The sequence below is a fragment of the Eptesicus fuscus genome, chromosome 6 (genome assembly GCF_027574615.1).
Source record: "Eptesicus fuscus isolate TK198812 chromosome 6, DD_ASM_mEF_20220401, whole genome shotgun sequence".
NCBI classification, from domain to species: Eukaryota; Metazoa; Chordata; class Mammalia; order Chiroptera; family Vespertilionidae; genus Eptesicus; species Eptesicus fuscus.
Window position 1 is genome coordinate 75,056,240 of NC_072478.1, and position 111,020 is coordinate 75,167,259.

The following is a 111,020-nucleotide window of genomic DNA, read 5'->3' on the forward strand; positions in this document are numbered from 1 at the left end:
TTATGAAAGATCCTTGAATTTTTTACAGATCTACAACTACTAAACTGACAAAGGGCAATCTTGGTATTTAAATTTGAGCATGGCAATTCTACCATAAAAAAGTACTCTATTTTTCTAATTTCTAGGATTTTTAAAATAACATTTCTGTAAGTCTGACATTAATATTCACTCGAATTGTACCATTTATTTTAGTTTGCATATATTTTATTGTTTTAATTTAATGTATTGTCTAATAGACTGTTTTATAATAATTAGAATAAAAGATTTATTCTAATCAAAGATGCAAAACAGCTATTATCTAGGGGACCACCAAATGTGATTTCAAGATTTTGTTAACTATTACAAATATAATCCTTATATAGAAATTTTAATTTTGTAAAGTAGTGTATAATATTGTAACATTAAATTTTTGTTCTAAAATTCAAATATGTGTTGATCTTCAATGTGCTGTATTAAATCTTGCTTCTCTAAAATTTTAGAGACAAGATTTGTCTTCCTTTTTACAGTTTGTAATTTTCACTGTTTTATTCCTGTAAAAAAAAAAAGTCATTTGTAACCCATGCAATCGTTTGAACTGTGCTAATTTAATCAATTTGGCTATTCAATAAAGTTAATTGAAAGAGCTTACATATAGTGACTAGTTATTTAAAGTAATTTGAATAATTTGCCAATCACTGAGTAGTGCTACGTTGTGCATCAAAGTAGTGGAAAACTATTCACTACTCTGAGTTTCCTCAGCTACTTTATATTTTTTAAATTGAGTGTAATTGACAGATAAAACTACTTAAAATTAACCTCACTTTTTTGTTAGAATTTGGGTTTGTACACTCATTTGAATGGAGGGTTTTATTTTTGCTTTAGCTCATCTCACTCTGCCCATGCTTTCCCTCTTCCTGCTTTTTATTTTACTTGCATTTCTTGGCCCCTTTCCCCAAACCAGGGCTCATGTTGGTGTTTTAGAACTCCTGTTCCACAGTAATTTGGGAATATCGCCATTCCAGTCAACAACAGTGTGAAGTCTAATTGTTTACCCTTTTTTAAAAAATACATTTTTTTATTGATTTCAGAGAGGAAGGAAGAGAGATAGAAACATCAATGATAAGAGAGAATCATTGATTGGCTGACTCCTGCACGCCCCTTACTGGTCAGGGGATCGAGCCGCAACCCGGGCGTGTGCCTCTGGCCAGAATCGAACCTGGGACCCTTTAGTTCACAGGCTGACACTCTATCCACTGAGCTAAACTGGCCAGGGCTGTTTGCCCTTTCTTTTACCTCCCTACTTACAAAGTTAAATCCAAGGCTATGCGAGTCAATAGCAGATGATTTTTTAAAATATATTTTTATTGATTTCAGAGAGGAAGGGAGAAGAGATAGAAACATCAGTAATGAGAGTCATCGATCCGTTGCCTCCTGCACACCCGACATTGGGGATCAATCCCGCAACCTGGGCATGTTCCCTTGACTGGAATCGAACCTGGGACCCTTATGTCCGCAGGCCCACACTTTATCCACTGAACCAAACCAGCTAGGGCAGCAGATGATTTTTGAGCATTTTCAGAGGAGGGCAGACTTTAAGCAGAGAGTTTGGCTTCTTCGTCCCTGTGTCTTATGTGGAGCACTTTCAGTGCCTCCTACCCATAGAACGTGCTGCCAGTGCCTGCTTCTGGACCTGCAGCCCAACAGGCACCTTACTTCAGCTCTGCAGTGCTGTTTCCAGTGCTTTGACCTGCTGAGATGTTGCTCTTGTTTTTGAGTATTGCTATTTATTTTTCTTCTTTATATTTTTAACTTTTATTGTTATTGCTGTGGGGAGTAGAGAGGAGTCCAAATACAAATTTACTGCCTAAATTTAATCCCAGAAAATGAATTCTGGTTTTACCATTTGTGACTCAATCTGTTCAGCTTTGTATCTACAGTTTATATTATAATGCCTACCTAAACAATACTAGGATCAAATGAAAACTCATTGAAAATGTCAAGTTTTGACACTTTCTCTAAAAGAAAAATTTCTGTAACTATTCAGGGAAGTTTAGTGCTCTCAGGTTCCAGATTTGGGGCAAAGTGGTAAATTAAAAAAAAAAAAAAAAAAAAAGGATGGGCTTGCCCTTGTAAAGGCTATAATGAGAGAGATACAAATTAGTACAAGAATTTTAAGTATGCACATCTTTTATGAAAAAATCATATATACCACTGAGAAGAACTAGTAATACTAGTAAATTTAATAATCTATGGAAACCTCACAGGGAAATGGTTTCCCAGAAATAAGTTATCACGTAATATGAAATGTTGACACTTTTAACTTTTACTTGACTAAATGAGCCATCATACACCAACCCAGCTATTTAAAGAACCAAATTTTTCATTTGGCTTCTATAGGCTCTCTCAAAAGAAAAAAAAAATTTTTTTTTCAAATGAAAAAATCTTGGTTATCCTGGAACTGTTATTTGGTCTTGACTCATCAGGATTGTACTTCAAGTTTTACACACTTGTTACTACTTAATTATTTCAATTGTAGAATTTTTTGAAAGACACAATATATGCCTCAGAGATGTAGGTCTGTACAGATATTTATGGGAACCTCTGTCAGTGCTTTAAAATTATTTTTTAAATTCATTTATATTGATTTTAGAGAGTGGAAGGGAGAGGAAGAGAGAAAAACCAATCCCACACACATCCCAACCAGGGATCGAGCCCACAACACAGGCATGTGACCTAATGACTGGAATCAAACTGGTGACCTTTTGGTGCATGGGAGGATGCTCAACCAACTGAGCCACACATGCCAGTGATAATACTTTAAAATTATTAACTAGGACATGTTAATAGCTTTCATGCAATCAAGGCCTAACCCCTCTGCGTGCCTGCCTGATCACCCCTAACCACCTCTGCCTGCCTGATCACCGCTAACCACCTCTGCCTCGCCCTGCACCCGGGACCCAGGATTCCCTCCTCTGGCTGGTCCCAGGCACCCAGGACCCAGCCGGCTTTGCCCCGGCCTGCTGCAGCTACAGGGAACCGTGGGCAGGTGACTTGTCCCTCTCCCGGACCTCAGCCTGGCTGGTCCCCATTCCTCTCTCATGAGCTCATTTGTGCCTGGCTGGTACCCATTTCTCTCTCCCAGTGTTGAGTGTCTGAGCTGTTAGGGCATGATGGTGTGAAGGCATGATGACCATTTGCATATTAGCTCTTTATTATATAGGATGACTTGGAATAAAAACTATAATCCAGACTGGATCCGTTATTACATATTAATTACTATTACATATTTTCCCTGATTTTTAAAGAAATTAAAAAATTTCTTGCCCTGGCCAGTTTGGCTCAGTGGATGGAGCATAGTCTGTGGCCTGAAAGGCCCAGGGTTGGATTGGGTTGCAGGCTCAATACCCAGTGGGGGGCGTGCAGGAGGCAGCCAATTAGTGATGCTCTCTCATCATGGATGTTTGTCTCTCCCTCTCCCTTCCTTTCTAAAATCAATAAAAATATTAAGAAAAAAACCCCACAACATTTTCTTGGGCCCCTAAAACTATTGTGGCCCCTCAAAACTGCATAAATTGGCCCTGCTGAGCACTCCCACTGTTCTAGGATTTATAGCCTTGAACAAAACACAGGACTTGTCTTCACGGAGAAAAAGGACAATAAAGTAAGTACATAAATTTAGTTTGCAAGTCGGTCATTAAGTGTTAAGGAGAAAAAGGCAGATAAAGAGAATAGTACTAGATTTATGGGATGATCGTTTCATAAATTATATAAATGCCTAATAACTATGTACACCTGAAGCATATATAATATTGTTTTTCAACTGTAATTGAAAAGATTTTTTTTTTTTTAAGAACAGAAAGTGTTGAGAGGCGGTGGCAAGGTTGGGGCTGGGAAGGTTCTCCTGGGAAAGTCTTGAACAAAGACGTGAGGGAAGACTGGAACCAACCAGGCGTATTTGGGACAAAAGTGTTTGAGATGAGGAATGGGTGCTAAAGAGAAATCCCAAACGCCAAGCTCCCTAAAGCGTCGCTCCCCGAGTGACGTATCCCCGCGGCCTATAAGCGAGCGACAGAAGGTCAGTGGAAACAAGTGTCTCCATTTTGCTTCCTGGCACCAAATCTGCGATCGATGAGTGCAGTTCTCACTTCCATTCCTTTCCAGCTGGTCAGGCTGGGTGGCGATTTTCCTCACCTCCGCGTGGCCAGCAGAGAGGCCCCGATAGCCGGGGAGAGAAACCGCGAAGGCCAGCGGAGGAGGTTGGCTGCCCTCACTCAAGATGGCGGCGCAAGCCTCCGCCGGGAAAGGGCCGTGCGCATGCTCAGTCCGCCGTCCCCAGCCCGGCGCCGGGGGGCGGGTCTGCGGTGAGAGGGGCACGAGCGCCCGCGGCCGGGCCTGAAGTCATCGGCTCCGCCGCTGCCGCCTCCAGCGCTACCATCGCCTCTCCCGGATTGTGGCAGGGAAGATGGAGCCCCTGACCGTCGCTACGGACAGCGGGGAGCGGCCCGGGGCCCCGGTTGGCTCTGGCCTGTCGGCTTCCCAGCGTCGGGCCGAGCTGCGGCGGCGAAAGCTGCTCATGAACTCGGAACAGCGCATCAACCGGATCATGGGCTTTCACAGGCCCGGGGGCGGCTCGGGTGAGAAGCTCCGTTTCCCCCTCGGTGTCCCGCCCACCCTTTTCAAATTGCATATGATAACTGTGGGAGACTGGGGTCCGTCTTTAGGGCTGTTCTTTTCCTGCCCCACCCCGCTGACCTTTCCGATCACGCCCTGCCCTCTGTCCCAGTGCTTCAGGTAACGCCCCAAGTTCTCACTTCTTCACCCCCTTCTTGTTGCTCTTCTCCGTTGTCCCACCTCTGCCGCGGGCCGCGCAGCTTCGCCCCGGAGTCCGTCTGCCCGGGTGCTCTCTGCCCAGTTTCCCGAGGCCACCCCTCTGCCTCCCCCGCCCGTCGCCTCTGGAAGGCGCACCTTGTGTCCCCAGGCTTCTGCTCTGCCCGTGTGAGCCCTTACTGCGCCTCCCCTGGCGTCGGCCTTCCTTTGCCTTTTGCTGAACTGTCGGCCCCCGTGAGCTTGTCTTCACAGAGCTGCCCTCCAGTCCTCTCGACGTGGATCAGGGACTTTTACAGTTTGTGGTCGGGCCCCTCAGCATTGTCATCCGCAGGCCTTCTAAAAAACTGGGGCGACCATATTTTATTGATTTTTTTACATAGAGGAAGGGAGAGGGAGAGAGAGTTAGAAACATCCATGAGAGAGAAACATCAATCAGCTGCTTCCTGCACACCCCCCACTGGGGATGTGCCTGCACCAGGGTACATGCCCCTGACCGGAATCGAACCTGGGACCCTTGAGTCCCGAGGCCCACGCTCTATCCACTGAGCCAAACCGGTCAGGGTGCGACCATTCTTTATAGACCCAACGAGTGGGCCCTGCTCACCGCCAGAGGTCTCTCCCAGAGTGCCCAGATTGATGCGATGCCATGAACTGCCTTTCACCCTAAGGAGAGTTCCTCATTTCTCCCCCAATGGCATGTACAATGAGTTTCTTTAAAACATGTTTATGTGACTACTTATTTATTTTATGTGAATATTTATTGAACACCTAGTATGTGCTAGTGTTCTCTAACTTTCCTTTAGTAACTGGCTTTGGCTGCAAGCTCTTTAGATCTTTGTGACTTTTGTTTGGTAGGGCTTTAGGTACATGTATAGTTCTGAACTTAAGGTCTGCAGCTGAAAACTACCAAGAGGAGGTAAGAGAACTATTTCAAATTCTCCTACAACAGTAACTAGGCAAATAGTTACAAAACTGTTTCTTCCTTTAATGATTAATAGAATGTTTATTCTTTCCCAAAGCATTTACTATCTTTCTTGAAGCATACATTCCGCATTTTGTTCTTTTGCTTTGAAAATGTTATCTGTCATTAAGGTTTTGCTTTGTTTAAAACCAGAACAGCATCTTAAAATGGCTTAAGTACCTACTAATGGCTCCCTGACTACAGTAGAAGGATTACGTAAGCAGTAGCTGTAGGATATGCCACACCCTATGCTGACAGGGCTCTGGATTCAGAAATATAATATTAAAATACAGATTTTTGAAAGCTTTAATAATTTTCTATTTTTAACCAAAGAAGCTAGAGCAGGCAATGCAACTATACTTTAGGGATGTATTATCCACGAAAACTTGGTCTTTACAGCTTCTTCTCTCCCTGCCTATCTTTTCCAATTTTTTTACTACCCTTTTACCCCCAAAGTTTGGATTATATTCTCTGCAGGAATATTCTTTTTGAGTGATACATTTTGAGGGTGTAGAGGGAAACTAGTTATGCAAAATCAGTATTAATTTAGATTCAGAGTTCTAGCTCAGTGCATTTTTAAATATTACTACGAATGGTGTTTGCCTATATGTAATACATAAGGTTTCTAAATTTCTTTTCTCAGAAGAAGAAAGTCAAACAAAATCAAAGCAACAGGACAGTGATAAACTGAACTCCCTCACCATTCCTTCAGTTTCAAAGCGAGTGGTGCTGGGTGATTCCGTCAGTACAGGAACAACTGACCAGCAGAGTGGTGTGGCAGAGGTAAAGGGGACTGAGCTGGGAGACAAATTGGACTCTTTCATTAAACCACCTGAGTGCAATAATGATGTAAGCCTTGAGCTTCGGCAGCGGAACAGAGGGGACTTGACAGCAGACACTGTCCAGAGGGGTTCTCGCCATGGCCTAGAACAGTACCTCTCCAGATTTGAAGAAGCAATGAAGCTAAGGAAACAACTAATTAGTGAAAAACCCAGTCAAGAGGAAGGAAATACAACAGAAGAATTTGACTCTTTCCGAATATTTAGATTGGTGGGATGTGCTCTTCTTGCCTTTGGAGTCAGAGCTTTTGTTTGCAAATATTTGGTAAGAAATATAATGGAAAAATGAAAATAAGTTATAGTAATGAGTGTTTTTAATCCACAGAATTCATTGCCAATGTTAATATTTGCCTGATTCACAGGGCTATTTGGAGAGGTATTATAAACGCTATTCACCTTAGTTATAGAAAGGTATTCTGGTTAAATACAGAGCCTAATAATAATTATTAAATTCCCCCTATATGTAAGTACCATTCTAAGTGATTTACATATATTGATTCATTTAACCTCATCCTTATGAATCTTTTTTTTATAGATGAGGGAATGGAGACTCATAATCATTTCCCTAGTACCACACAGCTCTTAAGTCACAGCTGGGATTAACCCCAGGCAGTTTTATTCTAAATAGGGTAAAGTACCCTTGACCAGGAATTGAACCCAAGACCCTTTGGTGCATGGGCTGATGCTCTACCTATTGAGCAACACCAGCCAGGGTGAATACTTTCAAGTTTTTTATTTTTTACTTTTTAAAAAAATATTTTTATTGATTTCAGAGAGGAAGGAAGAGGGAGAGAGAGATAGAAACATCAATGATGAGAGAATCGTTGATCAGCTGCCTTCTGCACAACCCCTACTGGGAATCGAGCCCACAACCCAGGCATGTGCCCTTGATCAGAATCAAACCTGGAACCCTACAGTCTGCAGGCTGACGCTCTATCCACAGAGCCAAACCGGCTAGGGCATCAAGTTTTTTATTTTTAAAAATATTTTTATTGATTTCGGAGAGGGAGAGAGAGAGAGAGAAAACATCAATGATGAGAATCATCAATCGGCTGCCTCCTACACGCCCCCACTGAGGATCAAGCCTATAACCCCGGCATGTGCCCTGACTGGAAATCGAACCCTGACCAGAAAGCGAACCCTGACCTCCTGGTTCATAGGTCAAGACTCAACCACTGAGCCACACTGGCCAGGTGCCTTAAGTTTTTTAAAAGATAAGTTTTTATGAGGGAAGACATTTTGGGGGATATTAAAGAGAGTGACTTGAGCCTGGCTAGTGTGACTCAGTGGTTGAATGTCGAGCCAAGAACCAAGAGGCCACCGGTTTGATTCCCCGTCAGGGCACGTGCCCAGGTTCCGGGCTCAATCCCCTAAGTGTGGGGGGCGGGGGAAGCGTGCAGTAGGCGGCAGCTGATCAATGATGTTTCTCTCAGTGATGTTTCTATTTATCCATCTTTCTCTAAAAAATCAATAAAATACATTAAAAAACAAAACAGAACTAGAGAGTGACTTGACTTGAGAAACATATTTATGATAAATCAATTCCTTTTATTTTCTTCACTGTTCTGCAGAAACAAGACGGCTTTCAACTGCTAAAATTAAATATTTTAATAGTTTTGTTACTTAAAATTTATAGCTGCTATTAGTTTGATTTGTGATTTGAATGATTATGTTGGAAATATATAATTGTATCTTCTATCTTCACAGTCCATATTTGCTCCATTTCTTACTTTACAACTTGCATACATGGGACTATACAAATATTTTCCCAAGGTAAATTACATTTTTTTCTAAATTATGGTGTTGTGTTTAGATTGATTAATGATTAGATAATCTGAAAAACTTTCAAAAAATTTGTTATACTTATGGTCTGAATCAGTGCTGCTTAAAGTGTGATTGGCTGTCACTCAAACTCTTTGTTCTGTTTGTAATGAGTGAAGTTCAGAAAGTGAGTAACTCGACACTCTATAGCATTTAGACATTGCCATAACATTTTTATCATATTTTATAAAAATGTTGGTCCACCATGGATTGTGAGAAAAAAAACCTCAAGACAGACTTCGAATAGTCCACATATACAAGTGTTCAATTTCATTACTTAGTGAAGATTTAGTAATACATTTTGTTTATGATAAAGGACATTAATTTTAAAATGGGTTCAGTTATGGTACTGTGCGCCTTAGTGGACACTTAATAACAATGCACTTGGACTTTAATGCCAAGGGCCTGATATTTGCAAGAAATATTTGGCCAAATTTGCAGAACAGAATCATAGGGAGTTTCAGTGTTTACCTGGTCTGCTTGACTATAGATGTATATACACAGTTTTATGGGACTTGACTTGGCTGGCATAGAAGATAATCCTACTTGTGTGATTGAGTTTTCTGTAAGTTTTTTCTGAGAAATGGCTACTTAGCTATTTGATTAATGGCTGGTAATGCACTGATAACCTCATATTTTCTTATGGATTTGAAATGTTTATATATTTAATGGGCCAAATAGGTCAAATACACAAAGGAGTAAAAGAAATGTTATTTTTAATTAAAATTATTTTTGATGATACAGATGTATATTTACCCAGTATTGACCTCTTTCCCCAAAGGTGTAATTTTTTTTTGAATTTTTATAAGAGTTTGTGTCAAATTGACAACATATGCCAGGGAGCGAGATCTCAAATATTCTAAAAGTGTAATTTTATTAAAAGGACTTGTTTAGAAACTTACCCTTGAAATATTGATTGTAGTTTTGCAATAGCAGAAGTCTGGAAACAATCTAAATGTTTACTAATAAGTGACTAGTTAAAAAAGTATGGCCTACTCTTTCAGTTCTTCATGTACTGATAATGGTAAGCTTGCCAAGAAATATTAAGAGGAAAAAATCAAGCCTGGCCAGTGTGGCTCAGTGGTTGAGCATTGGCCCATGCACCAGGAGGTTACTGGTTTAATTCACGGTCAGGGCACATGTCCAGGTTGCGAGCTTGATCCCCAGCAGGTTGTGTGCAGGAGGCAGCCAATACAGAATAGGATCTACAGTATACTTTTTTGTAAAAGGGAAGAAAACATAGATATTTGATTTTGCTTATATATGTTTAAAGAAGCTCTGGAAGAGCCCTGGCCAGGTAGCTCAGTTGGTTAGAGCATTGTCCCAGTACGCCAAGGTTGCAGGATTGATCCCCAGTCAGGCACATACAAGAATCAACTAATGGCCCTAGCTGGTTTTCCTCAGTGGATAGAGTGTCGGCCTGTGGACTGAAAGTCCCGGGTTCAATTCTGGTCAAGGGCACATGCTTGGATTGTGGGCTCGACCCCCAGTGTGGGGTGTGCAGGAGGCAGCCGATCAATGATTCTTTCTCATCCTTGATGCTTCTATTTCTCTCCCTCTCCCTTCCTCTCTGAAATCTATAAAAATATATTAAAAAAAAAAAAAGAACCAACCAACAAGTGCATGAATGGGCGGAACAACAAATTGATGTTTCTCTCTCTCTCTCCCCCCTCTCCCATCCTTTCTCTCTAAAATTAATAAATAAAAAAACAACCCTGGCTGCTGTGGCTCAGTAGGTTTGAGTGTCATTCTGTACTTCAGAAGGTGGCAGATTTGATTCCTGGTCAGGGCACTTAGATTGTGGATTCGATTCCCTGTTGGGGCGCGTGCTAGAGGCAATCAATCAATGTTTCTCTGTCTCTTCTCTCTTTCAAAAAAAATTAAGATTTTCTCCATCATTAAATAAATAAATAAATAAATAAATAAACATTTTGTTATATCAGTTTTTAAACAGAAAGGTGGAAAGAATTGTGCAGGTAACACCCATTTATACTTACAACCTGGATTCTATAATTAACATTTCATTATATTTATCTTGTATCTTTTCAATTTTTTATCCATTTTTATTAATTTATTTGTTATTTTTATTATTGACATTATTACAGATGTTCCTCACTCCTCCCCCCTTTCGCTCACCTCCATCCAGCCCTGACCTCCCCTTCCCTCTGGCCATCACCACACTGTTGTCTGCGTCCATGGGTTATGCATATATGTTTGGCTAATCTCTTCACCTTCTTTCATCCTGTCCACCCCACCTACCTCCCCTCTCACATCTGTCAGTCTGTACCATGTATCCATGACTCTGGTTCTATTTTGTTTGTCAGTTTATTTTGTTCATTAGATTTCACATATAAGTGAGGTCATATGGTATTTGTCTTTCTCTGACGGGCTTATTTCACTTATTATAATCTCCAGATCCATCCATGCTGTCGCAACATCAACATACTTTACCCCTGCACATTTCAGCTTACATATCATTACAATTCAATGTTTGTTTATTGTTCTTGTCTTTTCTTTTTCAACCCTCATCATCAGAGGACTGCTTAAAGAGGAAGGGAGGGAGGGAGGGGGAGGGAGAAGAGAGAGAGAGAGAGAGAGAGAGAGAGAGAGAGAGAGAGAGAGAGAGAGAAACATTGATTGGTTGCCTTCCATATGTGCCCCACCCGGGATTGAACCAGCAACCTTTCAGGGCACGGGATGATGCTCAACCAACTGAGCTACTGCAGCCGGGCTCTTTTTTTTTTTTAATTTATGGTAAAATTTTCATACAGTGAATTGCTCAAGTCTTTGTATACCATTTAATAAGTTTTGACAGCCTATGAAACTCAAATTCTTTCAAGGTTTGGAACATCACTCTCAGGAAATTTTATCATGCCCCTTTCCAGGCAGCTGTAGTCCCAGCCCCTAGACTGATTTTTTTCTTTTTTCCCACTATTGATTACTTTTTTCTGTTTTAGTGCTTCATATAAATGGAATTATTCCTGTACATGCATTTTTGTCCAAGGCTTCTGCAAAGTATTTTTTAATAATCATCCATGTTGTTAAATATATTAATAATTTATTCCTCCCCTTTTTTGGCTGAATAATATTCCATTGTATGAATATATTCATTTATTTATTTAATCTGTTGATAGACTTCTTTGGTTGTTTCTAATTTTTGGTTATCAGAACTAAAGCAGCTAAGGATTTCCTTGTATTCATCTTTTTGTGGACATAGACTTCTTTTGGGTAATTATAGGTTTTTATATTATTAAAATTTTTTAATCGTAATTGGATTTGGTGACACCAAATCAGTAAATTAAATGAAAATTCAGCCCTGAATCTCTTGAAAATGAAGCTAGAAAATTATATTAGGAAGTAAATGTTCAGTGATATCTTACTGCATGTGTAATTAAGTGTGAATTGCTTTGCATGTTAATTAGGGCTCTACAAAATATTCCTATGATTCTGTTACAGAATTACTCACTGTCCTCCAGTACACTAGTCACTCTGACTTTTGTTGTCATAAGACTTACCTTTCCTTTTTTTAATGTACATTTACTTATTTATTTTTATTAATTCTTTATTGTTGAAAATATTACATATGTACCCCTTTCCCCCCATGAGACTTACCTTTCAACAAGATTTCTCTTCTCACTTTTATATAAATCTTGCTTATTCTTTCTCTTTTTTTTTTCTTCTTTTTTTCTTTTTTTTTTCTTTTTTTTTTTTTGGTGGCGCTTCGGGATTGTTTGGGGTGTTCGCTCTTCGGCGACTTGGAGGCGAATCAAATCTTGCTTATTCTTGAAGGCCTATTTTTAATTCCACTTTCTCCTGAAATCCTTCCCTGTGCTTTATTTATATATAAAACCCTGGAGTAATTTCTATCTTCTTTGAACCACTATGCTACACATTATCCATGGCATTCATTTAAGCACTTATTTATGTCCTATCTTTATTTATTGATTCTTTGTTAATCTTCACCTGAGGATTTTTTCCATTGCTTTTCAGAGAAAGTGGAAGGTAGGGAGGGAGGTGGGGAAGAGAGAGAGAGAAAGAGAAACACCGAAGTTAGGGACACACATAGACCGGTGTCTCCCTCACTCGCAGCCCAGGTACAATAATAGGTGCCTTTGACCAGTAATGGGACCCGAGACTTTTGGGTGTGCAGGCCAACACTCTAACCACTGAGCAAAACCAACTAGGGCTGTCCTATCTTTTTTTTTTTTAATGTTCATCCTTTTTAAAAATATATATATTTTATTGATTTTTTTACAGAGAGGAAGGGGAGAGGGATAGAGAGTTAGAAACATCGATGAGAGAGAAACATCAATCAGCTGCCTCCTGCACACCTCCTACTGGGGATGTGCCTGCAACCAAGGTACATGCCCTTGACTGGAATCGAACCTGGGACCTTTCATCTTGCAGGCCGACGCTCTATCCACTGAGCCAAACCGGTTAGGGCTGTCCTATCTTTTTTTAACTGTTGATAGCAAGAATGGTATCTTTCTCCCTACTGCTTAGAATTTTACTGCTGTACATATTATATGCTCAGTTAATGTTTGTAATGCTTGTTGATATATTATTGATTGATATTTTGAAACTTCATTAACAGTTTTGAAATCAGGCAAAAATAGCACTGATAATATTTTTATAGAGTTTAAGTTGTCTTCTGAAAGCTGTAGGATTTATTTGTCTTTCTGTGTACAGGGTGAAAAGAAGATAAAGACAACAGTACTAACAGCAGCACTTCTATTATCTGGAATTCCTGCTGAAGTGATAAATCGATCAATGGATACCTACAGCAAAATGGGCGAAGTTTTCACAGATCTCTGTGTCTACTTTTTCACCTTTATCTTTTGTCATGAACTGCTTGAGTATTGGGCCTCTGAAGTACCATGAAGCCTGCAGAACTCAGGAGAAGCTTACAGAAAACCAATTTCTCTCACATTGCAGTGTCTTTAAAGGAGGCAAATCGGGTTACATCTTTATGTAATTCTTTTACTTTGTAGGGGTTGTGAAACTACTTGATATGGAACGAAATGGCAGATTATCTGACTTAAAAGCGTTGAGTTTGTATTAATACTGATGTGAAGAATAGAGTACCAATGTCATTAACTGATTTTTCTTGTTTAATTAGAATCCCTAGTCTACATCTTTCCCTAACTTCTAAGATTTGTATTTCGCCAGAGAAACAAGGTCTCAGCTAGCCCTTTGTAATTGGGGACTGTGTATGTATTTGGTTGTTCTTTCCTGAGAAATGATGCCATCTTAAAAATAAAATGAAAGAAACTGAATTTTCTAATGTTAAGTGTGCACATTTTAATTTATAAGAGTCGAATAAGGTAGCCAATTGTATCTTTTGTTGAGTCAGTATCTATTTTTTAAAATAATTTTATCTTTGTTGTTGAAGGTGTTGAGAGTCAGTATCTTAATCCTTACTCCAGTGCAAGCATTGTAATAGGAGAAAGGATTAAGATCCATACATGTGAAGTTAGAAGGTATTTATGAAATCTTTATTTTTATTTATGAAAATTTTTTATTGTCCTGGACGGTGTGGTTCAGCTGGGGAGGAGGTGGCTGAAGGATGTTTTACTGTCACACTCACATCAATGTTTTTCTCTCTCTCTAAAAATCTTAGAATTGGAAATTTTCACTTTTGAGTTTTCAATTTTCAGGAGTATGTTTTTTAAGCAAAGTAGACTAGAATGGTTAGATATAAAAGTGGAATTTGAAGAACTGACTGAGATATGAAACTCAATAGCATAAATGTTCTTTAAACTAACTTGGTAACACTCATATTTGTAAGGTTTGTCTTAAATGAGTATAAAACGTGTTATATTGCTCGGTATACATTTCCTTACAGATTTTTGTATGGTGTATTTAGTTAATCCTTGTGATATTAAAAACATCTGTCCTTTTTCATTATTACTCACAGTCTTGATTTGTGTCACTTTATTTTGAATCAGAATAATGTAGAATAAGTATAATTTAAGTCTAGTCCTCTGACTTAGGATAAGATTACAAGCACACATTTTTTTCCTGATTCCATAATGAATCTAGTATCCAGAGGTTTGGAAAGCATCTCTGATTTGCCAGGTCCCCCTCAATCTCTGAGAAGACACCAGGGTTCTTCAATTGCATATGTTTACTTCTGTTTCTTTATAAAAAGGCCCCATTTAGCAACTTGACACATGATAAGTTTTAGTAATTAGAGATCATTATCAAATTTATTTTAAAGAGCTGTAAGATACCTGTGTCTGTTGATGCCACGTTAAGCATGTTGAGTAGTATCAATGAAAATAAAAATGTATTAGTTTTGGAATAATTTAAACAAATTTTCTTTGGAAATTTCAGGGACTTGATATGTATATGGCTTAAAACTGGAGTGATTAAGTTGGTTGTTCAGAGGTGACATCTTCGATCAGTAGCTCTTTAGACTAGTGTAAATGGAGGTGTGCATCATTCGGTACTAAAAACAGCAAGAGGCTTATGAGATATTCAGAATTGGGTTAATTAGAATCAACATCAGCTTTGGAAGCCAGGGCAGTTTGCTAAGAGGGTTGTTTTGGAGACATAGTGGACTATAATTACAAGCCTGCCTTGGAGATACTGCATGTTTGGTTCCAGACTACCACAAAAAAGTGAATATCAAGTGTGTCAAAAGAATTTTTTGGTTTCCCAGTGTACAGAAAACTTATGATTACACTGTAATCTATTAAGTGTGTAGTAGCATTATGTCTAAAAAACACTGTCCATACCTTAATTTAAAAATACTTTAGCCCTGACCAGTTTTTCTCAGTGGTTAGAGCATCTGCCCACAGACTGAAGGGTTCCAGGTGCAATTCTGGTTGCAGGTTCCGCAGCCCCAGTCGGGTGCGTGTGGGAGGCAACCACTCAATGTTTCTTTCACATCGACGTTTCTCTCTCGGTCTCTATCCCCCCCACTCTCTAAAAATCAATGGAAAAAAAGTTCCTGGGTGAGGATTAACAACAACAACAAAAACTTTATAGGAGCGCACTTTCCACCAAAGACTGAAGACTGTTTCCTCAGCTGGAGCTGAAACACGGAAGATATTTTGCCAGAGCAGACTGGCGCAGACTGGTGCAGCGCAAGGCAGAATGGAATGGACCATGGAGGAGTGAAGCTGCCTAGCTGAAGAGGGCCCTGGCCCCAGGGCAGCCCTGCTGTATTACCTTTGAGCTGTTGGCACTAAATAAAGCTTCCTTCTTCACCCCAAATTGGGGATTCCTGTTGGTGTTGAATTGGCGCCAATAACTATTGGTTGATACTATTGACACATTAAAAACAAACATTTGTTTTAGATAGATGACAGATAGAGATTTATTAAGGAATTAGCTCCTGAAATTTTGGAACTGAGACATTTCAAGATTCGCAGTTAGGCATAAGTTCTAGTCTGAAAGCCAGCAGGTGGGAGATCCCAAATGAGCTGATGTTTCAGTTGGAATCTAAAGGCAGGAGAAGACCAAAAAAGGAAATAAAATATGCAAACCATCATCTGAGCCTGTTGGAAAATGGCACCGATAGAGTATGAAGTGCTGCCACACTTCAATTTGTAAAAAACAGTGTGAAGTGCAGTAAAGCAAAGCTCAATGAAAAGGTCTGCCTATACTTCTTTCACTTGTGCTAACAGATAAAAGCTGCTGCTGCTGGGACACGGAAGTGCTGTGAGCTTAGCATAAATACATTGTGGGCACAAAAAGCCAGTCAGTATCTTCACGTCAATGTGTTCTCTTAAACGGGAGTTAGGGTTTTAGTCTGGGTATCAGATGCCTGGGTTCTGGTTCCAGCTTAGATTCCAAAACGGTTAGTGATCTAGAATTAAATTTGTTTCCCAAGTCTCAGTTGTTTTCCCCACAAGTCTCAGTTTTTTTCACATAAAATCAAGATATGTAATTTAAAAAATCTGTTTAAGTTGTAACTTCTGCATGGCTGCATCCAGTTCTATTGCTTCAAATACCATGTATTATTATACATTCTATAACATGCTTATGACCCTTATCTCTCCAATGTCTATTTCTCCCTTGAATACCAGGTTCATATATCCTTTCATGAAGCCATTATCTCCTCTGGATATCCAGTAGGCACCTCAAACATTACATCACTGAAACAAAAGCACTGATTTTCTCTTTTTCCCCATCAAATTTGCTGCTCTCCTACATTTCTCTCCACAAATTCACCACAATCCACAGTTCTGTTAAAAACCAGGGCACATCGTTATTTCTCCCTTTCCCTCACAGTTTACACCTAATATAACAATCAGTGTCTGGAGAGGTGCCTCTGGAATATGTCTAGAACTTGACCATCTCTCAGTATCTCCACTATTTATCACTAGTGTTTTCCTATTTCTTTCAGACTGAAACCCACAAGCCTTACCTTCAGCCCAGAAATAATTTACAGTGTCTCTGATACCTGACCCATACTTGTGTTCATTCTGTCACATATTAACACAGGCCTTCCTTACCCTTGGCATTGACTGCACTGCGGCTATAGGTAGCAAGCCACCGAGGAAGAGCAAAACTCGCCTAGGAGCCTTAACTCGGTTGCATTTTTCTAAAAATCAAATGTGTGGAGGTAAACTTTACATACAGTAAAATGCATCAATGTTTGAATAGTTCAATGAATTTTGACAAATGTATATATTCACTCAATGACCGCCACAATCAAAACACACCTTTTCTATCATGTAAGAAAATAAAAACAGCGGAGAGGTATGTAAATATGAGAGCCTCTCCCCAACTCCACTACAGCTTTCTGCTAGAACCACTCACCGTATCTGTGTGCCTCCCACTGGGCAAGTCTTCTCTCAACCTTGACTGCAATTCAGGATCATCTGGGAAACTTGAAAATTCCCAATGCACAGGAAGCACTCTAGACCAATGAAATCAGAACACACACATTTGTATTTTTATTTAAGCTTTCAAGCACAGGCAATGTTGAGAACCATTATAATCTCGCGAATGGTGTGTGTGTGTGTGTGTGTGTGTGTGTGTGTTGTGTGTGTTTAGTGTGTTTGGTTCTCCTTCCTCTTCTCTATCAAGTTAACTTCTTACTCTTCAATCTCCCCTCAAAGATCATTTCCTCAGGGCACTCTTTTTCTGAACCCCTCTCCTATGGTGGAATTTCTTTCTTGTTGTATTACATCTGCTTGTGTTTCTAATAATGTCTATGTCCCCCACGAGATTGTAAACTCCCTAGGATTTAGCACATGCCCGATATCTAACAACACATACTATAAGCGAATGAACGTGTAAATGAATGAGAGTGACTGGAGATGTTTGTGGCATCACTCAGCACAGGTTAGGCGGGCGTCAGTACAAGTCCTAGGGCAGCTCCAGGATGCTTTTGGCACCTCGGTGGTCCTTTCAGGAAAGACCTTCTCTGAGTCCGCAGGGGGTTCCACACTGGCAGTGCCAGCAAAGCCCCGCCACGGCCTCTTCTCTGGGCGCGGCCGGCGCTGTGCGGCCTCCAGCCGACAGGAGGCGCTATGAAGAGGAAGCAGCTTCCGACGCACCTTTCCCTTCCTTCTGCCGCCGGCGCCAGGACGTCCTGTTTTCGTTGGCGGCGCTCGGATGGCTTCCACCGCTGTAGCTGCTGCCACCGCTTAGTGCTGCTTCTCGCCCGGGGAGCGGGGTGTAGCGCGGCCTCTTCCTTTGTCCGCTTCTCCTGCGCGTCGTCCGGAGGGCGCCGCTTGCCCGCGCCGGCAGCATGGGCCGGGAGTCACGGTGAGGCAGCGCTGCGAGCGGGCGGGCGGCTTCCTTGGAGGGGGAAGAGGCGGGAGTGGATGTGGCCGCGGGGTCGGGCCTGGCCCTGCGCAGACCCACGTGTGACCAGCTCCGCCGAGGCCCCTGGAGGGGCTGGGGACCTCGGCTGAGCAAGTGGCCGGCCCTGCCCTCTCGGCCGAACCCCCTGGACTGGCTCATGATTGTATGATTGCATTATCTTTTTCATGTATTGTTGAATTCGGTATGCTGATCTTTATGTTTAGATTGAGTATAGACTATGATTTTCTTTTCTCGTACCGCCCTCGTATAAAATAGCAAAATCTATTTCCCATTCTCTCCCTTTTTCCTTTACTTTGATCTATTTTTCTCCATAGCGCTACATAACATTTTGTATATTTATATTTGTCTGTCATGCCTTCCTTTACAGAATGCAATCTGCTTGGGGTTTGGTCTGTTTTGTTTACTTTTTCTTACCTTTCAAGATAGTGTGCCCACCCCCCACCCCCCGTGTGCTATAGCCGAAGGGCTCACCGTCTCCCCCCCCCCCAAAATTAAAAACAACCACCACCGTGTATAAAAAGTCTTTTTAGTGTTTAATTTGTCTGCTGAGATTTTTTTTGGAAAAAAATATAATAAATAAGATATAGTAGAAGCTACCTGTATCTGCTAAACTAAATCTTTAACTTAATCTAGCCACTATCGGAAGCGATCAGCATCACGGGGAAGATCCGGAAGTCGATCTAGAAGTCGCTCACCCTCAGACAAAAGAAGTAAACGGGGAGATGACCGACGGTCTAGAAGCAGAGACAGAGATAGAAGGAGAGAGAGGTCTCGTAGCAGGGATAAAAGAAGATCTCGGTCAAGGGACCGGAAGCGTCTGAGGTAAGGATGTTAATCTCCAAGGACCAACGATGAGAGAGAATCATCGATCAGCTGCCTCATGTGGCGGCCTCCTGCACAATCCAGCCCACAACCCGGTATTGTGCCCTTGACTGGAATTGAACTTGGGAGCCTTCAGTCTACAGGCGGATGCTCTCTACACTGAGCCAAACAGCGAGGGCAGTTATTGTATTTTTAAAAAATTCTTGCCCTGGCTGGGTAGCTCAGTTGGTTAGAATTTTGTCTCTACACTCCAAGGTTATGGGTTTGATCCCCAGTCAGGGCACATACATGAATGCATAAATAAGTGAAACAACAAATCAGTTTTTTCTCTTTCTCTCAAAAATTCAATTAAGCCCTAGCCAGTTTGGCTCAATAGATAGTGTCGGCCTGCGGACCGAAGAGTTCTGGGTTTGATTCCAGTCAAGGGCACATACCTTGGTGATAGGCTCCTCCCCAGCCCAGGCCCTGGTCAGGGCGCATACAGGAGGCAATGTGTGTTTCTCTCACATGGATATTTTTCTCTATCTTTCCCTCTTTCTAAAAAATCAATGGAAAAATGTCCCCAGGTGAGGATTAAAAAAATACATTCAATTAAAAATATTAAAAAAAAATTCTTGCGGCACTCCAGTTGAAAATTGTTGGCCTAGAATAAAGACTCTCCAGTAGTATTTTAAGTTTGGAAACTTTGGTTGTATTTTCTGAAATCCAAAGTGATTCCTTGAAGCCCCTCTGAGATAGGTTAAAAAAGAAGCTAAAGGTAAGGTTATATGCCATCAGAGGTGTTCTGTTCTAATTCTGTCCCGAGAGCTTGCCACCATGTTCAGAGAATCCATAAAGTGGAATGAAGGAAGCAGGATGGAGCCATCTCCCGTCCTGCTTACCGTGTGAGACTTTTAAAGAACTGATTCAGATTTGAATGAAAGAACATCTGAATTTTTAATTTTGTTTTTACTTGATTACATATTATAGTCAAGCAGCCATTCCTTGCACTTTTCACTCTTTCTGGGGGTGAAAAACAGTTTTTAAATAAAAATAATCTCCCCATACCAAAAAAACTTTTTCTAATACAGTTTTCAGTACAATAGGAAAGAATACAGGTTGTACAGTTGCTGTGAACTGATCACAGAAAGAACTTTGGCTTTATCTTTTTCAAACATTGGAAGGAGCGATTGTAAAGGTAGCACATAATACCTTTGACATTGTGGAGAGTGCTATCTTACTCAATTTTATATCCTGTGGGCCCAGGAAGAGTTTCATGCAGTTCAGTCAAGAGCTTGTTAAGTGCAAGTGTTCATTATTGATCTGGTCTTTGACTTTTTGGTGTGAAAGGTAGAATCACATGATTTTAGAGCAAAAAGGGTTTTGAGATTATATTGTGACGTCTCCATATTTTATAGATGAGGAAACTAAGACCAGAGAGTTGATCTGCTGTATGCCAGGTCACTGGTTAGTAGCAGCTCCAGGATAGGTACTCTGGTCTTCTCATCTTTATATCTGCAATCTTCCCACAGTCCTATTTTGTCCATCCTTAGGTTAAGGCTATCTTTGAAATTTAGGTTTTGTATATTATGGGCTATAGATTTCAACTTGCTATTATTACAGATTTGCTGTGTTTTTCAGTAAACTTCATTTTGAAATTAGGATCCTCATTTTTTTCAGTGACCACTTTTAAGAATTGGCATTACCTCTTCCCTATTTTGCTGGTTTGATAGGTAATTGAAATCTCAATCTCTGCCTTTAATAATGGTGAAAATTAAGAAGCTTTTTGCCATGTGGGACAGAACCATAATCTGAAATAGTTCCACTTGATAATAGAATATATGAAAAGTATTTCCTTTTCAGGCGTTCCAGAAGTAGAGAGAGAGACAGAAGTCGAGAGCGAAGAAGATCTCGAAGTCGAGACAGGAGACGCTCGAGGAGTAGAAGCCGGGGCCGACGATCCCGATCCTCCAGTCCGGGCAATAAAAGCAAGAAAGCTGAGAATAGGTAATGCTACCATTGGGCTGTATCTGTCATGCTAGTTGGGAACTGACTGTCTTCCCTCTTCCTTGTATTTAAAAAAGAAATCTTTAGATCCTGGCCAGGTAGCTCAGTTGGTTAGGTTGTCATCCTGATAGACCAAGGTTGCGGGTTCTATCCCCAGTAGGTAACATCCAAGAGCAATGAACGCATAAATCAGGGGAACAACAAGTCCATGTCTCTCCCTCTCCCTCCCTCCTCCTCCCCCTCCCCCTCCCCCTGCTTCTCTCTAAAATAAATAAATAAATTTTTAAAAACTTTAAAAATAATTACTGAATTTGACTCCTACCATGAACTGTTGGCAGAATTTTGTTTTAAAGCTTATAATTCAATTGGAAAATACTAGACTAACACACATAATGCATTGTTTTATTATTTAATAACAATGGTCAAATACATTTTATAAACATCTCTGGAACTATGTTTTTTCTTTGAAATTATTTTCTTAGCATTTTTGACATTGACAAATGTGAAATAGTATGCATTGCTGAATTGCTGTTCAGATGGGTGAACTTTGTATAATTTAAATGTACATATTTCAGTTTGAGATAGTATGTCTGTTAAACATAGTATGTTTAACTCTTTATATTATCTTGTTAGTGATTTATTCTTTGCCTATTATTGTTTCTAATGTGGTTCATAGGATAGTTGATATATAGTCTTGTATCTGTTTTATGTATAGTCTTTATATTAATCATGACATTTCCTATGTCATTTATTTTAGTTAGAAAATTTTATTTTTATTTTACCAAAGTCCGTGTAATAAAACTGGAAAAAAGTGTATATGGGTTGCATTCTCCCTGGGAGTACGTCCATGCCTGCCTTCCCTCTCAGGCATGCATCTCCTAAACTTTAAGGGCCCAATGAGAGTTGTAACCAGGGAGCAGTGGGCAATGACTGGGCTAACTTCCTGAATCTGTCTCCAAGGCCCCCTTTTCTCTGACTTTGCAGTGAGCCACAGCAGCCCTGCCTAGGTTATTCTTTCCTATAACATTTCTAGAGAGCTGAAGCAGCCCTGCCTAGGCTCTCTCCTGTTGCTGCTTCTATCCTAAGCCCTTGTCTCACATCCTTAGCTTTAATAAACTTACTCTGACTAACCATACAACAAAAACTAAAACAAAAGTGTGTGTGTGAGTGTGTGTGTAAATTCATAAAAGTGAATAAAATATGAACATGCAGTTTATTAAATAATGATAAAGCAACATCCATGTAATCATCGCCAAGGTCAGGAAATAGAACATTGTCAGAAGCCCTCCACATCCCTTCTGTAACTGAGGTCTCTATTTTCTTGGATAAAACCAATTCTGACATTTGTGCTAGTAATTTCTTTGTATTTCTTTATAGTTTTACCACCTGTATTTTTATCTGAAAAAAGAGTAGTTTTGATGTATGTGTTTTACATGAATGAGTCATGTATTCTTTTGTGTCTTTGCTCAATGTTATTTGAGACTCATCTTTGTTGCTTATAACAGTAGTACATTTTCATTGCTGAATGCAATCTGTGATATAAATATACCACAATTTATCCTTTCTACTTAGATCGATGTTTGGGTTGCTTTAACTTTTTGGTTATTATGAACATTTTTGTATATTAATACTGGTATACATTTGCATGAGTTTCCTAGGGTGTATATCTAGGAGTGAAATTACATGATCGTAGAATAAGCATAGCATTATTTTTACTAGGTAATCCCAAATGCTTTCCAAAGAGTATTGTTAATTACTAGAGGCCCACTGCACGAAGAAATTCGTGCAATAGGCCTTCCTTCCCTTGGCTTGCAGCACCGGTTTTCCTTTGGCACCCAGGACCCAGGCCTTTGCTCCAACCGGAGTCTGCTGCCTTTGCTGCAGACTGACTCCAGCCAGAGTCTGCCTTCTTCTTCTTTGCTGCAGTCTCTGGAGTCTGCAGTCTTTGTCTTTGCTGAGGGGCTGGAGTGCCGCTCCTGTAGATCCCCTCGTCCCCCACCCTCCCTCTCATAGCAAGCGTCCTGCCCCGCCCAGCCAATCTGTGCCTGGAGCAGTTGGGCGGCTGCCATATTTGTCTTTCTAATTTGCATATTACCTCCTGATTGGCTGGTGGGCGTAGTGGAGGTATGGTCAATTTACATGTTTGTCTATTATTAGATAAGATACTTACACCAGCAGTGTATGAGAATTGTGTTGCTCTATACCAGTGGTTCTCAACCTTTCTAATGCCTCGACCCTTTAATACAGTTCCTCATGTTGTGGTGACCCCCAACCATAAAATTATCTTCGTTGCTACTTCATAACTGGAATTTTGCTACTGTTAATGAATCGTAATGTAATTATCTGTGTTTTCCGATAGTCTTAGGCGACCCTGCTAGCGGTTCTCGACCTGTGGGTAGCAACCCACAGATTGAGAACCACTGCTGTAGAGCCTAAGACCATCGGAAAACACAGATATTTTTTTACATTACGATTCATTAACAGTAGCAAAATTCCAGTTATGAAGTAGCAACGAAGATAATTTTATGGTTGGGGTCACCACAACATGAGGAACTGTATTAAAGGGTTGCGGCATTAGAAAGGTTGAGAACCACTGCTCTATACCCTGACAATGTTTGGTATTGTCAGTCCTTTAAATTAAAAAAATATTTTAAAATAGTTTATTGATTTAAAAGAGAGAGGGAGAGAGAGAGAAAAACATCCATGTGATAACTCAACATCTATCAGCTGCCTTCTGCATGTCCCCTACCGGGGATTGGGCCTGAAACCTGGGCATGTGCCCTGACGCCAAATCCAACTGGCCACCTCCTGGTGCAAGGGCGAAGCCCAACTAACTGAGCCACACTGGCCAGGGCTGTCCTTTAAATTTTTTGTTAATTGAGTAGGCATGTAATAACAGTATCATTGTGGTTTTAATTTGCATTTCTGGCATTACTAATGAGATTGAACTTTCATATGTTTATTGGTTATTCAGATCTCTTTTCTGAAGTACTTGTTTACATCTTTACTTATTTTCCTATTGGGTAGTTTCTCTCTTTAAACAGATTTATAGGAGGTTTTTTTTTGTGTGTTTTTAAAAATATATATTTTATTGATTTTTTACAGAGAGGAAGGGAGAGGGATAGAAAGCTAGAAACATCGATGAGAGAGAAACATCGACCAGCTGCCTCCTGCACACCCCCTACTGGGGATGTGCCCGCAACCAACGTACATGCCCTTGACCGGAATCGAACCTGGGACCTTTCAGTCCGCAGACCGACACTCTATCCACTGAGCAAAACCGGTTTTGGCTATAGGAGGTTTTTGGTTTCGTTTTTAGACATCCTGTATAGTTGTTTTTTGTCAATTATATGAGTGGCAAATATATTTTCTTACTCTGGTTTGTTGTTTCACTCTGTAATGATTTTTTAAAAAATGTGTTTTCACCGATTTTTTAGAGAGAGAGGAAGGGAGAGGGGAAAGGAAACATTGATGTGAGAGCAGAACATTGATGGGTTGCCATCTGCATGTCCCTCACTGGGGTTCGAGCCTGCAACCCTTTTAGAAGTTTATGCCCTGGCCGGTGGTCTCAGTGGTTAGAGCATCGACCCTTGCATTGAAGGGTTGCCGGTTCGATTCCCAGGCAGTACCTGGGTTGCAGGTTTGATCCCCGGCTCTCATTGGGACTCCTGCGGGAGGCAACCATTGTTTTTCTCACATCGATTTCTTTCTTTTCCTTTCTCTCTCCCCCTCCTTATCTTCTATTCTATCTGAAAATCAATGGGAAAATGATCCTGAGGTAAGGATTAACAAAAAAATAAAATAGAAGTTTATACTAGAGAATATCTTGTTTATCTCTGAATATTTTCATCAAACCTGAAGCATTTCTAGGTACTTTAAAAAGCACTGATCATAAAGGGGCAAAAAAGACCAACCAATTTGATTACATTAAAATTATTATTATTATTATTGCTATTTTTAATCTTATAGGATGTTAATGTCTTGATATGTTTCTCTATTTGTTAACTTTTATCCCTCCAATTTAAATTTTGTAGTTTTTATATATGTCCTGTTTTTATTTGTAATTAGTGTCTTAGCATTAATTTTTTATTATATTTCCAAGGTATTTATTAATGGAATATAAAAATGCATGTGAGTCTTGGAAGTTTATTTCTTACCTAAAAAAGTAAAATACAAATCTATAAAAGTATTTTAAAATGAATGTTCCCAAGCACATATAGATGATGGGGTTTTTCTCTCTTTCTTTTTAGAAGGTCTAGGTCCAAAGAGAAAACAGATAGTGGAGAAAGTTCTAAAGAGAAGAAAAAAGACAAAGATGACAAGGAAGATGAAAAAGAAAAAGATGCTGGCGTATGTTTACTAGCATAAATAATTATATAATGTAAACTTGTTTTTACGATGACAAATTCTTATTTAGTTTTTAATGCTCTCTTTTATTTTGAAATAACTAACATATATAAGATAAACAGATAAAATAGTACTTGTTTCCATGAGAAAAATTTTTCTGAAAAAGTTGCATATCTATACATATCTGTGTTTGCTTACAAACTATGATCATACCATATGCAGCATTTTGTATCTTTTGTATACTTTAAAATTATAAATTAATTTATCAATATATAAGATCTCAAGAATAATAAGCAGCCCTACCAGTTTGTATTTTTGAAATACAAGCATTATATAACCATATTATAAGATATTTGGAAAGTTCAGAAATAATTCTCTGTAATCTCAGGTGCCCAAAACACCGTCACATTATAATTATGTAATATCTTCTTTGACTGTTCTTTATACATGCTGCGTTTCCATACCTATCTATGGTAGCAACTTATGTAACATTTTGATATACATATAATGTTTAATCTTTAAGTCGCTGATTATGTGGTGATTTGCTGTCTCTTAAGAGTATTATTAATAATCTTGATAATGGCTTTAGAATGGCTGTTTCTAGGAAACTTAGATCTAAAGGCTAAAAGACTAAAACTTCTTAATCATGTTGATAAATAGCTTTTATGTACTCAATAATTTATAATAGAAAATTTTGCTTTTCATGGAGGCAATCTTGTAGGAGTTTAGATGATTTAAAGTTGAGAATAACTAGTAACTAGGGAACTTTGGTAAGTCATGTAGTTTTTACTTTGAGGAAGAAGTTGAATTCATGTGTGCATATTACTTATATCTAAAATGAGATCAATTTATGGTGTTTGAAATCTGTCTACTTTATTAGTTGAAAATGCTTAAAAAAATGGATAAACCCAGGTATTTCTTGATTTTTTTTAGAAAGAGAGGAAGGGAAGGGGATAGAGAGATAGAAACGTTGATGAGAGAGAAATAATGACCTTCTGCCTCCTGCACACCCCTGCTGGGTATTGAGCCCGAAACCCTAGCATGTGCCCTGACCAGGAATACAACTGTGGCCTCCCGATTCATGGGTTGATGTTCAGTCACTAAGCCACACCAGCAGGGTGAAGATGCTTTTTTTACTATTTCATTTTGTGGGTATATTCTTGGAGATATTTAAAAGATGTGTGATCTTAATCTGGTCTAAATATAGGAGTTTGTATGTACATCTGTTTTTTTCTTTTTTTATATACTTTGGGAAAATACTTGGAATATCACCTAGAGTAAAATCGTTTATCCTTGCTTTCCTTTATCTCCTGTTTTCCTCCCAAGAACTTTGACCAAAATAAGCTGGAAGAAGAAATGAGAAAGCGGAAAGAAAGAGTAGAAAAATGGCGAGAAGAACAACGCAAAAAGGCCATGGAAAACATAGGGGAACTGAAAAAGGAAATTGAAGAGATGAAACAAGGGAAAAAATGGAGTTTAGAGGATGACGATGGTATATTCATTTGTTACAATAATAAACTATATAATAATTCATGTATAGTATTCTAGAAGTATGTGAATATAATATTGGTATTTTTAAGACCATTTTTTTATTGTGGAAAAATATATAATCTATATATATAAAAGCCTAAGCGACTGTTATGAGCGGTCACTATGATGCGCACTGACCACCAGGGGGCAGACGCTTAATGCAGGAGCTGCCACCTGATGGTCAGTGCGCACCCACAGCCAGCCTCCCATGACTGGCCAACCTCCTGCAGTCCCTCTCCCCAGCCAGCCAGCCCTGGTCGCATTTTTTAAGTGTACAGTTCATGGGATTAAGTACATTCACAGTCTTGTGCTACCATCACCACTGTCCATTCCCAGAACTTTTTCTTCATCCCAAACAGAAACTCTGTTCCCATTAAACAGTAATTATCCCCATCCCTGGTAACTTCTATTCTGCTGCTATGAATTTGCCTATTCTAGGTACCTCATAAAAGTGGAATCATATATTTGTCCTTTTGTAACTGGCTTATTTTACTTAGCATAGTATCTTCAAGGTTCATCTATATTGTAGCATGTATCAGAATTCCATTCCTTTTTATGGCTTAATAGTACTCTATGTTATATAAATATATGTGTTTATGCCATATTTTGTTTACCTACTTATCTGTTAGGTATATGGGTTGTTTACACCTTTTGGCTATTGTGAATAAAATTCCTGTTATTATTGGTATGCAAGTAACTGAGTCCCTGCTTTTCAGTTCTATATACCTAAAACTGGAATTGCTGAATTCATGAGGAGGTTTTAAATGTCCCTTTTAATATTATGTTAAATTTAGAATTGTAAAGTAGTGTTTATTAAGGATCACTGATTTTACTTTAGAGTGGAGAGTTGGGTGCTTAAGGGCAAGTAAATAGCTTTTTATTACAAATAAGAATGTTAGTAATAAGGGTAAATTAAGGACATGGTTTCAGATTTCTCCTTTGACTTTTTAATGACTTAAAACAGAAACATTTCCCCTCCATATGTGATTTTGACTTTTTAATAAAGGAAGAATGTGGAATTTTATAGGAAATGGAATTTTGCTCCTTTTTTTTTTTTTTTTTTTTAAGAAAAATTCCTTTAAAATTCTCATTTTCTCTGGAAGTTCCATAGAATGGTTTAAAAATATAAATGGGCCCGGCCAGTTTTGCTCAGTGTTTGAGCATTGACCTATGAACTAGGAGGTCACAGTTCGATTCCCGGTCAGGGCACATGCTTAGTTGTGGGCTTGATCCCCAATAGGGGTTGTGTAGGAGGCAGCTGATTGATGTTTTAGTCTCTCTCTTTCTCTTCCCCCCTGAAATCCATAAAAATGTATTTTAAAGAAAGGATAAATGGATTGTATCTTTGATGATGTCTTAGTTATGTAAAAAAGATTAGGTTTGTCTTGAATTAAGAATGTTATTTTTTCTTTCTGTGCTTTAAAGAAAGGTAATTGAAAGGAAAATAAGTAAACTTATTTAACAGATAAAGTTTTTAGTTTGGCTTCTAGTAGTGTAATTGTAAGAATTAATACTGGAAATTCATTTTTAGGCATAATTTTTTGCCTCTTCAACTTAATAATTTGTAATTTATTATAATTTTTTTCTTTTATTATTCAGAACTAATACATGCTCGGTTTAAAAACTTTGAAGTATATTTGAACTGCAGTGTGCCTGGTCAACTGGAAAGGAGGGTGTTTGGGTAGTGAGAGAACAGGTCAGAATGGTGGGGTGTGGTCTGCTGTGAAGAATTTCCTTTTGAAGCACATGTACAAAGAAAGTGTATTCTGATAATTTAGATGATGAAGATGACCCTGCAGAAGCCGAGAAGGAAGGAAATGAAATGGAGGGTGAGGAGTTAGATCCATTAGACGCTTACATGGAAGAAGTGAAAGAGGAAGTAAAAAAGTTTAATATGAGAAGTGTAAAAGGTGGTGGGGGAAATGAAAAGGTATGGAATTCTATTTTTAAAGATTTCTATTCCTAGTTGGATAACTTGGTTTCATTGTTGCACTGACATATTGCTGACTTGAATGACTTTATAATGCTTTTGTTTCCTCTCCCATCTGGTACTTTTTCTAAGTACCAGAGATGATAGTGAATTTTTAACTGTAAATTTTCTTGTTTCAAAAGCATTGCTACCATCATCTTTGTTCAGTTTCTATGCTTACTTGTTGCCTTCTTAATAGGTCCTCTCCAGACTTCTCCAGCATTTTCATCTTTCATACTCCCATCCCCTAGTCTATTTTTCTTTTTTAAGTAGCATTTATTACCTTTTCTCAAGTTAATATAATTTGGTTTTTTATCACGTCTATTATTTGTCCCCTATCTCTTCTAAAATAAAGCTCCTCAGGAGCAGTGCCCTTTACCTGTTTTATTAATTTCTCCCTAAGCTCCCCGAACAGTGTCTTGCTTGTTGAATGAGTGAAAAGTACCTTTTAATAGTATTTTAAAAATAAATTATATTGCATAATAACTGTATATAAAATTATATATTATACAATAAACTACTTATATACAGGGTGGACAAATATAGGTTTACAGTTGTGAGTATGTGAAACAGAGTTAATAAAGCTATTGTAATAATCATAACCTACATGTCTTTCCATACGAACAACTGTAATCCTACCTTTGCCCACCCCGTGTTAATGTATTATAAAATACATTGTGATAGATTGCATTGTAAGATTTAAATGAGAAAGCAGACCACTTTTTTGTCTTTAAGTTGCTGCTAATAACTAACTACATTTGATTTATAAATTATGGCAGTTATTGTGTTTCAGTTGGCAATAGTGTGTTGAAGGCATGGGGAGGTGAGGACTGGGTGGGAATGGGGGGGGGTCAATGGGGGAAAAGGGAGATATCTGTAATACTTTCAACAATAAAGATAAATTTAAAAAATTTTCAGTTTTTCAAAATATTTTATATTCCTTTTTTATTTTAGAAGTCTGGGCCAACGGTCACAAAAGTTGTCACTGTTGTGACAACCAAAAAAGCAGTAGTGGATTCTGATAAGAAGAAAGGGGAGCTGATGGAGAATGACCAGGATGCCATGGAGGTAATTCTTCATTAATTTTCACTTTTTCATGATGCTACCTTAGGCCCTGGTTGGGGAGCTTAGTTGATTAGAGTGTTGTCCTGATATGCCAGTCAGGGCACAATCAGGAATCAACTAACAAATTCATAAGTAAGTGGAATAACAAATTGGTATTTCTCTCTTTCCCTCTCTTTCAAATCAGTTGAAAAAAATAAAGTGCCCAAAGTGATGCTACCCTAGAAGTATTTACTAGGAATCAATGATGATGTACTTTTCAATTATGCAAACTATTATTAGGAAGTCTTGCCATTCTTCACAATATTATAGCCGAATATTCAGTTGGTAGAACAATCTAACATCTATGCCCTTTTGCTGTATGCCCATTTGTTGTTAATCCTCACTCGAGGATATTTTCCCATTGATTTTTTTAAATTAAGAGTGGAAGGGAGAGGGAGAGACAGAGAAACATCGATGTGAGAGAGACACGTTGATTGGTTGCCTCCTGCACGTGCCAGGACCAGGGCCTGCCCTTGACAGGAATCGAACCTGGGACCCTTCAGTTCGCAGGCTGACATTCTATCCACTTAGCCAAACCGGCCAGGGCTGTATGCACATTTTTGATTGTCTTACATTTCATTAGCTCCCCTCGGACATATAGTAGGGAGAGAAGAAATGAAGTGACAGAATGAAATTTCTTCCTATTAACATCCATTGTTAAGATTTAGTATTTAGGGAACTGTAGCAAAACATCATTAAAGCCGTATTAGAATTATTTTATTTATTTTTATTGGTTATGATTGTAGAGGAAGAGGACGTGGGGGGGAGAGAAACATTGATTTGTTGTTCTCTGTATTGATGCCCTCATTGGTTGATTCTTGTGTGTCCTGACTGAGGATCAAACCCACAACCTTGGCAAATTGGGATGATGCTCAAACTGACCTACCCGGCCAGGGCGAGAATTATTTTGTTATTTTAGCTTTATGTTGTTAATGCAAATTTGTATAAGAAAAAGAAAAACTAAATTGAAAAATTCAGAAATTTAAAAAGTAAAAGCCAAAGATTATTTTTTAGGAGAGGATGATTTTCTTTTTAATTTAATTTTTCCCCATCACCATTTATTCCCCCCTCCCCGCCCCCCCCATAACTCTTCCACCACGGACCTCCTCTAACCCTCCCACCTTACCCCTGTGCTAGGAGAAGAGGATTTTAAAAGCTAGGAATATTGATTGCCATAAATAGAAAATAGAAATGGATTTAGCTTTTAACTTATTTTTTTTTTAATTATAGTATTCTTCAGAGGAGGAAGAAGTTGATCTTCAGACAGCCCTCACAGGCTATCAGACAAAACAGAGAAAGCTTCTAGAGCCAGTAGATCATGGGAAGATTGAATATGAACCATTCAGAAAAAACTTTTATGTTGAAGTTCCAGAACTAGCAAAAATGACTCAAGAAGGTAAAATTCTTTTATATGTTGCTTATTGTGGGAACAGAAGAGGATACGCTTCTCTTTGTCTGGGAGGAATGTGGATAGGCCTGTGAGTTGATGTATGAATAGGGGGAGTTGTCCGATTTACCTGGGGAAGTGAAAGAGGGAACTAGAAGGTGAGAAGTCATTCTAGAGCAGCGTCGGTGGTCCGGGAGGTCCGAAAGGTTGGCGACTGCTGTTCTGGAGAGAGGGTAAATCATCTGCAGAAATTCAGAGTTGTGAAGAGTCAGTGTGTGTTTGGAAGTATTTAAAGAATGAGAATCCAAGTTGTGGCTCAGTTAGTTGGATGTCCTCTCATGCACTGAAAAATTGCTGGTTCGATTCCCAGTCAGGGCACATGGCTGGATTGCAGGCTCCATCCCCGGTACTGGATGTGCAGGAGGCAGCTGATTGATGTTTTTCTCTCTCTGCCTCTTCCTCTCTCTCTCAAAATCAATGAAAAATCTTTTTTTTTTTAATGAGCAAAAATTAGTTTGACTCGTGTAGTTGAGAATTTTAGGGTTGAAAATACTCTTCAGGTGAAATTAGCAAATAATATATTGTTAGCTCTTGAGATTGGGGAGTTAGGAACCAATGTGCATCTGTAATATTGGTAGAATAAGGATAATCTGGGCAACTCCTGCTTGGAGAAGACAATTGTATTACTTGTCAATCATTGTTTTTTTATTACTTTGCAATTTAAGATAAAATAAAAGCCAAATTGTAGAAATTGGGATATTTCCTTTCATCCTTTGTTGGTTGCAACCAGTAATTGCTTTAACTGTCTCTGTCTCTCTGAGCTATTCAGTGCTTTGTCCAATAGCTTTTCTATGGAGTAATCTGTGTTAACACTAGGAAAGGAATTGGAGATTCTTAATCTTACCATGGCTAATTGAAAAATATAAGGCACTAATAGTAGAACAATAATTAAGAGTTTTTAATCTGGATTTTGTTTTGTAGAGGTGAATGTCTTTCGGTTGGAAATGGAGGGCATTATTGTCAAGGGAAAAGGTTGCCCCAAACCAATTAAATCTTGGGTTCAGTGTGGAATTTCCATGAAGATCTTAAATTCTCTAAAAAAGTAAGTGGTTAGTGGTTATCCACATTTTCAAAGTTTTCTACTCAAAAGTAGCCTTTTCACACAAATATCTCCCTTGGTTGCATTTTTACTCAATAGAAAAACAATTTTTTCTTAAACAACTTTATTGAGATAATTTGCATAATAACAAAATGACTCTTTAGTATATTATTGGGGTTATGCAATCATCACCATAAGCTAATTTTAAACATTTTCATCATCCCCAAAAGAGATCTGTATCCATTAGTCTTCTTGTTCCTTCACCCTAGGCAACCACTAATCTTTTGTCTCCATAGATTTGCCTATTCTGGACATTTTATATAAATGGGAGCATACCAGTATAGTCTTTTGTGACTGGCTACTTCCACTTAACCTATTTTCAAAGTTCAACCATGATATACAGTGTCTCAGGACTGTATTCCTTTTTGCCAAATAATATTTTATTGTAGGAATATACCACATTTTAGAAAACCTTTTTCTCCTGGAATTTTTAGAGCCCAAGAGATCTCAACTTTTACCTTGTCTTCATTTGGTTTTCTTTTTAAGGCATGGCTATGAAAAACCCACACCAATCCAAACTCAGGCAATTCCTGCTATAATGTCTGGACGAGACTTGATTGGCATTGCCAAGACCGGAAGCGGAAAGACTATTGCTTTTCTGTTGCCCATGTTTAGACACATCATGGATCAGAGGTCATTAGAAGAAGGAGAGGGGCCAATAGGTACAATTCTTTCCTATTAAACTATTTATTCAGATAACTATTTTGTTGTCAGTTAATCAGAAAGACCTGATACTTGATATTCTTAATTATAACAATAAAGATATCTTTATGTACATTTTCTTTATAAATTTGGCACTTTGGGGCTGATTTCCCCTTACCAGCAGGTGGAGTGAGAATCTTCAGAGCTCTGGAGTGACATCTCAGAAGTACAAAAACAGCCTCTCCTGGCACAGCTCAATTTTTAAACTCTGACTCGGCAGGTAGACTCCTCATGCATCTATCTGTTTATTTATGTTGAGGTTTGTTCTTAGCCCCGTATCAGTGGATTTATAAACTCAACATAGAGGATTATAAAGAAACATGTTTCCCCTTTTTTGGCCTTAAAAGGCTATAGTGCCAGCATTTCATTTAGGATTTGGTCTTCATATTCAGATTTCTTGATTCATTTGGCAGACATCTTTTCTGCAAATTTGAATAGGGTTTTGGAAGGTTGTTACGAGCTCCTCTTGGAAATTTAGGGCGCAGTATATTTTTCTTCTATCTGTGTCCCTCAGACCAAGGTTGTTTCTGGAAACCGGGGAATGGCTCTGCAGCACAGTGAGTCACTTGATTATCTTTGCTCTGTGATTTGCAGTTGTGAATGATTTGCATTCTTTTCCACCCAGTATTTTCTTGGTGGTTGAGTAGGCATTTAACTGATTTATCTTCCTATAGCATGTTCTTAAGTCTACTTAAAGTAATTCTTCGTCACAATCTTTACTATTATAAAGCTTCTAAAATAGGGTTTTTGGAAGCGAATAAAAAAATTAAAACAAAAATTAGACTGAGATCTAAACTTTATTACAGAGGTTAAATATAGCACTTTAACGCATAGCCTCTTAAAGAGAGTGATTTGGTGGTTAGGCTTTTGACTTATTTATCTTTTCAGCTGTCATCATGACTCCAACTCGAGAACTGGCTTTACAAATTACTAAAGAATGTAAGAAGTTTTCGAAGACCTTGGGACTTAGAGTGGTCTGTGTTTATGGAGGAACAGGAATCAGTGAGCAGGTAGTTATAAAAGGAACATTCAGTTTTTTTCATTCCTAAATTGAATGATTTAATAACATAAAAGTGATTTTTTTGTGTGTTTTGTATAGTGATTGCTTCTAAAATCTTAAAGAATGAAGTGTGAAAACAATACAATGAATTGTTATATTTTGGAATTTTTAAGTCCTTCTTATACTTTAGCCTTCCCATTTCTCCTCTTCTTTCTTTGCTCAAGAAAGGCAGATATTTTTTCTGTTTTAGAGATAAGGAAATGTTCAGAAAGGTTAAGTAAGGTGACCAAAGTCTTTAGGTTAACAAGATGTGGTTTGACCAAGAACCTAAGTCTTCTGATTCCTGGACAGTATTTATTTTCTCTAATTTATGTGACATCTTTGAAAGGTGGGATGCATTAATATCAGAGTTTTAGCTGAATTCTTAAGTGATTTCAGAAAGAATTATTTAAAAATACATTTACTCACTCTCTTTAGTTTGGCATTTCTCCAGGTCTCTTCTAAAGAGTAATAGTCATTGGATATTTTAAATAGAAGAAGGAAAAAACTGGGTTTGTTCTATGGTCAAATAAGTTTTGTAAATGTTGTATTGTACAAAGTTAAAACATGTTTCTTTCCTGCAAGACTCTTTGTCTTTAATACGTAAATATACTATATTGTAATGCTAGAAGAATGGGGTTAAATGGCATTTTTTAAAATTTATTTAACCACAAAACCCTGTTCTTAGGTTCTAGAACATACTTTGGGAATATTTGCTTCTGTTATCCCAATGCTATTTTAAACACTTGATCTTAGTTTTCAAAGTTTATCTTTGTGTGTGTGTGTGTTTTTTTTTTTGTGTGTGTTTTTTTACCACAGTATAGTAAGAAATACATTTAAAGATAACCTTGTACATGCACGCATAGTATATTTATAAAGAAGTCAAACAAAAGTTTTGTAATGTCTAACACATTCTGATATTTTTCACTCTATTTCATTTTCAAAATGCTGTTTGTGTGTATTGATTTCATGATTCACTAATGGAAACAATTCATTTTAAAAACATTGATCTTATATGTAATCGCTTTATTTACTGCTATCTCATGTTCTTTTTGGTTTTGAGGGACTGTGTCAAATTATAATTGGTAAAAAAATCTCTGATTTTCATTGATTTTGAAGTTATATAATCCAAAAAGGAGAAAACATGAATTCTCCTTTTTGGATTATATACATATTAGCAGTACTCCAGCATTTCAGTATATTAAGTAGGAAGCTTCGGATTCTTCTAATCAGACCTCAGCTTCTTACACTATGGAGTTGTGCCAAGGAACCTGGAAGTATTCTCAAATCTCTTTAAATAAGCACTAGTTATAAATAGACTATAAGAGTTCATATTTTTTTATTAGATTGCTGAACTGAAAAGAGGTGCTGAAATTATTGTTTGTACACCTGGTCGAATGATTGACATGTTAGCAGCTAACAGTGGTAAGTTGGGTATTTTTTTCTCTTTTCTCCTTTTTGGATTATATACATTTTTGTTAAATCACAGCAGAAACAAGAAACCATCAAAGGGTTTCTACATAACTTCTTAAAGCTGTAATATCTTAAAATTTGTATTGTAACAAGCTTATTGTTGTAAGTGTTCATAATATTTTTGCAATTTAAGTGAAAATTTCTTTTTAGAACTAACTGATGTTTTTAGCACTTAACATGGATTCTTAATCCAAGTTTAGCCTAATTTTCCTTTTAAAAGGAAGAGGAACTATCTCTTTTTTCATTACAAAATTTAGATATTTTTTTCTCCACAGGTGCTAGTATTTTCTTACAATACTGGATCAATTAAGATATTGCAGCTTCAAGAAACTTTATCTTTTGTAAATATTGCATGTTTTTAGCTCAAATGTTGTGCTTTGTTCAATTATTCCCTGTCAAAACTGTTACTAAACTGTTGACATTATTTAACTTCTGTGGAGAAAGGCCCTTCAAGATTTATAGAACTGGGCTTCCGAGACTTAAACCATCAAAGGTAGGTAATTTAATGCTGTTCCCAACCTTACAAAATTACTTGGGGCTGCAGATTTTGGTATGGAATACTTAAATATTAGAAAACATTTATTTGGACTCAATTCTATTTTTTGAAGAAAATACTTTCAAAGGTTTTTGTTGCAGTAGTTAGTATATATATAATAGAGTATAAAAACCCAAATAGTGCATGTTTCTAATAGCATTCTGCTTGAATTTCTGTATCTATTTAATTCTAATACTATATGAAGTTGACAAAGTGACATTGAAATTGTACAGCATATGAAAGTTTTTGGTTGGATGTTGAAATAATCCCTTGTTTTTTCTCAATGCTGCATTAAGTCTCCTCCTGAAATTCATCTTGATTAATTTTACCTTTTTCCCTTATCTATCCTTTCAGTTTATATTTAATAACTGCTTGCCAGGTGATTGATTCAACAATTGATAGAAGTGCTTGTGTTAATTGCTTAGAAAGGGTTTCCTGTGTATGTATGTAATTTTTACTAGCTAAGAAGCCTGTCACATTTCTTTAAACCCGTGGGAGAATGTAATAAAATTGGATTTTTTAATCTATATATTAAAAAACATATCCATGTAATACATTTGGTATTTAGTTTTCATGTAATGTGATAGTTACCTAATTGTGTTGCATAGCTTCTCATTAATGTTTTGACATGCCCATTAGAAGTTTCTGACTAATGGAAGTAGGTTATAAGGTAATATAAAGAGAGGTTTTCTGCATTTGGAATAGTTAGCACTGGCATTTGCTTTCCACACATACGCTGTAATCTCTAATATGTTTTTTCCTAGGTGATGCTGTCAGATAATGGCTGATGTGGCTCGATGCTTCATCTCAGTCTTAGTTTTATGATGTGTTTTGGAGAGGGCTGTTTTCTGAATTTTACAGGTTCTTCAGGCCCTATGATGGTATGCAAGAGAAGAGTTTGACAAATAAAGGGCCTCATATACCCATTGTCAGAAAGTATTTGCCATTAGTTAAGACATTGTAGACCAAAATTTCTTTTCACTGTTTAAAGATACCTAACTTACCCCTCTGGTTAAGTCAGGCATTTTAGTTCCCTTTACAGTTTTGTAATGTTCTTGGTAGCCATAAAATGAATTGTGACTGATTTTTAGTTTTCTTTTTGTCTTTTTTTCACCTCCCCTTATTTTAGGTCGGGTCACAAATCTTCGAAGAGTGACATATGTTGTTTTAGATGAAGCAGACAGAATGTTCGATATGGGTTTTGAACCACAGGTAATCATTCAATTCCGTAGAGTTTTGAACTATAAAATAAACCATGTAACAACTATGAGACTGTAATTTTTGTAAGGTTTTAAAAATTCTCGCATTTCTGCTATGTGGGTTGGGGACATAAGAAATTGAAATAGGTATTTATGTTTTTAATTCTTTATATAACTCATTCAAGAGGTGTTCATGCAGGCTTTACTTAGCCATCTAAACCATAATTGGTAAAATTAGAATTGGAATGCTAATAAAAGAAATTTAAGCTTTCATATTTCATATTTAGTAGTTTTTAATGTCCAAATACATTGCTTTAATTCTTGCTTTTAATTACCTAAGTGATCTAGATAGCACATATTTAAATTCTCCAGTTGTAAAAACTGATGCCCAAAGCATTTGCCTAGCTTAGACTACCTGACACATGCTATTTGCTCAAACATAAATTTCAGTGCTATAAACTTAGAACAATACATGTTAAAAGATGGTAGAAAATTTTCTTAACAAGAGTAATGTTTGCCCTAGCCAGTTTGGTTCAGCGGATAGAGTGTCGGCCTGCGAACTGAAAGGTCACAGATTTGATTACAGTCATGGGCACATATCTGGTTGGGATGTGTGTAGGAGGCAACCAATTGATGTGTCTCTCTCACATGGATGTTTCTCTCTCTCTCTCTCTCCCTCTCCCTTCCCCTCTCTTTAAAAATCAATGGAAAGCCGAAACCGGTTTGGCTCAGTGGATAGAGTGTCGGCCTGTGGACTCAAGGGTCCCAGGTTCAATTCCGGTCAAGGGCATGTACCTTGGTTGCAGGCACATCCCCAGTAGGGGGTGTGCAAGAGGCAGCTGATCAATGTTTCTCTCTCATCGATGTTTCTAACTCTCCCTCTCTGTAAAAAATCAATAAAATATATTAAAAAAAAATCAATGGAAAAATATCCTTGGGGAAGAATTAACAAAACAAAAAAAAGGAGGGGGTGGAGAAGAGCAACGTGAGTTGCTAAAGTTTATTTATGAGAGAGAGAAACATCAATTTATTGCTCCACTTATTTATTAATTCATTGATTGATTCTTGTATGTGCGCCTAGGGTGGATCAAGCCCATAACTTTGGTGTATATGGAATGGTCTAACCAATGGCTGCCTGCCCAGCCTGGGCCAAAAAAATTTTTTTTTTAAATCACACACTGCAGTAATAGAAATGGGGCTTAGGAAGGGATAAGATTAAAATTATATTCTGTCTTTTCAATTATTCATGTATTCTCCAAAAATGTATTGCCTGTTATATGATAGTGTATGTAGTGTGTTTAGAATTAAGGACCACATTCTAAATGAGATATAGAGGAGTGCAAAAGTGAGTAAAGAGGATACGGTAACACTTGAGCCATGTGAAATATAGTTAAAGGGGTGAAGAAATTTAGCTTGGAGTAGAGGACTTAGTAGCATTCTTTACAGGTTTGTTTTTTGTTTTTTTTCCCAAGGGAAGGAGGACAGTAAATGCCTCTGGACAACCAGTAGTCTTTAACTGAAAGCACTGGCATGTGGGTGGAGGATATTTCAGATTGGGCAGGAGTGAAGCCAGGGAGACCTGTTAGGAGACAGTTGAAGTAATCCAGATGAGAGGTGGTTGAGGTTTGGGCCAGGAACTCAGGATTTATGTTGTAAATGCAAGTGCCTTGTCTAGGACTGTCCCTTTCTCAGATTTTCTTCGGAGTGAAAATGTGATCCTAAAATTCTTTATATTCTTGTCATGACCTTCATTCACCCTTCCTATTTCTAACCACTCACCACTACCTACCTTGAAACTATCATGTGTTTTTTTTTTTAAATTAAAAAAATTTTTTTTGTTTGTTTTTTGTTTATCTTCACCCAGAGATATTTTTTCCATTAATTTTTAGAGAGACTGGAAGGGAAGGGAGAGAGAGAGAGAGAAACATTGATGTGAGAGAGACACATTGATTGGTTGCCTCCTGCATGCACTCTGACTGAGGTCCAGGAATGAACCTGCAACCGAGGTACATGCCCTTGACTGGGAATCGAACCTGAGACCCTTCTGTGTCTGGGCCAATGCTCTAACCACTGAGAACACCGACCAGAGCAAAAAAAGTTTTTTTAATGCTCACCCAAGGATATGTTTATTGATTTTAGAGAGGAAGGTAGAGGAGGAGAGGGAGAGAAACACTGATAAGAGAGAGAAAGAAACATCTGTTGGTTGCTTCCTGTACATACCCTGACCAGGGATCAAACCTGCAGCCTGGGTATGTGTCCTAACTGAGAATTGAACCCGAGACCCTTTGGTGCACAAGATGACGCTCCAACCTACTGAACCACACTGGCCAGGGCTTTTTTTTTTTCCCTTAAAAAACTTTTTTTTAATTAAAAAATATACCTTTTTTATTGATTTCAGAGAGAAAGGGGGAGGGAGAGATAGAAACATCAATGGTTCAAGAGAATCATTGATTGGCTGCCTCCTGCACACCCTCTACTGGGGATTGAGCCCGCAACCCAGATATGTGCCCTTGACCGGAATCAAACCCGGGACCCTTCAGTCTGAAGGCCATTGCTCTATCTGCTGAGCCAAACTGGCTAGGGCCGTTTTTGTTTTTTTCTTTCTTGTTTATACTAGTCATTACTAGAATCCTAGGACTTTTTTTTTTTTTATTGAGGTATTATATGTGTACATATCTTACCATTACCCCCCCCCCCCCATCCTAGGACTTCTTGATTCCTCCAGTGCTCTATAGACACTGAGGCAATTGTTGCCTGTAGCCCATCCACTCAACAATATGTTCATTTTTTTAAATATGTTTTATTGATTTTTTACAGAGAAGAAAGGAGAGGGATAGAGAGTTAGAAACATCGATGAGAGAGAAACATCAATCGCTGCCTCTTGCAAACCCCCTACTGGGGATGTGCCCGCAGCCAAGGTACATGCCCTTGACCGGAATCGAACCTGGGACCCTTGAGTCCGCAGGCCGACGCTCTATCCACTGAGCCAAACCCGTTAGGGCAATATGTTCATTTTCATTGTTCTATTTCATTCTGTAGTTTTTATCACCATTTGACACATAATATACTTACCTGTCTACCTTATTAGAATATAAGCTCCATGAAGACAAGTTTTTGTGTATTTTCATTGCCTATTCAAACATTTAGAAAATGCCTGGCACATAATGGTTGCTCAGTAAAAACGTGTTGAATAAATGAAGGTAAATAGTAATATTAATCATAGCAGCACAATTTATAATAGCTAAGATTTGGAAATAGCCTAAATGTCCATCAGCAGATGAGTGGATTAAAAAACTGTGGTACATCTACACAATGGAATACTATGCCCCTAAAAAAAGAAGGAACTTTTACCATTTGCAACAGCATGGATGAAACTGGAAAGCATTATGCTAAGCGAAATAAGCCAGTTGGAGAAAGATAAATATCACATGATCTCACTCATATGTGGGATATAATGATCAACATAATTGGCTGAACAAGAATAGATCAAGAGACAAATGGTAGGGGAGCGGGGAGGTTAGAGAGCAACCAAAGGACTTGTATGCATGCATATTAGCATAACCAATGGACACAGGCACTGAGGCGGTGGGGGCTTGCCCGTGGTGGGAATGGCTTGGGGGTAAGGGTCTGTGGTTGGCAAACTTCGGCTCACGAGCCACATGCGGCTCTTTGGCCCCTTAAGTGTGGCTCTTCCACAAAATACCATGGCCTGGGAGAGTCTATTTTGAAGTGGTGTTAGAAGAAATTTAGCTGAAACCGGTTTGGCGCAGTGGATAGAGCGTCAGCCTGCGGACTGAAAGGTCCTGGGTTCGATTCTGGTCAAGGGCATGTACCTTGGTTGCAGGCACATCCCCAGTAGGAGGTGTGCAGGAGGCAGCTGATGGATGTTTCTCATCGATGTTTCTAACTCTATCTCTCTCCCTTCTTCTCTGTAAAAAATCAATAAAATATATTAAAAAAAAAAAGTTTAAGTTTAAAAAATTTGGCTCTCAAAAGAAATTTCTATCGTTGTACTGTTGATATTTTGCTCTGTTGACTAATGAGTTTGCTGACCACTGAGTTGGGGAAAAAGACATATATAAAACATTAGACAATAAATAATAATAAAAAAGTAATGTTAAATGGAGAATGATTAGATCCTAGATACAGTTTGAAAATTGAGACTCTTGAATTTGTTAATGGATTGGTTGTGTGATGAGAAAGAAAGAGGGTAGTCAAAGATGGCTCCTAGATTTTTGGCTTAAACATGTGGATGACTAGAATTGCTATTTCTTGAAAGAGGGAAATTATGAGAGGAACAAATAATGGGGTAAAATAAATTGTTGAATTCTAAGGTAAGAAGTTTAAAAGTCATTGACTAGATGTTCTCAAAAGTTCCTTCTACTTGGTTTTAATATCATGATTTTTAGCGACTACCATATTGACTTATGTTTTCTCAGGTCATGCGTATTGTGGATAATGTCCGCCCTGACCGACAGACAGTTATGTTTTCAGCTACTTTCCCCAGAGCTATGGAGGCTTTGGCTCGCAGAATCCTGAGTAAACCCATTGAAGTGCAGGTTGGAGGCAGGAGTGTGGTTTGCTCGGATGTGGAGCAACAAGTGGTGGGTATAATCCTTACGAAATCCCCAATGTGGGAACCTTTTGGGATCACTGTTTGTGAGGTAGTTAGATTATTTCTAAAAATAAACAGCATACATCAACTGCAGGCTTTTAATATTTTACCAGATACACTTGAATATGTGCTTTTCCATGGAACTGACTGTTTTACGATGCTCTTGTAGTTTCTTCCACCAGAAGTGGACTGGTAGGTGGAAATGTCATGTAGCTATCTTATTCTTTGGTTAATAGGATGTGAGGTTAAGAGGCAGAGAGAACAGATGATCATTTGTCCACATTTGCAAGCCTCTTATTCTTTGTAAGTTAACAATTTTTTTGGTCTTACTGGTTTACTAATTCAAATCAAAATTTTTCTAATCCTTCCTAATGATTTAGGTGTTGTCATTTATTATTTGCCACAAAGCAAGTATTTTGGTTTATGAGATGTATTTGTGTTTTTATTCCATTACCTTGGTACATTTGGTGTTTTCAGATTGTGATTGAAGAAGAAAAGAAATTCTTGAAGTTACTTGAGCTTCTGGGCCATTATCAGGAATCTGGATCTGTTATTATATTTGTGGATAAGCAGGAACATGCTGATGGTCTTCTGAAAGATTTGATGAGAGCATCTTATCCTTGCATGTCTCTTCATGGAGGTAATGTTTAAGGAAATTGTTAAATACTTGGCCAAGTATTGTGCTGTGTTCTGAATGGTAATATTTACTTTGTATTTTTAATTTAAAACTAAATTTTATATCATCTAGCTCAGTTTAATCACAACAGCACTATCCTATATACTAAAGAGGTAATATACAAATTGATCCTCACACCCTCACAAGTTGGCTGCCCATGACCAGGCTGGCAGGGGGTTTAGTGAGGGATGACCAAACGACTGAATAGCAGGCTGCGTGAGGTGACCAGGCTGGCGAGGGGGGGCATTTGGGGTGACCAGGCCAGTGGCGGGGGCAGTTGGGGGCGACTAGGGCAGCAGTGGGAGGGCAGTTGGAGGCGACCAGGCCGGCAGGGGGAGGGTGTGCAGTTGGGGGTGACCAGGCTGGCGGGGGGGGGGGGGCAGTGAGGGGTGACTAGGCTGGCATGGGGGCAGTTGGGGGCGACCAGGCCAGCAGTGGGGGGCAGTTAGGGGCGACCAGGCCAGCAAGGGGGGGGGCAGTAAGGGGTGACCAGGCAGGCAGACAGGTGAGCAATTAGGAGCCAGCAGTCCAGGATTGTGAGAGGGATCCAGAATTGTGAGAGGGATCCCGGATTGGAGAGGGTGCAGGCTGGGCTGAGGGCTCCCCCCTCCATGCATGAGTTTCATGCACCGGGCCTCTAGTCATTAATATTAATCCATTATTGAGTTAAAATAATACATTGGTTTGACCAAATTCTCTAGCCATTAATCAGATAAGGAGGAATTGAAATTAAGAATTTCTGATTCATGTTTTATTTTTTTCATTGTATCATATTACTTAGCGGTTTTCATGATTCAAATTAGAGCTTTAATTGACATTATAAAGTAACATTTTATTTGTACTGTCACCATTGTTAAGTATATTGGGACTTACATATGTGGGAATCTTGTTTTTTAAACAGGGTATCAACTTGATTTGATCCATATTTCAAACTCAGTCTTTTTTGTAATGGGCGGCATTTTTTAAAAAAATATATATATTTTATTGATTTTTTACAGAGAGGAAGGGAGAGAGATAGAGAGTTAGAAACATCGATGAGAGAGATACATTGATCAGCTGCCTCCTACACAGCCCCCACTGGGGATGTGCCCGCAACCAAGGTACATGCCCTTGACCGGAATCGAACCCGGGACCTTTCAGTCCGCAGGCCGACGCTCTATCCACTGAGCCAAACCGGTTTCGGACGGGCGGCATTTTTATGCATAATTCAGTATAGCGCTCTTTTCTGGTCCTGAGTTTGTCCTGAATTTTTTATTCTCTTTCTTGTTACTAAAACTGTATTTCTTTGCTTTTTTCTATTCCTCGCCGGAGGATATATTTTCCATTGATTCCTAGAGAGAGTGGAAGGGAGACACATTGGTTGGCCTCCCGCATGAGCCCCTACCAGGGCTGGGGAACATGCAGCCAAGGGAATCGAACATGCTAGCAACCTGCCAAGGCAGTAACACTCTTCTACTCAGGTTTTGACTTCCTACCTGGCTGCCCAGGCTCCTCCTCCTCCCAAGTTTAAAATAAATAAATAAATAAAAGAGAATCCTGAATAATCTTCAACCCAATATCATTATATTCTTCCACATACCAACTTTTTTCCAGTTTCTGTCTGCTTTTAGTCACTCTGGTGCCTTCAGGTAGTTGTTCTTTATATTTTGTCCAGAATTTATAGTTGTTATCTGCAGTAGAGTTGGTCCTAAAAGAGCTTCTACATGAATGAAAATGTGTGTGTTTTATATAAATGAGGAAATGTTTCCCATAAATCCCTATCTGTACTTTTGCCTCTTGGATCAAAATTGTATCACATGCTTATGCTGAAATCATTCACAGGCAAGGGGAGTGAATGATTATGGTTCTTAAACTATTGTCCTGGACACTTTCAGGGGGTTCATGAAGTCAAGAGTATTTCCATAATAACCCCATCATATTATTTGCCTTTTTCATTCTCTCATGGGTGTGTAGTGTAGTTTTCTAGTGGCTGCATGGCATGTTATATTGAACAAATTGAATATAGAAGATATAATAACTTCACCTATCTTCTATTAAGCCAGACATTGAAGAAATTTGCGCCCTGGCCAGTGTGGATCACTTGGTTGGTCAATGTAACGTGCATCGAAAGGTTGCTGGTTCAATTCCCAGTCAGGGCTCAATCCCCAGTATAGGGTGTGCAGGAGGCAGCTGATCAATGTTTCACTCTTTTTTTTTTAATATATTTTATTGATATTTTACAGAGAGAGGAAGGGAGAGGGAGAGAGAGTTAGAAACATCAATGAGAGAGAAACATTGATCAGCTGCTTCCTGCACACTCCCTACTGGGGATGTGCCCGCAACCAAGGTACATGCCCTTGACTGGAATCAAACCTGGGACCCTTGAGTCCACAGGCCAACGCTCTATCCACTGAGCCAAACCGGTCTCGGCAATGTTTCACTCTTATATCGATGTTTGTCTCTCTCTCCCGCTCCCTTTCTTTTTCTCTAAAAAAAAAAAAAAATTTGTAAGTAAATATTAATAAAGATGACCTACAATAAACTAAAGCTCTCTGGGTCTGGTCCTTATTAATTAATTAATTACTTTAAAAATCCTCATGTGAGGGCGTTTTCATTATTCTTTTAAAAAAATATTTTCTATTGATGTTTCTATTTCTCTTTCCTTCTCCCTCTCTGAAATCAATAAAAATATTTTATTTTATTATTTTTTAATATATCTTTATTGATTTGAGAGAGGAAGTGAGAGGGAGAGAGAGATAGAATCATCAGTGATGAGAGAGAATCACCGATTGGCTGCCTTCTGCATGCCCCACACTGGGGATCGAAACTGCAACTCAGGCCTGTGCCCTGATCAGGAATCAAACCATGACCTCCTCCTGGTCCATAGGTCGATGCTCAACCACTAAGCAATGCTGGCCAGGCTTCATTGATTTTTTTTAAGTGTTTTTTAATTTTTATTTCAGAGAGGAAAGGAGGAGAGAGAGATTGAAATATCAATGATGAGGAGAATCATCCATTGGCTGCCCCCCCCCCTCCCCACCCACCCCCGCACGTCTCCTATTGGAGATCAATCCCGCAATCCAGGCATGTGCCCTGACCTGGAATCGAACTTCGACCTCCTGGTTCATAGGTCGATGCTCAACCGCTGAGCCACACCGGCTGGGCTGATTGATTTTTTAGAAAGAGAGAGAGAGAGAGGGAAACATTGATGTGAGGGAAACATTGATTGGTTGTCTCCTGCACGTGCCCGGACTAGATTTGCCCTGACATTGCTCCAACCAATTGAACCACACCAGCCAGGACTGGTTCTTATTAGCACAAAAGTTTAAGAAGGGCTGGTTTTACACTAATCATAATTCACCTCCTAAGACAGAATTGGGTTCATCCCTGGTTTGATAAAAATGACTAAGTATTGGATGGATGGATATGTGAATAAAGGCATGTTAAAAAAGAAGAGGCTTAATGGTTGCTGGGCAGGCATTCCATATACTTTAATTAGCATATTATATTCACTTGCATGAAATTCACACAGTTGGGTTAGTAGTCAGAATACCTCAGGCTAAATTAAAAGTTTTGGTATCTTTTACTTATAAAGTTAAATATATTGATGTTAATTCCATTATTTTTCTGATAAGACTTTTGGGTACAGTGTTGGATCCTAGTTTCCTTGACATAAGGTCCAAATACTTTCTTCAATTCAGTCTTTGAAGAGTACATTTTGAATTTTAGCCCTGGCTGGGTTGCTCAGTTGGTTAGAGCATTGTCCCAGTACACCAAGGTTGCAGGTTGAGTCCCTGGTCAGGGCACACACAGGAGTCAACCAGTGAATGCATGATGGGTGGAACAACAAACAGACATTTCCCTTCCTCTCTCTCTAAAATCAGTCAATAAATTTAAAAAATTATTTTCTGCTGCAAAAATTAATTTCAAGGTTTGAGAATCTTTTCCATTCCCCTCTCTAACTACTAGAGATGCCTGGGACCTGTCATCAAATAAATATGTGGACTGAGCTTCTTGTAATAGAACATTTTGGCATTTTATGCTCTGCTTTGTCTCTCAGTGTGAGGCTCTTGGGTTACATTTAAGAGAGATCCTATTAGGTAGGTTTTATTAGTGTACCTCAAACACTAATGTGCATGTGTAATCACCCACATATTTTGTTAAAATGCAAAATCTGATTCAGTAATTTGGGGTAGCATCTGAGATTCTGAATTTCTAACAAGCTTCCATGTGATGCTGCTTCTGGTCCTTGGATAAAACTGAGTAGCAAGACTATAAACCCTACAGGAGAAAAGATCTGAATCCTGTCAATATAGGCTGAATGTACATGCCTTCTGTTGCTCCCTAAGTAAGTTTAGGCTAGTGATTCTGAGATTGGGCTGCTGCAGTTACAAGCCTTCTAGATAAGAAAGGGGGCAAGCAAGGGTAGATTTGAAAGATTCATAAATGAGTTAATAGCATTAGCCTTTGATCTTGCAGTGAAATTTTCATAGTGTTTTATTTTCTATATTGTAGTTGTTGGAAGTGTGGTCAAAATAAATTGGATTCTTTACTCTGTGCTTAACTTCTTTCTCTGAGTGTCAGAGGAAGTGGAAAGTTTAATTTGAACATGAGATTTTACAATTCTTATGTGTCATTTACTTGCAGGTATTGATCAATATGACAGAGATAGCATCATAAATGACTTTAAGAATGGGACCTGCAAACTTCTTGTGGCCACTTCTGTTGCTGCCCGAGGTTTAGATGTGAAACATCTGATTCTTGTAGTAAATTACAGCTGCCCCAACCATTATGAAGATTATGTACACAGAGCAGGACGAACTGGAAGAGCAGGCAACAAAGTAAAAAAAAATTTTAAGTTGATTTTTATTATATTAAAATCTAAGTGTTTCTTTACTGTTTTAAGGAGTACGTAATCAGAGTTATGGAAACATTTAAAAATCCTCCATCAGCCTGGCCAGGGTGGCTTGGTTGGGCATGTCTGTTTCCGGTTCAGTCCGCCAGGATACATGCCTGGGTTTTGGGCTTGATCCCTGGTGGTCGATATTCCTCTCTAACATAGATATCTCTCTCTCTTGAGGAATAGTTGAGGTGTTCATCACGTGCATATGTATGTCTAAGTATTGTTAAAATTACACATGTCTACATATTTTGGAAATTACCAGATACCAAGCTATTCTCTGTAGTTAGATGGTGTTAACCATTTGTGTCCCCTTTTAGGATTTTTTACCTGCCTAAAGTTTCTATGTACATCTATGTATTTGGTTTAGAATCTTTCATTGGTTTTTTAAAAATATGTGGGATCATAAAATATACTCAAACCTATTCCTATCACCCCTGTTTTTGTCCCCTCCACCAATGCACATACATATCACTTGCTTCTTTGACTCAGGTATTCCAGTAAGTATACAGGTCTACTTCATTCTTTTTGCTTGTTAGTTTTTCTTTCTTTTTTGTTTGTTTGCTTGTTTGTTGTTTAATTCATTCTTTTTGAAGGAGCAGAATATTTTGCTGTTGGAAACATTGATGATGATATGGTTGATATTCCAACCCTAGTCATTTCTGCATACTGAAGCAATAATAACGTTAATAGTAATAGGTTATATATATGGAGTACTGATTAAGTGCCAGGCACAGAAGTGCTTTATGTTTGTCATTTCATCGTCACAACTTCTCTTTGAGGTGAATAATACTATCCTATTTAATAGATGAGAAAAGTTGAGGCACATAGAAATAAAGTTACTTGTCCAAGGTTACACAGCTAATTGATGGCATTTATTCTTTTAACCTGAGTTATTCTGTGGATTTGGGAAACCATTTATGTAAAGAACCAGGTAGTAAATATTGTAGCCTTTGGTGTCTTGACATTCTTGAGGGCAGTGTGTGGGAATGGGGTAATTCAAGGTGCTGGCCATGCGCTCTCCCATGCTTCATAGTCATGCCTTACAAAATTAAAGAAATCAAGGACTTAGTGCTGATAGCCAGGCAAAAGGATGCCAAATCTGTCAAGATCAAGAAAAATGAGGATAATGTGAAGTTTAAAATTGGATGCAACAGATATCTTTATTCCATGGTCATCACAGTTATAGAAAAGTCAGAGAAATTGATGCAGTCCCTGTCCCCTAGTTTGGCAGTGAAGGAACTGAAATGAACCAGACATACTTACTTGAATTGTATTAAAATGTTTAAAACTTAAAAAAATAAAATTGTAGCCTAGCTGGTGTGGCTCAGTCGACCAGTGAACTAGGAGGTCACGGTTTGATTCTTGGTCAGGACACATGCCCGGGTTGCAGGCTTGATCCCCAGTAGGGGACAGGTAGGAGGCAGCTGATCAATGATTATCTCTCATCATTGATGTTTAATTAATTAATTTATTTATTTTGTCCTCATCTGAGGATATTTTTCCATTGATTTTTAGAGAGTGGAGGGGAGGGGGAGAGACAGTGAGAGAAACTGTGGGAAGCCACCTATTGTCTTCTCTAGCAGAGAGGTGTGGACAAGGTGCCCAGAATACTGGTGACCCTTGAGCCCTGGCAAAGGTCAGAGCTCTGCACCCACTGTTTAGTCCAGACAGTGGGAGCTGAAGCATCTTCCCCACCGGACAGTCCTGTAAAGCCTTACTGATAAGATAGTCTGCCTGTTACTGGAATTGCCTGCCTAAGGGCTATAGGTGTATCCCAAATTGAATAAAAGGATGGCAAGGCCTGAGCCCAAGCGGAGTCCTTCCTCTTGCGTTGGGCTCCCGCCTGGCCCCCCAATTTCCAAATTATTATTTCTTGCCTCGTCTCTTTCATTTGCACGCGGCTCCTCTTCCAGAGCCTGAACCCTGAACCCTGAACCACGCGGGACGTGGGTCTTCACAAGAAACATCCATGTGAGAGATACATTGATTGGTTGCCTCCTGAGACTGCATCCGGGCCAGGGATTGATCCTGCAGCCGAGGAAGGGGGTACATGCCCTGTGCCCTTTGATTGGAATCAAACCTGGGACCCTTCAGTCTGCAGGCCGACACTCTAACCATTGAGCAAACCCGCCTAGGGCTCATCATTGATGTTTCTATCTCCCTCTCTGAAGTCTAAAAATATATTTTAAAAAATAAAATTGTAGCCTTTTGGGGCCACATGTGATCTCTGTCATGTATGTGTGTGTATACATTTGTACACAATCTTCAAAACATGTAATACCATTCTTAGCTCATAGGCAGTATAGAAACAGACCATGGGTCAAATCTGGTGATTAGATATTCCTGAAATAAAATACTAAACCATGTTTTAAATTTTATAACATTTCAATGGGAGGGGCAAAGCATTTTGTGAAGATGGCAATCTGAGTTTGCTATTTCTGTATTTTAACTTGTCTTTCTCTTGCCTGAACCAAAAAGCTGCTGGGACATATGGTGCCTTAGACTTTAGAATATCCTAGCGAGGTGATGTAGTTGATTTTATTTTTGCAAGATGGTTACAAAAATAAATTTAAAAAACAAGTTGCTTTTGTATCTAAAAAATACCATGATTATACACACATATGGTTTTATATCTTTTATTGCTCTTAAATATATGGGAAGCTACATTCTAGGAAACTGGTATGAGGTAGAGTGGTGCACTAGTAGAGAAAGGGAACATAAGCCCAAAAGGGAAGGAAAATGCTATATTAAATGTGTACGACAGTGCAATTGTGTAAAATCAATGTGCCTGGCCCGCATGGCTCAGTGGTTGAGTGTGAATCTATGAACCAGGAGGTCAAGGTTCCATTCCTGGTCAGGGCACATCCCTGGGTTGCAGACTAGATCCCCAGTGTGGGGCTTGCAGGAGGCAGCTGATCAATGATTCTCTTATTGATGTTTCTATATCCATCTCCCTTCCCCTCTAAAATCAATAAAAATATTTTAAAAAATAAAATAAATTCACATGTGTTTCTACTTATGCATAAGAAATTAGATACTTTCTGGTTTTGCTCTTCATTTTTGAATATTAAACTTAGATATTTAACTTTCAGCCATTAGACAATTTAGTAGTACTTTTTTAAGGGTCTTAAAACTTTAGTGATGGAGTCTTAAGTGGATTTATTGGGTGGTTTAGATTTTATCTTGTGATCTAAATAGGATTCATCTTGTTAGTGTCTAATAGTTTTACTTTTCACTATGCATTAGGGTTATGCATATACTTTTATCACAGAAGATCAAGCTCGCTATGCTGGTGACATCATTAAAGCTCTTGAATTGTCTGGGACTGCAGTGCCTCCTGATCTAGAGAAACTGTGGAGTGACTTCAAAGATCAACAGAAAGCTGTGAGTTTTTTTAACTCCCATTTTTATGTAAATCATTATTGTGTTCTAAACTTTGAATATTTAATATAGGGCTTTTAAATCTTCAAAGGATTATTTTCTTTTGTCTTTATTATTGAAAGTAAGACAGATGTACTCTTTTTCTTCCCATTGACCCACCCTTTCTGGACTGTTCCCTTCCCCCTCTCTAGGCCTTCACCACACTATTGGCTATGTCCATGGGTTATGCATATATGTATATAAATTCTTTGGTTAATCTCATCCCACCCACCCCAAGGATTACTTTTATTTATCTCTAGAGAGGGGGGAAAAAGAGTGAAAGTAAAATCCTTTTGATTAAACTTAGTATTTTCATTAGTTTACCTTCAGATCATTTTTTTCTCACATGCTAGATGAAGTGTAATTGTTAAATTGTCATACTACACCTTAAACGATATTAAATTGCTATAAATTTCTTAACATTAAAGTTTTAAACTATGAAATTAACTTTTTTTTTTCCCTTGAAAGGAAGGGAAAATAATTAAAAAGAGTAGTGGGTTCTCTGGTAAAGGATTCAAGTTTGATGAAACAGAACAAGCTTTGGCTAATGAGAGAAAGAAGTTACAAAAAGCGGCTCTTGGTCTGCAAGATTCAGATGATGAGGATGCTGCAGTCGATGTAAGTGTTGTTCTAAGTCTCTTTCTTGCCCATAGAAACAGTTTTTCTTTTCGTACTTGTTGAGATAGCTAATTACTGGAAACCTTGGTTTGTATCCTTCCCAACCTTGTCTTATGTATGTACATATATTCACATGTGCTCGTATTTATGTATTTTCATAAAAATGAGATCCTACTGCTTTAAGACTTTTTGTTGCAGTAACAGTCTTAATAGAAATCTTCCCATTTTAGTACATTTACTGTTACATCATTATAATTTTTAAATCCTCACCCAAGGATATATTTTTATTGATTTTTTAAAATAGGTTTTTATTGATTTCAGAGAGGAAGGGAGAGGGAGAAATAGAAACATCAATGATGAGAGAGAACCATCGATCGGCCACCTCCTGCACACCCTCTGTTGGGGATCGAGCCCACAACCCAAGCATGTGCCCTGACTGGGAATCAAATCCACAGCCTTTTTGGTGTACGGTTTGATGCTCCAACCAACTGAGCCACCTGGCCAGGGTTCCTTTACACTATTCTTGATGGCTACATCATACTCTATTGTATGGATGTTCTACCGTTCAATGAATCAAACCCTTATTTTGAATATATGGGTTGTTTCTATATATTTATTATTTGGAATATACTGTACTTTACTATTATATACTACTAGAGGCCTGGTGCACGAATTCGTGCATGGTTAGGGTCCCTTGAGGTGGCCTGCGGGGATCGGGCCCCAGCTCATGCCTCTAGCCTCGCAGCCCCAGCTCACTCCCCCAGCCTCGCAGCCTGACCTGGCACCCAGCCTTGGCCTGGTGTCGCCCCTCACCTGCTCCACCATCCCGCCTGTGGGGCGGTCATTCGGGGCTGGGGCCCCCGCCTGGCTCCCTTAGCACCTGGAAGCCAGGCGGTGGCCCCACCCCCCGCTACCACAGCCACTGGTTGCAGTCTGTGGGGCGATTGGTCAGCTAATGCCTGCCGTGTTCCGCACCGCACCCTGGTGGTCAGCACACGTCATAGCAAGTGGTCTAACTCCCAGTCGAACGGCCACCCAAGGGGACAATTTGCACATTAGGTTTTTATTATATAGATTATATAGATACTTTACTGCCTATCCTTGCACATTTAACTTTTGCACATTCAAGAGATTAAGTCTGAAGGATGAGTGTATAAAAGGAATTGCTAGTCTTAAAGTATTGTCAGATTGTCCTTATAGCAAAGTATATGTATAGTTTTCACTCACTGTAGTGGTTTATCAGAGTTCCCAGCTCCCCATATCTATAGCAATATTGGTATTAATCTTGCTCTTTTAAAATTTAATTGTTATAGAACATCCTTAGCCTATATAATAAAAGCCTAATATGCTAAGTGTCCAGTCATCTGGTTATCCATTCAACCAATCAAAGCATAATATGCTAATGATATGCTAAGGCCACTCAACCGCTCGCTATGATGTGCATTGACCACTAGGGGGCAGACGCTAGGACCAGTAGGTTAGCTTGCTGCTGGGGTCTGGCCGATTGGGACTGAGTGAGATGGGCCAGACTTGCCCTGGAGCCCTCCCGCGTCCCTCCCTGGCCCTGATCGTGCACCGGTGGGGTCCCTCGGCCTGGCCTGTGCCCTTTTGCAATCCAGGACCCCTCGGAGGATGTTAGAGAGTTGGTTTCGGCCTGATCCCGCTCAATGCAGGAGCTGCCCCCTGGTGGTCATTGTGCTCCCACAGGGGGAGCGCTGCTCAGCCAGAAGCCGGGCTCATTGTGGCAGTGCTAAGTATGTCCGACCTAAGCCATCAGTCAGACATCTCCCGAGGGCTCCCAGACTGCAAGAGGGCACAGGCCAGGCTAAGGGACAACCCCCCCCCTCCAGTGCACAAATTTCATGCACCAGGCCTCTAGTTAATAATAACAGTCAACATTTATTGAGTGCTACTAAGTGCCATGCACTGTGCCAAGTGCTTTACAGGGATTATTCTGTTTACTTTTTTATAGTAATCATATGAAGTAGTACTCAAAGTATTCTCATTTTATAATTGAAGAGACTAAGGCTTAAATAATCTTTTCGGGTTTATATTGCTATTGTGGGAATGAATGAGTTGGGACCTGTATCCATTTCATTCTACTTTAAAGTCCATGTCCTTAATGTATGGAATTATTTTGACCCAGTGAAGGGGGATTCTGAGGACTTAACAAGATGAAGGTTTCCCAGAGTATTCTTTGGAATCCTAATCCCTCAGGAGCTTGAGCTTTAGAAGAAGATTTTTTTAAAAACAGGTTTTTCAGACTGTTATGTTTCACTCATAAAAGTAATGAAGGGGTATTTGAGAAGATGTTTTTATTATAAAAGAATTTTGGAAAATCTGTCCAGTATATACCACTAGTAGTAGCATTAACATATCAAAGGATGTGATAAGTCCTTAATTAAAGAAGCTTGTTTAACTTTGCTTAACCTAGAAATTCTCCAACATATTCAGTCTCTGGTCATGTAACATTTTTTCACACACCCTGTTAAACCTTAGCTTAGAACACAATTTTGGAAATCAGGAATTCAATCTGTTGTTGTCATTTGAGGAATTGTGGCCCAGAAAAGTATTTAGTCCATGACCACAGTGGCCCAGGTTTCCACTTAACCCCAGGCCATTTCTTTCTAGTATACCAGACTGGCTTACAAGTCAATTAAGTCAGTGTTTAGTTACCCATAATGGTGTAACAAATCGATCCAAGACTTAGTAGGTTAAAAGAATAAACATTTATTATCTCACAGTTCCCGAGGGTCAGGAAATCAGGAGCAGATTAGCCAGGTAGTTGTGGCTAAGGGTCATACCCAGCTGCAGTCAAGTTGTCCCCAGCCGCAGTGACGCAGGGCCATCTTCCAAGATGGCTCCCTTACTTTGGCAGAATGCTTCCGTTCTTGACTGCTCTGCCTGCATGCCCTCACAGCATGGCCGAGGCCTTTTCCCAGAGCAAGTGATCCTAGAGAGAGCAAAGAGGAAGACTTAGTGCCTTTTATGACTAGTCTCTGAAGTCACACACTAGCACTTCTACGAAGCAAGTCACAGTCCAGCCCACATTCATGGACAGGCTCCACCTCTTGAAGGGAAGAGTATTAAAGAATTTGTGGCCTTGTTTTTACACCTCAGTGTTGTTTTTTGTTTTTTGTTTTAAATATATTTTATTGATGTTTTACAAAGAGGAAGGGAGGGGGATAGAGAGTTAGAAACATCGATCAGCTGCCTCCTGCACAACTCCTACTGGGGATGTGCCTGCAACCAAGGTATATGCCCTTGACCGGAATCGAACCTGGGACCCCTCAGTTCGCAGGCCGACGCCCTATCCACTGAGCCAAACCGGTTAGGGCCTCAGTGTTGTTTTTATTGTCACTTTGAACATTAAAAAAAAATCTCTTATTGTTTCTCTGATTGTTGAAATAAAATATACTTTTGGTGAAAAATGAGAACAATACTGAAGTGAATAAAGTCAAAAGTAAAGTTAACCCTGCCAGCTAGCACCATACACATTCTCCATTTCTGATTTTATGCATTGTTTTGGATTTTAATGCTATATGTGCTATTTAATATAAAACTGTTAAATGAAGGTTTTTCTAAATTAACCTAATTAAATTTAAACAATGAACAAAATTTCCTCCTTATTTAAGATTTAGAAGATAAGACTCTATTAGCCTAATCTGAATATATGAAGGGATTTACATCTCTTTAGTTGGCAGTGTTAATCATAATTTTGGGGCAAAAGGCATCTTTAAAAGGAACTGCAAATAGTTTATAAGGTAGATGTGGCAAATCTGAGAATTGCACAGTCACAGTAGGAATTGTGTGATTCCTGGAGAGCAAGGGCTTTCGGCATTGCTTTTGCTTTGATGGGGAAACCTACCTTCATTTCTTTCTTTTCTTAGCTCAAAGGAATAAAGCAATAAATTGGTCTTTTCTGATTCTGTTACCTGGTTTTAAAGCAAATCCAGTTGAATTTTAAGAGTCTGGAAGAATTTTGGGAGTCTTATCTTAGGAACATGGTTGTATCATTCTCCCTGAGAATCAATGACTCATTCCCCCCATTCCCCAGTATTTTATTTTTTTGTTTTTTAATATATTTTTATTGATTTTAGAGAGGAAGAGAGAGGGAGAGAGAGATAGAAACATCAATGATGAGAGAGTCATTGATCGGCTGCCTCCTGCACGTCCCCTACTGGGGACAGAGCCCACAACCCGGGCATGTGCCCTTGACTGGAATCGAACCTGGGACCCTTCAGTCCACAGGCCGATGCTTTATCCACTGAGCCAAACCGGCTAGGGTTCATTTTCTCTTTTTTAAATTGTCCATTGGCCTTAAGTTATTGCCCTTCTTCCAGCCACTTTCATTGCAGTGTATTTGGCCTCTAGGCCTGAGTGCTGGGGTATGTTAGATGCATCATGTTGGCTGTTCTGTCTTGACAACACGCATTCCTTATTTGCTGAACTGGGAAGTATTTTCTGGACCACTCAAGAGTCTGCATAAGTGGTTCGTGTAGCATTGTATTTGTTTTCAATTTTTTTTCACCAGACAACTGATTTTTTAAAATGAAATGTGTCGCTCTTAACCAATAGCTGGTATATGTTCCTGTTGATCTGTGTGGTTGAATTAACATAAATGTAACTGATTCTAGACTTCTGGTAGAAATATTTTTTATTAGTTTCTATAGATATATCTGCATTGGTATTTTTAACACAACTTCTGCTGACCTTTTTTTCATTTTGTTTAGATTGATGAGCAGATTGAAAGCATGTTTAATTCAAAGAAGAGAGTGAAGGACATGGCTGCTCCTGGAACATCTAGTGTTCCTGTTCCAACGGCTGGAAATGCTGAGAAATTAGAAATTGCTAAAAGATTGGCTCTTAGAATCAATGCTCAGAAGAATTTGGGCATTGAGTCTCAGGTATTAAGTAATTTGTTCCAAGTTTTAGTTAAAACTTTCTATAAGTTCTTTGATTTAAATGCTTTTTAGGAATTATGATGAGAGAGAATCATTGATTGGCTGCCTCCTGCACACCCCACACTGGAGAATGAGCCCGCAACCCAGGCATGTGCCCTGACTAGGAATTGAACTGTGACCTCCTGGTTCATTGGTCAGTGCTCAACCACTGAGCTGTGCTGGCCGGGGCTAACTGAGGTCTCAATGCCTATTCTGGAAGGCTGGACTGTTAAGCATGTTAGCCATCGAGCATGTTATAAAGTACTATATTGATTGCTCTTACCAGAATCTTAAAGAAATAACTTTCTTTTTCTCTATTGATTTGCTTTTACTGGGAGTGTTTTGAAGACTTTTAGAGTTTGTGGACCTGCAGGGCAGGCCCTCTGTCCAGTGGCTGTACAAGTTCAGGTCTATAGCACCTAAGCTGGGATGACCAAGCCATAGGCTAGTGGTGGAACCAGGCTCGGAGCCTCTGGTCTGTGAGTCTGTTTGTTTAGCCAGTGAGGTATCATGAAGTATTTACTGCCCCCAAGCCTCTGCCTACTCAGAGCTGGGATGGCAGTACCTAAATTTTCTGGGATTATTACTGCTAATAACTCTTTATTAGAGAAATCAAATAGCTGTAACTTTTCACTGTTGGAAAATCTTGAGGTATGAGTCAGGTATTACCCCATGGAAGGGTTCTGTTCAGATTAAGCATATAGTAAAGTCAAGTTCAAATTAAAAAGGTAAAAGGTCTTGAGTAAGTCATTTACTATCATTTATTGAATATTGTGTTGGACCATGGGGAGAAGAGTATCTCAGTGGTGATAGGGCATAAAGATTCTAATTCAGAGGCAATTCCTGGGAGTCCCAAAGCATGTAAATGATTTTAGGAATATACTATGTTTAACATCAAGAGTTACCTAATTATCTATAATCCAGTAGAACTTTTTATTTATTATTTATTTTTATTAATGCAATTTTTTGTACCTTTAAAATTATTTTTTATTGTTTTTAGAGGAAGAGAGAGAGAGGAGAGAGAGAAACGTCGATGTTAGAGAGAAACATCGATCATTTGCCTCCCACACACGCCCCAACTGGGGATTGAACCTGTAACCTGGGTATATGTCCTGACTGGGAATCGAACCCACCACCTTTTTGGTATATGGAATGACTCTCCAACCAACTGAGCCACACTGGCCGGGGCTATGAGCCAGTAGAACTTTTAATACAGAGTTGAATGTTCTTTAATTTTCTCATCAAAGTAAAGGATATATATCAAACTATCAGTTAAAAATATATATGGCTAAATTGCACATATGGTAGGAATCTACATTAGAAAGATGCTTTTAGTTAGTGACTTTACAGAGAATAATTGGTGGGATCCCTGATCTTGTCTCTGCCCTCAATTGAGATTTGACTGTAGTTCTACTTTAACTGCAGGATGTGATGCAACAGGCCACCAATGCAATTCTCAGAGGTGGTACCATCCTGGCTCCCACTGTGTCTGCAAAAACCATTGCAGAGCAGCTTGCTGAAAAGATCAATGCCAAGCTCAATTATGTGCCTTTGGAGAAACAAGAAGAGGAGAGACAGGATGGTGGACAGAATGAATCTTTTAAGAGATATGAGGAAGAATTAGAGATCAATGACTTCCCACAGGCAAGTAACAGACTTAAACGTTTTGTTGTGGAGTAGGAGCTTTTTAAAAATATATTTTCATTGACTTCAGAGAGGAAGGGAGAGGAAGAGAGAGAGAGAAACATCAATGATGAGAGAGAATTATTGATCAGCTGCCTCCTGCACACCCCACACTGGGGTATTGAGCTTGTAACCTGGGCATGTGCCTTCATCAGGAATTGAACTGTGACCTGCTGGTTCATAGGTCAATGCTCAACCACTGAGCTACGCGCCAGCTGGGTATAGAGTAGGAGCTTTTGCTTCTTAGGAGTGAAAACCTCTTCTTTAAAACCCATGAACATTTAATTTTATTCATTTATTTAAAAAATGTTTTTAAAATTACAGTTTCCATTCAATATTATTTTGTATTAGTTTCAGGTGTACAGCATAGTTGTTAGAAAATCATATACTTTACAAAGTGCCATGAACATTTTAATAGCTACTTTTTATCTAGATAGGGGAGACAACAATAGAAATTCCATTTTTATAAATATGTTCTAGGCATGTTAGGGTTTAAATGAATTTATGATGGTGTTAATTATAATCTTAATATTGACCATAATATGATTTAGACAACCGATTCTTTGTCAGTGCACTCAGCTTTTAAATCCTGTTATGAAGTGATTTGCCCCCCCACCCTTTCTTTTATAGACTGCTAGGTGGAAAGTTACCTCTAAGGAAGCTCTGCAGAGAATCAGTGAGTATTCTGAAGCTGCAATTACAATCAGAGGAACATACTTCCCACCTGGCAAGGAACCCAAGGAAGGAGAGCGGAAAATTTACTTGGCAATTGAAAGTATGTACTGTTGGTTCTGTTTCAGGATTGATGTAAATTGTAATAGAGAGAATGTGAAGTCAGTTCTAGAAAATAAGGAATACTTACAAAAAATACTTTTGCATGTTATTTGAGGTCTTTATTTAGAAGGTTAGTGCACATACAAAGGTGAAATGATATGTGTTTGGGACTCCTTCAATTTGGACAATTCATTCAAATTTAAAAATGACTCTGAAAGAAAAGGACTTTTCTTTTAAGGATTAATCTGTTTATACTTCTATTAAGTAGAACATTCTGGCCAAAGTTTAGTTTAGGAAGTAAGTCAACTATATTAATAGTCTAATTAATGAATTTTTAAGCAAATATTGCCTTTGAAATTATGTCCATAAAAATTCATGCAGACCTTTAAAAAATAACGAAAGGACAACTAATACCGTAACTTGAAGAATATAAGTAATGCATTAACTAAGAGTGATCTGGTTTGCATTATTGTTGTTATTGTTACTCCTCACCCTAGGATATTTTTTCCATTGATTTTTAGAGAGAATGGGAGAGAGAGGGAGAAACAGAGAGAAAGACACATTGATTGGTTGACTCCTGCACACATCCCCCTTGGACGGGGATTGAGCCTGCAAATGAGGCATGTGCTCCTGACCAGAATTGAACTTGCGACTCTTTAGTCCAAGAGCCAACGTTCAAATCACTGAGCAAAACCAGCTAGGGCTGGTTTGCTTTTTAACCAATTTTCATACATTCATGTGTGAATTCAGAAGGTAGTTTTCATTTTCATTTTTATTTATTTTCCTAACTAGAGGCCTGGTGCACAAAATTTGTGTATTTGGAAGGGGGTCCCTAAGCCTGGCCTGTGCCCTTTTGCAGTCTGGGAACCCTCGGGGGACATCTTTAATGCTGCCACGGAGACAGGAGAGGCTCCCACCACTGCTGCTGTGCTCACCAGCCATGATCCTGGCTTCTGGCTGAGTGGCAGGCGCTCCCCCTGTGGGAGTGCACTGATCAGCAGGGGGCAACTCCTGCATTGAATGTCTGCCCCCTAGTGGTCAGTGAGCATCATAGTAACCAGTTCCACCTTCGGGCTAAAACCAGCTCTCCGACATCCCCCGAGGGGTCCTGGATTGCAAGAAGGTGCAGGCAAGGCCGAGGGACCCCACTGATGCATGATTGGGGCTGAGGAGGGACCGCAGGAGGGCTCCAGGGCATTTCACTCAGTCCTGATTGGCTTGACCCCAGCAGCAAGCTAACCTACTGGTCGGAGCATCTGTCCCCTGGTGGTCAATGCATGTTGTAGTGAGCAGTTGAGCAGCCTTAGCATATCATTAGCATATTACACTTTGATTGGTTGAACAGACAGCCGGACACTTAGCATATTAGGCTTTTATTATATAAGATGTGTTATTCTGCTGTGTGGTAGGACACTCTGCCTCCCTTTATTTCTATTTGAACATTTTTGTCATAGACTTTTAAATTAGAGCAGTCAGGTCCATTTCATCTCTTTCATGAACGAAATAATTGTTGAGTGCTGTTGTTGGAGCTGTGGGGACGTTTACTCCATGTGTTGTGTAAGCCCAGAGTCTGCATACCTAGTGCTTAAATGGCTGCCAAGGAGCTGCTCCCACACCTTGTATAATGTCAGACACCAGTCTACTACTTTGAGTTATACACATCAGTTCCATCAAGGAGGCCTTACCTGATCCCACTTCACACTCTGTGTATAGCTCTTAACCTGCTTTGTTTTTCTTCACAGCACTCATCACAGGGAAATTATAGTGTATTTTTACTTGTGTCTCTTTCCTTAGAATGCAGTGACTTTGAATGTAATGACTGTTATCTTCTGTATTTCTAGTGCCTGGCACATGGTGACACTTGATAAGTTTTCAGAATAATGCATCTGATTAAGCCCTATAGTCACTTGTCTTCAGGACACAAACTATTTGACAGGCATATATCCATTTGATCTCTCTAAAGCAGCACAATAGAATTCGCTGTGATGGCTATGGAGTGCTTGAAATATGGCCATTGTGACAAATTTTAAATGTTATTTGATTTTGTAAAAAATGTATTGATTTTTTTTTTGAGAGGGAGGAAAAGAGAGACATGTTGATTTGAGAGAGAAACATTGATCAGTTGTCTCCCGCCTGCACCCCGACTGGGGATTGAACCTGAAACCTGGGCGTGTGCCCTGTGGGGAAATCAAACTGGAGACCTTTTGGTACATGGGGCAACGCTTAACCAACTGAGCCACACTGGCCAGGGCATAAATGTTACTTATTTTTATTAAATTAAGTTTAAGTAGTCACATGGCTGATGGCTACTGTACTGGATAGCTCAGCTCTAAAGTTTGTTGTTAGGAAGATCAATGGGAGGTTATTTAGATCCATTGAAAGTATATTGTTAAAGAGGTTTAGTGAAATAAACATTAACTAAAATGACTTAATTATATGTTAGGAATTATTTTTAGGGTTTATTTCTTTCCTGGCCAAAACAAAGAGAATTTCACAGAAAGTAAATTAGTACTTTGCCCAGTCACTTTGCTTTTAATTGGTGACCTCAAATTGTTTTTATGTGGCTTCTTACTATAAAGACTACCCCAAGAGAAATACATGTGCAGTGTGTATCCCATTTACCTCTAAATAGAAACTGTTTCCTGACCAAAATGCCTGATGGTGTCAGAGTAGGTTAAGTAGATTAAGAAAGGCATGCTGGAAAGTTCTGTTACCAAGATTCAGCAGTTGTTGTTTTTTAATAAGTCCTTGCCTGGTTGCTGTAAACTTTTGATTAGTTTCCAGAGTTCTGATAAAGTTTATTTTAATAGTTTTTGCAAGTTTATTTGCTGCTTTTGTGGAGGAACAGACTTTTGGAGTTCCCTGTTCTGCCATTTTCAATAGTGTCACTCTTACTATTCGACTTTTTAAAATTAATTATGAATTAGGTAAAACTCAAAGATAAAATCACATTCAGCCTTTATATTTTCCATGATATTGCCATTCTAACATTACTATATAATAAGATTCATACATGTTTTTAAATGGTGTACAAAGGAAGTGGATTGAGAACTAGTTAAATTTCAGTTTTTTATTTGTTTGTTCTTGTGACTTTGATAAACTGACTCATATCTATTTCAAGTCAGGTTTTTAAATGGCACCCTATGTATCCTGAAAGACTTTTGGTCTGCCAGTGACTCAGTGTGTTTCTAAATCATGTGAAACTGTTTTTTATTGTGTAGTAATATGAGGAGTGCTGGCACCCAGATCTGCAAGGAGAGAAAATTACACTGATGTTTTCCTGCATTTGGGACTGGACAGGTCGCCCTTAATTGCTCTGTTCATTAGGCCACCATGCAGGATGGAGACACAATGTCATCCAGTGGAATCTGATGATAAATAAAACCTTTGTGCACATGGAGTCAGCCTTTAGCCTCATCTTGAATATCATGGGTAGTATTTAAGCAAAACCAGTATGTAAATGCTTGCCTTATAAAGAGGCAAATCAGAGACATGACTGCTCTGAAAGGGATCTTCTATGTAATTTATTAATTTAAAGGTAATTATGCTTGTTTATTATAGTATAATTATTTCAAGTTCAATTTACATATAATTTGATCAGAACACACCTCCTATACTACCAAGTGAAGTGAAAAATCCACAGTTTCTGCTGACTTTTCCATCCACCTAGATTGGTTCTGGTCACTTCTCTTCACTGTCAACTTGTGCTCAGGAAATAATATGTAATTTTATAATTGAGGACCCCCCTCCCCCCAAGTAAAAAGATAACCTTGCCAAAAATGAAGCTTGAAAATCTAGAGACATAAGATGCTGAATAAAATCTGGAAATTGGTAATTAAAATGATATAAATCTTTGAAATTTTTCATAGACGATTCGATTTGATGGGGTCTTTCAAACCAAATCAACTGAACACTAATAGGGTGAAAACAGGTGTTGGAAGGAGCCTAGTGTCATCTGTTTCTAGTTCTGTAATTGGAGGGACCCCACTGCCTGGCTCCTTGGAGGCTCTTGGGCTCAGCAGCTCCAGGCCTCCCACCAGGCAGCGGGAAGGAGAACAGGAAGGACTTACATGCCTAGCCACCCTGTATAATTTATAGCCTGTTTTGTGACCCTCTTTTTACTGGTGGAGAATCCCTTAAAAGCAGCCAGAGTTGTTTTAGGACCAATGAAAGGAAATGCCTCTTTTTCATGGCAGCTTATAAACATATGTAACCTATTACCTAAAGAAGCTATGTTAAGTCAAAAATTTAAGTGGTTCAAATGGTCAGACTTTTACTAAAATAGAAAAGTTACTCTTCCATTTAAATCTAGATGAGAGTCATTTTTCTTTTTAAAATAGCACAGAATGTCAACAAACTTCACACCATCTCATGCCAAGTAACATATTTTGCTCCTGAATTTCAGTTTGGTTGTGATTTTCAGTCTGCCTTGGCTCTTGATTCTACCCTTGTTCATTCTCATCTCTCTCTCTCCCTTCCAGCACCCACAGCTTTACAATCTTGTGGTTGGAAGCTGGTGGAGCTATAAGATTTAGATACATGGCATAGCCCTACTCATGGCCCTTTCCTTCCTGTTGTTAAACGGTTTCTTCTCCCTCTGCCTCCTCTCCTTCTTCCTTCTCCTCGTCCTCCTCCTTTTCCTCTCCATTCTTCCCTCCACTCTTCCTTTCTTCTCTCTGGTGTCAAAAAGGTTATTCAATGTAATAAGTGGGGGAGGGGGATTTTTCCCATATCTTGTGAATTATTTTCCTCATTTGGTTTTCTCAGTGATTAAAATGTAGTTCTCTACATTGCACCCTGACATATCACTCCTAGTCCTTAATCTCTAGTTTACTTCTTTGGTCCAGCTCTTTTCCTCTTAGTGCATACTGTGCTGTCTCTATCTAGGCGTACCTACTCCCTGTTCTTGTTGCTTGACTTCGTATCTCTCCACATGTCCCCTTGATGGCTCTCTAATCCCTGTCTCCTGAACCACTGGTTCGTATTTCCATTGGCATTGCTGACCTTTCCAACTGATGTCCCATGAGCACCTTTATTACAGTGATCTCAGTTGAATTTCACCCACCATCACTGCTGATAACACCTGTTCTTCTTCTTGGATTCAGTATCTTCTTTATTCTTATTTTACTTGCTGCTCAACTGTTTTTAGCATCTTACTTTGTACCTCTTTTTTACTGTTCACTTCTGGTCAGAAAAAGCACATTTTGTCCATTCTACCCGAAAAATGTGCTTTCATGGTGGTGTGAACACAATTCTGTGAGAGTACTGAGAAAAAAACAACTGCCTGGAAGTTGGGGAAAGCTGCTTGGAGATATATTTAATTAATTAATTAATTAATTAATTTAATTTTTAGAGAGACAGAGATATTGATGTGAGAGAGAAACATTGATTGGTTGCCTCCTGCACAAACCTCAATGCGTATGTGCCTTGACCAGGAATCTAACCCCACACCTTTTTGTATATGGGATGATGCTCCAACCAACTGAGCCACATGGGCCAGGGCGTAGAAGTGATATTTAAAAGTTATTCTGGTAGACTACTTCCTAGCTATTTATCCTGTTGTAATATCTTTACAAGTTTGTTTTTCTAGTAGCCTACAAGATTATAAAGAGCATGGAGTTCTTCGTATAATGAATCTCTCACAATATACATGATGGGTACATAATGTTTCTTGAATTATTAACTGTGAATGGATGTCTCCAGCCTGCCTCAGCCCCTTGGCTACCTCGTTATCTTCTTTCCACTCTTTTCCAGCCACGATATACTTCTTTTACTCTTCAGTATGTAATCCATCCTTCCTTTCCTCCCGTCCTTTCCTCCCTTCCTTTCCTCCTTTCCCGCTCTCCCTCCCTCCCTTCCTTCCTTTAAAAATGTTTTTATTGATTTTAGAGGGGAAGAAAGAGAGAGAAACATCGATTGGTTGTTTCCCATATGCACCTTGACTGGGGACCAAACCCGCAACGTGGGCATGTGCTCTGACCAGGAATCGAACCAGTGACGTTTCAGTGCACGGGACAACCCTCAACCAGCTGAGCCATACCAGCCAGGGCAGCATGCCTTTCTTAATCTGTACCATTGCACATGTGATTCCCTTTGCAAAATACTCTCCATGTCCTCTCTTCTACTTTTTCTTTAATCCTCCATTCACCTTTAAGACCTTTCTGAAACATTTGTGGACTTTAACGAAATAATAAATATCCAATAAATATTTGTTAAATAAATGAACCAAGGAAGTTCTATTTCCCTTTAACTTTTTCTTACTCTCTTTTGGATAAATAGCTAATCATCTTTTCTTCATTCTTTAATCAACATACCAAGAATTCTTAACAGTACACGCATTGTAACCTCATTGCTTACATTTGAAACTCTGAAAGTATTGAAAACAATAAGCAGCCATTATATACTGTGGATGATGTTTCACCAGTATTGAAAGGCTGTCTTGGCAGGTAGCACAATGTTTCTGAAAGTCACCTACAGTATTCCTGGTGGCTCTCCATGACATGGATACATTTTCAGTGTAATTCTGATAATCGTTTTCCACTGCTCACCAGGTGCCAATGAACTGGCCGTGCAGAAAGCAAAGGCAGAAATCACCAGGCTCATAAAAGAAGAACTGATCCGGCTGGTAAGTGAAAAAGACCTCAAGGACTTAATTTACTTTTTTAATAAATGTTTTATTAAATTGTAATATAAATACAGAAAAGTGCACAAATCACAAACCTATAGCTCGATGAATTTTTACAAAATAATAAGCACACTGATGTGATCACTATCCAGATCAAGAAATATAGTACATTTATCAGCATCCCAGAATCCCTCCCATGCTCCTCTTCACCATTCATCTCCCCCAAATGTAACAATATTCTGACTTTTAACATCATAGATTAGTTTCACCTATTTTTTAATTCTATGTAAAGTAGAATAAAAAACTCTGTACTTTTGTATCTAATTTCTTGCACTCCTCCACATTACTTTGAGGAAATCATTCCTTGTTGCATGAAGAAATAGTAATTCATTCTTTTTATGGCAATATAGTATTTGATAGTATTTGATTGTGTGAATATACCACAGTTAATTTATATATTGGACTTTGGCGTTATTTTCATTTTTGGTGTTTATGAATAATGCTTCTATAAACATTTTATTCCATGTCTCTGTGATACAATTAGTGTGCTTTTCTCTTGGGTATAAACCTTGAAGTTAGAATTGTTAATTAGGATTGCTAATTATAGGGGAAATGTGTAGTTTAGCTTTAAGTTGGTATTACTGAATAACTTTCTAAAGTTGTTATACCAGTTTACATCCCTTCTAGCACTGGATGAAAATTCTAGTTTCTCTGCATTTTTGCCAGTACAGGTGTTGTCAGTGATTTTAAACTTAGGTAAAGACTTAATTTGATTTTGGAAACGTGCCTTTTATAGACCACCTTTCCAAAGGAGGCAGATACGTCCCTGTGTCTTTATCAGTTGAAGCTTGTAAACTCTCCTTACAATTTGTATGTAGGGATGAGAGCCCTTTGAAAGGAAACTGTCCTTTCTTTAAGAATGTGTTTTTGAGGGCTTTTCTAAAATTCTACTTGAAGAACATTCTTTGGGGGGAGGATAAAAAGTGTAAAGACTAGAGGGTACACAAAACAAGAAGGAAGAAGAAAAACAACCTTTAAATCAAGTGCTTAAGACTGTTTCACCAAGGAGTGATAGAAAAAGGACTTTGATGTCACTACCATTAAGTTGGTTCAAAACAGCTGTCAAGGAATAGTCGAGAGAACAGAGAAATGATTAGTTATTGAACAGTTCTGTCTTCCTGCATATAATATTAACATTTTTTATTTTAAATATGATAGTTTTATATGTTTGTAAAGGAAATTTCCTTGCTTTTTCTTACCACCTATCTCTTATTTTCTATTATAGCAAAATTCATACCAACCAACAAATAAAGGAAGATACAAAGTCTTATAAAACATCTGGAAAAAACTTTTTACCTGTGATGGTCGTGATACATGTGGCAATTGTTGTGTGCAGTTTACAATGTATTGTAAATTAAGATTTTTTAAATTCTGCCTTGCTGATTTTTTAAATATAAGAAACCCAGTATTTGCTAAAGAAATCTTCTTGCAGTAAGTACCCCTAAAATTATCAAACTGTATTTGAAGCAGGCCTGTGCCTGTTTTCAGAGTATGATGTCCTTTAAGCTTAAATATCAACATTTTAAATATCTGGATTGAATTCCAGAAGTTGAAAAAAAATGGAAATATTTGGACTTTCTATTGAAGGTAATAAAGTACACAAGTTGCTAAGGGGCTATTCACCTTATCCTCTTGCAATGAAATTGTGATAATCTCTAGAAAAGCTAAAATTCTGTCTAATTTTGTGTCTCCCTTGACTCAGTGGAACAATATGAACTGGATTTAAGAATGTTATAATAGAATTTTTACGAAATGGATTCAGTTTTTGTTTCAATTTTTATCATTATAAATGGACAATAGTTGAACTGCTTTTTGTTTTTTAATTAAAGATTTATAGTACGAGTCTTCTGCATTTCTTTACACTGCAAAGAATTTTAGTATTTACCAGTTAGGTTCACCTCACAACCTCTGACTCTACACCTAGTTACTAACGCTTTTCTAATCTTAATTAAAAAAAAGTGATTTGTAGCCTGTAAATATTAATATGATTCCTTCCCCCGCTGAAAGTATTTGTGTATGCACCTGTACATATAAATACCCTACTAATTTTAATCTGGTTTTCTTCAGGATTATTGTGTATGTTGTGACTTTTCTTTAAAATTTTCAAACATAATAATAACCATGTTTTACACTTAGGCATAAGCATTTCTCAGTGAAACTTAGTTCACAAGGAATCATAAATTACATTTTTGAGCCCTCAGATATATTTCTTGAGTACTCTAATTTAAATTGTTATAATTGGATTACATAATATTCTTTACCATGCTCCTTGTATATTAGAACTTCATATTATTGTCACTTCTTGGAAAAAGAAAAATTTCAGGAATTAAAGAGACATATTTCTTAAATTAAGAAAGTTCCTTTGAATATTCTTGACTTAGAGTTTTTAGAAAAGAAAAAAATGAAAGCATACTATTGGTGTTAAATCATTTAAATAGTACATTAAGTGGTTAAGGTGACAAGGCATATAGATCATTGTTTCTGCAATACTTATCGTTACTGAATAACTACAATATAATTGGAAAATATTCTAAGATGCCTCACATATCCACTCTCTTTCTTAGAGGAAGAAAACAGACAAAACATATGTAAAAACAGAACCAAAGAAACCATTTACTCTAAAGCTCCAGGCATTGTGGGCTCCTTCCCCCCACAATTTATGTATTTGCTTATTTTTATTGCCTAGTGATAGTTTGTTTTCTTCGATAGAATATGCGGCAGTCCCACATTGGTGACAATTGGTGCTCCTTCAACTTGCTGGATCATTTTGAGATTCAGCATTTCACACCATTTTAGCATTACTGCCTTTACGTTTGTATATATAGTTGTAAGAAACCACTGATAGTGTTTTGTTCAAAAATGAAACACATTTCTGTTACTACATTTTTTAGTGTCACATTGACTCTTTGATTTTTAAATTTGAATGATGTATAGACTAATTTGTTTCTTGATGCAATATCAGTATTTGCTCATGTTTTCTAAATTCCTTACAAAATAAAAAGTTGATTCAGTCTGCATTTTCCTAAAATTATCTCTGCTGAAATGTTTTCTGCTGTTTATCTGAATTTGTTTACTTTGGTGGTCATGTGAGCGAAGTATTGCACTCTTTGTTTATTTTAAAATTCTGGCAATTTGCTACTCAAAATATACAGTTCTACTAAAAAATATGTTCCTGAAGAATCGTCTTAGTCTGTGATGGAATTTGTATTTGGCATAAGACAGAAAAATAATAGGTTCTTGTGCTGGTTGGTATTTTACCACAGTGACATGCTTAGAATGGACATGGAAGTGTAGAATTAAATGATAATGGCTAAGTTCTCTCCACCTCCTTTAAAACACTTCATTATTATTTGATATATTTCATATCTTACTAGCATTGTACGTTGGTGTTCAGCTGGTAGTCACAGTGTACCTGTGGCTTTCTTTGATCCTGCTTTTGAGACAGACAGCCCTACATGTAAAGAGGTGTTTGTTTCTTCGAACAGAACCAGCTCTTGAATACCTGGAATTTACAAATCCCATGAAGCCAGCAGTGGGGTCCTCTTCTAAGTAATATATTAGCACCTTAAGAATCACAAGCTAGAAAGCCAAGCCTCCAGATTTGTAATTTGGCTATTTGTGAGCTCTTTCCTTATGCTGCCCTTGCTTTCTTTTATGAAACCATCAGCTAAAGTCCTTTAGTGACAGATAACATAGTGTTTAAGATAGGAGCTGGGGGATAGTAGTTGACATGAGGTCTAGGGTAAAAAGCTACACTTTGTTTAGTAAAATGCTCCACTTTGGTGCTTTATAGAGGATGATGGATGCCGAGTTCTCAGAGCAGGCAAGAGTTATGAGTGGCTAGCACAGTGTGGTGCATGAGAATATTCTTCCTCTTCGAGTTGAGTCTGGAGCTACAAGGTATTCATGTTTTGGTACATAATTTTAAATAAGAATTGGAGTCTATTGACATTTTGTTATACCTTTTGCTTCTGGCACGAAAAGCTGAAGTTAATGTTTAAAAAAGGTGTGTGTGTTAAAAAAGTTTAAAAACAGTTGTGTGCGTAAATATGAAGAGAAAGAAAAATAATAAATGAGTAAGTCTGGAGGGGTAGAGAGGTTGTCTTAACGTTTTGTTCTCTTTAGGTGTTGTAACCATCAGAACACCTTAATAAAATCTCAGTCGAGTGGGGCCTTTAACTTGGAGTCGAACATCTTTGTACACACTGCTTAATAAAACATATATTCTTCTCTTAGGCTACCTCTCTGGGGTTAATGGTGGCTACATTTCCTTCACTAGATAAAGATTTCCTGACATGTTAGCAATTGCAGATATTTGGTATAAGATTATAAGTTCTATATCAACTTACAATTTTCCTCAGGCAGGAATCCAAGTAGAAATGTGAAAAAAAAATGTAAACAAATGTATTATTTGCAAAATTCCTACAATATTAGTGGTCTCACCTTTTTAGTGTCTTATGGCTTAGCTGGTGTATATGTGTATGTTAAGTACATACTGTCAAATCACATGACTGGTGAGGAATTTACTTTTGATTCTTTTTCTTGACCTTGTTCTTTTCTCCAAATATGACATCAGCTTATAAGAGTTCATGATTTTGAAGCTCGAGCCTTTAAAAATAAAATTTTAACATGCCCTGGCAGGGTAGCTCAGTTGATTAGAGTATCTTCCTGATTCACCAAAGCTGCAGTTGGATCCCTGGTCAGGGCACATACAAGAGTCAACCAATGAATGCATTAATAAATGGAACAACAAATTGATGTTTTTCTCTCTCTCTCTCTAAAATCAATAAAAATAAAAACACTTGAAGTTTGCATTAACCTTGTTCTGTTGCAGAGGGAAAAACTATGAAATGAAAGAGAAAGTTTGAACCCTTTTGGAGAACTGTGACTCAGAGTTACTCTCTCAGATATTGTTAGCATTTTTATAAAAGAGTTTCAGAATTAATAAAAACTAATCATTTTTAAAAACCTGGTAGTACATGTTTTGAATATTAGTCCCTTTTTACAGTTTTGCCTATTATAAAGAACATGTGAGGATTCATTATGCAAAATGTGCTCTTTGTCCACAGAAAAAGCATATCATTTGAATTTGGCACTTCGTAGTAGATGGATTTTTAGCAGCCTATTAACTCCAGGCACTTCTAGCAGCCCTTCGCCATTATTTCTGAATTCCTAGGAGGCTCTTGGATGCTTGGGTCCAGCCAGTGCAAAGATCTTTGAAGGCGGTATTTCCTCTCCATGCCTTTGCCTAAGGGAGCCTTCTGGGAGCTGAGATTCCCAGAACTATACTGTGGACTTTTGAAAAAGAGTCCACTTCATCCCCCAAGCCATCCTAGGGCCCAAGTGTCAGATTTGGAAAGCACAGAGGAGTGAATGTCTGGGAACTTCAAAGAGAACACAAGTTCCTCTGTAACTTTTTATTGGTCTGGTGTGCTATTATAGGTATGTCTGGGGTGGTAAGGCTTCTGTGATACACATTCAAGTTTGAAAGCCACTGGTAATCTTCGCTTTCTTTGTTGAATTTTGACTTGCTGTGATACAAAACAGTAATCTCCAAAGTGGGGCACATATATAGAAAGCCATTGGAAAGCAGGATGAATATTACAAAATATAATGTGCATAATATTTTGTTACAATATTGGTATATCTGTTCATATACACAATTAAAAATAAATTCACAATTATGGGAGATACTTGGACCTTAGGCAAGTTGCTGAAATGCTTTAAAAGCCTCATTTTTTTCACATATAAAATGGGGATATAATACCTATTTCTCAGGGTTGTGAAGATGAGGTGAAATTATATACATAAAAGCCTAAGCGACCATCGGGACTGTTCAACTGTTCGCCTGATAGCTATGACTCACAATGACCACAAGGGGGCAGACTCTCCGACCAGTAGAGGAGGGAGCCCCATTCCTCGTGGAATCAGCCATGGGTTAGGTTGCTGCTGGGGCACTGTCAGTCCCGAATCTGCTTCACCTGCACCCTGGACCCAGAGATTGGTTTTGGCCTGATCCCTGCAGGCCAGGCCGAGGGACCCCACTGGTGCACAAATCCATGCACCAGGCCTCTAGTTTCATATAATGCCTTAAAGCATAGAAATACAGTGCCTGGTGTATGATAAGCATTCAATAAATATCGGCCCTGGCTGGTGTGGCTCAGTTGGTTGGGCATTGTCCCGTGCACCAAAAGGTCACTGGTTTGATTCCTGGTCAGGGCACGTGCCTAGGCTTCAAGTTCAGCCCCCATTTGGGAGGCAACCAATCAATGTTTCTCACATTAATGTTTCTCTTTCTCCCTCTTTTTCTCTAAAAATAATTTTAAAAATTAAAAAATAAATATTGGCACTATTTTTACACTGGGTAAATGGGAGTGTGTTTTCTTATGCTGTCTTTCAATATTGCTATACCTTTCAATATTGTTATAAGTTGTATACCTAGTAAAGACAATCACTGGCTACTGATAAACAAATCTAGAAAGTGAGATTTTTTTGTATTTATATTTTTCTATTCAAATGAAATTATTTAAGCACACTTGTTGCCTCCTTTGAGAAGTCTTTAGAGGCAGCCAGCTCTCAGCTCTAGACAAAAAGGCATTCAAACGCAGGAATATCCGACTTCTGTTACACTCTGGCTACTCCGTTGAACTTGCAAATCATTTGACTTTGTTAATACAAAAGTTTCTGTTTCCTACATGGTTTTATGTACAAATGCCACTTCAGGTAAAAGTTTAGAATTATGGGTCTGGAATAGTCATGATAACGGTATGGGAGATTACAAACCATTCTCAAATTCCACTTCAAAAATAAAGCAAATGTGCTTAGAGAAAACATTTTAAAAAGTGTTTGGGAAGGATACTTAATATGCCCTAAAATGTGTGCACATTTTAGCTATTTCATATATATACTATTCCTTTTCTATATAAACAGTACTAGTATGACCAATCTTGTTTTCTAGTATCCTATCTAATAAAAGGGAATATGCAAATTGACCATCATGCCATAATAAGATGGCTGTGCCCACAGCAGAGGCAGGGATTCCGTAACACAAGATGGCTGTGCCCACGTGGAGGCTGAGTTCCTGTAAGGAGCCTTAACAAGCAATCAGCAGGGACCTGAGGCTGCATGGCACTGCGCTGGGGCAGGGAACCTCAGGCCATGCCCCCCATATCGGCAGCAGGCCGGGGGGCCTCAGGTTGCACCCCCCACATGGCAGGGCTTGACGGGGGACCTCAGGCCGCGCCCCTGCCTGGCAAAGCTTGATGGGGGACCTGAGGCCATGCCCCCCGCCTGGCGGGGCTTGACGGGGACCTCAAGGCATGCCCCCTGCCCTGGCCCGGGCCAGGGGACCTGAGGCTGCGGCCCCTGCCTGGAGGGGCTTGGTGGGGGTGGGGCCGGCTGGGTCTGGGTCTCCCAAAGTTTCAAGGTACACGTGGGTGGGTGGGGACTTGACTCTGGTTCCCGTGGCGCGCCCCAGACTCTGACAGGAGGGAGATTGTCATATACATTTTACTAATTTTCTTTCATCTCTGACACTTCTATTATAGAGAAAGGGCAAATAGCAATATTAAAATATTTCCTCTAATTCCCTTGTAATGTGCACAAATTTTGTGCACTGGGTCACTAGTTTTTATAATAGTTAAAATGATATTTAGAATCAAGTTATGAAACCCTGCCTGCCAGAAAATGAATGGGCTTGCCCGTTTGTTTTGTTTTGATTTTTAGAGAAGAAGGGAGAAACATTGTGAGATCCAAACATCAATTGGCTGCCTCCTGCATGCCCCCTAAGGGGGTGGAGCCTGAAACCTGGGCATGAGGCCTGACCTGAACTGGCAACCTCCTGGTGCATGCAAGGACACTCCACCGATTGAGTCACACCGGCCAGGCCCGGCATTCCTCAAATATTCTTGATTGCTTAGGCAAAATATTCTTGATTACAGGCACCCGCCTCTAGCCTCTTTGCACTTCCTAATAAAGTGTCTTCCTCTCAGCAGCCTTCCTAATTCTGGATATAGGCCTTTCTGGCATCTTTGAATTCCTGGAAGGAAGAACTGGGGAAACTAATCCCTTCTGCTAAGTGATATGTATGGGGTGACTGATATACCAGAAATCTCACAACAACTACATTAAAAGGATGGGCGCATTTGTAAGCAAATTACTTGTCCCATCGTTCTTGTGATGTGGAATGAAGAATGGCGATTCTGAGGTCATGGATGTAAAAACTTTAAATTATAGTATGTTCCACAAAATGAGGCTTTTCATTACCGCATAATCCTAGACCTGAGGGTCCAAGCACCACTTATTACTTGAATACTTCCATTTTGTTTGGAGGTGGAGGTCTCACTCTACCTATTCATAAGCAACGAAGGGGCAGAGGCTGAGTCCTTTTAATATGCTTGTAGCAGCACCTAGCACAGTAAGACTAATTTTTGTGCGAACAGCACTTAAAAGCACAGTTCCTCGAACATGACTGCTGGGTTCAAATCCTAACCCCATTAATCCTATAACCTGAGAAATGACGTCAGTAGTATAGTTCCAGCATCACAGAACTTGGGTGAAAACCAACCCAAGTAAGGAAGTTACTTCCTTTTGTGGCGGGTTCCTGCAGCCCAGCTGCAGCCCACAGTCTGCACTGGACCCAGAGAAGCTCCCCACGACGCGCATGCGCATCCCGGCTTCCCCCCGTTACCTTCCCGGAGCTTGCGTGCTGGTCGTCGGCGGGAGATTGGATCTCGCGATGTGCGTGCGCGTGCGCGGTCCTTGCGAACTCTCGCGCGCTCCACCCCCACCCCCTCGCAGTCCGGGGCTGTATCGGCCTCTTCCTCCTGCGTCCCGGGCAGGACCCTGAGCTGTGGCCAGGGCTGGAGCCGGGAGTCGCCACCTCGCCACCTCGCCGTCGCCGCTCCAGCTGCCTGCCCCTCTGTCTTGGGCTCCGCGCGCAGTGCAGAGGCGGCGGGCTGGGAAGGGAGCGTCGCCAGTGTGAGGTTCCCAGCCGATGGGCAGCCCCCGGGCGCACTGAGGGGCTGGGCTACTAGCGGCTGAGGTAGGTGGACCCGCGGGGAGTACTCGGCTCGGCGTGGGGTAGAGTCGGGGCGGAGGACGAATGTGGAGGAGGCGGCGAGAACGGGGCCCTGCAGCCTGGTGAGGAGAGGTCTGGGACCCGCGCCCAAGGAGGGGCTCTGGCCTAGCCCGGAGCGAAAGGAGGGCCCTTGGACGTAGCCTCGGCTTGGAGCCATTATTGGGGGGAACTTCCTCTTGCGGCGGGCGGGAGGGTTCATCCTTTCTTTTCTCTAAGAGGTCAAAATCAGCAGCCCTCCCGCCCCCTTAATTAAAGCCTGCTGGCTTCGACAGGGACATCTGAATGGGGTGGCCTGCGGGCTTGTACAGCTTGCAGAACTCCGGGTGCACGGACAGTGGGCGAGGGGTTTTGATTATGGAGGGTACACAGCCCTCTCTCTCGTGTTGGGCGTGTATGGTCTGCAAAGTTGTTATTGCTAGTCCATTAATAATCGCTTTCCGGCACAACAGGTGCTCCATTTCTGAACCCTCATGTCCACTAAGGTTTCTGGCTGCGGGAAACTGCGCTTTGGGGCGCAATTAAGGAGTAGGAAGAAGACAAAGGAGGCCGTTATTTATGTTCTGTCCTGGTGTCAAAACTTTCCTTGGGGCGGGGGGGGGGGGGGCTGCATGTGTAGCTCCTGGCATCTGTTTGGTCTTTGCTGAATAGACTTTCTGGGTGATTGAGGTGGGTGAGTCACAAGTTGATTTTCATTTAGAATTATAAAACCGTATATGGTTCTATGTAATTGTTTGAAGCCAAATGACCTGAAATAAATCTCTGATAATCATGTTATGTTGGATCTTTGGAAGAGAGCAGAACTTGGAATTCTTGAAAGGAAGATTTTCTCCCGAGTGTAGAAAGCTTCATGAATGTTTTGAAAGTTACTAAAAACATAATTCTTTAAAAAAAATGTATTTTATTGATTTTTCACGGAGAGGAAGGGAGAAGGATAGAGAGTTAGAAACATCGATGGGAGAGAAACATCAATCAGCTGCCTCCTGCACACCCTCCACTGGGGATGTGCCTGCAACCAAGGTACATGCCCCTGACCTGAATTGAACCTGGGACCCTTCATTCCGCAGGCCGACGCTCTATCCACTGAGCCAAACCGGTTAGGACTAAAAACATAATTCTATATGTTGGCAGTAATGACCAACACATTCAAGAGAAGGGTAAGGAATTATTTTATACTAGAGGCCCGGGTGCACGAAATTCGTGTATTGGTGTGGTCCCTAGGCCTGGCTGGTGATCGAAGTGGGAGTGTCTGGCGTGGAAGGGCAGGTCCCAGCTGACCTCTGGGCCCTGGGCAGTACCTGGGCCCCCAGGCCTCCACGCACCCGCCTCCGCCTGAGTCATCGGCCAGGCTCCCTCAGTGCCTGGGAGCTGGGCGGCATCTGGAGTCTGCTCGCACCTGCGTTGGCCTGATGCTGCCTGCTCACCTGCTCCATCATCCTGCCGTGGTCCCGCTCTCATCACCAAAAGACTTTTGGGGTTAAACACACAGTTAAACAACTTCAGGAGGGCTAATTTATGCTTTAAAAATTATAATTTAGTCATAGTTAAATATATTCAGTGAACTTTTTTATTTTTATTATATTTAAATCCTCACCCAGGATATTTTTCCATTGATTTTTAGTGAGAGTGGAAGGGAGGGGGAGAGAGAGAGTGAGAGAGACAGGCAGACAGACAGTCAGACATCAGTTCGTAGTCTCCTGCACCGCTCCTGATTGGGCAGAGCCTGCAACTGAGATAATCAAACGGGGGACTCTTCAGTCCGAGGGCCGACGCTCTATCCACTGAGCCAAACTGCTAGGGCCAGTGAGCCATTTTAAAGAACATCCTTTGGTGGTCCACACGGTCTGTTCTGTAACGCTTGACTTTCAAGTCCAAACTTTCCAGAAACAGAGTTCATCCTGACTTAACCTTTTGCACTCGGATGTCGAGTGTGACTCGACACGGTTAGCATTAGAATAAAGGAATCGAGAAAAAAGCAAGCGAGTGCAAAGGGTTAAGAAATGTGTTCTGGCCCTAGCCAGTTTGGCTCAGTGGATAGAGTGTCGGCCTGCGGACTGAAGGATCCCAGGTTCTCTTCCAGTCAAGGGCACATGTCCGGGTTGTGGGCCCCATCCCCAGTAGGGGGTGTGTAGGAGGCAGCCAATCAATGATTCTCTCTCATCATTGATGTTTCTCTCCCTCTCCCTTCCTCTCTGAAGTCAATAAAAATATATTTAAAAATAAAAATAAATGTGTTCTGTCTACTTTCTATGAGCTCTCTATTATTATTGTATGGTAAGAGTCTTTTGAGAAAGAACAGTTAGCTGGTAAGCCCTGAATTGGGAGTAGGGAAGGATTATTAACTGTAGGATTGATGCTTGCATATACAAATACTGCATACATATATATGCATACATTTATATATAAATAGTTTATGCACACAAAGATCTAATGGTGCTGATTCCTATCTTAACAGGTTGAATCTGAAAGTAGAAAATGATTGTTTCCTATTTATATGGGTAACTGTAATAAATTTCTTGCCCAGCTTATTACTCAGTTATGGAGTAAGCAGAATACTGTACTGATTTCTTGGAAGTACAGGGAAGGAAAATATAGAACCATATAGAAAGACTGCCCTTTAGAAATGTTCTTTAAGCCAGTGTGTCATTGTCTTTTCATTGGAATAAACAGCTTTACTCCTGTCTATTGTGTTTTAGTGCTGAGAATAGTGTTTTGCATGGAGTTGGCCCTCAATAAATGTGAGCGTTGTCAGAATTAACATTATACAAACCAGATGCTTACATTTCTGGAAGAGATGAAAGGAGTTGAAGAAGGGTGCTTTAAAAATGTTTTTAATTGAAGAACTACTTTTTTAACGTGTTTTTTTTTTTTTCCAATGTTGGTTGTTATCTGAGTAAAGGATGTCTAACAGCATCTTGCCTCTAAAAGCGTAAGGTAATGTGGGAGCATTTGAGATCTTGTTTCCCAGCATATGTCATCAGTTTGGCTCAAATAGACTCATAAATATTTTCAGCCCTGGCGGTGTGGCTCTGTTGGTTAGGTGTCATCCCGTCTGGGTTTGGATTCTGATTCCCGGTCAGAGCACATGCCCAGGTTTCGGGCTTGTCCCAAATAGTGGATGTGCAGGAGGCAGCCGATTATTGTGAGCTCACATAGATGTTTCTCTTGCTCCCTTTCCCTTTCTCTCTTAAAAAATTTTTTTTTCCAAATAAAATAAAAGCCTAACATAATGTAAGCTGAGATTCTATATATCCTGAGTGCTAATAGATGGCAAATGTTCTGATACATTAAGAGAAAATGAAGTTAAAGGAAGTAAGGTCCAGAGGGAAGGTATTGGTAAGTTAGTGGTAGCAACTTAAAGCAATGAAGGGAAAAGTTTGTAGGGAAAAAGTTTTCTTTTACTGGCTGTGCTTTCCCTCCTGTGGAAGAGAATTTGGACCTTTCTACCTCTTTTTATTCGAGCTTTCCAGAAAGGTGATTTCTGAATCATAAAATTGTAAAAGGGGTCACTTTTTATCTTACAACTAGAGGCCCAGTGCACGAATTCATGCACGGGAGATTGGCTGGCTGGGGGGAGGGGCCATGGGCGATTGGCTGGCGGACCCCATCCCTGATTGGGATTGGGGGGCCAATTGGGAGCGTGGCCAGCCAGAGGGGAGGGGCTGCGGGCCTATCATGGTGGGGTGGGCTGATCATGGGGTGGAGCTGGCAGGCGGGGGGAAGGCCGTAGGGCATTTGACCAGCCGGCTCTGCCTTTGATCGGGGTGGGAGAGTCCAGTAGTGGGCAGTACTTATTAAAGGATAATTTTGAGAATAGTAACTGGGAAGAATGGTAAAAGAGCAGGTTTGAGCAGAGGAATAAGTAAGGCTGCAATGCTGGCCAGGGATCAGCTTCAGAGAACCACATAGAGAGCTCTTGAGTCAATGGGGAAAAAGGAGACATATGTACCTGATTGGGCCAGTTCGCTAGCCACAGTGGGCGTCATAGCGACTGGTCATTACAGCGTTACGGTTGCTGGCTTTTTATATGTATAGATCTTCTGCTTAAAAGTCTGAGTATGTTTCTCTTTGTATTTGCAATTAGTCTCTACTCTAACTTTATTGGAAATAAACTAGCGTTTTGATTCCTATATAATGCCTGTGTATATTTCTCAATTAGTTTATAACTTGATGGAGAGAGGAATGTGGTTGGTCCCTTCACAAATCCCAATATTGGCTTTTCTTCAATTTAGAAAACAAATTTATTTCACTTTATAGATGTTATCAACAGAAAGGTTTTGTAAAGGTTTGAAGAGGTAGGGGCTAAAGAGGTAAATAAAAACTTAAATAGAAATATTTTAAATTAAATTAAGTCCTGCATTGTCATTTTAGTATAGCTGAGTGATTCTCATTGTAGGGGGTGGATTTTGTCCCCCAGGCACTGTCTGGGGAAATTTTTGGTTGTCAGAAATTGGGAAGGGGAAGAGGAGGGTGTAGCTATTAACATTTCTAATTAAAAGCCAGGGATGCTATTAAGCATCTTAAAATGTGCAGGACAACCCTTCACAACAAAGCATTACCTGACCCAAATAATAGTCCTACTATTGAGAAACCCTGGTATAGTTTTATACTGTACTAGAGGCCCGGTGCACAGATTCGTGCATTGGTGGGGTCCCTCAGCCTGGCCTGTGCCCTCTTGAAATCTGGGACCCCTTGGGGGATGTCTGACTGCCAGTTTTGGCCTGATCCCCAGGGATTGGGCCTAAACTGGCAGTCCGACATCCCCCGAGGGGTGTAGTAGTGCGCAAAGTGGCAGGCGGCCTGGGAGGAGCCTGAGCCTGGGCCAGGCGCCACGCCGCTCCCGCTCATCCCAGCCCGGCTGCACTGCTGCCGCCTCGGCTCAGTAGCGCTGCCGTGGAGGCGGGAGAGGCTTGCACAGCAGCAGCTGTACTTGCCAGCTGTGAGCCCGGCATCTGGCGCCTGTTGGTTGGCTGAGCACCAGGGGGCAACTCCTGCATTGAGCATCTGCCCCTGGTGGTCAGTGTGTGTCATAGCGACCGGTCGACCAAGTTAGGCCATTCGGTTCAGTCGCTTAGGCTTTTATATATATATAGAAGATTATATTGTTGGTTCTGAAGGCAGGTTATCTGAATTTCTTTGGCTTTACCATTTCCTAATGTGTTGCTAAAGTCTGCCTCAGTTTCTGTAAAACAGAATTAATAATAGTATGTTCCTCATAGAGTTGTGGTAATGATTAAATCAGATAATCTTCACAGTATCAAGCTTATTACCTGACACATAGAAAATGCTCAAAAACTGTTAACTTTCAGCGAATATTAATACATTTTGAACATATCTTGATGATCTTTCCTTATCATCTGAAATTAGAATTTGAGCTAGTGAGAATTAATAACCTAGTTCTCATTATATCCTTGGGGAATGAGTGAATAATTACTCTTTTTAATATTTGTGTTCAGTTAGGTCAGTCTTGTTTTATGTTCTCAAGTCTGTAAGACTTCTGCCATAAACAAATAGCTTCTCATTGTTGATGTTTTTCCTTCATAGTTAAGACTTTAAGCCAACTGGCCAACAGCTCTGTATCTGTTAAGTTTCAGCAAATATTTAGTAATATAACAGAGTTCAATTCTGTGACTTGATTTCCATTTCCTTTTGCCTTTATAAAATGAAGTAAATTTACAGTGGTTTTGACTTACATTAATTATCTGTTCTTGGAGCCTCTGGGAGTAACTATTTTTGTGAAGTTTTGGTGCAGTATTGCACGTACAAAGGGTATAGGAAAGAATCTTAACAACTTGAGGCTAGGCCTTCAGATACGTTTGAGACTCTTTTTCTAAATCTGAATTGGAAACCATATAGGTATTTATCTTTTTTATATAAACTCTCATTTTCTGTGTGTCTAAACAATAAGGGCTGGCTTGTTATGGTGATGGTTTAACACAGCCTTTACAAAGAGAAAAACATCACAGGGATGTCCTCACAGCCAAAACAGAGACTTTGGTCTGTTTGTTACTAAGTCATAGGGCTCTTGTAAGGGAAAAAGATCCATGCCATATTTATGATCAAGAGAGAAAGCAGTGTTGTACGTTCAACTTTTTGTCTTGATAACCCTACCATTTTATTATGGTTGTTACCCATATTGTAAGATAAGTCTCAGTTGTTGGTATAAATGTTCACTCATTTTAGCTAATGGAAACGCTTGTTTACTCTCTATATTGGTACTGCCTCCTGTTTGAATAGTCATTTGAAGGGAGTCAATATGTTTGGTCAGGAGATTGCATTCATTGTTTGGCACATTCCACCTTTTGTAAAGTATAATATACACTCAGGATTGTGTATAAATAATAAATTGTGATCTGGAAACTGTGGCCAGATCAGAAGTATACATGTGAGAAGTATAATAAAAGGCCAGAGGGAAACATTCTATGAATGTTAGGCAAACTGAAGGAAAAAAAAATCATGTTAATAAGAGTTCTTGTTTTTACTGTTATCTTTTTTGGGTTTAATGATCTAGAAGAAAAGAGAATATAAATTATATAGGTATATAGAATATATTCCTATAGGATATAAAATATATTCCTACAGAACATAACAGATTTATTTTCTACCTGTACACTTTTTTAGTTCCTAAGCAGAGAACATTAACCTATTAAATCAGTATTATAGTTTAGTTTGTGTGGCATTTGTTCCTACCCGTGATTAAATTGAGAAAAACAAGTATCTTTGAATCTGCTGATGTGTGTTTGTTTATAAGTGGTCTGGAGTCCTGCCTGTTAGCCTAATTTTAGGTTTCCTGCATCGTTGTTGAAAGACAGACTATTTTCCCACTGAATGCTGTCATACAAATATATATTTGTATATGTATATTTATGCATATTTGTTTTATTTTTTATTTTTGGTAGAAAATGATGCATCCTGTTGCCAGCACTAATCCAGCTTTCTGTGGGCCTGGCAAGCCTTCCTGCCTTAATGAAGATGCCATGAGAGCTGCTGATCAGTTTGACATATATTCCTCCCAGCAAAGCAAATACAGCCACACAGTCAGCCACAAACCAATGGCTTGTCAGAGGCAAGACCCATTAAATGAAACGCACTTGCAGACTACAAGTGGCAGAAGCATAGAGATAAAAGATGAACTAAAGAAAAAGAAAAATCTCAATCGATCTGGTAAGCGCGGCCGGCCTTCTGGAACCACCAAATCAGCAGGATACCGGACCAGCACAGGCAGACCCCTGGGAACCACCAAAGCGGCTGGATTTAAGACAAGTCCAGGCAGACCTTTGGGCACAACCAAAGCTGCGGGATACAAAGTCAGCCCAGGGAGACCTCCAGGTAGCATTAAAGCTCTATCCCGTCTTGCCGATCTTGGTTATGGCTGTGGCACTGCTGCTTTTCCTTACCCCATGATGCACAGCAGAGCAGTTCATGGGGTAGAGGAAACCAGCAGCGAAGTCAAGCCGCCCAGTGAGTGAAGGAGGCAGGAAAGGAGGGCCAGGTTTGGAAGGAAGATGGTGAATAATCCCAAAGCTTCTTGGTTTTATTTTGACATACGTGATTTTATGACCTGGGCTTTCCACATTTGTTTTCCTGTTTTTTTGTTTGTTTTTCCTGCTTTTGCTCAGAAACTGCCATATGCTGATAGATGCACTCAGGGCACAAGCAGTGGCATTGAATTTGTACATAAGTTCAAGTATAACATCTAACGAAATCATTTTTGCTTTTCCTTTAGAGTTATGATTGTGTCTCATATTTCATTACTACTTTTGGCCATTCTAAATAGAAGCTTTATGTACTAAAACAACAGAATCCATTATACCCATTAGTTTGTGAAGTAAGTCTACAATGTAAGAAAGATAATATCTAAGGTATTTTTAACTGATGGAACAAAGCAAACTAATGATTCACCATTATTTGAAGTATGTCTGTTAGTTTTTGTAACTTTTATTTTCATGGGCCAGGACACAGATATTTGTATGCTTTGGCATTTACATAGACTTCAGATGTTAAAAATTTTATTTTTAATGTTCTAGGTTTAGGCAACTTATTTATTGATCTAAATGGCATTAACTGATTTAACCATTTGTTCCTAAAGGAATTATTTAATGTTTGCCTTTCAGCAATGATAGGTTGTGTCTTTTTTAATTGCCTAAGAGCATATATACCAAACACTACAAACAATTCAAACTTTTTAATAAAAACTGCACATTACATTTTTGGTGAAATACAGTACATTCTGAGAATAGCATATGTAATATAATAGAAAAAGAAACATTCTTAAGGTTTGCATGGAACTGTATTCACTACATTTTGCCTTTCATAGACTTAGTTGTAAAGCATTATACTTAAAACATTTATTATTGTTCATTTATTCAGAATGTTTTTTAGTGTTTTTTTTTTTTTTTTTTTCTGAGAAATTGTCCGTTGCATTAGCACTTACTGTGGATTCAGGTTTATATCTACCAAAGGACACAAACTGAATGGTAGACTGTAAAACTGCAATAAACAAAATGCAGTTTTCTGTCAGAATACAAATATTAAGAAATATATAGGAATCCATCTGTGCATGGAACATGTAAAAAATATGTGAGTTAGTATAATTAAACACCTAATTGTGGCTCCAGTGAGACCACACTCAAAATTTTTCCAGCAGTGTTTGCTTTAGAAGTAAGGTAGATGGAAAAGAAAAAAAAGTATTGGGTATAGTAGGGACAGAAGGAAATCTTCTTGACTCCTTTCTGAAAGTAATATTTTTTGTTGATATACATTTTATTTATCCTGAGTTTGGTCTGAATAAACTATTATAAACTTTGGATTTGAAAAAAATTTCCACTGAACTTTAAAGTTACAATGTATGTATTTGTGATTTAAAATGCCTTTGAGATTATAATATAGATTTGCAGGACCCAAAAACTTTTAAAGTGATTAAAAGTTTAAAAAGGCACATATTGTGTTGTTTGGGCTTGCTCTCAGTTAATACAAACTCTGATTGCAAATGGATGTCATGTTTCGTACCTTTTTTATCAGGAAAAAAGCAGCAAGCCTTCAGGTGTTCCAGTGATGCCTGACACAATGAGCTGGAGTTTATGCTGCTCTTTACAGTAAGAGGTGTTGCATTGTATGTGGGGACTGTGTGTGCACTGGCATCTAAGACAGTGACCTCAACAATTTTAGCTTTGCACAAACCATAGCGAACAATGTTGGATGATTACATAATCAGTTGCAACATTCTGGCAGCTAAATTGCTATAAGAGTTTCTTCCTGCAGAAGCCTAAAATATAAAATTTTAATAATTTACTCAGAACAGTATAACTTTTGACACACACAAATGCATACATCTTTATTCATATATTTATCCACTTTTATTATGTATCTGTCATTTAGCTATTTCTCAGATTGATGTTCAGCAGTTGGATGCTTACAAATCCTGTTTTGAGTTCCTGAAAACAGTTGTTTAATTAAATATTCTACTGTAGAATAATATATACCACTGTCAAGGATTTGATTGCATGATGTGTTTTTATATGTCCATTTGACATTGCCCTTTCAGTTTATTTTGATTCCTGATTTTGTTATACATAACCTTCCCTTTCTCTTTGCCCTTTCCAACATTCATTCCCTCCTATTTTCCCCATCCTCCAGCACATCTACTCAGTGGTGCTGTGCTGTGTGTCAGAAGGTAAAGCAGGTGTATTATTGTATACTGAATTTTTTTATACATTTTAATGAAATGGTGAAATCAACTAAAGGAAGTATGTGCATAACAGTGTTTATTAGTATCAGGAGCTATGTCCCAGGTAAAAAAGGGGGGCAAATGGCTACAGTTGTGAATGGATAACATCATTTAGAAAGCTGAATTTTCTGTTCATGTGAGCAGTTACTTGGAGTATTAGATCTGTGTGCTGGTGAGCATCTATTGATTATACTTCCTTTTCTCCTTGTGAACAGTTTATTGATGCCATGCTGAAGAGAAAGACACATCTAAGTGATAACATGAAGTCTTAAACTAGAAAATATTTTTACTTATCTATACTCTAAAAACTACATTGTGCATCTTTTGTAACACTGTCTCTTGTCATGATAAACACTGAAATAGCATGTTAAAATGCCTATACTTTAATCAGTTGGGGAAAACTGGCCTTTTCGTCCCACTGTTATGATTGTTCCTTTGTTCCTTTAAAGGTAAATTGCTAATTTTATAATGTGTAATTCTCTTCACAAAATAGGTTTCACTATTCTATATTAAAACTGTTGGTCAGAAAATGATCTGCTGTTCAAGTAAGTTTGCTTTACTTTTTTCTTTAAAAAATATTTTAACATGCCTTATTTATTAATTCTTACATTAACCAATGAGCTAATGCAGATGAAATTTTCATTTTTTGACAAATATAGCCTTGCATAATTAATCTTTAGTAGGGGATGATTTTGATACTATCTTTGGAGTTTTGCACTGGATATTAAAAAATACTGGCACGTTGTGTTGGAAGAAAAGTATCTTCTTAATTTTTAATATTTGGGGACATTTTTAAAATCAGTGTTTCAATCAGATTAAAAAATTCTTTATTTTTATTTACTTTTTAAAAGAAACATGTTAAAGTAATAAAAGTAATATTCATTCCAAACTGATTTTTGTGTGAATTTACATGTATATTTTCATGAAGTAAGAATAGAGTTTGAGTTAAGGAGGAAAAAAATTATCTGAAACCATTTATTAGGTCAAAAGTAATCCATCCAGTGTAAGGAAAATCAGTGTATGAGTTAAAGAGAAAAAAAACCTAACCTTCTCTTTTATATTTTAAGAAGCTTTAAAAGAACAATTCAGGGGATGTTGACTGTAACTGCTACTCTGTCAGTCATTGTCTCTATATGCAGTAACATTTTATGATCGCTTTATGGTAAAATAGAAGAACTCACAGCAGTTGTTGAAAACATGTTTTCCTTGGACATAAAATATTTTGATGCTTTAGGTTTCTGTTTTTATTATAGCTTAACTATATCCTTAAACTCTAGGATGTATCTAAATCTTTGCTTTTCCTCCATCACCCCCAAGTAGATAAATATGTGCTCTCACATATAATGTATTTAATTTTTGGAAAATTTCATGCTATAGTAAATCAAGTGTGTGATTTATAGTAATCAGACCACTTTGATTCTTTAAGCTTCACAGTTTCCTTTTTCCACAGATAATTACAGAGAAAATAATTACCAATTAACTGATATAAGCACGCTGTCCTCTGCTGTAAAAAGTCTGAATAGATACTGTGTATGTTTTTATGTCCATGAACTTGAGCTACTCATGTGCAATTGTGTGTATGGGAATGGAGTAGTGTTCATGATTTGTATCTACATCATCATATGGATGTATATTTATTAATAAAGTCATTACTTTAAAACCAATTATGTTTACTACTCTATTTCTGTAAGTAGGGAAATGGTAAATGATACCGTTCTTTTATGACCATGGATGTTGTACTTTCTTGGATTGTGCTTCCTGAAATCTCCTCTACACTTTGGTTTTTCTCAAAACAGTAATATTTATGTATTTGTAATGTAAAATTTAACTTATAAATGGATCTTTTTTTCTTTGTTATTTCTTGTCTTTTTGATAGTAGCCCTTCTAACAGGTGTTGGACTTAATCTTAAATGTAGAGAACTTACCATTTAAGTAAAAAACCACTTTAATTAGTTATTTTCCCAAGCTTTCAACTAGTCTAATAAATTCAGCAAACTTTAGTAACTGTTGAGCACATATTCTACAGTGTGGCATTCACATTTATGAAGAAGACAGTCTCTACCCTCAAGGAACCCATAGTGGAAAACAAATGCCTTAATATGTAGAATTAAACAATATAATGCCAATTTTTATTCATTCATTATTGACATTTTAAGATACTTTATCTCCCAAATTAGCTAATTAATTTTAGCACAGAGCCGGTGAAACTATAGCCCATCTGCCTAGTCCTAAACTTTAGGCTAGTTTTTAGATGAAATTCACAAGAAAAATGGATTACTGTACTTATTCTCTATCGGCTCAGAAGGATCAGGTCAGAGTTCAGTCATAAATTGTGATAATGCTGGCTTTTAGATCATGTTGGGAGCTACTTATGTGGCTGTTGTGCTTCCTGTCACATAAAGAAACAGTGGTTAGATCAGCCCACGCATCCAAAGGTCTCGGGTTTGGTTCCTGATCCAGGGCATTGCTTAGGTTGCAGGTTCAATCCCCCAGTGGGAGGCAACCAATTGATGTATCTCTCACATCTCAAACTCTATTCTTATTATCACATGTTTCTTTCTCTCACCCCCCACCACCGTCCCCTTCCACTCTCTCTAAAAAATTGTGTTTTTTTAAAATCATGAATGGGTGTTGGATTTTGAGACATCCTTACAGACATACCCAGCAATAATGTTTTACCAGCTATCTGGGCATCCCTTTAGCCCATTTAAATTTACACATAACATTAGCCATCACTGTAGTCTTTGATCATCTTGGCCTAGCTTCTTTATTTCATTAGGGGCTGCAAAATGGCAATTTTAAATTCTATTGTTTCTTTATCAATTAGGTCAAATATTTCTATACTAAAAACCTTCTCCTCATCAAATACTTGGTTACCCTGAAATAATCCTTGTCAGGCACATAAATGCTGGATTCTTTCCTTTCACCTACCAGTTTTCTGAACGAAGTGGTTCTCCATCATCTTCCAAAGATGATTAAGATTTTTTTTTTTTTTTTTTTGGGTATCAGTATGAACTAACTCATGGATTCTAAGGTGATTTATCTCTGGCTATTGAAATTACTCATTTTTATGCTCAAATTGTTCCATCTTTAGCTAGTAGGAGCCAGTTTGGCTCCTTACTCATTTTGACATAATCCTAGTACAGTGGTCGGCAAACTCATTAGTCAACAGAGCCAAATATCAACTGTACAACGATTGAAATTTCTTTTGAGAGCCAAATTTTTTAAACTTAAACTTCTTCTAACACCATTTCTTCAAAATAGACTCGCCTAGGCCGTGGTATTTTGTGGAAGAGCCACACTCAAGGGGCCAAAGAGCCACATGTGGCTCGCGAGCCGCAGTTTGCCGACCACTGTCCTAGTATATCAGATGGTATGACAAGATGTTCCAGACTTGCAAAAAGGTTTTAAATAGCAAAGCAATTTAGGGAAGCAGTGTGCTCTGTCTTGAATTTTAGGGTGTTTGGGGTTTAGAAGAATGTCCTCCATTTTCTAAAATTACTATTTTACAAAATACAGAAACTGAAAGGATCTACAATGGCATATTGGCATATTTAAAAAAATGTTTTTTTGTTTTTTTTTGCCCTGGCTGGTGTGGCTTGGTTGGAGCATCGTCCCATACACCAAAAGTTTCATTCTGGGTCAGGACACATACCTAGCTTGCGGGTTTGGGTCAGACGGGGCTCATCCAGGAGGGAGGCAACTGATGGATGTCTCTCACATTGATGTCTCTCTCTTTTTCCCTTCCCCTCTAAAAAATCAATAAAAAACATCTTCGGGTGAGGGTTAAAAAAAAGTTTTTTGTAAACAAAGGATATTTAAATAAAGATAGGTGGGATAAGGAAGAAAAACAGAAAAAAAAGTACAGTTTGAAGTGTTAGATATTCAGTCTGAGATCTGTTGCTAACAAACTTCTGATTCTAGGGTATCCCTCTGAGCAGACATTGGAAGTGTGAGCATAAGCCTTTTGTTTTCAAATTATAGTCCTTCCCTGCACACATATGTCTTACCCATATCAGTTTCCTGCTTTGATAAAGCACCCTCTGAGCTTTTTTTCCTCTTCCTTCACTCCTGCCATCACACCCCATTTGGATAAAGGTTTGTTTTTTCATGGCACTTGGTAAAGTATTATTTTTGTTGCAATCTATGTATATAAAAGCCTAAGTGGCTATGATGTGCAATGACCACCAGGGGGCAGACGCTCCGACCGGTAGCTATGACACGCACTGACCACCGGGGGGCAGATGCTCAACGCAGGAGTTGTCAAGCTGCGGTGACTTGGCAGCTGCTGTTCATGGGTGATGCACCTGGAATCAGAGAGGAGGGAGCCTGATTCTGGGGTGCATCACCCGAGAACTGCACTCTCCCAATCCGGGACCCCCTCAGGGGAGGTCAAGAGAGCTGGTTTCGCCCTGATCCCCGCAGGCCAGGCCGAAGGACCCCACTGGTGCACAAAGCGGTGCACCAGGCCTCTAGTTGCTTATATGAAGCTAGAAATTGTTGATCTAGCCCTTGTCAAATGTTTGAATCCTGGTTTCAAATAGATATTGAGTAGTGGTTAAGTATTGTTTCAGGCACTCACTGCCTATTTCAGTGGCCTATTTGGTTAATCTCAATTTGTTTGATATTTATGTTACTTTTCTGTATGTAGCAAAATACACTGTATTTAGAGACAGAACGAGACTTGAGTCCCTGCACAATCATTCACTAGCTTATGACCTTTCTCAAATTGTTGCTTAATTTTTCTAAGTTTCAGAAATGGAGTTTGTAATGAGAATAATGCATATGGGTAATTTAGCATACTGACAGTTTGGATTTGGGTTCTTATTCAAGCACTGCCATTAATGTGGGACCTTAGGCAAATTACTATTTTATTTTTAAAATTATAATGTATTTATTCCAAGGATATGAGAATTTTATGACCCATAAAGTCAAAATACTTAACCCAGCACTTGGGATATGTTAGTGTGAAAATTTTAGTTTTTGTTATCCATTCAAAAAGGTCTTTTAACAAAGTATCTTAATAAAATGAAAACAGACTGAATTTTTTAATTTGTAAAGTTTGCCCATTGATTTGGGCATTTGGGTATTGATATTAGCAGAACACCAGGCAGGAGATATTCCTTTAACCTTCAAGTTACTTGAAATGATCTGGATTGGGGATGGAGCAGGGTAAGAAGGATATAAATGGGTGCAGGTATTCTTATTTGGAAAGCTTGGCTGTAAGGGTACTTCCAACACTTGAAGGATTTGATCTTCCTTCTTGAGAATTGCATATACTGTTTTTACAACAAAAGATATATGGTCTATTGCCCTTTCTTTTTATAGTCGCCTTTGTTGTTATTGTTAATCCTCACTGGAGGATACTTTTTTCCATTGATTTCTGGAGAGAGAGGGAGAGAGAACGAGACACCCCTCCCCCCCCCACGCCCCTCCCCCCCCCCCACAGAGAAACATCAACTGATTGCCTCCTGCATGCGTCCCAACTGGGCCCTTGACCAGGAATTGAATTTGCAACCTTAAAGTGCACAGGCCAATGCTCTACCACTGACAAACATTGGCCAGGGCTATAGTAACTTTTTTTAATGTGAGAAATTTTTATTTATTGTTGAAAGTTATACAGATGTACCTCCCCCTCCCCCCCCCATTGACCTCTTCTAGCTCTGGCTCTCCCCTACCCCACCTCCCAGGTCTTCACCACACTATTATCTGTGTTCATGGGTTAAGCATATACACTGAGTGGCCAGATTATTATGATCTCTGAATGCATAATAATCTGGCCACTGTGTGTGTGTGTGTGTGTGTGTGTGTGTGTGTGTATTAAAGGCCTGGAGCATGAATTCGTGCATGGGTGGGGTCCGGCCAGTCTGGCCAGGAGGAGGGGACATGGGCGGTTGGCCAGCCTGCCTGCTAGTCGAACTCCTGGTCGAGGGGACAATTTGCATATTAGCCTTTTATTATATAGGATATACACTGAGTGGCCAGATTATTAATGTGTTCAGAGATCATAATAATCTGGCCACTCACTGTATAGTCACCATTTTTATGTCAATTTTAATATTTTGAAGGTGGGATTAGTGAATCAGTATCTCCAAATGCTATACTGGACACAGTGTCAAACAGTAAATTGAATCATAATTTAGGGGTTTATTACTTTAAGATTTTGCATTTCTGAAACAACTTCTCATCCTGTTGAAAGCACAAGTGCTTCTCAAAAAAAAATTAGATTCAATTAATTGAAAAGGGAAGGAAGAACATCTAGTAAAAGGCTAATATGCAAATGGTCATTACGTGCGATCAGCAGGCTTTGTCTCTCGCCTGGCGGGGCTTGACGGGGGACCTGAGGCTGCATCCTGAGTCCCCCGCCTGGCAGGGCTTGACAGGATCCTGAGGCTGCGTCTCCCACCCGGTGGGGCTTGACGCAGGTGGGGCCGGCCGGGTCTGGGTCTCATGCGATTTCGAGGCATGTGTGGGTGGGCAGGGACTTGACTCTGGGTCCTGTGGTGCGCCCCAGACTCTGACAGGAGGGAGATTTTCATATACATTTTACTGATTTTCTTTCAGCTCTGACACTTTATTATAGAGAAAGGGCAAATAGCAATATTAAAATATTTCCTCTAATTCACTTTTAATGTGCACGAATTTCGTGCACTGGGCCACTAGTAAGTAATGGCTGGATAGGTTTTTTAAATGTTATTTCATATTATTTATAACATCATCAAGTATTTATACCATAGGTATCCAAATCTTATTCCTCAGTTGTGATAAGGCAGCCTATAGTGTGTCTCCTAATGCTCCTCACTTCCTGGTATGCCCTTGGATAGCCCTCTCCCACACTGTACATGGTGACCTGTGTAACCAATAGGCTATTGTAGAAATGATGTGTGATTTCTGAGGGTAGGCCAAACAAGATATTGCAGGTTTTCTTGGACTACTTGGTATGGGAAATCACCTGTTGTGCCATAAGAACACAAACAGTCCTGTGGAGAGATCCACATGGTTGAGGACTGAGCCCTTCTGCCAACAGTCATCACCAACTTGCCATCTTGGAAGCAGACCTGTTAGCCCCAGTGAAGCCTTCAAATGACTGTAGCCCTAGCCAACATTTTGATTGCAATCTCACGAGAGATCCTGAGCCAGAACCAACAGCTAAGTCCTTCCTGAATTCCTAACCTACATAAGTGATGGTGAGAAAAATAAATCATTATTACTGTTTCCAGAAACAAAGTTGGTGGGTAATTTGTTCTGCAACAGTACATAATTAATAACACTGATTATAATGATTGTTAGGTTAAACTAAATCCTCATAAGCATAAGAAATAGCCGAGGAATGAAATTTCCCTTTAAAAATAATAAGAGTCAACGATACTGACAAACATTAGCAGGTATTATTTTGAACTAATTTCCCCTGGTCTTTTCATCACACAAGCCTGGAAAAATACTAACTCTGGGCTAATTTGGCTCCCATTGACTCTTGGGCTGCTAAATGCTATTGGAGAAAAATGCTTACCTGCACCATTTGTCACTATAAATTGTCATGTGACTACAGCTGGATCCCCAACACTACCAGGAAGTTCTTTTATATTCTTCGCTTTCATGCCATTCTTCATTTAGGTTATTTCAGATTTCTACTCTCCACTTTCCTTAGATACTTGAGTACTACCCCAGCCTCGCTCCCAGCAGACCATCTTTCTTCTTCACAGAGAAAATTGCTTACCTGCACCCATCCTTTCCTCCTATTCCAATGGAGGAGATATTTCTCTGTCTCAGGTTTTCCACCCTCTGGATCTCTTTCCCCACTTCTCAGAGATTATCCTCTCTCCTATATCTTAAACCTCTCCCAATAGGATCCTTCTCACTAGCTTTTAAATAAAATTAATATATTTAAATCTAATATATTTACACAAGCTATTACAAAAGTATTGACTAACAGTGTGATATCACTTGAAATGAGTTACTGATTGTATACCATAATATAAAAAAAGTCTTGCCCTGGCCAGGTAGCTCAGTTGGCTAGAGCGTTGTTCTGATATGCCAAGGTTGCAGGTTCAATCCCTGGTCAGGGCACATACAAGAATCAGTTGGGGAGGGGGGGGGTAGTATACTGAATTATTGAAGGAGCTCAGGATAATCTCCTTTTGTTATAACTCCAAAGAATACCCAGTATTGATGAAATAATGAGTGCATTGGGTCAAGTGAAGTTCATCAAAATATAACATTAAAATGATAAGAATGGGAAAGGAGCTTGGAATAAAACTATGTGAATATGTGCCCAAAGTACTGATTTATTAAATTAATAGAAATATTCTCTTAAGATTCATACAAAATAAAATGAAATTATCTATTCTATTAAAAAATCACCCAAAACTTAGTGACTTAAAACAACACATGCCGTGTGGGGGTAAGGGGGAGAGATCAGCCAAAGGACTTGTATGCATGCATATAGCCTAACCAATGAACACAGACACCAGGGGGGTGAGGGCATGAGAGGGGTGTGTGTGGGGGATCAATGGGGGGATAAGGACACATATGTAATACCTTAATTAACAAAGGAAAAACAAAACAAAACATGCCCTGGCCAGTTTGTCTCAGTGGTTGGAATGTCGGCCCGCAGACCAAATGGTCACGGGTTCAGGGCATGTGTAGGAAGCTGCCAATGGATGTGTCTCTCTCACATCCATGCCTCTCTCTCTCCACCCCCCTTTCCCACTCTCTCTAAAAATCAATGAGGAAATATCCTCAGACGAAGAATTAAAAAAAAAAAAAGAGGGACAAATTAAACAGTGCAGATGTGTAGTTGTGCATAACAATTCCAATAGTTATCAGATTCTTGTATGAATAATCCCAGGTCCTGTGGTGTTGGTGCATAGATTTCATTTCAGCCAAAGGAAGAGGATGATGTCAACTCTACTCCCTCCACCCCCCAAAAAAATCCCACGAAAATAAAATCAGTTTCATGACAAGCTTGAAGGCAATTTTCTCATAAAAAATAAGTGCATGTGCCACCTGGTGGTGAGAAAGTCAAATGTGCATTCTGTCCTGTTGGCTGCATTTATTGAGTAGTCATTAAACAATTCCAACATCTGTAAATGTTTGTCTCTCCAAACAAACAGCCAAAGCACAAACACAGGTAGGGAAAGGACATAATAAAAAGGAAAGAGTCGTAACTATGGGGCATCCATGCTGGAGTGTCCAGATGAGTCAAATCAGCCTCCTTTTCATTAATCCCAAATCCCCTTAATCCTCTGTCCTTTTCGCTTTTCATGCACCTTCAAATTGGGTGTAGAGGAGGGTACAGGGAGAGCGTAAGTTAAAGAAGGAAAAGTTTGTTATTAAATGTACACTGTTGGGGGTGAGGGAGGTAGTCCAATGATGACTGTAGTGATCAGTCCATTGTCTCAGATACTACGGGGCCTGCTTGAGAATTTTTTGTAGCAAAACCATGGCAGCCTATTTAGAATATAATGATCACCCACGGGGTCATATTGATGATGCATCTTTCTGGTCTAACCATCTGTCAGGGGCTCCCATTTTGAAGTGCTTACTGCGCATCAGGAACTGTGCTCATCACGTTACATCTCATTTAATCCACAGAACTAATTTCATCCCCATTTTACAGATGAAGAAAGTGAACTTTGAGAAAAGTTACAGACCTGACCGACCATATACTTTTATAAATGTTGGAGATGGAATTCACCACATGGCCAAAAAGCCCAGGTTCCTTTTAACGTTGCTATATTTACCAATGCCTCGATATAAAGATCTTTTAAATCTATTTCTATTTTTTCACCCTCTTAAAATAAGTTTGAAAGCTGCACTCTCCACATCGACTTAGCACTAGTGGCTGCTCAAAACTTGCTGTATTCTTTTTTTTAGGAGACCCTCCCCTCCAACTGCTGACAAGGAGGGTCATCCTGTCTACCCCTCTGAGAATATTCCTAGCTTCCCCGCTCTGTGACTTTTCTCGGGAATGCACAGACCTGCCCCTCATTGCACCCCTCCCCTTCCCATCCATCTTTCTTCATTCTAGGCCCTGGCTTTATGCTCCAGGTGGCTTCACCTCCTCCAGGACCCAGGCCTAAGTGAAAAAGACGCCCCCCGAGCACACCCACAGCACCGAGCAGAGACCACATCACCCCCTTACGTTATCTTGTTTTCCACGTACCAGCTCTGTGCTGTCTCTCCCTTTTACTCGTCGTTATGCAGCCTCAGAGGTTTCCCAGCTCTGCTTTCTCCCGCCTCCCTAATCTATTTTAATGTATAAAATGAGCTGTCTGCCATTCCCAGAGCCTTTTCTTAATCTGCTGAGATGTTTGCTTCCCAGCAATTATTGTCAATTTGGCTCGAATAAACTCAGATTCTCCACGGGTTCGGACGTTTTTACACCACAAAACCATCCCAAACCTCCTGCCCTGAGAAGGCAGGGAGAGTTAGGACGGTCAGATGCACCAAATAAAATTGCGGGGCCTCCGTTACAAGTGCATTTCGGTATGCCTCTTACAGTAAAAACATACTAGTTATTTCTGTGAAATCCACATGTAGCCGGGCATCCTGTATTTACCCCACCACCCCAGGTGGGGTAACGGGCTAGGGCAGGAGCTTCGAAGGCCTGCATCCGGAAGGAGAAGGCACTCTGAGCGGGGCAGCGTGTGCAGCCAGCAGCCGCGAAGAAAGAGGGCCGCGGGTCTCTGCTGGCACCCCGCCCAGAACTGGGGGGTCAGGAAAGTTCAAGATAACCTGAGGCATCTGGTGCTTGGCTCCTGAAGACCCTGAAACCACTGCGCCGGCAACAAGCCCGAGGCAAGCCGCCCGACACCAAGATGGCGTCCGCGGCGGCTGCCAGCTTCCAAGATGGCGGTGCGGCCGCGCCTGCGCTTCCGGCCGGTCCGTCCCCGTCTTTCCTCCGGCGGGGAGCGCAACTCCCGTCGCCGAGCGCCGGTTGCCCTTCGGCCTGGGTGGTGGTCCGGGCCGCCGCCCCGCGCGATGCGGCTCCTCGGCTGGTGGCAGGTACTGCTGTGGCTGCTGGGGCCTCCCGCCCGCGGCCAGGACGGTGAGTGCGGGCTGGGCCGTGGCTGGGGGCGGCAGGCGGCGGCCCGCCCGGGCGACGGTCTCACCTGCGCCAAGGCCCGCAACGCGCGCCTCTCCTTGCCTCTTGCCGGCTCTTCTCCCCGCGTTGTCCCGACCCTCCCCCTCCGCCCCTCCGTGATCCCGGCTTGTGGTCCGCGGTGGGAGGCACGGCGGAGCGGGGCGGCCGGGTGTGCCCCGGCCACGGTCAGGTGCCCTCAGCAGAGGGCTGGCGGTAGGGTGACCGTGCCCTAGCGTTCACGGAGGCACTTTGTTATGGCGGTGAGCACTTTGTAATCAATGCTAACACTGACCACGAATAGCCGGCGTTTGTGCTGCCCTTAACAGGAGCCAGGAATTGTGCGTAGCCCTTTCATCCTCATCTCCCACCGACCCTGTGAGCTGGGTGTCATTCGCATCTTCATTTCAGAGGGGCCAGGTAATCTGCCAGAGTTTGCACTTCCGGAAAACGGCAGAGCCTGTCTGACTTGCAAAGCCCACGCTTTATTGTGCACCCTGCTCGACCACTGTCTTAAGAAGGTCAGTCTTGCTCAGGTGCCTGTATGAAGGGCAGATGACAGAAGCACAGGAGACCCCCACAGGGTAACCCGCTGCTTGCCAGGCATGCTCGCAGGGCTCCCCGCGTGGGGAGGGCAGCCACTCCGAGGATGGCCGGTCCAGGAGTGGAGGCCTTCCTCTCATTGCTCTTCCCCCCACTCCTTTATGCGGCTTTGCTTGTTCATTCCAAACAGGAACAGGTAGGTCTTTCCTTTCCCTGGGTATCAAGGTCCTTGCTGATCAGGGAGGAGGCTGAGGAATAAAGAATTACCATCAGTGAAAGCACCCACTGTGTGCCAGGTGCTGTGCTTAGGGCTCGATGAGCATCGTCTTATTTCATCTTGAATGAAAATAGATGTTATCGTCACTGTGTTATAGATGAGTACGCTGAGACTCAGCATCAATCAGACTTTTTCCAAAGTCGGTCAGAGTTGAGGAGCCACGATTGAAGCCCCGGTCTGCCTGATTTCACAGTCAAATCTCTGTACTACCCTCTGTCACTGCACTTAACCCTCAGCCTCAACGAGGGGACAGCCTGTGCTGGGTGTCTCGTTTGTCTCCCAGATCATTCTCAAGCCTTCTCCATCCTGCTCTGTACCTTGAGTAGCTGCCCCGTATGGAGTAACAATGGTCTCTCCCGCCTTCTGGCTTCCTTTGGGTTAGAATGAGTGGGGAGAGAGGTCAGGGTATTGATTCTCTTAGCTCCCTCCCTCAGTGGTTATCACAGGTGGGCTGTGTCCCTCCACTGGACACAGCTTTTGAAAGTCTGTCCTTGCTGTTTCAAGGTTCTGTGACTGTTTCACCTCTGGCCTCTTTTGTTGTCGTTGTTAATCCTCACCTGAGGATATTTTCCCATTGATTCTAGAGGGAATGAAAGGGAGGGGGAGAGACAGAGAGAAACATCGATGTGAGAGATACACATCGATTGGTTGCCTTCCCGCATGCGCCCTCACGGGGCCAGGGATCAAGCCTGCAACCGAGTACATGCCCTTGACCGGAATCGAACCCTGGACCCTTCAGTCTGCAGGCTGAGGCTCTATCCGCTGAGCCGAACCAGCTAGGGCTCGCCTCTGGCCTTTTAAGACCTATCAGTGGTAACTGGCTTGCCCTCTGCTGTTACTGGCCCTGGAGTTCCTTATCATAGTTTTTGTTTTCTCTACCCCCAGCCCACATGTTGGTGGTCCCTTTTATTAAGTTCTCCTGGAATCGCCCAGATGGAATGTGCTTTCTGTTTCTGGGCTGATTCAGGGGACTGACTTGCATTGTTGCATTCAGTGAGTCTACCTGGCATGTGGACCCGAGGATAACACCAGCCATGGGTGGGTCATTGGTCATCATGGCCAGGCCGTGAATGGGGTGAGGACCTAGGAACCCTCACCGGCCCGTTTCTTTTCAGGATGGCTGAAAATCTCAGGCTTTTTATTTATTTTATTTTTCAATTACAGTTTACATTCAATTATTTTGTACTAGAGGCCTGATGCATGAAATTTGTGCAAGGGGCTTGGCCCTCGAAGCCCCAGCGTCATCCTTAGATAATCATATACCAAATTTGCAGAGTTCCCTGCCCAGGCACTGAGCCCCTTCTGTCCAGGTTCGGCCGTGTTAGCCAAGCCCCGTACACTGCCATATCTAACCTATATTGTCACCTCTTCCTCCTTACATGCTTTCCCATCAGCTTTAAACATCCTTAAGTTCTCCTATGTCCTAAAAACCAAAACAGAAACCTCCCTTAGCCCCTTGCCTGCCCATAGCAACTCCCCCATATTTCTTGTCCTCCTTCATAGCTAGACTTTCAGAAAGAATTGTGTATATTTATCCATTTAGCTACTATTTCTGGTGCTCCTCATTCTTTTGTGTGGATCCATATTTCCATTTGGTATCATTTTTCTTCTGCCTGAAGGAGTTCCTTTAAAATTCTTGTCATGTGGATCTGCTGGTGAGGAATTCTTTCATCTTTTGTATGCCTGAAAAAGTATGAGTGCTAGGTACTCTTGCCTCTAATACTTTTGGATGGTTCTTTCTTTGGCTTTGGGTATTTTAGTCACATGCATGTGCTGACCAGTATACGTAAGGGGCCTCTTTGCAGATCTCCGGAGTTCATGCTGTGAAGGTCTCCCATCCAGTATTCTCTCCGGCAAACTCTGCTTCCTCCTTGGTTTCCTGCTCTCCGCTCCATTTCCTCAGCTCATTGAGTCTGCTGGGCTCTGCCCGTGTCCCCCCTCCCCGTGCCACAGTGGGAACTCCCGTAGGCAGTAAGCTAGATCAGTCGTAGGGCTCTCCTCATTTGCTTCCTGTTTCTCAAGGGTCACTGTCCTTTTTTGCCTGGTAACTGGTCTTCTGAAACTGGTTTCACATATTTGACTGTTCTTTGGGTTGCTTTAGGAGGGAGGGTATATGTGGTCCTTTACAGTGGCTCCAAAGTGGGAGGAGAGTTCTCCTTTTCTCCCTGCTGCTGCTCCTGCACTGCTGGGTGCTCCGAGACCTGGCTCCACTGCTTGCTAGCTGTGAGCCATTGGGCATTATGCTGAACCACTCTGTGCCTCAGTTGGACAGCTGTTAAGTGGGGGTAATAACCCTTGTCCTCCTATCGCACATAACTGTTATAATGTGTGCAAAGATGCTTTACCATAGTAGAATCTTCCATAAAGCCATTATTAACGTTTTTTGCTTATAATTCACATGGCAAGCAGCCATTTTTGCTTGAAGCTATGTATTTATCTACTTATTTTTTTGGCATTCATTAATCTAGTACCTCCTTGAGACCTTCTTCATGACCTGGAGAATGGTGGGGCCCTCTGATAGTTGAATGGGAAGGATAGCTCTTTTCTCTGTAGGGAAAATTTCATATTTGAGGAGAACTGTAACTCTTTGGGGTTCATTTTTTTGGAAATCAAATGTGACTGTGAGCATGTTGGCATGTTTAGTTGCAGAGGAAAGTGGTCACATATGGTCAGGGGAGGAGCAGCCGGCCCCTGCTCTCCAGATGGGGACTGTGTACATGAGTGAAGAGGAGCCTTCACGTGGCCCAGTGGTCCTGGACACGCCAGCAGAAGCAGCCGATGCAGTGCTGGGGCTGGACACCGAGGGCAACCACATGGTGATGCTGTCTGTGATTCCTGGGGAAGCCGAAGACAAACTGAGCTCAGAGCCCAGCAGTGGCACGTGTGGGGCTGGAAGGAAGGAAGACTCACCATGCCACCTCCCGGAGAGCCTCTTTTCTCGGGACAGCGCTGGAGCCGGCATCCCGGAGAGAGAAGAGGAGGATTACTCAGAGCCAGAAGCAGTGGAAGCTGACCCGGCCCCCGCTGAGGACTCCAATCACACTGACAGCCAGAAATCCCCCAAGGTCAGCTGTGAGGAGAGAAACGTTACCGGGCTAGAAAATTTCACCCTGAAAATTTTAAATATGTCACAGGTAAGAAAAAATGACTTACTACTGTTCTCCATTTTGGCACATCTATTTTTTATTTTATTTTTATTTTTTGCACATCGATGTTTTGATTCAAGACTCTATCAACTTTCAGATGGTAATCTTGATCATATTGTAAGTAGGATAATGTTCAGTGGCTGCATCAGTGAGAATGGATATAACTAGTGTCCATTATGCTTTGGGGCAACTTCATCCTAATCATCCTTGGAGTAGTCTCACCACCAGTCATCATGATAAAAATCCCAGTAGACATCAGAATCATAACAGAAGCCACTTAAAAAGTCTGAATTATAGCCTGGCCAGTGTGTCTCAGTGGTTGAGCGTCAACCATGAGCCAGGAGGTCAGGGTTCAATTCCCGGTCAGGGCACATGCCCAGGTTGCAGGCTTGATCCCCATGAGGCAGCTAGCTGATCAGTGTTTCTCTCTCATGGGTATTTCTCTCTCTCTCCCCCTCTCCCTTTCTCTCTCTCTCTCTTAAAAAAAATCTGAATTATAAAAAATAATCTGAATTGTTAAAATTGTAAGTTAGCATGATTTAGATTAGTGATGCCCCTGGGAAATATGTTATATTGAGGAAAGTCTTTTTCTCCAAAGAGTGTGAATCCAGTGTTTACTCTTGAGTGACTGCTGAAACAATTGTCCCAAACCCAGCCATGTTTTTCCAGCTAGTTAGATAAATAGTGATTCCACACTAAATGCTGGGATAAAGCCTGATAGCTTTCTGTGGGATAGTTTCTGTAGGATGGCTTTATGTCGGATGGCAGCACGAATGCAGAGAAGTCTGAGCTCTGAAAGCTGTGATTGCCTTTTATTTTTTTTTAATCCTCACCTGAGGATATGTTCATTGATTTGAGAGAGAGAGAAGGAGAAGCATTGGTGTGAGAAACACCAACCCATTGCCCCATATGCACCCTGAACGGGAATGGAACCTGCACCTAGGTATGTGCTCTGACTGGGAATTGAACCTGAAACCTTTTTGGTGTATGGGATGATGCTCCAACCAACTGAACCACCCAGCCAGGCCCAGGACTGTGATTGCTTCTTTTTTTGTTTGTTTTAATCCTCACCTAAGGATATTTTTTCCATTGATTTTTAGAGTGTATAGAAGGAAAGGGGGAGAGAGAGCATTGATATGAGAGTGATACATCAACTGGTTGCCTCTTGCATGCGCCCCAACCGGGGCCAGGGATCAAGCTTGCAACTACAGTACATGCCCTTGACCAGAATCAAACCCACAACCCTTTAGTCTGCAGGCCAAAGCTCTAACCAGGGAGCCAAACAGCTAGGGCTGTTATTGCCTCTTTTAAATGAGGCCACGTATGATATGTTGAACACACGGCAGCCCCTCCAAGTGCAGGATCGGTGCTGGCCTCACACCCTCCCCAGTGCCTGGTAAACACCGTGCCTGAGCTCTGTGGGACTTGTCCCAGGTGTCACACACACGACCCGGAGAGAGCAGTTTAAACAGCCCGAGTTAGGGTGGTGGTAGGGATGGTGCACTTTTGACTTGAACTAACCTTTGGCCAAATACATTGATACAACTGCTCAGTACAGACTGGGATCTGCTGAGATGATAGTTTGGGTCTGAGAGCACAGTGCTTTTAATAATGCCATTAGATTGTGTGAGATGCCCAATCAAAGGTTGGGACAGTGGCCTATACCCTGTGAGTACCTAGTATTTGAATGGCTAAATTATGAAAATTGCTCTATAGTAATGTTGAGAAAGCTTAAAGGAAAGTGTGTAACTTGTTATTTGATAGTACTTTTCTGCTGATTGATGAATGCATATGATTCAAAATCCAAAAGGTTTTAAGGAGATATACTACAGTTTTCCTCCTCCCCCTCCCCGTACCTCCTTTTCCTGCTTCTTGGGTATCCTTCCAGAAAAATGTACATTTGCTGCTGACTGTAATACTTGTTTCTTTTACCATAGGACCTTATGGATTTCCTAAACCCCAATGGTAGTGACTGCACGCTAGTCCTGTTTTATACCCCTTGGTGCCGATTTTCTGCCAGCTTGGCCCCTCATTTTAATTCTCTGCCCCGGGCATTTCCAGCTCTTCACTTTTTGGCCCTGGATGCATCTCAGCATAGCAGGTATCTTCCCTTCGTTGGGTTTCCATGTTTCTGTCTCATCCCAAATCATCCTTTGGGATGACTGGTGGCAGTTGTTTGGAGGTGGTAGTTAAGTGAAATGCAGAGGAGGTAGGCATGAGCTTTTTAGAGGGATTGAAGGAAGGGAAAGGCAAGTGGGAGTGAAGAGTGAGGGATGTCGACTGACTGAGGAAATTGATGGCTCACTCTATGGAGGTCCCTTTTGAGGAAGGAGAACAGCTCTCTGTGTAGTGGCAGTGCAGGGGCCAGAGGACTTCCTAAGATCCTGGCCAGAACGAATTAGCAAAATCAGTCACAAGTAAGATCTTCCTTTGTGACTTTCTTCTGCAGTTTAGGTCCCCACCCTGACAGCCTAACTCTTGGCACCCCTATTTTGTGTCTACTTAGAATTTCTTTTCCTTTTTCTTTTCTCCCTTTCCCTCTTACATTTAATTTTGCCTGAATATGCCTTAGTAGACATTGAATAAATTCAATAATTAATTTAGCCCTTTAAAATGACATTTACCATTGTTTTATTTTTATTTTTTCATATTGTTCAGTGGGTGTCTTTTTTAAATATTCAATAAGATAAGTTACTGAGAACATTGTTCAGATAGTATATATATCCCCTAAGTGCTATGACTATGCTTGGGTTATAAACTGCATGCTCCTCATCCTCTAAATCAGATGTTCCTTAGCAGGTCACAAGGAAGTGTTGTGTGTGAAAGAATTTGGCAAGGCTGGATGATGGTCAAGTTGGTGTAAAATTGAAGTTGAATAAAACTTGATTAATTTGTGCTCCATTGATTTTTGGTATAGATAAGGTAACTGCCAGTCTTTACCTTAAACTGTTTATGAAGAAAGAAATTGTTCAACAAATTAGTAATTCTCACAAGGGCTTCAGGGAAATATCTAAGTGGCCTAGCCTAGGAGAACAGATTGATGGGAAGGACAGTCCAGGTCAACATCCAGCTTTGACCGGGCCCTCCACTGCCTCCAGGCTGGCAGGGCTGGCTCTAGCACCTGCTCAGTACTCTTTGGTTTTAGGTCTGGTACTGTGATCCCCATCTCCTCCTCCCCCCCCCCCCCCCCCCCCCGTTCCCTGCAGGCTTTTATCATCTGCTTTGTTCCTTCATTTCCTTGCATCCTTCTCAGTGTCTGATATGGTGTCATAATGATGAAGAATAAAGGATACTTGTTTTTATTATATGGCAGTGTGGGACATGAGTTTGTCTCATATATTAATATTTAAGTTAAAGCATGTTTACAAAAGAAAAAATCCTGATTATCCAGTATTACTAATGGGGGAAACTGAAGTGTAAAGAGGTTTAGTAGTCTGCAGGTTACACAGATTACTTGGTTCACTGACAGAACTGAGCCTTGAACCCAGAATGTTTTGATTCAGAGCTCATACCATTACTCTGTATTATGTAAAGGTGAAACAAAACCACTCAGGTCATGTTACTTCCCAAGCATCTTGCCCTAATTGTGAACTTCCTGGTGTGTTTGTTAGATCATAGATTCTTTTGTGCCAACTTTCCCAAACTAATTGCTTACCATAAGTTGAATTCTTTATGAGAGATGGAGGTGGGCATTCTGGAGAGTGTGAAATGTCTTTGTCAAATAAATTGACACAGTGTGTTTTTGTCTGTGAGTTAGAACTCTTTGATCTGGCAGTTAGGAACTTACATGGTGGAGTAACTGTGTCACGTGTAGTTCCATATTGTAATAGAAAGCACCTCAGCAGAGCAGAAATGCCCCCAACTGTGACCCATAAGGAAGGTGGTCAGAAACAACTACAAGTCTGGAGTTTGAATATCAGAAACCTCCATACAGACCGATCCTATTTCATTTATTGCCATCCATTCTCATACAGTAACTGTGTGAGAAAGCCCACTGTTAATTCATGTTTCTGTCTTTTTCTTGTAGCCTTTCCACCAGGTTTGGCACCGTAGCTGTTCCTAACATCTTGTTATTTCAAGGAGCTAAACCAATGGCTAGATTTAATCATACAGACAGAACATTGGAAACACTGAAAATCTTCATTTTTAACCAGACAGGTAGGTAGAAGTAATAAGCTGTAGAAGACTTTTTATTGCTGGGGTATGTGCCTTCTGTGGGTTCTGATCTGCTATCATCCTTAAGTGAAGGATTCAAGATTGCTTTGAGATGTAAAACTTCTAATAAACTTGTATGTGCCTGTTAAACGTCTCTCAATCAGTAACAAGCATAACATGAATAGGTAATGTTAATACGATTAGAGATATCTTTTTTTTTTGAAGGACAGTCCTAGCTGGTTTGGCTCAGTGGATAGAGCGTTGGCCTGTGGACTGGAGTACCGGGTTGGTTTCCGGTCAAGAGCATATGCCCAGGTTGCAGGCTCGATCCCCAGTAGGGGGTGTGCAGGAAGCAGCTATCAATGATTCTCTCTCGTTGATATTTCTATCTCTCTCTCCCTCTCCCTTCCTCTCTGAAATCAATAAAAATATACTTAAAAAATAAAAAAGGACTTTGAGAAAGAATTCACATATCATACACCTGTAGATACCTTTTTAAATCCTTTTTCATTTGAGTGTAATATTTACACAAAAATATGCATCAGTCAGTAGTGCACTGGGTAATGAATTTTCACAAAGTGAACACCTTGGGTAACAATACTCAGATCCAGAAAGAGAATAGTACCAGCCCCGTTTCAGCACTACTGCTCCTGCCCTCCCCATGGATGACCACCATCTTGACTCTGAACACCACAGACTACTGTTACCTGTTGTTGAACTTTATGTTAATGGAGACAGAGTCTAGATTGTTTGTATCTGGCTTATTTCACTCACTTTAAAAAAAATATATATTTTTATTGATTTCAGAGAGGAAGGGAGATTGAAATACCAATGATGAGAATCATTGATTAGCTGCCTCCTGTATGCCCCCTATTGGGGATTGAACCTGCAACCCAGGCATGTGCCCTTGACCAGAATCCAACCCGGGACCCTTCAGTCTGCGCAGGCTGATGCTCTATCCACTGAGCAAAACCAGCTAAGGCTTCACTCTTATATCTATGGGATTCATCTGCGCTGCTGTGTATGATTATGTTTTTTGTTGCTGTATAGTATTCCATTTATTAATCCATTTGCGGATGCTATTTTAATTCCTTAATATTTGCCAAACCAGATGGCCTTGTATATTGAAGAAATTTCCTTCATTGGAAAAGTCTATCCCTCAAAAGCTTTAACATCTCAATAATGAGCATCCATCTTCTTCTTGAAGTATATTCCCTGAAAATAAATACAAATTATAACATACCTTCCATATACATTAAGTTGTATGTAATTACTTATATCTAACAGTAAATAACAAAGAGCTGGGTGACCTCATAGGAGAAGGCGGCTTGTTACCAGGTGGTTAGCTATTTCAAGTCTTGTCATTCAGACTGATATGGAGAAAGGGAGCTATTTTATTCAGTGCTCCTAGAAAACCTAGGATACCAATGAAATCGGTAGTCACTGATCCCAGTTGTTATTTGCGCTAACAATGCTTTTAGTAAATTTATTTGGAAGCATTTTGTATTTTGCATTACTTAACCTGTGAAAACCTTCTTTAGACTCCTGAGAGTAGCTTTACTAGTTACTTGTTGGACTTTGGTTTCAAAAGAGAACAAAAGACAACTCTTACAATGCCCTGATGAGCTCACAGAAATTCCAGTGTTTTAGCTTGGAACAGCAGCATGGATTTCTGTTCCTTTGATGTGGCAGGGAGAAAGGCAAGTTACAAATTACACCGACAGGTGAAACCCATCCCAGATATAGTATCAGTGGTGTTTTAAGACTGCATGTCATTTTGCATGCCATGCAAAATACTTCAGAAAGATCTGTAGCGGGTGTGTTTTCTATCTGATTTGAAATAATTGTTTTCTCTTGCAGGTATAGAAGCCAAGAAAAATGTGGTGGTAACTCAAGCCGACCAAATAGGACCTCTTCCCAGCACTTCGATAAAAAGCGTGGACTGGTTGCTTGTATTTTCCTTATTCTTTTTAATTAGTTTTATTATGTATGCTACTATTCGAACTGAGAGCATTCGGTGGCTAATTCCAGGACAAGAGCAGGAACATGTGGAGTAGAGATGGACTGAAGGAAGTTGGAAAGAGGAATTTCAATCCTTCATTTCAGAAATTAATGCTGCAATTTCATACATCTTCTCCAGTGAAGAGTTGATTTACAACTTCAAAGAATCATGCGTTTGTTGAACTGTTCAATGTGTAAAAAAAAATTATAAACTGGTGTTTTAACTAGTATTGCAATAAGCAAATGTAAAAATATTCAGTAGACTTCACCATTCTTGTTTTTACTATTTGAACTTAATCCAGTATTTTAAGGGAATAATCCAGTTTGAAATGTGAAGATGTATTTTGGTGGAATAATGAGTAGAATGACAATCTGCTTACTATATGGAAGGCAGAAATAGGACTTTCAGATTAGAAAACTCTGGATTCCTTATATGTCTAAGAAGGTTGGTCTTCTGTTCATTTGCAGTTTCTCTCTCTGACTTTAAGCAGGAAAGTATTGTTACAGAAAGAATAAACTAGAATTGGTAAGTATGACCTTATAAGTAGCAACTAATGGGAAAATAAGAGTCAAATATCCTGTTGTTTGTGACCTCTAATTTCACTAAAAGAATTTTAAGTGGCTTAAGAAGTTTTTTCTGGGTAAGAGCTATTAGGAGAAAGTCAATGTTATTATCATAACTGAAGCTTCTTTAGTAACAGTTCTGTGCTAAAGAATAACTTAATTTTAGTCATAGTTATTTAACCAGCATGCATTAATTGAACCTTAAAATGTTAGCACTGTGCTAGGTTTAGTGAGAGCCAAAAGAAATATAAAACACTATTCTTGCCCACAAGTTTATTCTAGTCTAGTTTTAGGACACATATAGAAAACATATAACATGTCACTTATACAAACTTTTTGAAAAGCTGTTTTTAAAAAGTTCCTTAAATTCAGATATGACAACTAATCACATGATGATACATTACTTTTATACTGATTGTATTTTATTTACTTAAAAAATATTTTTATTGATTTTAGAGAGGAAGGGAGAGGCAGAGAGAGAGATAGAGAAACATCAGTGATGAGAGGGAATCATTGATTGGCTGCCTCCTGCACACTCCACACTGGGGATTGAGCTAGCAACCCGGGCATGTGCCCTGACTGGGAATTGAACCCTGACCACCTGGTTCATAGGTTGATGATCAACCACCGAGCCACACCGGCCTAGCAATTATTTGTGTTTTAGAGAGTTCATTTCATAAGGCACCCTAAATTTTATGGAAATAGAACCTTTTAGATGAATCTTCTCACATTATATAGGATATTTTAAAATTGTATGTCATGTTGTGGACAGCTATGGCTGGGGTAGTCACTGGCAGGAGGGAACTGTGGCTCAGAACAGTACCATTATTATTTCCACTTTACAAGTGAGCAAACACAGACACAGAGGTTTAACAACTCACCCAGGTCACACACATAGTAAGTTGATGAAGCTGGGATTTGAACTTTCATATGTATGTATCTACACTTAAAATATAGGGGAAAAACCTCTAATAATTCCATTTCTCATAATAACCAACACTTGAATATTACTGTGTGTGCGCCAGGTACTGTTTTACATATAGTTTCATTTATCTGTACAATAGCCTTATGAGATTGGCACTGCTCTTTAGTATCCTCACTTTACAGAAGAGAAAATGAGGCCCTAAGTAACTTGGCTCTTGGTCATGTAGCTCCCAGCTACAGACTTAATGACATGTGGGACGCAGCTTCAGACTTAATCATATGTGGGATGGTACCCTGCCCCACCTCTGTGCCATGGCCTAAGCGATCACGGCATGTATTTCCCTCCAGTCTTCCTGTTACGTTTCCCATAGCTAGTCATAATATAGCTAAAATTTATTACTTTGTGGGTCTTTGTCCCCCTTAACAAATGGTAAGTATTTCACTGTTGCTAATAGTTTTCCTAACCATGGCTATATAGTAGGCCTTTCAGTAGATTTGGCAGTGGTTTCCCAACCTATCTGTTGCTGAATTTATGGCTGTACGTAGTCTCATTTCCTCAGACTCCCAGAGTGGGAGTTATTCTTCTAAAGATACAGGATTTTCATGCCTTTGATATGTAATGGGGCCCTGCTCTATCTAGTCTGGGGCTGTGAAAGACGCCCAGGATGACCATCCACGGCTTTGCTTCTATCACTTAGTTGAGACAAGCTACATGGGGTTCCCACAGAGGAAAATGTGGAACAGGCTATTCCTTGGAGGGGAGGTTCAAGAGTAGAGTTAAAAATAAAAAGAATAGAGTACTAGCCATGGAGCACTGGTATTAAGGGGAAGCACAGGATGGAACAAAATCTATAAAAAAAAAGCGTAATATGCTAATTAGATTGGTGACTTTCCAGACGAAGCTGGGGCTACAAGGGAAGCCTGGGTCCCGGGTGCCAGAGGGAAGCTGGTGTTGGCAGCCGGAGGAAGGAGGGCCTACTCTTGCACGAATTTCATGCATCGGGCCTCTAGTTTTTATATAAAAAGAGGCAGAGCAAGACCAGCTCCAATAGTGCCAGTCCCTCATGGCTAGCTGGTGCTTCCAGTAGCCAACTGCCTACCCTGTAAGTGCCCCAACAGGACCCCTCTCCCTTGGAGTCTGAAATACTGAAAGCTGGGGGCATGTCTCAGGCTACTGACATACATGCTTAAGCAGAATAAAGGAGAGCACACTGAGTCTGAAATGGAAGGCTATTCCTGCACAAGCGGATCAGCCTGGCACAGACTGCGGCGAAGGGAGTGTTCCAGGCCCAAGCCCATCCTTACGTAGCCTAGCAGGGGCTGAGAGACAGGAGGCTGCCTTTCTCAACATGTCTACTACAGGGGACCTGCCCAGTAAATCTTTACTAGGGACTTGAACCCTATTATTTGGAGAGCTACATGCGAGGACAGAGCATTTACAGCCCCTAAAGGTGGACATCAATTCTTCTGGGCCTTACTAGTATCCTGCTGCTGCTGCTTTCATGACTAGAGCTGAAATGCCACAGTCACAGAGGTGTTAGCAAAGGAAAATAATGAAAATAAACTTACTGAAAATGATGAGGGGACTTGCAGGGGGTTCCAGGACCCAATTTTCAATGTAGCCGTCTGTGGTAGGGTTTCCCTCAGCAACAGACAATTCTTGGGACACTAGCAGGGTGTCCAAGAATTCAACTCAATTCTGACACTCTACCCAGAGATAGTATCAGGTTCCATAGGTTAAGGGTTCAGTCCCAGAAGGCTGTCTCTGCCCTCCACCCTACAGAAGCCAGCTGTAAAGCAGGGGTTGTACTTCTAATGGATTGGCTATAAATCAGAGGTTCCCACAACCCACTCCTTGGGTTCGATTAATTTGCTGGAAGGGATTACAGAACTCAGGAAAAACCTGTTACTCAGTAGACCAGTTCATTACAAATGATATTAAAACACAGAAGAGATGAAGCCAGATGAAGAGATAACCTAGGGCTAGGTCCTGAACACAGGAGCTTCTGTCCTCATGGAGCTTGGAGCCCGCACAAGGTGGCTCACCTCCCCAGAGTCGGGGTAGGACTAAAAGTTATAATGCTAATCACAAGGTTGGCTCCATAGGCCACCAGCCCTCATCCTTCGGTGCTTTCCAAAAATGCACTCATTAACATCTTAACAAAAGACACCTTTATCATGCTCAACACTCAGGGAAGACCAAACATAAATCACAATAGCATAGGACTCTAACTTGTTCACACTCACCAGTTCATTTTCCCCTTTCTTTTGAGAGTACATTCATTAAAGCTAGGGACAGTGAAACAAGGAAAGGCCTAAGACAGAAGCAACAGGAGAGAGACTAGGCGGGGCTGCTTTGGCTCTCTAAAACAGTTATGGTTAAGAAGTGAGCCAAGTTGGGGACTTCTGTCAGCTCACTGGAGAGCCCGAGAAAAGGGGCCATGAGAACAGATTCAGGGGGTTGGCCTGGGATAGCTGCTGCTGCCCATTGCTCTCCTGGTTGCAAGTCTTGTGGGGTCCCTTAGAGTTTAGGAGAAGCTTGCCAGTGGAGGAAGAAAAGGGGTAAGGTGTGGGCATACTCCCGGAAGAGAGCACACCTCATTTTTCAATTCTTACTTTAATGAGCAAGTTTGTACAGTACTTTTTCATGATTGTAAACACTCAAGGTAAATATTGGAAATACAACATTTAATTCCACCCCTAGTCTCTATCCACCTGAGGCAGAGAAACTAGAATGTCTTAGATAAATGCCTTGAGGCCAATAGCATTTGATTAGGGCCTCCAGTGAGATTCTCCCTGAGTTTTCATCAAGTGGGCAAAAGTGAAGAGGGTGGTTTGGGTCGTAAGTTTCAGGCTATTTTGAGGTCATAAAGCTTTATTTTTTCAAGTCCACAGGGGAAATAAAAGCTAACACTAAAATAAGCCAGTCGGAGAAAGATAAATACATGATCTCACTCATTTGTGGAACATAGTGAAGAACATAAAATGATGAACAAAAGTAGATCCAGAGACAGAGAAGCATCCAACTATCAAACCTCAGCGGGAAGGCAGGGAGGGGGGGAGGGTAAGGGATGAACCAAAGGACTTGTATGCATGCATATAAGCATTACCAATGGACACAGACACTAGGGGGGTGGGCGTGGCCACGGAGAGGTCAATGGGGGAAAAATAATATTGTATGGGCCAAGAGGGGTACTTGAAATATCAGGGGGACCATTCTGTAAAGTATATGATTGTCTAACCCAGTGGTCGGCAAACTCATTAGTCAACAGAGCCAAACATCAACAGTACAACGATTGAAATTTCTTTTGAGCCGAAAACCGACTTCTGTGCATGGGCCATGAAGTTTCAATTGCACTGTACGTGGGCGCCCGCACGTGGTATTTTTTGGAAGAGCCGCACTCAAGGGGCCAAAGAGCCGCATGTGGCTCGGGAGCCGCGGTTTGCCGACCACTGGTCTAACCACTATGTTGTACACTTGAAATTAATACAAAATAATATTGAATGTGAAAAGATAAAAATAAAATAAAAACATCCCCATTTTGCAAAAAGAAAAAAAAAAAAAAAGTAATGACAGGCCCTAGCCAGTTTGGCTCAGTGGATAGAGCATCGGCCTGCGGACTGAAGGGTCCCAGGTTCGATTCCGGTCAAAGGCACATGCCAGGGTTGTGGGCTTGATCCCCAGTGGAGGCCGTGCAGGAGGCAGCTGATCAATGATTCTCTCTCATCACTGATGTTTCTCTCTCTCTCTCTCTCCCTCTCC

At 40.0% G+C, this 111,020-nt stretch overlaps 5 protein-coding genes across 21 annotated transcripts; all 5 read left to right on the forward strand.

Moving 5' to 3' along the window:
- Window positions 1-4,312: 4,312 nt before the first annotated feature.
- On the forward strand, window positions 4,313-13,703 carry CAMLG (calcium modulating ligand). Of its 3 annotated transcripts, none has more exons than XM_008142189.3 (4): window positions 4,313-4,613; window positions 6,411-6,871; window positions 8,314-8,379; window positions 13,117-13,703. In XM_008142189.3, exons 1-4 carry the CDS (start codon window positions 4,442-4,444, stop codon window positions 13,306-13,308), a joined length of 891 nt encoding a protein of 296 aa, XP_008140411.1. In that variant the 5' UTR covers window positions 4,313-4,441; the 3' UTR covers window positions 13,309-13,703. The 3 variants fall into 3 exon arrangements, with proteins under 3 accessions (XP_008140411.1, XP_028004159.1, XP_054573821.1); XM_054717846.1 differs by lacking the exon at window positions 4,313-4,613 and adding an exon at window positions 5,244-5,500; XM_028148358.2 differs by lacking the exon at window positions 8,314-8,379.
- Window positions 13,704-17,956: 4,253 nt separating this feature from the next.
- Window positions 17,957-67,604, forward strand: DDX46 (DEAD-box helicase 46). 3 transcript variants are annotated; one of them, XM_028148219.2, is made up of 23 exons: window positions 17,957-18,153; window positions 18,847-19,035; window positions 20,878-21,021; window positions 25,272-25,371; window positions 26,695-26,860; window positions 28,677-28,828; window positions 29,822-29,935; window positions 31,202-31,367; window positions 32,340-32,460; window positions 33,004-33,179; window positions 34,108-34,229; window positions 35,605-35,683; window positions 37,396-37,478; window positions 41,905-42,069; window positions 42,558-42,720; window positions 47,383-47,576; window positions 50,885-51,022; window positions 51,527-51,676; window positions 56,410-56,586; window positions 58,045-58,263; window positions 58,933-59,077; window positions 65,628-65,701; window positions 66,987-67,604. In XM_028148219.2, exons 1-23 carry the CDS (start codon window positions 18,137-18,139, stop codon window positions 67,032-67,034), a joined length of 3,102 nt encoding a protein of 1,033 aa, XP_028004020.1. In that variant the 5' UTR covers window positions 17,957-18,136; the 3' UTR covers window positions 67,035-67,604. The 3 variants fall into 3 exon arrangements, with proteins under 3 accessions (XP_028004020.1, XP_028004025.1, XP_054573822.1); XM_028148224.2 differs by having other exon boundaries at window positions 56,410-56,583; XM_054717847.1 differs by lacking the exons at window positions 32,340-32,460; window positions 33,004-33,179.
- LOC129149478 (60S ribosomal protein L38-like) lies at window positions 48,674-48,997 on the forward strand. Its single transcript, XM_054717848.1, has one exon. The coding sequence runs from the start codon at window positions 48,674-48,676 to the stop codon at window positions 48,884-48,886; it is 213 nt and encodes a 70-aa protein (XP_054573823.1). The 3' UTR covers window positions 48,887-48,997.
- Window positions 67,605-74,534: 6,930 nt separating the features above from the next.
- C6H5orf24 (chromosome 6 C5orf24 homolog) lies at window positions 74,535-86,228 on the forward strand. 12 transcript variants are annotated; one of them, XM_054717857.1, is made up of 6 exons: window positions 74,536-74,804; window positions 81,737-82,166; window positions 83,859-83,939; window positions 84,474-84,510; window positions 84,780-85,109; window positions 86,015-86,228. In XM_054717857.1, the coding sequence occupies exons 2-3, from the start codon at window positions 81,740-81,742 to the stop codon at window positions 83,897-83,899; spliced, it is 468 nt and encodes a 155-aa protein (XP_054573832.1). In that variant the 5' UTR covers window positions 74,536-74,804; window positions 81,737-81,739; the 3' UTR covers window positions 83,900-83,939; window positions 84,474-84,510; window positions 84,780-85,109; window positions 86,015-86,228. The 12 variants fall into 12 exon arrangements, with proteins under 12 accessions (XP_008140393.1, XP_054573832.1, XP_054573831.1 ...); XM_054717856.1 differs by having other exon boundaries at window positions 83,859-83,932; XM_054717859.1 differs by having other exon boundaries at window positions 83,859-83,932; window positions 85,058-85,109.
- A 9,234-nt stretch (window positions 86,229-95,462) lies between these two features.
- Window positions 95,463-106,391, forward strand: TXNDC15 (thioredoxin domain containing 15). Of its 2 annotated transcripts, XM_054717861.1 has the most exons (6): window positions 95,562-95,614; window positions 96,059-96,168; window positions 99,111-99,601; window positions 101,551-101,714; window positions 103,641-103,771; window positions 105,629-106,391. In XM_054717861.1, the coding sequence occupies exons 3-6, from the start codon at window positions 99,170-99,172 to the stop codon at window positions 105,823-105,825; spliced, it is 924 nt and encodes a 307-aa protein (XP_054573836.1). In that variant the 5' UTR covers window positions 95,562-95,614; window positions 96,059-96,168; window positions 99,111-99,169; the 3' UTR covers window positions 105,826-106,391. The 2 variants fall into 2 exon arrangements, with proteins under 2 accessions (XP_008140383.3, XP_054573836.1); XM_008142161.3 differs by lacking the exon at window positions 96,059-96,168 and having other exon boundaries at window positions 95,463-95,614.
- The last annotated feature ends 4,629 nt before the right edge of the window (window positions 106,392-111,020 follow it).

Excerpts from the sequence above, each read along its gene's own strand:
- CAMLG (XM_008142189.3), top strand. The coding sequence starts at position 4,442 with ATGGAGCCCCTGACCGTCGCTACGGACAGCGGGGAGCGGCCCGGGGCC. Across the intron at positions 4,614-6,410 it reads CAGGCCCGGGGGCGGCTCGG|AAGAAGAAAGTCAAACAAAA; the intron begins GTGAGAAGCTCC and ends TTCTTTTCTCAG. Across the intron at positions 8,380-13,116 it reads TATACAAATATTTTCCCAAG|GGTGAAAAGAAGATAAAGAC; the intron begins GTAAATTACATT and ends TTCTGTGTACAG.
- DDX46 (XM_028148219.2), top strand. Across the intron at positions 32,461-33,003 it reads ATCTTAAATTCTCTAAAAAA|GCATGGCTATGAAAAACCCA; the intron begins GTAAGTGGTTAG and ends TTTCTTTTTAAG. Across the intron at positions 65,702-66,986 it reads AAGAAGAACTGATCCGGCTG|CAAAATTCATACCAACCAAC; the intron begins GTAAGTGAAAAA and ends TTTCTATTATAG.
- LOC129149478 (XM_054717848.1), top strand. The coding sequence starts at position 48,674 with ATGCCTTACAAAATTAAAGAAATCAAGGACTTAGTGCTGATAGCCAGG.
- C6H5orf24 (XM_008142171.3), top strand. The coding sequence starts at position 81,740 with ATGATGCATCCTGTTGCCAGCACTAATCCAGCTTTCTGTGGGCCTGGC.
- TXNDC15 (XM_008142161.3), top strand. The coding sequence starts at position 95,548 with ATGCGGCTCCTCGGCTGGTGGCAGGTACTGCTGTGGCTGCTGGGGCCT. Across the intron at positions 99,602-101,550 it reads AAATTTTAAATATGTCACAG|GACCTTATGGATTTCCTAAA; the intron begins GTAAGAAAAAAT and ends CTTTTACCATAG. Across the intron at positions 101,715-103,640 it reads GATGCATCTCAGCATAGCAG|CCTTTCCACCAGGTTTGGCA; the intron begins GTATCTTCCCTT and ends TTTTTCTTGTAG.